The sequence below is a fragment of the Marasmius oreades genome, chromosome 3 (assembly GCF_018924745.1).
Source record: "Marasmius oreades isolate 03SP1 chromosome 3, whole genome shotgun sequence".
NCBI classification, from domain to species: Eukaryota; Fungi; Basidiomycota; class Agaricomycetes; order Agaricales; family Marasmiaceae; genus Marasmius; species Marasmius oreades.
Window position 1 is genome coordinate 302,079 of NC_057325.1, and position 107,339 is coordinate 409,417.

General features: G+C 47.1%; 40 protein-coding genes across 44 annotated transcripts; 18 read left to right on the forward strand and 22 right to left on the reverse strand.

The window, feature by feature from the left end:
- Positions 1-11,955: 11,955 nt before the first annotated feature.
- E1B28_005397 (uncharacterized protein) lies at positions 11,956-12,648 on the reverse strand (the record flags this gene model as incomplete). The annotated part of the gene is made up of 1 exon (XM_043149955.1): positions 11,956-12,648. The coding sequence occupies one exon, from the start codon at positions 12,646-12,648 to the stop codon at positions 11,956-11,958; it is 693 nt and encodes a 230-aa protein (XP_043011039.1).
- A 3,081-nt stretch (positions 12,649-15,729) lies between these two features.
- On the forward strand, positions 15,730-16,214 carry E1B28_005398 (uncharacterized protein; the record flags this gene model as incomplete). Its single annotated transcript, XM_043149956.1, has 2 exons — positions 15,730-16,086; positions 16,152-16,214. 2 exons carry the CDS (start codon positions 15,730-15,732, stop codon positions 16,212-16,214), a joined length of 420 nt encoding a protein of 139 aa, XP_043011040.1.
- A 1,789-nt stretch (positions 16,215-18,003) lies between these two features.
- On the reverse strand, positions 18,004-20,206 carry E1B28_005399 (uncharacterized protein). Its single transcript, XM_043149957.1, has 12 exons — positions 20,126-20,206; positions 19,983-20,074; positions 19,834-19,923; positions 19,613-19,784; positions 19,526-19,550; positions 19,364-19,474; positions 19,000-19,305; positions 18,913-18,942; positions 18,833-18,865; positions 18,613-18,705; positions 18,498-18,552; positions 18,004-18,438 (listed from the first exon to the last, which is right to left on the reverse strand). Exons 10-12 carry the CDS (start codon positions 18,693-18,695, stop codon positions 18,304-18,306), a joined length of 273 nt encoding a protein of 90 aa, XP_043011041.1. The 5' UTR covers positions 18,696-18,705; positions 18,833-18,865; positions 18,913-18,942; positions 19,000-19,305; positions 19,364-19,474; positions 19,526-19,550; positions 19,613-19,784; positions 19,834-19,923; positions 19,983-20,074; positions 20,126-20,206; the 3' UTR covers positions 18,004-18,303.
- A 49-nt stretch (positions 20,207-20,255) lies between these two features.
- E1B28_005400 (uncharacterized protein) lies at positions 20,256-21,901 on the forward strand. Of its 2 annotated transcripts, XM_043149959.1 has the most exons (6): positions 20,256-20,377; positions 20,436-20,840; positions 20,898-21,356; positions 21,415-21,487; positions 21,549-21,621; positions 21,675-21,901. In XM_043149959.1, exons 2-6 carry the CDS (start codon positions 20,826-20,828, stop codon positions 21,841-21,843), a joined length of 789 nt encoding a protein of 262 aa, XP_043011043.1. In that variant the 5' UTR covers positions 20,256-20,377; positions 20,436-20,825; the 3' UTR covers positions 21,844-21,901. The 2 variants fall into 2 exon arrangements, with proteins under 2 accessions (XP_043011043.1, XP_043011042.1); XM_043149958.1 differs by having other exon boundaries at positions 21,415-21,621.
- E1B28_005401 (uncharacterized protein) lies at positions 21,902-23,593 on the reverse strand. Its single transcript, XM_043149960.1, has 4 exons — positions 23,428-23,593; positions 22,562-23,364; positions 22,128-22,497; positions 21,902-22,079 (listed from the first exon to the last, which is right to left on the reverse strand). Exons 2-3 carry the CDS (start codon positions 23,201-23,203, stop codon positions 22,168-22,170), a joined length of 972 nt encoding a protein of 323 aa, XP_043011044.1. The 5' UTR covers positions 23,204-23,364; positions 23,428-23,593; the 3' UTR covers positions 21,902-22,079; positions 22,128-22,167.
- Positions 23,594-23,722: 129 nt separating this feature from the next.
- E1B28_005402 (uncharacterized protein) lies at positions 23,723-27,020 on the forward strand (the record flags this gene model as incomplete). Its single annotated transcript, XM_043149961.1, has 14 exons — positions 23,723-23,811; positions 23,868-23,980; positions 24,039-24,557; positions 24,611-24,974; positions 25,036-25,119; positions 25,177-25,227; positions 25,291-25,306; positions 25,372-25,385; positions 25,446-25,625; positions 25,688-25,878; positions 25,933-26,056; positions 26,123-26,316; positions 26,381-26,517; positions 26,579-27,020. Exons 3-14 carry the CDS (start codon positions 24,312-24,314, stop codon positions 27,018-27,020), a joined length of 2,043 nt encoding a protein of 680 aa, XP_043011045.1. The 5' UTR covers positions 23,723-23,811; positions 23,868-23,980; positions 24,039-24,311.
- Positions 27,021-27,143: 123 nt separating this feature from the next.
- On the reverse strand, positions 27,144-28,437 carry E1B28_005403 (uncharacterized protein; the record flags this gene model as incomplete). Its single annotated transcript, XM_043149962.1, has 5 exons — positions 27,144-27,842; positions 27,895-27,921; positions 27,980-28,014; positions 28,083-28,138; positions 28,196-28,437. The coding sequence occupies 5 exons, from the start codon at positions 28,435-28,437 to the stop codon at positions 27,144-27,146; spliced, it is 1,059 nt and encodes a 352-aa protein (XP_043011046.1).
- Positions 28,438-28,648: 211 nt separating this feature from the next.
- On the reverse strand, positions 28,649-29,379 carry E1B28_005404 (uncharacterized protein; the record flags this gene model as incomplete). The annotated part of the gene is made up of 5 exons (XM_043149963.1): positions 28,649-28,843; positions 28,895-29,059; positions 29,124-29,224; positions 29,280-29,298; positions 29,359-29,379. 5 exons carry the CDS (start codon positions 29,377-29,379, stop codon positions 28,649-28,651), a joined length of 501 nt encoding a protein of 166 aa, XP_043011047.1.
- A 2,568-nt stretch (positions 29,380-31,947) lies between these two features.
- On the reverse strand, positions 31,948-32,899 carry E1B28_005405 (uncharacterized protein). The gene is made up of 4 exons (XM_043149964.1): positions 32,861-32,899; positions 32,492-32,797; positions 32,188-32,435; positions 31,948-32,112 (listed from the first exon to the last, which is right to left on the reverse strand). The coding sequence occupies exons 1-4, from the start codon at positions 32,865-32,867 to the stop codon at positions 32,071-32,073; spliced, it is 603 nt and encodes a 200-aa protein (XP_043011048.1). The 5' UTR covers positions 32,868-32,899; the 3' UTR covers positions 31,948-32,070.
- A 286-nt stretch (positions 32,900-33,185) lies between these two features.
- On the forward strand, positions 33,186-34,280 carry E1B28_005406 (uncharacterized protein; the record flags this gene model as incomplete). The annotated part of the gene is made up of 2 exons (XM_043149965.1): positions 33,186-33,974; positions 34,033-34,280. The coding sequence occupies exons 1-2, from the start codon at positions 33,215-33,217 to the stop codon at positions 34,278-34,280; spliced, it is 1,008 nt and encodes a 335-aa protein (XP_043011049.1). The 5' UTR covers positions 33,186-33,214.
- A 90-nt stretch (positions 34,281-34,370) lies between these two features.
- Positions 34,371-37,164, reverse strand: E1B28_005407 (uncharacterized protein; the record flags this gene model as incomplete). The annotated part of the gene is made up of 14 exons (XM_043149966.1): positions 37,036-37,164; positions 36,741-36,961; positions 36,339-36,690; positions 36,153-36,282; positions 35,903-36,094; positions 35,703-35,851; positions 35,535-35,650; positions 35,346-35,480; positions 35,125-35,291; positions 35,044-35,066; positions 34,901-34,982; positions 34,716-34,841; positions 34,516-34,659; positions 34,371-34,461 (listed from the first exon to the last, which is right to left on the reverse strand). The coding sequence occupies exons 3-14, from the start codon at positions 36,520-36,522 to the stop codon at positions 34,371-34,373; spliced, it is 1,539 nt and encodes a 512-aa protein (XP_043011050.1). The 5' UTR covers positions 36,523-36,690; positions 36,741-36,961; positions 37,036-37,164.
- A 170-nt stretch (positions 37,165-37,334) lies between these two features.
- E1B28_005408 (uncharacterized protein) lies at positions 37,335-41,085 on the forward strand. 2 transcript variants are annotated; one of them, XM_043149968.1, is made up of 11 exons: positions 37,335-37,645; positions 37,700-37,855; positions 37,912-37,944; positions 38,001-38,010; positions 38,074-38,250; positions 38,306-38,380; positions 38,427-38,657; positions 38,719-39,382; positions 39,435-39,549; positions 39,600-39,733; positions 39,791-41,085. In XM_043149968.1, the coding sequence occupies exons 3-11, from the start codon at positions 37,931-37,933 to the stop codon at positions 40,987-40,989; spliced, it is 2,619 nt and encodes an 872-aa protein (XP_043011052.1). In that variant the 5' UTR covers positions 37,335-37,645; positions 37,700-37,855; positions 37,912-37,930; the 3' UTR covers positions 40,990-41,085. The 2 variants fall into 2 exon arrangements, with proteins under 2 accessions (XP_043011052.1, XP_043011051.1); XM_043149967.1 differs by having other exon boundaries at positions 37,912-38,010.
- Positions 41,086-41,484: 399 nt separating this feature from the next.
- On the forward strand, positions 41,485-42,740 carry E1B28_005409 (uncharacterized protein). The gene is made up of 5 exons (XM_043149969.1): positions 41,485-41,699; positions 41,751-41,873; positions 41,934-42,145; positions 42,202-42,315; positions 42,373-42,740. Exons 1-5 carry the CDS (start codon positions 41,558-41,560, stop codon positions 42,559-42,561), a joined length of 780 nt encoding a protein of 259 aa, XP_043011053.1. The 5' UTR covers positions 41,485-41,557; the 3' UTR covers positions 42,562-42,740.
- A 642-nt stretch (positions 42,741-43,382) lies between these two features.
- On the reverse strand, positions 43,383-45,566 carry E1B28_005410 (uncharacterized protein; the record flags this gene model as incomplete). Its single annotated transcript, XM_043149970.1, has 13 exons — positions 43,383-43,409; positions 43,463-43,483; positions 43,550-43,749; positions 43,816-43,903; positions 43,979-44,490; positions 44,541-44,627; positions 44,683-44,719; positions 44,781-44,831; positions 44,886-44,923; positions 44,982-45,044; positions 45,096-45,156; positions 45,221-45,306; positions 45,365-45,566. 13 exons carry the CDS (start codon positions 45,564-45,566, stop codon positions 43,383-43,385), a joined length of 1,473 nt encoding a protein of 490 aa, XP_043011054.1.
- A 2,501-nt stretch (positions 45,567-48,067) lies between these two features.
- On the reverse strand, positions 48,068-49,120 carry E1B28_005411 (uncharacterized protein). The gene is made up of 4 exons (XM_043149971.1): positions 48,934-49,120; positions 48,521-48,882; positions 48,350-48,457; positions 48,068-48,292 (listed from the first exon to the last, which is right to left on the reverse strand). Exons 1-4 carry the CDS (start codon positions 49,070-49,072, stop codon positions 48,110-48,112), a joined length of 792 nt encoding a protein of 263 aa, XP_043011055.1. The 5' UTR covers positions 49,073-49,120; the 3' UTR covers positions 48,068-48,109.
- A 328-nt stretch (positions 49,121-49,448) lies between these two features.
- On the reverse strand, positions 49,449-53,529 carry E1B28_005412 (uncharacterized protein). Of its 2 annotated transcripts, none has more exons than XM_043149972.1 (21): positions 53,303-53,529; positions 53,080-53,250; positions 52,917-53,026; positions 52,802-52,860; positions 52,666-52,740; positions 52,489-52,600; positions 52,036-52,419; positions 51,727-51,980; positions 51,640-51,670; positions 51,427-51,588; positions 51,319-51,375; positions 51,225-51,258; positions 51,032-51,162; positions 50,912-50,979; positions 50,777-50,845; positions 50,621-50,707; positions 50,429-50,557; positions 50,359-50,367; positions 50,072-50,306; positions 49,748-50,010; positions 49,449-49,683 (listed from the first exon to the last, which is right to left on the reverse strand). In XM_043149972.1, the coding sequence occupies exons 2-21, from the start codon at positions 53,142-53,144 to the stop codon at positions 49,516-49,518; spliced, it is 2,502 nt and encodes an 833-aa protein (XP_043011056.1). In that variant the 5' UTR covers positions 53,145-53,250; positions 53,303-53,529; the 3' UTR covers positions 49,449-49,515. The 2 variants fall into 2 exon arrangements, with proteins under 2 accessions (XP_043011056.1, XP_043011057.1); XM_043149973.1 differs by having other exon boundaries at positions 49,748-49,944; positions 50,005-50,010; positions 52,802-53,026.
- Positions 53,530-53,949: 420 nt separating this feature from the next.
- Positions 53,950-56,213, forward strand: E1B28_005413 (uncharacterized protein; the record flags this gene model as incomplete). The annotated part of the gene is made up of 11 exons (XM_043149974.1): positions 53,950-53,982; positions 54,035-54,053; positions 54,109-54,209; positions 54,276-54,440; positions 54,493-54,813; positions 54,868-54,902; positions 54,973-55,149; positions 55,212-55,267; positions 55,328-55,362; positions 55,429-55,455; positions 55,515-56,213. The coding sequence occupies 11 exons, from the start codon at positions 53,950-53,952 to the stop codon at positions 56,211-56,213; spliced, it is 1,668 nt and encodes a 555-aa protein (XP_043011058.1).
- A 201-nt stretch (positions 56,214-56,414) lies between these two features.
- On the forward strand, positions 56,415-58,928 carry E1B28_005414 (uncharacterized protein; the record flags this gene model as incomplete). Its single annotated transcript, XM_043149975.1, has 11 exons — positions 56,415-56,678; positions 56,732-56,750; positions 56,805-56,905; positions 56,960-57,124; positions 57,191-57,529; positions 57,587-57,621; positions 57,681-57,857; positions 57,914-57,969; positions 58,031-58,065; positions 58,133-58,159; positions 58,221-58,928. The coding sequence occupies 11 exons, from the start codon at positions 56,415-56,417 to the stop codon at positions 58,926-58,928; spliced, it is 1,926 nt and encodes a 641-aa protein (XP_043011059.1).
- Positions 58,929-60,499: 1,571 nt separating this feature from the next.
- E1B28_005415 (uncharacterized protein) lies at positions 60,500-63,212 on the forward strand (the record flags this gene model as incomplete). Its single annotated transcript, XM_043149976.1, has 16 exons — positions 60,500-60,561; positions 60,616-60,725; positions 60,779-60,837; positions 60,896-60,970; positions 61,020-61,137; positions 61,200-61,583; positions 61,652-61,905; positions 61,971-62,001; positions 62,058-62,219; positions 62,273-62,329; positions 62,387-62,420; positions 62,473-62,603; positions 62,662-62,729; positions 62,783-62,851; positions 62,915-63,001; positions 63,072-63,212. The coding sequence occupies 16 exons, from the start codon at positions 60,500-60,502 to the stop codon at positions 63,210-63,212; spliced, it is 1,842 nt and encodes a 613-aa protein (XP_043011060.1).
- A 109-nt stretch (positions 63,213-63,321) lies between these two features.
- On the forward strand, positions 63,322-63,965 carry E1B28_005416 (uncharacterized protein). The gene is made up of 3 exons (XM_043149977.1): positions 63,322-63,560; positions 63,619-63,874; positions 63,935-63,965. Exons 1-2 carry the CDS (start codon positions 63,449-63,451, stop codon positions 63,870-63,872), a joined length of 366 nt encoding a protein of 121 aa, XP_043011061.1. The 5' UTR covers positions 63,322-63,448; the 3' UTR covers positions 63,873-63,874; positions 63,935-63,965.
- Positions 63,966-64,571: 606 nt separating this feature from the next.
- On the reverse strand, positions 64,572-65,737 carry E1B28_005417 (uncharacterized protein; the record flags this gene model as incomplete). The annotated part of the gene is made up of 7 exons (XM_043149978.1): positions 64,572-64,602; positions 64,658-64,977; positions 65,038-65,082; positions 65,142-65,223; positions 65,294-65,383; positions 65,442-65,627; positions 65,690-65,737. 6 exons carry the CDS (start codon positions 65,735-65,737, stop codon positions 64,727-64,729), a joined length of 702 nt encoding a protein of 233 aa, XP_043011062.1. The 3' UTR covers positions 64,572-64,602; positions 64,658-64,726.
- A 543-nt stretch (positions 65,738-66,280) lies between these two features.
- E1B28_005418 (uncharacterized protein) lies at positions 66,281-66,904 on the reverse strand (the record flags this gene model as incomplete). The annotated part of the gene is made up of 3 exons (XM_043149979.1): positions 66,281-66,350; positions 66,404-66,743; positions 66,817-66,904. The coding sequence occupies 3 exons, from the start codon at positions 66,902-66,904 to the stop codon at positions 66,281-66,283; spliced, it is 498 nt and encodes a 165-aa protein (XP_043011063.1).
- A 3,205-nt stretch (positions 66,905-70,109) lies between these two features.
- Positions 70,110-70,768, reverse strand: E1B28_005419 (uncharacterized protein; the record flags this gene model as incomplete). Its single annotated transcript, XM_043149980.1, has 4 exons — positions 70,110-70,315; positions 70,371-70,452; positions 70,503-70,692; positions 70,749-70,768. The coding sequence occupies 4 exons, from the start codon at positions 70,766-70,768 to the stop codon at positions 70,110-70,112; spliced, it is 498 nt and encodes a 165-aa protein (XP_043011064.1).
- Positions 70,769-71,189: 421 nt separating this feature from the next.
- On the reverse strand, positions 71,190-72,091 carry E1B28_005420 (uncharacterized protein; the record flags this gene model as incomplete). Its single annotated transcript, XM_043149981.1, has 6 exons — positions 71,190-71,224; positions 71,281-71,346; positions 71,422-71,512; positions 71,573-71,692; positions 71,767-71,927; positions 71,986-72,091. The coding sequence occupies 6 exons, from the start codon at positions 72,089-72,091 to the stop codon at positions 71,190-71,192; spliced, it is 579 nt and encodes a 192-aa protein (XP_043011065.1).
- Positions 72,092-73,858: 1,767 nt separating this feature from the next.
- Positions 73,859-75,362, forward strand: E1B28_005421 (uncharacterized protein). The gene is made up of 4 exons (XM_043149982.1): positions 73,859-73,983; positions 74,039-74,336; positions 74,399-74,522; positions 74,590-75,362. The coding sequence occupies exons 2-4, from the start codon at positions 74,159-74,161 to the stop codon at positions 75,209-75,211; spliced, it is 924 nt and encodes a 307-aa protein (XP_043011066.1). The 5' UTR covers positions 73,859-73,983; positions 74,039-74,158; the 3' UTR covers positions 75,212-75,362.
- A 136-nt stretch (positions 75,363-75,498) lies between these two features.
- Positions 75,499-76,432, reverse strand: E1B28_005422 (uncharacterized protein; the record flags this gene model as incomplete). The annotated part of the gene is made up of 5 exons (XM_043149983.1): positions 75,499-75,596; positions 75,653-75,728; positions 75,785-75,886; positions 75,939-76,273; positions 76,333-76,432. 5 exons carry the CDS (start codon positions 76,430-76,432, stop codon positions 75,499-75,501), a joined length of 711 nt encoding a protein of 236 aa, XP_043011067.1.
- Positions 76,433-76,463: 31 nt separating this feature from the next.
- On the reverse strand, positions 76,464-76,996 carry E1B28_005423 (uncharacterized protein; the record flags this gene model as incomplete). Its single annotated transcript, XM_043149984.1, has 2 exons — positions 76,464-76,853; positions 76,907-76,996. The coding sequence occupies 2 exons, from the start codon at positions 76,994-76,996 to the stop codon at positions 76,464-76,466; spliced, it is 480 nt and encodes a 159-aa protein (XP_043011068.1).
- Positions 76,997-77,266: 270 nt separating this feature from the next.
- Positions 77,267-77,698, reverse strand: E1B28_005424 (uncharacterized protein; the record flags this gene model as incomplete). Its single annotated transcript, XM_043149985.1, has 1 exon — positions 77,267-77,698. One exon carries the CDS (start codon positions 77,696-77,698, stop codon positions 77,267-77,269), a length of 432 nt encoding a protein of 143 aa, XP_043011069.1.
- A 1,467-nt stretch (positions 77,699-79,165) lies between these two features.
- E1B28_005425 (uncharacterized protein) lies at positions 79,166-82,486 on the forward strand (the record flags this gene model as incomplete). The annotated part of the gene is made up of 13 exons (XM_043149986.1): positions 79,166-79,594; positions 79,659-80,146; positions 80,206-80,336; positions 80,392-80,497; positions 80,556-80,592; positions 80,648-80,755; positions 80,818-80,993; positions 81,051-81,073; positions 81,132-81,226; positions 81,281-81,349; positions 81,407-81,585; positions 81,637-81,782; positions 81,839-82,486. The coding sequence occupies 12 exons, from the start codon at positions 79,166-79,168 to the stop codon at positions 81,740-81,742; spliced, it is 1,947 nt and encodes a 648-aa protein (XP_043011070.1). The 3' UTR covers positions 81,743-81,782; positions 81,839-82,486.
- E1B28_005426 (uncharacterized protein) lies at positions 82,487-84,945 on the reverse strand. The gene is made up of 11 exons (XM_043149987.1): positions 84,713-84,945; positions 84,271-84,652; positions 84,064-84,212; positions 83,896-84,011; positions 83,700-83,834; positions 83,427-83,593; positions 83,344-83,366; positions 83,198-83,279; positions 82,812-83,135; positions 82,652-82,759; positions 82,487-82,598 (listed from the first exon to the last, which is right to left on the reverse strand). The coding sequence occupies exons 2-10, from the start codon at positions 84,456-84,458 to the stop codon at positions 82,684-82,686; spliced, it is 1,260 nt and encodes a 419-aa protein (XP_043011071.1). The 5' UTR covers positions 84,459-84,652; positions 84,713-84,945; the 3' UTR covers positions 82,487-82,598; positions 82,652-82,683.
- A 1,385-nt stretch (positions 84,946-86,330) lies between these two features.
- Positions 86,331-88,382, forward strand: E1B28_005427 (uncharacterized protein). 2 transcript variants are annotated; one of them, XM_043149988.1, is made up of 2 exons: positions 86,331-86,398; positions 86,455-88,382. In XM_043149988.1, the coding sequence occupies exons 1-2, from the start codon at positions 86,385-86,387 to the stop codon at positions 88,064-88,066; spliced, it is 1,626 nt and encodes a 541-aa protein (XP_043011072.1). In that variant the 5' UTR covers positions 86,331-86,384; the 3' UTR covers positions 88,067-88,382. The 2 variants fall into 2 exon arrangements, with proteins under 2 accessions (XP_043011072.1, XP_043011073.1); XM_043149989.1 differs by having other exon boundaries at positions 86,331-86,392; positions 86,448-88,382.
- Positions 88,383-88,471: 89 nt separating this feature from the next.
- Positions 88,472-89,949, reverse strand: E1B28_005428 (uncharacterized protein). Its single transcript, XM_043149990.1, has 4 exons — positions 89,473-89,949; positions 89,143-89,412; positions 88,933-89,089; positions 88,472-88,851 (listed from the first exon to the last, which is right to left on the reverse strand). The coding sequence occupies exons 1-4, from the start codon at positions 89,770-89,772 to the stop codon at positions 88,520-88,522; spliced, it is 1,059 nt and encodes a 352-aa protein (XP_043011074.1). The 5' UTR covers positions 89,773-89,949; the 3' UTR covers positions 88,472-88,519.
- Positions 89,950-91,675: 1,726 nt separating this feature from the next.
- On the forward strand, positions 91,676-92,726 carry FPR1_1 (FK506 binding protein proline rotamase rapamycin-binding protein). Its single transcript, XM_043149991.1, has 6 exons — positions 91,676-91,723; positions 91,775-91,832; positions 91,901-91,967; positions 92,035-92,093; positions 92,207-92,262; positions 92,332-92,726. Exons 1-6 carry the CDS (start codon positions 91,721-91,723, stop codon positions 92,413-92,415), a joined length of 327 nt encoding a protein of 108 aa, XP_043011075.1. The 5' UTR covers positions 91,676-91,720; the 3' UTR covers positions 92,416-92,726.
- Positions 92,727-94,456: 1,730 nt separating this feature from the next.
- E1B28_005430 (uncharacterized protein) lies at positions 94,457-95,451 on the forward strand (the record flags this gene model as incomplete). Its single annotated transcript, XM_043149992.1, has 3 exons — positions 94,457-94,801; positions 94,886-95,155; positions 95,221-95,451. The coding sequence occupies 3 exons, from the start codon at positions 94,457-94,459 to the stop codon at positions 95,380-95,382; spliced, it is 777 nt and encodes a 258-aa protein (XP_043011076.1). The 3' UTR covers positions 95,383-95,451.
- A 2,740-nt stretch (positions 95,452-98,191) lies between these two features.
- E1B28_005431 (uncharacterized protein) lies at positions 98,192-98,767 on the reverse strand (the record flags this gene model as incomplete). The annotated part of the gene is made up of 1 exon (XM_043149993.1): positions 98,192-98,767. One exon carries the CDS (start codon positions 98,765-98,767, stop codon positions 98,192-98,194), a length of 576 nt encoding a protein of 191 aa, XP_043011077.1.
- A 58-nt stretch (positions 98,768-98,825) lies between these two features.
- Positions 98,826-99,987, reverse strand: E1B28_005432 (uncharacterized protein; the record flags this gene model as incomplete). Its single annotated transcript, XM_043149994.1, has 2 exons — positions 98,826-99,899; positions 99,955-99,987. The coding sequence occupies 2 exons, from the start codon at positions 99,985-99,987 to the stop codon at positions 98,826-98,828; spliced, it is 1,107 nt and encodes a 368-aa protein (XP_043011078.1).
- Positions 99,988-100,472: 485 nt separating this feature from the next.
- E1B28_005433 (uncharacterized protein) lies at positions 100,473-101,027 on the reverse strand (the record flags this gene model as incomplete). The annotated part of the gene is made up of 1 exon (XM_043149995.1): positions 100,473-101,027. One exon carries the CDS (start codon positions 101,025-101,027, stop codon positions 100,473-100,475), a length of 555 nt encoding a protein of 184 aa, XP_043011079.1.
- Positions 101,028-102,143: 1,116 nt separating this feature from the next.
- E1B28_005434 (uncharacterized protein) lies at positions 102,144-103,818 on the forward strand (the record flags this gene model as incomplete). Its single annotated transcript, XM_043149996.1, has 9 exons — positions 102,144-102,276; positions 102,332-102,385; positions 102,432-102,652; positions 102,705-102,944; positions 102,991-103,026; positions 103,086-103,121; positions 103,174-103,299; positions 103,348-103,746; positions 103,807-103,818. The coding sequence occupies 9 exons, from the start codon at positions 102,144-102,146 to the stop codon at positions 103,816-103,818; spliced, it is 1,257 nt and encodes a 418-aa protein (XP_043011080.1).
- Positions 103,819-104,276: 458 nt separating this feature from the next.
- E1B28_005435 (uncharacterized protein) lies at positions 104,277-104,570 on the forward strand (the record flags this gene model as incomplete). Its single annotated transcript, XM_043149997.1, has 2 exons — positions 104,277-104,443; positions 104,495-104,570. 2 exons carry the CDS (start codon positions 104,277-104,279, stop codon positions 104,568-104,570), a joined length of 243 nt encoding a protein of 80 aa, XP_043011081.1.
- Positions 104,571-105,003: 433 nt separating this feature from the next.
- On the forward strand, positions 105,004-105,536 carry E1B28_005436 (uncharacterized protein; the record flags this gene model as incomplete). Its single annotated transcript, XM_043149998.1, has 3 exons — positions 105,004-105,118; positions 105,177-105,418; positions 105,489-105,536. The coding sequence occupies 3 exons, from the start codon at positions 105,004-105,006 to the stop codon at positions 105,534-105,536; spliced, it is 405 nt and encodes a 134-aa protein (XP_043011082.1).
- Positions 105,537-107,339: the final 1,803 nt, after the last annotated feature.

Consider the following 107,339-nt stretch of genomic DNA (forward strand, 5'->3'; position numbering starts at 1 on the left):
AGGTGGAATCGGCTCGGCGATGTTGTGGGTCAGAGGTCTAGCCTCCCCGTTATCTTATCAAGGAACCATGTAGATAATCCTTTTTAGACCTAGCTTTTTTTACTTACCTCTTTTACTCGCACGCTCGGACCCAGAGTCCTTTCATGAAATCTGTCAACATCGGACAGGAATACACTTCCTTTCTTCCCCTCCCACTTAGAGCCCCACTGAGTTGAGCCAACCTCGAGCCGAGTCCTCTAGAGTATTCCCCAGCAATTCCGAGCCTTCACTCATCATCTCATCAAAGATCATTTCCGAATTATCCTTACATCACACTTATTCTGCGGCGACGTTCTTCTATTACATCCTCTTACCTACATACGGGACTTCTTCTCTACGCTACCGATAGCCGTCAGACTTCTGACCATTAGTCTCGCATCCCTTTTTACCAGCAACCCGCTTTATCCTGCCGCAGCGCTACCGTCCCTCATTCCGACTTAATATCCATACTAACTATGTACATATCCAACTTGTTCTATCCAAGCTACCTCTGTCTTATCACTCACTGTTGGCGTTAAAGAAATGATATCACGAGCGCGACTCATTATGGGGACGACTTGGGAACAGCCGTGGTACGGGTGGCTTTTGAAGTTTAAACGAGTGCCGCAGTAAGATACTGAGTCGTTGCTTGGATGCCAAGGAAACTCACAGAGCTATCTGAAGGCTAGCAGTTGCCAGTGATATCACAGATGGTGAGCGCGAGCCTCTCGATACTGTTAGGGTTGTGCTCACAACACTTACTCGAGTCATCATGATCGTATCATTACACTTCTGGCTACATACAGTATTCTTGAGCTTCCCAAGAGGCCCGACGGAATGGGAACGTTAATCCCGGAACACCGGCTAATGAATAGCCTTGCTTCAAGCCTAACCCTTATACTTGAAGCGTAACCGTAGTTCCATAACCATAGTGGGAAGCCTCGTAGTAAGCATAAGTACCCAAGGGAATAAAGAGTCCGAACGTGAGTCTGTCTGTAAGAGCTATCACTGGTAGTAAGCACTTTAATTTATTTCAACAAGTCCGAATTCCCGAAATACTACAAGCCTCATATAATAAACGTCGGATTCATATGGGTTATTACCGTACGGGTATCTGCTAAAAAGAAACCAAGAAAATAAAAGAAAAGAAAGGAAAACCAGAGAATGGTGCATCAGCAAAAATCCGGCCACACTGCAATGCCGGTACCATCCGTAATGGCCATTATAGTACGGCGCTATGGATAGTAAGCATTATAGTAGTCTTGTAATTACATTGTAATAGTCTTACAACACCAATGAAATTCAATGTAACTCACCCATATGTCCGCCACGGGTGGTACAAGGTTTTGAGGGTATCGCAATGCTGTTGTAAGATAGTCAGTACTCCTTGAAACCCGACATAACGTTGTTACGAGGCCGGAAAAGCGTAGCATACCGAAGTAAGGTGTTGTCGGTGTGGTAATGAGTTGTGGACGTTATGCTGCAATGTAGACGTTGTGAACCGTAGTATCACATTATTATATATAAAACTCGTTACAACGTGTGCCCAAATTTGCATAAGTACTCTCGGATCGTCCAAACATAACTAGTGCCACCGCAGAATCATAACGTGGCATGTTGGTAATCATTCTCCCAGTCAGCTTCGTCGTCGTCTCCACTATCCTCGTCCGCGCTGGGTCGTTGACTCTCCGGGTCGCTCATGACCCAGTCACTACCTGATTCCGACTCTGAAGAACCAGATTCTTGCGGAACAGACCGTTCGCTCTCGTCTTTGTCGTTGTAATTGGTTTCCGCTGGTATCTCCTCACCGTCTGAGTCGTACGATGGCAATATTTGTTTGGACAGGCCAGCATCCTTCTCAAAGTATCTCAGATACTCCTGGAATTGGATATGGCCGACGCCACCTCCCCGATAATGCATGACCATGTCTCTATCCACAAACCTGTCATGTTACGAGTCAGTTTAGAACTGTTGGTACAGAAAGTTGAGAAATCTTACATGTTGACGTAGTAGAACTTCCAGTCTTCCTCTTCACGTTCCCGCAATCCCCGAGTATTCAAGGATTCTAGTTGACGCACCAGCGAGTAAGGTACCAGGGAGGTAGTCAGATCTGCAGCTCTGTTATGAAAGGAGGGAATCAGATGAGATCCTCGTATAACGTCGGCTGGGTTCAAGAAGCCAAAAGCTTCAGGACCATCTGGCTGAGAAAACAACACGCGATACAGTCTCTTGGCTCGGAAACCAGCCTTGTGAGACGTATCAAGTTCATACCATCGAACCCAAAGGAACTCAATACACCTCGTAATCGATACCTTCTTCATGTGCAGCGATGGTGAAAGGCGGACGTTGGCATGGAAAATTCCAACCACTTGTGCGTACTCGTAAGGATGGATTTCTTTGTTTTCGGCTGCATTTGAGTTCAGGGTAATGATATCTGGATGGGTATGGATATTGATAGAATCCTGAGATCTGAGCCTGTCGTATGTATTGTAGTTGACATGGAGGGTTCGGTGGGCGTAGATGTAATCATTGGTGAATGAGAGAAGCATTCGCTCCTCGTCCATGAATTCTGTCTTCGAATCTGGCCCCAGCAACTAATGCAATAGGTGGTCTTTCAGTTTAGGAACAAAGTCCTAAGTACGACGAATTAGTTGAGCAACGGAGTTTTATAACGCTGCGATACTTACCTGGAGTGCGATATCTTCATCACCATCTTCGTCTACCCAATCTAACTCTGACAGATCTACTCGAAACTCTTGTCCATTGGCAATATGGTAATGCACAGAGGGGTCCGTCTTGGGCAACCATTGGCGACCCCCAGCAAGGTATCTCACCCTTTTGGGCTTTGTAGTCCTTTTCTTCTGCTTCTGTACAGTAGGGATGTTGCGAGCGAGGGCTTCGAGTGCTCGACCCTGCTGCTCGAGGCAAACGACTTGTGCGGTGTGGTTCTGCTTGTTGGTTCGCCGATAGAATTGCTTCACCTGCTGGTGCTGGCATTAGCTCTGCAGGCGGGAAGGAATTCAGTCAGTGACAGACAATGGACGATGGGGAGGGCAGAGCACGGACATTACGAGTAGTATATGAATTGGTAGACCCATATTCCTTTATGGCTTGCGGATAATCGCCAAGGAAATGGGTCTTAGCAGTTGACAAGTTGAATTGTCTTTTCTGCGCTGTACCATCGACCTGTTTCTTCTTCTTCCCCTTCATTGACTCTGGCTCTGATCTACCAACAACAGCCTTGGCTCCACTCCTTTGAAGCAATGCTGCCTCACAATGCTGGCACGTTGCCACCTCCTTGGGAGTCTCATGCGTGTTGAACTTTTTGGCAGCTGTTTGGAAGAATCTCAGAGTCTTGCCCAACTCTTTGGTGACCTCCTCAAACAAAGCTACTGCCGAATCGGTGTGCAGACAGAGCTTGGCATATGCATGCCATGTAACGAGGTCGAAGAGGAGAGCTGGTATGAGATTTTCTGTCTTCTTTGACTTGATCTTCTCAGACTTGAACAGGCCTTCAAAGCACGGAATGGCACATTGTAGGATGTCCTCGTAATCGCAAGCAGCCAGCTTTTTCATTTGTGAGATGTTGTTGTGAAACCTCCATATAGTATACCGCCCGAAAGTTGAAACATGACGATAACGTTCATCCAAAACATCGACAGAACCATCTTTGAGAGTGTAAAGCATGTGGATCAGATGTGTGAGGACTGCTTTCCACACCCCAAGCTCAAACTTGTGGAGCAAGTCTACTGTTAAGAGTTGGTAGACATCGAAGCCAAACTCTGAAAGCTTCTCCGAGAAGGCATTAACAATGGGTGTGAGGGATTTGCCATCGAGTAAATCCTTCACTACTGTGCTCTCGACGCCTCGACCACAAACAAATATATGCCAACGGGCGGTTTTCACCAAGTTCTGGCGAGCTGTACTGTCAATACGCTGCAACCTTTGGCGACGGTCCATATCAAGCTTGGTGCCAAGCATTCATACTTGATGCTTTTCAATCAAGCAACGAACGCAAAGGCAGGTAAAGGATGGATACATTGGAAAATGGACCAAGCTCCTTGGGGTCTACCTCGCACATTGCATCCTCCTCCTGGGGTTGCGGGGCAGGGTTTTGGTTAGGGAGACCCATGCTCTGGCATATACGTTCAGCTGGGCTCGGCACTTCAGCTTGTTGAAGAGTGGGAGCGTCGATGAACCGGGATATATCTCCATTGTGATCTGGACATCGAGTAGGGTTGTTTGAGTCATAAACTCGGTATACACCGATGTCATTTGGTTCAGTTTTGTAGTAAAACTGTTCTATGACTGGTAGAGGCGGAGGAGAAGGCGTTCTGAGTGCTGGAGGCGAAGGAAGTTCTGGAGGTGAAGGTAGGGCTGGAGGCGTATGTGGTGCAAGGGGGGTAGCAAGTGCTGAGAGGACCGTATTCGACTTTCCTCGCCTTCCCCTGAGAACTGCAGACATCGAGGAAATTTCGAAGTCCTCGAATCTTCCGGGAACCTTAGTCTCTCGCCTCCTCCTCGGCGGCTCTTCTTCAATAAACCCCCCTTCCAGATGTTCCGCTTCTGTCTGTTTGTGACCCAAATTCCCCACCATTTCCATCCGATCATCGTCAGATGGACCTGCTACTGGCTGTTCTTCTGTGGGATCGTTCAATTTGACGCATTTTTTCTTCTTCTGCACATAGTAAAGCTGATCCTTCTCTTTACAAAGCGATTGGTGTATCCTCAGTGCATGGTCTGTATTGAAGCACTTTCCGCAATCTGAGCAATTAAGCATTCTTCTTCTATGTAGAAAAAATGATTAGTTTCGAAGGAAGAACAATTAACGAATACTCACAAAACGATTGGTGATATTAACGAAGGATAGCAGCTGCCGAGGTACAATAAACAAGCGTGAAATAACCTAGAAAACGGGTGAAGACCGTCAGCAACGATTGACATAGGTTTTTTTTTTTGCAGAAAACACAATGTATTGAACTAAATTTTGAAGCTTATTCATTCATTTTCATTGATAATACTATCTACTCTATGTACTATACGAGAAACCAATGAAAACGAATGGGGGCTTACCATAAATTCACCAATGCGAACATTGATGATGGAGGTTGGGGAAGAAGGGTTGCATGACTTGTTTCCCACACGAGTCATGGTACTTGTTGTGCCATGGCAGGCAGATTTCATCACGCGGACTCAAACCAGTCCAGTGGATAAGATGAAAGATATAAGATAAGGATTATCTTAATTAAAGATAAGGTGTTATCCGTTATCACTGGTCCGCAGGGATAAGGATAAGATAGATAACCAGTGATAATGGATAACACCTTATCTTTAATTAAGATAATCCTTATCTTATATCTTTCATCTTATCCACTGGACTGGTTTGAGTCCGCGTGATGAAATCTGCCTGCCATGGCACAACAAGTACCATGACTCGTGTGGGAAACAAGTCATGCAACCCTTCTTCCCCAACCTCCATCATCAATGTTCGCATTGGTGAATTTATGGTAAGCCCCCATTCGTTTTCATTGGTTTCTCGTATAGTACATAGAGTAGATAGTATTATCAATGAAAATGTCTCCTATGAATGTGGAAGAGAGAAGAACGGGAGCAAAAAAGCCCCATAATATATTTTTTGTTGCGTCAAAAAAAAAAAAAAACCGAACCAACAGTGCTGACAGTCGTTTTTATAGGGCAAGCTATCGCACTTCGCAGCCGTACTTCAACTTCCGAAGATTCAGGATTTTACATGGTGTGTAGTATACGCTCTAAATCACTCAAAGAGGGTGGAAAACTGACTGACATTTTCTCCAGGCTTCATTTCTCGACCTCAAAGCTGAACACGATAGCAGCGGTTCGGAGGATTTTGAGGATGATGAACTGTTCGATGGTATGTAGCAGGCCCTGTCCTTTGAACTCAAACCACCCGTTGACGGCTTTTTCTTAGCACTCTTCAATGACCAACAAGAGGAAGAAAATGTAGGAAACCACGATACTCCTCGCACGTTCAATACAGTGGAAGCGGAAGAATCACCATTTATTCAATATCTACAGGCCTGCTATATTGACAAGACAGTATCGCAGCCATCGGAAGGAACGATGCAAGATCAGAGGCAGAGGCAGCTCAATCCTGAAAGTCGGGAAGCGGGGAGAGTAAGCAGGAAAACGCTGATGAAAGACAGGACGGTGTGGATGAAAGAGAAGATGAAGGAGCTCCGATTCGAGTCCCATGAGTTCGTTGTCGGTGAATGGGTATGCTTGTGTTCTGGCAAGTACAAAGGCAACGTAGCCTTGGTTACTGAAAAGCGACGGAACAAGTACACTATCTTGCTCGTTCCTTGCCTGGATGATCCAAACGAAGACTGGAAATCTCGCAAGCGCAAAAGAAGTCGAACAAGACCTCTTCCTGCACTTTTTCAACCATGTCTGTTCCGAAAATCCACACCAGTCGATATCGCAGCCTCGCATTACAAATTCGGTGGAGATACGTTCGTCCATGGACTACTCTCCATCATGGTCACAAAAACCAAACTTGAGTCTACGATCACTATATCTCCTCGACTGGATGCTGCTTTCAGTCATTCACATCACCCTCTTGTCAAGCAGTTCACTATGCCACATCCCGAAGACTGGTACTTTGCGGTTGGTGAAAACATATCCCATGCAAAACTGTCTTTGAGCAAATCGTGCAGCTCCTTCGTACACCTGGACGCACGAATCGACCATAGGCTTCCCCAAACCTGTACGGTTTCCTTTGACGATGGCGAGTTCAGCCTCCCTGTGCGACAGGTTCGCAAGGCTATAGACTCTGGAGACTTCATTCGCGTGCTGGGGGGGTTCCACGCAGAGAAAGAAGGCCTCGTGTTCTCATCTTCAGACGGTATATTGGACGTAGCGCAAGAAACCGTTCACCGGACTAGGGTGAGTTATTGGGTGCTATATCAAAGCGCGTACTAACCCTTGTACAGTTCAAAGTTCACGCCAATTCTACCAAGGTCATCACCTCCACGAACACCGATACACCTTGGGTAGGAGTGACTGTCAGCATACAGCGCGGCCCTCATGCCTACAGACGGTGTATCGTGAAGGATGTTGTGCGGCAGGAGCGAAGGGAGGGAAGACGCTTGATGCTGAGCATCCACATCATTGAGCTGCAATGCCATGCGCTCCTCAACCACAACGATGTAGTTGAGTCGAGTTCGCAGATGAAGCTGGTCGATTGGCGACCTCTGAACAAGGTTCAAGAGTGGATCTACGGTGTGGGGCCAGCGATGTCAGTGGCGAGAGAGCCTTGGATAGGGACAAAGGTTCAGGTCATTGGCACTCAACATAAAGGCTCGACCGGTACAGTTCGCCAAGTGGCTTTGGACCGGTCTTCCGATCCAAAGTCCGGACTACATCTGACAATCGAGTTGGATGTTTTCCAGGCGCATTGAGCTCAGCCCTTCGAAGTCATCGACTACCTCCACATCATTGAACTCGCTTCTAAGAAGCACCTCAATGTCTGGCGCCCGCTTGGTCGTAGCCACCAGTTCTGGCTTCCTCGCGAGGGTCTAAAAAACCCGTTCGATGCCATCGCAGCTATTGCAGCCATTGATGTCAAGGATATCCCCCCAAATCCTGAACTGCCGTCGCTTGACAACCTGATTAGAATGTACCGGGAGGGAGACAAGCGATGGAGGAGTCTGCTGGTCAGTAGTTCTCCTGGTACTCCCCCTGGTACTCCCCTTCCGTCACCCAACGAATTGGTGGAGATGCTGGAGACAGGAGAAGACGCGTGGAATCCAACAGCACGCTCTCCCATACAGAATGAAGTGGGGGATGTTCCACCCTGGGATCCAAGTTGGGACACCTCCACTGTAGATCCTGTTGACGCCTCTGCTGTCGAGGCAGGCACAGCAGCAGCAGCACCTCCCTGGCACTGGATTGTCCATCAGAAGCTGGCCGGTCTCGACGTTGAAGCAGCAGTTGATGGTACAAATGTCTACGTCAACGTTGTTTGAAACCCAAACGGCAAAATCGTACCTCAGATCAAAGTCAACGTGGGTAGTCAAGACCTCAACGATCTCTCAAGGATCGAGAGGTCTTCAGATGCAATCAAGCCCAGCACCAAAAAGAATTTGATGGTGGTTGTCGGCGGCGCTCCTGAACACATCGGGAAGTTTGTGCGCCGCCTCTGGGACTTCTATCTCGGTTCGAAGAATGAGGATTGCCATTGGATTATTGTCAGGGTTGTCAGGAAGGATACGGGCACTGGCGACAAAGTTTTGACCAAGGAACAACTCGAACTGGACCCTAAATGCGACTTAGTGAGGGTAAAAGAGTCTGAAAAGGATAGGGCCAAAGTGAACAAGCTGTTGAAGCCTGTCCAAGACGACATCCTTCAAAAGAACAGCTGTAAAACCAAAATCCGACCTATCACTTAATTTCCTTGTATCTTGGACAGCCTATATCTATAATCTTATCTTGTAGCCGTATATCTAGACACATGTATTTTTGATCTGTCAATATTTAATAACATACTGTACAGCATGTATTATTTTTTTTTGATCTGTTATACTTAACATCAATGTATGCTAGTGCCTGACGGACGCGTATACCAAATATGCACAAACAGATGCTCCGTTAAATTCGCGTTGCCCTTTCTACCTCTACCTTGTCTTTTACCTCTATCATCTCCTCGTTTCTTTCTCTGTATTCTTCTCTCCTGCTACTCTCGCACTGATTCCCCTCACTTCTAGATGCCTCCAATACGTACCAACAACCCAAATGGCAGCAACAACGTCAACCGCGACCGACGATCCAATCGACCATCAACAGAGGAGGAAAGTCGGATCAGGTTGGCGAAACAGAAACGCAAGGTGTTCAACACTTGGGCCAATAAAGTGAAGAAAGAGTATGTCTTCAACACTCGTAGCACTGCCTGAACTGATATACACTTCCTAGTAATGCGACCGCGTTGAAACCATACAAGGAATGTGGGACCTGGTGGCCGCATGGACTCGATGGATTTACTAAATCCATTGACGGAACTTTGCGGTATTGCATCAAAGAGGAGCTCGTCGCCGAAGGCATCTTACAGCGCCATCAAGATCAGGTTGATGTCGAAGATGAAGATGACGATGACGACAACGAAGTAGATGATGGTGTAGGCCCTGAGGGCATCGAGGAGGCCAAGGACATTGAGGATTTGTTCTCTGTCGGAGACAATATGTGCGCATATATACATCATTTTTGACTTATTGCTAATGTACATCCACAGGACCGCGGTTGAAAAAGAAAACTTACCTCAACGTACAAGAGATGGAAGGAGCGCTACCCTAGGCTACATGCCCAGCCCAAGTCTTGCCTCAAGTATGGCGCTATTGAGATCTTCAAGAAACTCACCAAGAGGGTACAGTAGATTTGTTTCTCGCTTGTTCTAGGTATTGCTGACTTCTATTCTTTAGATTAACGATTCCTTCTCTGCTGCAAGGCGTACCGACACCAGCCAACTGAAGCACCACATCATGCACATGATCACCGACAACCTGCAGCAAACCGCAATCGACGATAGTGTCATCATACCTGCCCTCAAGCCAGAACTGAAATCAACCCGCGGTCATAACCACCCCATGACTGTGGCTTTGCTTTGCCCCTCTCAACACATGGCAGATCTGATCAACCATCCAGAGGCAGACGGTATTTGTAAAGACTATGTGACCCTTTCTCTTGCATTCACCTGGCTAATAACTTGTCTTTCAGATTGATGACGAAGCTCCAGAGACAGATAATCAGGTTGCATTGCACCCAGCTGCCTGCATTTCTGTTTGATTACTCCAAGTACGAGCTCCCTTCCCCAGCCACTGAAGATGCTGTCGCTGCACCACCCAGTCAAGATGATTCCATTTTCCGAGGGCTTTCTCATTGTTAGGGTAAGTGTCTTCGTTTGCCTGTTAGTTATGAGCTGATATCTGTTGTAGGCATTTAGACTCTTATGGGTGGCTCCAAGCGCCGCCACAGATCGTCCCAGTAAATCCACTCATGCTGGCAACGCCAAGATTCACAACCTCACTACGGTTACCAAGCGTACACTTGCCTACGTAGTTGCTCAGGTACTCCATCATCTTCCTCACCTATTCATCTCGCTGACAAGAACTCTTTAGATATGGTTTGCCCTTTCCTACGGCGAGGAGTGGCAGCCTGCCGTGACTGCCTTCAATCTCGGACGGTTCTACTACCTCATCTGCGGTATGCTGGACTCGATGCCTCATGACAAGATGGCACCATTTGACTATTTGAACTCGTAAGTTTCTTTCTCTTTGAGATACACTGCTTCTCATTATCATTAATAGGCAGATCTTTCCTGGCAATGACAAGGAGGCCGAAATCCTGGAAGACAACCCTGAAAGCAAGATCGGGAACATGGTTGCAGGTTGGCGCACCAGTACCGATGGTCTTGGGGACAGCAGCGACGGTGGAGCCGATGATACTTCCATGTAGAGCTCCCTCTTTTTTTCTCCTTCTTGTGCTTTGCTTGCTTGGTCTGTAGTATGTACTGCTATTGCTGCTAATGATATGTATAATTCTATTGTTTATTTTTTGTGGTTTTGAGTGCGAATACGACTATGTGTCGCTCATAATCAGTTATATGTTCTACAATACACTGAGATGCACTATACCCGCTACCTACTCACTGTAAGTCTTGCATCTCGTTCTCATTCCCGCAACTTGTTGCCACACTGATGATTCATTGTAAGGCTTTTAATTCGTTAAATTGTTTACATCTGACTACAAACCAACAAAACATGCTGCGAGCTCTCCCCTTCGTTGTGATGTTGGCTACGCACTACAACCACCAACACTCTTCAATACGCCCCACAACCCGCTCCAATCCCCACAACTGGCCGCGAGCCCTTGAACATGCTGCAACGCCCATAACACCTCACTACGCCTCACAACCCGCTACAAACTCCTGGAACCCATTGCGACCCTCTGAACGCGCTGCGATGCTGACAATGCCCCAATACGCCCCCCAACCCGCTTCAACTGGCTACAACTCGTTGAAAATCCCCTCGGGTGTGGTAACGAACTGTTCTATGGGCGACAGTATCATGACAGTGTTGTGAAAATGTCGAAAGACCCTTATAAACCCTGGAGTTCTGTTAAATCGAGCTGCCACCCGGTACTTCGGATTGCGGTCCACACAACGGATCCCGAGGTATACAGCGGCGTGGCAGCGTGGCCAGATTTTTGCTGATGTGGTTGTAAGGTGGGAGGGTGGATAACAGTCGGCGTGAAAGGGCAAATTCTAATGACAAATATAAGGAACTAACCCCGGGCCCCGTGAGCTGAGCGCGTAGCGCATCTTACGAACTTGTGTTATATACACTGGGCAGCTCAGGGATATATAACCAGCGGTCCGAACATTACGAAAATGTTTCCACCGAATGGTCGAAAACTGCGCGCGATTTAGATTTAGGCGCTTGTGTGCTAGAGGCGCATGGAGGTCCAGGAACGCCGGACCGGCTAATGAGTATCAACTAGACGGTATTGATCTAGTTTCATTCAGGCAGATATAAGTCTGCATTGCATGCTAATCGCGAAGTTTAGTCATAATGGCATAAGCATAGTAGGAAACAAACTACTGTAGTAAGCACAATAGTAAGCATAGTCGTAAGCATAACTTCCAAGGGCAAAAAAAGGAGTCCAAACACGAGTCCGCCTGTAAGAGCTATCACTACAAAATGATTCAACCAAAGTCCGAAAATATCCAAATAGTACGTGTAGAATAAAGGAGGGTATGGGTATAGATACTACCGCGGACGGTATACGGGTATCTGCGTAACAACAAGAAAAACAAGGTCCAAGCCAAAGAAGAAAAAAAAAGTCCAAGAACGAGGTCGTCGCAAGACGTTATCATAAAAAATCATTAAAAAAAAACTCGCCCGGCGAAGTTTAATGGTAATCAAGCCGTAACTCCCAGATATTAGCCCTACCAGACGGACTAATCCCCATGAACCGTGTGCGTCCACGAAGAAAATCAACCCTCTTCACTCCTCCCTGTTTCTCCTCCCGAGAGGCATAGTAATCACGAACGCGACTATATCGGCGTTCGTACGCTTCGTTCACTCGTGCCCGGTCCGGATGAGAAGGGATGGAATTGTACTCTTTATGAGTAACGTTCTTCCGGAGTGCACGGTAGATCCCTTCCAGTACGTCCCGAACGGTAACATAGTATCCGTTGGAGGCATAGATGGTAATTGACCAAGGCAGGAGATGGGTGGTAAGGACTAACGAAGGGACTACGGGGGTGATTGCTGGTTCGGAGAGGAGTGGGGTCGGTAGCGGTCGGTAACGGGCGGTCATAGATGAGATGGGCAGTGTGACGTCGAAGTTGAGCTGTGGTTGATGTGAGCCGCAGTGTGCAAGTAAACTGTGGGCATGAGGGGGCTGTTTAACAGGCTTGGATTTGGGGGGATAGGAATAGTGGGAATGACCAGGCAGAGGTACCTGGTAAGAGGGTGGTGTTACCGGGCCATTGGAAGAAGGAAGGGAAGATGAAGCGTATGAAGGGGGTGCATTGGCTAGAATGGTGTACTCAGTCCTTGTCTTTGAAAACCTGACTCGTTTGTGAACTGGCGCTGGCATGCACCTGGAGCGGAGGAACGGAAAGAAGTGTTTCTAAAGCGACTCCTGCGAGTGAATGTGGTTAGAATGGAGGTAGGGAGTGAAGATTAATGAGGTGGGTCGTGAAGATTATGGTTTCCAAGAAGTTTTTCACCTCTCTTAAATATGCGTCGGTGCCATGGATGCTGCGCAAATATCGACACCGCCTAACACAAGGTTACCGTGCCATAAGGGGATCATCGATTTCAGATGTGGAGCACCTGAATTCGCGAAGTCAATTCAAAAATTGATGTTACACAGCTTTCGAGATTTCCCTCCCACGAATTCTGTTTGAGAAAAGGACAAAGGCAATGAAAGTCGACAGCGCATTCCCTTGACTGTCCAACTTGACCTGAAGAGGTAAAAGGCATCTCGGTGTCAGCATCCCTGACTATCCAACCGCCCGTAGTAGCACCAAACGATTACGGCTGGTGCCGTGAACAAGTTCCACTCACAGTCAGACGTCTATCCAGCTATTCGGAAAACTTGAGAATCCGTGTAGTAATCTGCACAGCTTCGGGAAAGGGTTGACACTCCATAGAGAAACGAATTCGGAGTAGAATTCTGTGGAACACAATACAACGCAATACCTGGGGTAAGGCTTCCCGTTCTCGACAACATTCTCCCCGACCGTATAACAGTGAGCGCTTCGCCATCATCGAGTTCGACAAGCGCTTGTAGCTGTTGAAATGTATTGCACCTCGGCAGATCTACACGACTACGCCCAGTGCGTCGTTCCTCCGTCAAAGTACCAGCGAGCTTTTCAACGCCCGGGGGAAACGAGATTGCGGGCAGCGGGAAGGAGTCAGAGAAACTAGGTCGTCAAAGCATTGAAAGTCGTATCGCCATTTCGAGGAGCGGCCCAGTGTATAACAGAGTGTAACAATCCCAACAGGACAGGGTGGGGGGAAAGAAGTAAGTTGACTCGAGCCTGGGCGGTCTAATGCGATGAAAGAGTCGAAACACGTGGTACGACGTGGAACGACGTTCAGATGACGATGAAAGCATCACTCGGGGAAGAAGGGACACCTATTTCTTCCATTCAACACCATCTTCCCCGTCCGAATCGGATTTGAAAAGTCATTATTGCTCGACTTGACTAGGACTCCCAGTGCCGCTTTACAAATTGCCGTTGCTGTAGTAATTCATCTTCAAGTGAGGGATCTCCATTCCATGCCCACTTTCGATATCTCGGGAGTGGGGGAAACCCCATGATATATGAATGTTCTAGAACAAGTAGCTTGAGTATTCCACTTTGAAAGGACTGCAGAAAGGTATTGTAAACTGAATGGATGAGCGCACCAAAAGGTAAGTTTCCCAGATGTTGTTCAATCAAGCAATCTGTATACTTTGGGCTTCCTTCGAGTGCTTCGCAGCAAGACATCTTACTGAGCGTCGAGTATTCTTGGAGGCCTCGAAGGCAGTGGCAATGGAACCAGGAAGATATTTCATCTGGGATGGAAGTATAGCGATATCATTAGGCGCTTGTGGATATCGATGAAAGTAACACCCCGCACCGGGCGGAGATGGCCGATCCAACCGTGCACGTGCACGAGTTAGTCTCTCTTTCCCGAACTGCGATGTAGGTCTACTCTAGTCTCGTCTATCAACACGATTGGGAAGGTTTATGTCTATGATTATGGCTCGGGTGGGTCTCAATCCGCTTTTACCGCTTTTACCGACCATAATCATCGTACTCGTAGTTAGACGAACGCGGCAGTCTCTTCAGTTCAAACGTTTACTACAGCATACGTGTAGGTACCGTGGCCCATGTTGTGGTGCACTAGAATCGAGCTAGAAGTTTTTGGACTGCTGCCGCTCTACTACGCTAAGGTGGGCAGCAACGATTTTACGGTAGCTATTTATCTCTTTGTGCCATATTGAGGTCTTTCTCTTCGTTAGCACTGCCGACCGATCTTTTGACTCCCATTCGAAACCTGTCGTGCATCTATTACGCAGACCCTTATACCCGGAAGCTTCGAAAGAGCCTGTTTATCAACCCATAACTTATGTGCGAGGTCTAAAAGCTCGAATTTGCCAATAGTAATGTAAGCAGTCTGGTTTCGAAAGGCTTGTTTGCTTATCGAGATTCTCAAGCTTCGGCACTTCGGGACGAATTCCCTCTTCGCAAGATGAATTAACGAAAGTGGTGCAATACGGGCTGAGTCGCACAGATGCAATCGCTGAGTGTGCTAGGCATTCTTTCGTTATATTCCACAGAGCGGCTAACTGGCATGATATCAGCCCAAGCTCGGAATGGTCCTGAATGGACCCACAGTCACCCACAGCCTAAATGTTACCGAAGAAAAAGAAAAGTCGTTTCGATTCCAAATCGGAGGATCGACAGGCCCGACCGTGATAACATTTGGTCCGCGGATAGAATTTCTTGGATAGCGTCTGATGCTCATTCAAACGCTATCAATAGCACGAAGCACCGAATTCTGATGCCACGTCCAGATCCAGACCGCTTCGAATCTCATGACTTTCCTCTCCTCGCCCCTGGAAAATAGCGTAAAGCCTAGCAAGGATTGGTCTGGTGATTGGGACTGTAGAAATTATCTGAATACTCTGACCCAAGACTCTCACTACTATGTCGAGAATAGTAGGTTATGGGGTTCATCCTGTTGTGTCATCCAGAATCGCGACCGTACTCATAGAGAAATGGATCAGGCACTCATTCGGTTCGTTACCTCTTAATATCAACGACAATTTCAGACTTCCTGATCTGCCTTTTTCGAAGCACAAGTGGACATTCATTTCAAGGGAGCGGGTTATTTTGTCTAATGCTAGGTAAGAAATCTTCTCGAATGAATGGGAAGTTGCTGACCTCTATCACGAATACAGAAACATGAGTTCGGATGAAAATGTCTACTCACATCAGTGCCAACCCCAATTATTCGCCTCTTCCCCACCCCCCACAGCGCACTGAACCTCTCTCTCTCTCACGAGAACCTGATTGGACCCACTGTCACCTATAACTAACGGCAACTGGAATCGGATGAGAAGATTTCCGAACACAGGTCATTTCGATTCCAAATCGGAGGATTGGCAGACCCGGATGTGATGACATTTGATCCGCGGATGAAATTTGTTGCGACATTCCGTCACCGAATCATGATGCCACCAGACCGCCGCCTTTCCTTAACCCTCGAAACTGGGCCTTGCGGGCAGAAATCGTTCCACCTTCTACTTGAGGACTTGATCAACGATCTTGCCCCTCGGACCCGAGGGTACCTGGACGGCCTGAACGACTTCAACGAGTATAAAAAGACTCGTCGCCAACCGCAAGAAATCTTCAAAGCTCAAGCCTCTCACCACAAACTTTGCCCCCCTCCACCAACCCCCTTCTACATCATGAAGATTTTCCACACAAGTTTCCTCGATGGGCTTGCTGCTCTTCTCGTTCCCGGACATCTTTCGGTGAGTTACGGCCCATTTAGGTGGGATTCGGTTCTGATTATTGGAAACTCGTCACCACCCATCAGGCAACTAACACCCCTTGTCGGGATAAATGCTGCAACGTAAAGGGGAAGGAGGCCATGCATTAATTTGTGCTCTAATAAACTTACGCGATTGGATATTTAAACCGTGGAAGGTATGTCTATCTCATTTTGTGTGGGGTCTATTGACGAATACTGATAGAAATGTTAGAACGAACTCGACGATTTTCCGGCATCGACACGTCAATGGACATTACAATTAATGTTGTATAAATACGCGTTACAGGCTTTGTACTGTACTGTCTCTCATATTAATGACTAGACCCGCACTACGAGTAGATCAATTTAACCAATTATTTTTGTTGTTGAGTTGGTGGCTTGAAGCCCGAAACATCCCGCAAATCGTTGATGGTTTGCGTAATTACGACTCTACCGTGACGAGACTTTCGTCCTGGAAATTTGGCTGATAAGTCATCGTTGTCGACAATGAATGGCGGATTTTAAGGCTGGATAACTTAAGTTGGTCAAACTATCCCAGTGATGAGAGCGGTGACGCGAGAAAGGTACCAACACGGGACGGGACCCATAAACGCCTACAAGTCATAGATCGGATCAGATCCGAAACTCCGAAGGCTTCCGACCTCGCCGAATTGAGTGTACCGACCGGCAGACTGGAATACGGAGCAGCTAGCTTCCAAGCCAGTTGTCCTGACTCGTATGATCACAGTTGAAGGCGTAGATCCAAAAATGGTCGTAGTACTGAGTACTGTGCGTATGTCCTCGGTCCGAGTCGGAATTACATATCGAAAAAGGCAGCAAGTTATGCGGTGGTCCTACGGCCGTACAACCATTCCAACCCTCTCACGACCGTGGATAACCTAATACCGCCAAGGGATGATAGATATAAGAAGAAAGAAGGCATTTCCGGGATTCCAGAACCCTTCACATAAATCACCTGTCCTTGTCCTTCGCAGACAATCCAGTACCAAAAAAAGGGAAAAGAAGATGAAATCACCATTCGCAACAAGCTTCCTCGACGCCCTTCTCTCTCTTCTCGTTCCTGCTGATCTTGCGGTGAGTCCGGGGGAATCCAACATCCAACTTTGGTAAAGCTCGATCTTACTTACTAGTACTTATTATTATTCCGCGGTCAATAAGGCCTCCGGTTCACATTGTCAGAATGTTTGTTGCAAGAAGGAAGAAGGAAAAGAGGACTAGGACTTTCGTATGTTTCAATGCGGCTGGTCCCCACTATCTTTTCGCATTCGTACTGACTACGAACCATCATTCACTCTAGGTTCACCCCTCCCTCGGTTGTACACTGCCATATTTGTATCTGGCTTGTAACATTATAATCTTCCCTAGTCGTTAATCAAATTTGTATATATAATAAATAATGCTTCGGAATGTATGAACTGTCCATGTCAGCGCTTGAACCTCACCTTCATATCCAGCTTCAGGGCCGGCCGACCTAATGACGCCAAGGTTATGCTTTGAGGGAACCTATCTAAGAGAAAGGTAAGGGTATCAGATAGCTTCAGCTACTCCATTCTCAACCTGCGGTCCTTGATAAAACTATAATCGGCGGGGAATAATTGTCGAGGTGGCACAAATCCTCAAAACGCTTAGCCAGGAAACGTGGACGGGATTACACCACTGAGATTGATTGGCATTTGACAATCTACGAGGAGATAGAAGGAAGCCTTTATTCAAGACTCCGAGTCCGAGTGATTAACAAAAACACAAGAGAGCAAGACGAGAAAGAAGCCAAGGTCATGGGAAGGAAAGAACTGCATTCAATTTACCCCAGTCTCCAGGACCCAAGATTTGGCGTCTAAACTATTTCCGAACCTTTTGAAAGCGAGGTTCCGAAGTACTCTCGGAACGATCGAACAGCCCCGGTTGACGAAGGATATCGATAGACACTGGAATCTGTTCATAGTGATGCAACATCTTACATCTGTGGTCGCGTGGGGGAGAGTATAAGAGAGGTACGTTGCAATCGTTAGAAGAACCATCAAAACTCCTCACAAGTCCAAACCTTGATCCGACGACTGTGATTGCAACAACGACTCATCATCATCATCATGAAATCTCCCTTCGCAATGAGTTTCGTCGATGTGCTTGTCACTCTTCTCGTCCCCGCTAATTTTGCGGTTTGTTTTGGGATTTCCTTAACCCGTCGACCTTTGATGGTTTACCATTTCGGAAATGTTAGGTCTCTGGCCGGCGAGGCAAATACTCCAGGATTAAGGATGGGGATGACGATGAGTTCACAGATCTTCTGGGAGGTAAGTGTGGTGTTCTCGATGTAAAAGAACTTTTCGGGTTGCTGATGAGGTTTTGGTTGACTTTCAGGTTTATGAAGAAAAAAAAATTATTATTACGCACCTCTAAAGCTTCACGGACTGTACAGTGTATAAATAGCTCACGTGTACTGTTACCCCTATGTAATTGTATTGAATCGTTAGAGGAAAAATTTTCGTTGTCCAAAAACCGTACAAACCGATCAAAGCGAGCGAGTTCGTCCGAGAGTCTACAGTAACGGTGACGGTAGGCTTCTTTTATTTCCCTGAGTCGTCCGAGCATGGACGGTGTGCTGTGGCGAGGTCATATGTTGTTAGTTCAAGGGGAAACAGGAACAGCCTGAGGGCGAGAGAAGGTGGGAGTCGGGACCCAATAGTAGGTAGACGGTGACATACCTTTAACTGAGAAAACCGACTAACATCCCGATTTCATGTTCACTGTCTACGACCTGTCTAATCGGCCATTCATTGTCATCGTTAGTGATGTTTTGAACACTGACAGGTAGGATTTTACTAGGCGGGATAAAGCCCTGAAATTAGCGTGCTCGACCCTAGTCACGCTGACTGCCCCAAAGAGGAGTACGTACTTCGTCTGTCCTTGTCCTTATCCTTGTCTTTGAACTTCTGCTTCAAGGACAGGACGCGAGAAACGTTATCGACCAGAGCAGTCGATCAAACAACTTCTCCAACTACGACTTGTTCCGCGTCGAAGGACAGAATTGTGGGAAGCGCCAAGTTGAAAGCGCCATGGGAATTTTCAAAGTGCCGGGTGAGCTCACGGCAGCTCCACCAGCCCAATAATTCGGTTTAAACTGGATTCTGAAATTCTCGAAACGTTGTGGCCCGGGTCCTTGTCGGAGGGTGTAAGAGATGTTAAACGGTAGGTAATCCCCCTGCATAGGGTCGTGTGCGTGTGAGGGAACCTAGCGAGAGTATAAGAAGCCGGCTCACCCGTAGTCATTAGAGAAGGAAACCCTGCAAAACTTCGCAGGTTAACCGGAAAAATGAAGTCTACCTTTACCGCCAAGTTGTTAAATGTGCTTGCAGCTCTATTTCTTCCTGCTGATATTACGGTGAGCCCTCAGTTATTTTTCGTTATTAGGCTTGACGGACCGTTGTTTTAGACCACCGACCCGCACTTGACTCAAGCGTGCGATTGTCAGTACAAGGAGGTAGACGAGCAAAAACATTAGAGCCCACTTCCGAGCCCCACTTCCGTAGTGGTAAGCACACATTTCATCTGTAAAATCTGTTTTCTAAGTGGTGGTTTAATTGAATGATGCGACAGGTCACCGTCGAGAGAAGCCTTTCTTTTTCTTCATCATTGCTGTATTTCTAGTACCGAGGAGTGCTGGCCTTGACATTTTCGTCGCTATTCAATCGTTATATAATAGGTTAACAAGGACTTCTTGGAAACGTACGAAGTTCGCACCACTGCGAACCGCCGAATGCTTAACGCCGTCCGTTTGAAGTTCATCGTGGCGATCTCCTTTCTCATTAAGTTCAATTCCCTAAAATTCCATCATATGATCCATGAGACCAAGCGACTTGGGGGCGTAGGAAAACTTGCTAAAGCGCCTGAAAAAATGTATTCCTATCCAATCAACGCCACAAATGAAATTGTTCAGGGAATTGTTGTAAAAACAGAAAAAGAAGTTTTTGCTGCAGAAGAACGGTCATTGAAGCAGATGAAGAGAAGAAATGAGAACTTACATTCAGCCGGTAAATCACAATGGGGCCCGAAGACCGTTTCTTCTGTCAGATAGGCGGGTCATGATGATAGTTCGGGGCAAAGCAAGTTTTGGGCGTCTACTAGCTACGCCCTTACATAATTGATTTGTCGCCTCTCTGTGCCTCGCCACCATCATCGCGATTCGCAGCCTCACGGCCTCAGTACGTCTGAACTGAATTCAAGGATGTCCACGGCGAGTGCTCATGTATGAATGAACAGAGCAAGAGCTCATGGTAAGTACGCTTCTTGGTTCCGTAGTCAAGGGGAGTTCATCATACCTAATCTCTATAGTTTGGGTTTGACCTTGGCGATTCCGATCTATACCAGCACTATGTACCAGCACATGTTGGAGGCTTCAATAATATGTTCACCTTGAAGCTTGAGGGGAAGATATCACCACTCCACTTGATTTTTTTGGGTGCCCCTACGATTATGTCCGTTACAGCCGGTTTGCCCTTCACGATACGACCAGTTTGCCCTTCTGATTCATGACCACGATGCCGGTTTGCCCTTCACGTTCTCCCCTGGGTAGAATCTCACGGTGTGAGGCACTATTCAACTCGCAACTGCGAACTTTTTGACATGATTTGGTCATTTGATACACCTCATCGGGCTGTTGGTCCGGACTAATATAACACCAAGAAACAAGGGCGCGATGGTTGACAACTCTTTTCTCTTACCATGTCGGACAAGAAGGTATTATTTTCCAGTCTTTTCCCCCCCGAGGACATCCGAACTTATGATCATTTTCAGATCGCAATCATCACCGGTGCATCCAGTGGAATCGGCCTAGCAGCTTCAACCACCTTCCTCGCCTCTGACTGGAACGTCTTCGGCGTCGACTTGTCGCCCGCACCTGAATCGTTAATGTCCAACACGACCAACTTTAGCTTCCTCAAAGTTGACATTACTCAATCTGATGCGCCATCTCAAATCGTAGCCGCCGCGAAATCTGCTTTCAGTTCTTCTCGGATTGGTGCGTTGTTGAATGTTGCTGGAATTATGGATAAGCATGCTGGAGTGGATAAGCTACTGGACGCAGATTGGGAAAAGGTCATGGCGGTCAATTTGAACGCGCCTGTGAAGTTGATGAGGGAAGTTATCAATGATATGAAGGCCAATGGGGGTGGGAGTATTGTGAATGTGTGTAGCAAGGCGTCGGTTAGTGGGGCTGTTGCTGGTGCGGCATATACTGCGAGTAAACATGCATTGGTGCGTTTTGTTGTTCTCCATCTATCTCTTACCCATTGCTGACTATTAATTATGACAGTTCGGTATAACGAAGAACACGGCTTGGATGTACAAAGACGAGGGAATTCGGTGTAATGCTATCGCACCAGGAGGTGGTTTTGGCGATATCCTTTTTTCGTTCTTCGAATTCCCCCTCTAATATGAATTTCGCAGGGGTCATTGATACGAACATTGCGAAGAGCAGTCCACCAGAGACCTGGGATATGGCCGCCTATGCCAAAATCAAGTACGCCTCATTTACTTCTTTCAGATCACCTCCTGGTACTGATAGACATTGAGACCTATACATGATGTCTATGCCGACTTCTACAATTTGGCCCCGGAGAAATTTCCCAAGTCTTCTAATAGTGCGACTCATGCTGCAGTACTGCTTTTCTTGGCCTCTGATGCCAGTGCTGGTGTTAATGGAGTTCTTGTACCCGTTGACAGTGGTTGGAGCACGCTTTAGATAGAAAGTAGACGTTTGCATATCTTACTATTACACGTGTAAAAATACAGATACTTTGTCGAGGGACAGATAGAATCGTAGATGATTTTTTCTTCTGGGGTATAATTCTTCTAAGGGTATCAATGCTTTTTCCCCAAGTCTTCGATCAACGAGAGTTTCGAAGAGGGTATCCAGACTGAAAGAGAGCAGGAATTCGCGTTAAATATACGATGCAATAGCTTTGAGAGACAATATTTCTGTTGTGCTTCGTTAGCATCTGAATCGAAGAGAGGAAGGAACCATACCTATATAAAAGGGGCCATGCCGCTGCTACCCATTATCCTTTTAACCGTCAACCTTTGTGACTTTCATGGAGTGCTGATAAAACTTCTCCGAATCCAGACCTTCATTCTCAACTGTTGAAAGTTCACCCCCAGTCTTATCACGACGGTAGAACCCCGCTTTCCCGTTGAATAACGCGTAGATCATGTATTCTGCCGACTCCTCTGGTTGAATAGTGACCAGAGAAACAACGCCCTTGGCGAGGAGGTAAATCAACGGCCCAATAAAAGGCTTCTTTCGGAGGTCATCGAGAATGCCCTTGATCATCCCGGTATAAACGAACCCAGGATTGATATGGGTAATTCCAACTTTGGGGAAATGAGCAGAAAGTTGCTGTATACGTGAATGATTTTAGCAAAAAGCGCGAAGACATAGAACTAGGGAATCAGTGACCCACCTTGAACCCAACATCAGTATAAGCCGAAGCGACCACCGGACCCAATTTCCCAAAACTTCCCACTTCACTGCTCCTAAACTCAAAATCATCCCTATCCGTTCCCGGTACATCAACCTTTATACCCTTCTTTTGAGCACCCAAAATCGTCAAAACCCTCGAATCCGGTCCTAACAAACCCTTGGACAGTAACGCATAGGTCATCTGGAAGCGATGATAATACCGAATGCGCAACTGATAATCGTGGCCTTCCTCCGTGTCGTTCCGTTTGTTCTCTAGACTAACGTAGTTGGATGAGAACACGAGGTAGTCGATCTTGTGGTCGTTGGCGGTGAGGAGGTCAGAGACGGATTTGATGGCCGAGTCCGTAGAGGAGACGAGGGAGTAGTCGCATAGAACAAATTCCCGGAGGACGTCACCACTGCCAGACGGAGGGGGGATGCAACGTTCGAGGACTTTGAAAGATTCTTCTTTGTTACGCGCGAGGATAACGATGTGGATGTTGCCCTTTGCGTAGTACGACAGACGTTCAGCGATAGCGGCGCCAATTCCTCCTGAACCACCAACCAGCACAGCGATGGGGATGCCAGATGTGGGGAAAGAGAAGGAGGAGTTGAAAGATTTGGTTTCGGTGAGAGCAGGCATGCGAAGAGGTTATGATACATAATCAATCATTGTGGGCTTTTATGTTCTTCGGGAAGATATTCGAGTCAGAAACTCCAGTCAGGCCTCGGGAGCGAGAACATGGGACGGTTACGACCGTCGTGCCTTGATAAACCCAGATGATGATATTGAATCCGAAACACCTGAAAAAAGTCAATAGAAAGTAGGATCAACCGCAGCAGTCATATTTGATAGTCGAAGCGTACGGTTGAAGAAGGCCTGGTGACGGTCACCTCTTGTCGTGATGAGAACTAAACCCAGTTTTGAGAGTCGAGACTAGATTGCAGCAAGCTTTTCGCAAGCCTTTCTGAGGAGAGGGAACATTAAGCAAAAGAAAGCATTGGTCGCTCGAGTCGTAAAGGAAACCAGAAGAGAAGCGGGCGTCGTCTAAAAAAAGAACTGTCACTGTCACTTTATTTACTCGTAAATAACCGTTTTTGGCAATTTTACTACCGAAAAAAGGATCCCGTGACCGTGAAATTTGTCCCAGTTTATGGATCCCCCACATTTTGTCGCAATCTCGAATTTGAACCGCTGACTCTACTTCCATTCTCCCCGTTTTATCCTCTCCTAAATAGAGTCTTAAAGTGGTGAGCGTAACATGGGATCTGTTTACAACGTGTCCAGCTAACCAGGAAAATGGTAGAACTCGGCCATCATCATTTTGGCTGCAATATAGATTAACGACAGTTTTCATGAACGAAGAAAAGTAAGAGGAGTACTGAGAAAGGATAATGAAATATGCACGGCGTTGGTTGGGTCTGTTCTGGGTTTTTCTCTGGCCTGTTCGTGGACTGAAGGACGCGAACCAATGCAGGTTTACCATCGTCTTCGCAAGACAGCGGCCAGCGGGCAGGCACATCTCAAACTTCTGCGATTATAGAGAAGAAAAAAGCAGCACAACGCTACAGTGAACAGTGGCCCAAACGTGTGCCTTGCTATTTTTTCCTCCCGCATGCTCTTGTGCCTGCTCGAACATTTCCCATTTTGCGTAACTCAGCAGACCACTCCACACATTCAATATCCATAGCCCGGCCCGCAGGTCTTTCGATTTTCTCGTTAAAAAGAACACCTCGACAACTGGCTTCACATGATGATTTCCGTCACTGTCCTTTCGCTTCTGATATCAGCGCCCCTGGGCAGCCTGGTATGGGCTCGAGCACCAGCGGGGTTATGGGATGCCTTCAATTACGCACCTGCATCTAGAGTTGTAAGGCCTGTCACCGTACGCGGCGTCATGGGGTCTGTCTCAGGCGCGGATAACTTGCTCACAGGGAGTGGTATGGCTACGCTAGGTAGTCAAGGCTCATCAGTCACCTTGGATTTTGGGATCGAGGTGAGTTTGAACATCTCCCTTTTATTGCGTACGACTTCTAACTGCATGTACAGGTCGGCGGGCTCATCTCGATGACACTTCCCAACAGCACCTCATCCTTTTCCCTTTCGTTCACGGAATCACCTCAATTCATCTCAACCACCAGCTCGGACGATTCCAGTTTTCCGTCGTTTGATCAGACCTTCGACGGTATTCTGAAAGTCTCCTCTCGAGCGGGGTTATGGACACAACCGTCCGCAACACTTAGAGGTGGATTCCGATTCTTGACTATCATTTCAAATGTCAACAACTTGAGGTTATCGAATGTCACTTGCGCGATATCCTTTATGCCGCACATGGAGGATATGCGGAGTTATGCTGGCTACTTTTGGGCAAAGGATACGAGCGGCTTTCATGATGAGGATTTTCTGACAAAGCGTATGTGTCTTCCTCTTCGCTTCTGTTTTCCAGACTGAGATGAAGATTGGTTCCTTTGTAGTATGGTACGCTGGTGCATACACGGTTCAGACGAATACCGTACCGTTGAATACAGGAAGGAAGGTACCGTTTGCCGGGCGTGGAAGTACGACCTTATTTCTTCCTCTCTTTTCGTCGAACTTATCATACATTCACTCATTAGCATGGTTTAACAACGCAACACTCGGTGTGGATGGGCCTATTATTGTCGATGGTTCGTATTAAGCCTATTTCTAGGTTCCAATGTGAACTAACCGTATTCTTCAATCCTTTCCAGGTGCCAAACGAGACCGGTACTTCTTCTGATCATCCGAGCACTGACCCAGTTATTCATTGTGTTCTTCGCTGCCATGTTTAGTGCAGTATGGCCAGGTAAATCTGCATCCTGCATCCCTGTTTCTACCAACATACTAAAGCGTGAATTTCTAACAGGCGACATGGGAATTGCAGTGCCAACCCAATTCGTCTCAACAAATGACTTGCTTCCGACTCGAAACGCTTTACTCACGATGTTCAACGGTATGGACTCTCAAGGAGCTCTACCAGAATCTGGCCCTCCACTCAGTCAGAAAGGATCGGATACTTATCATGGGTGGACACTCATTGGGTGTTGTACGTGGTTTCTTCCCTCTTTTCCGGTTTGTTCTCTTACTGATGTCTTCAACCCACACCAGACAACTATCATCTATACACGGGCGATATCTCCACTATCAAAAATCTCTGGACGAATTACACCAGGGCGGTTGCGTACCTTGAAGGTAAGGTTGACCGTACGAAGGGGTTGATGAATGTGACTGGCCTTCGCGATTGGGCGAGATTAGGCGGTGGTGGGATCAATGCTGAAGGAAATGCGATTCTCTACCGCGTGGGTTCATTTAGCCCATCATGCTGTATGGTGACTTAACGAGCCGTATCATAGGTTTTAGTTACAGCTTCGGGACTCGCAAATGCCATAGGGGATGCCTCGTTAGCGGCAGCCTATGCAAAGAACGCTACGAATCTGAAACAGGCGTTCAATAAAGAATTTTGGATGGATGATGTCGGTACGTTAACATTTCGTCATCATTGTTTTACTCGTACTGAACAATGTCTTTGGCACTCGAAAACAGGCGTATACCGAGACAACTCGACTACAACTCTCGCACCCCAAGATGCCAACTCTCTCGCTGTCCTGTTCAACCTCACCCAAGAAGAGAACTGGAAAGCGAGGGTAAGCCAAGGTCTGACCAAGAATTGGCGTGATTTGGGACCTGAGCCACCTGAGTTACCGGATACGATTAGTCCTTTTATCAGTGGTTTCGAGGTACGGTCCACTAGAAGTTTCCAATTCACAGAGCTGAACCCCCCCTCCTCCCCTCTTCGTACAGCTTCAAGCGCACTTTGAAGCGAACCAACCGGAGAGAGCATTAGATTTGTTGCATCGAACATGGGGGTATATGCTATACACCAATTTAAGTGTGGAGAGTACGCTGTTGGAGGGGTTCACAGTTAACGGTTCGTTGTAGTACGTGTTTTTTTCTTCTTGTGTTATCTGCTCTTCTCTGACCGAGTATGACGGGGTGTAGCTACCGCTCTTACCGAGGTTACAACTACGACGCGGCCTATACCTCCCATGCACACGGATGGTCGTCTGCTCCCACTTCGACTCTAACAACTTACGTTTTGGGTCTCTCCGTTACTCAGCCGATGGGGAAAACGTGGGTTGTTGGGCCTGTTTTCGTTAAAGGAGTCGGTGAAAGTGGCGGGGTCAAGGGAGGGTTTGAGACTCCCTTGGGATCTTTTGGTGTTACTCTGCAATGGACGTTGGATGAAGATAGAGAGAACGTTGTGGGTGTTGAAGCGAATATAATGACGCCAGGAGGGACGAGCGGGGAGTTCGTTGTTCCTAGTGTCTTTTCTGGTGCTGGTGTCACGGTTAGCGTGGATGGGAAGGTGGTCAGCAGCACGAATGGAAGGCTGGCGTTAACTGGCGAGCAGCACGATGTTAAGGTTGTGAAGACAGGATAATGGCTGGGCGGGCTGAATTGACGGAAGAAAGTAACGCTCAAATCAGTACTATTTGTCCTACGAATTCCAACAACGATGTCTATAGCACCTAGCCACCACACAACACGAAAACATTCGGTTCGATTAAACAGTCACCAGAATTCGCGAAAAATATTCTCTTAAACCTTCCACGCCTTCCACCAGAGCACCAACATGAGCATCTGGCCTCACAACCACAACCCGTTTCACATCCCCCTCCTCAATCTTGTAATTCTTATACGCGAACCCTTCACAATCCTCCATAATACGACTTGCGCCGTTAGCACCCGGAAGCGGAGAAGCGGAGCGGGGATGAATGATAACACATTGTACGAGGCCGCGAGGGTACTTCAGCAAATGCTCGAGTACTGGCACAGGATCGTTTCTATGGCCATCGTAAATCAAGACCGTATGCGCGGTGGGTTCGAACACCTCGTACAAACTCGTCGTCCTATTACCATCCTCGACAAGTCCAGGCGCTTCCGGCGCTCGATCTCCAGCTTGTACTGTATCGTCCTGTCCAGCGCGATATGGATCCGCCTGCTCTTTCGGTTCGGTATACTTTTCGTCGTAAACAATGGAGCTACCGCGATAGTTGACACCAAACATGCGAATTTCAAAGCCTCTGCGCCACCCTTCTTCAGCGGTGGCGGATCCAAATGATGCTTGACCTTTGCGGAATAACTCTGTTGTTTTACCGAGCATGGAGGCAATAACGGGGAGTCGTTCTTCGGTGTAGCTATCTAAAAGGCTGACTGGAGAAAGGCCTCTTTGAACGAGTGCTAGTTTCCAACCGAGGTTGACCTATACACATTGATGGTGTTCAATGGAGAAAGGGTGAAGAAGAGCAACTTACAGCGTCTTGGACACTCGAATTCAGTCCCTACAGAGAGGTAAAATGTTCGCCTTGTGTTGAAGGGCACAAAGAATGAGAGACTGACCTGGCCTCCCATGGGACTATGAACATGAGCAGCATCTAAAACACACAGCATCGTCGGCGCCGGGAATTAAACGACCAATGATGAATCGATGAAAGATGCTCACCCCCAGCAATGAAGACCCTTCGTTCTCTAAATTTATCAGTCATCCGAATATTCAACCTGCGTGGCCACCCACCTCAGGAAATGAAAATCGCATGCACAAAATGGGTTACTTACCTCCACGTCCCCATATATATCAAGTCGCCGAATTCAATATCAGTTCTTCCCGTGATATCCTGGAACGCCTTGATAAATTCTCCTTTGCTTGACGATACCCTTTCTAAATCTACACGGTCCCCACCGATCGTGAAGGTGAAGCGGTCATCGCCGAATGATGCAGGTATGACAGTTGCCCTATGCGAGTCGTTTGATGGGTTCAAAGTCGAAACAAATTCGTAGTAAAACTCACATCCGGTCATGCGGGCTTCCCCATATTAACCAGTCCTAAGAAGAACCTATTCAGAACCCGCTTTCGAACAAGATGTGCAAGTGTAGTACCCTTTTCTCATTGAATGCGTTCTTAATTCGGATATCCCCTATGACGCCAATATCCTGATCCTCTGTGCTTCCTGCAAACTGAAGTCCAAGTTCGTTGCGGACTTGACTCTTCCCACCATCAGCACCAACAAGCTAAGAGAAGCGAGCCTCCTCAGGCACTTCTCCGCCGTCGGGAGTGTGCTTGACTAGATGGGCTACGATATAGTCGGGATGTTGCTCGAGCGACCGGAACTCCGTCCCGAGTTCTACCTCAACGTTGAATCGGTCCTTGAGGTGTGCACGGTAAATCTCTTCTTGAGCTCCTTGGCCTAAATAACGCGTGTTTATCTAGTTCGAAACCTTAGCAATTATTCAAACCTGGCAAGCAAATGAACAAACCCGGTAATATTCCGGCTTAGAATCCATTTCTACAGACATCTCCACAGTCTGAAGGGGCTGTGGGCCTTCTGGGGCGGAGTGAAATTTAAGAAGACTGGGAGGGAAAGCACGCCTTTCCATGTCAGACCAAATGTTGAATAGCTTGAGTAGTTCTTGGGTTCGAGGCTTTGATGGAAGAATGAAATCAGAGGAAAGACTGTGACGAACAATTGAGAGCGAGAGAAGGTACTTGGATTCCGGAACCGCGACTTCCAACAGCAAAAGTCGATTCCTTTCTGATGATCCGAACAGAAACACCGTTCGTAAGCAGAGATAGAGCAAGGGTAAGGCCTATCTCAATATCATTTAGCGTGTAGCAGCGAGCGAAATGCGGTCTCTGCCATACCTGTAGGCCCAGCACCGACCTATGAGGTGCACGTATTTCGTCAGCGTAGGATTGAACACAAGTGAGTTATGAAGCGTACAATAAGGACAGGTGGCTGCATCTGTTGGCTGCATCTGTTCGCGGGTCACTTTGGAGGCTTCAATGCTCCTGATACGAGGGATGTCTTGAAATGCTTTGGTATATATACCTCGAGATGGTAGCTTCGGCTATATATGAGTTGGGATGTGCACACTGACGACGATGCACGGCTCGGATAGTGTAACTGAAAGAGTGTGAACTCTTCTGTTCTAGGTGTAGCGGGTAGGGCCGACGCACTCCACTCGCCCCCACAAAGTGAATTGCCAGTTTCAAATCTCTCACTTTCATTCCCGTCAAGTGATGACTCGCGATGCCGATAGTTGACGCAATCGCACGGCGCAATAGGTTGAGGACGCGTAAGCCTCATACGCGGTTTCGGCATTGTGCTTCACACCACTAGAGAGTGTGTGCCACTGAGGGGCGCCATTCAACGGAGGGTGAATGGCAGGAGTTACAAACGTTCATAAAGTCAAGTGCGCTTCCCGCGTTTCTATCTGCCAGATGATGACGTTGACGAAACGAGATAGGTGTGTGCCGTAGGCTTAATCACTTCGTACATATCGTCGTCCTATTCCTCGCCGACAAACCCAGATGCTTCCGATACTCTGTCTCCAGCCCGCACTGTAGCATGGTATCCTGATACGAGACTGCCAGCTCTTCAAATCGTTATACCGTGGCAGGGATAAGAAACGTGGAACTTCGGAAGTATTTATCATATTTTCTTTCGTGGGTCCAACGATAGCCCTATCAACTTGACAACCCTAGACGGTTGTGCGTGTTGCCCCTTGCACTCTTGAGGACTCGAAGATGGGAAAAGCAAAAGGAAGTTGATGTCACACGTGACTCAGTAGAAGACGGACTCACGGAGTCCGGACCGAGGCAATTCAAAGACCTCGGCGTCGAATTGCCGGAACAATCTAACTTTTGTGAGTCAAAATGTACAGGCTACTAGTTTGATTCGACATAGAAGACGATCCACCTAAATGGCTACCAAAATACGAGAGAAACATTCTCAGCCTAAACCTTCCACGCCTTCCAACACAACACCGACATACGGCGCATCGGGTCTCACAACCACAATCCGTTTGGCATCCTCCGCGGCCCCTTTACTATCCTCCAAAACACGACTCGCCAATGTTGCACCTGGAAGCGGAGAAGAAGAATGTGGGTGAATGACAACGCTCTATACAAGGCCCTGGGGGTACATGGTGTATGTGGGCCAGCGAAGGCCCGCTGGCAGGTACGAGTCCGGACTCCGAGGTCACGACAGATGTATTACTGTCATCGACCCTGAAGTCGGAAAAACGGGGAAGTCGGAAAAGTGTGATATAGTGAGTGCTAGGCTAGGTTTTTGAGCAGATACACTATCAAAAAAGAAGGAGCGGGGTCTTATATGCACGCCTGACAATTTTCATGACGGGGGATGGGTTCCTCACTGAGTTGTGGCAGTAGCACAATGAGGGGTCAGTTTTCCGACCAAAAATCGAAGCGTGAAAATATTTCCTAATCAGGAAATCGGCCACTGCAGCACAAGTACTCATCAACCTCTTGCCGTTCTTGGTATGTTACGACCACAACATACTTCTCCATCTCACAGACACCCAGGACTACACCTATAACCATCTTACAAGTCCGTGGAGTCAGGTTTATATAATACACTCAGTTTTTTTCCTGTCATTCTGACCCTAGATTGTAGTGACTACTTCAGGTTCAGCTGGACATGCCATGGGCAGGGCTCTCAGCACAGTTATATATACCTATCAGGCTACCAGAATCTATTATCCTTGGATTTTTATGATTTTTTTTGAGTCTACACAGCCCATACCTGCAAATATCCTAGATTTTTGTGTTTTACACCCAAAAATTGTTTCTAGAGGGGAGGAAACATTCCTGTCAGATCTCAGATAATCTTCATTTGCTCCCCTTAGGACCCAACAATGAATTGTAATAGATTTCGGTGCCACCAGTCCACTCTGAATGTACCTAAATGAGGAAAAACTACCAAATTAAGGTCGTCCTCCCACAAGGACAGCCTCTATCAATGCAGCTTGCAACAAGAGCATTTAAAATGAATTTATAGGTCCCAGGTGCTCAAACAAAACTCTTATATACGAGATATTGACGATTCTTGGATGATTCATCAATGTGTATGATCGTGTCACATGTAATCACGTTGCCGGTCCGCGATTTCCGACTTCGCCGTGGGGCCACGTTTTCGACACCCCCTCATTAAAAAATTCATATCTCAACAGCATCACACCCTACCCACACGAAAATTGGCAGGCATATACCTCAAAAGGTATTCTATGCAACTGCATTGTATTTACAGGTTCTGGTATGTATTTTCTTAATTATATAAATATTTCTCCTTAGATTGCCGACTTCGGGGGCGATGACAGTAAGTGCACTTATTCTAGTAAAGAATTGGAGCTGTACATTACCTGCCACTCGGACGCTATAATTTTTTAGAAACCAGACTGACATAAGTATTGAGGATGAGGAAGCTACCTGTCGATACCTAATAACCGGATCAGCCGTACGTACGAGGATGGCGATATTTTTCGTTTCATATACGGGTTCCGCCAAGGTACAACAACTCGGACGATGGAATTCAAGCAGCCTCGGTGGACAACAAATTACAGCAGTCCACTAGGCCCTAGTATGTCATAACTGACAATTACTAAGATTATTAAAACAGGAGATCCATTAGTACTTAAACCATGGCTTCGTTCTGTCTGTGTTCTTCTCTAGATGGCTAGAAGTGGAGGCGTGTCAGCTCACAATCAAGAGGATCATAATATAGAAGAAATCTCACGAGGAATTTACTCACCAGCTTCAGTTTGTTGGTTGTGGACTCCACCGGTATCCTAGTTCCCGGGATCAAATGGCAAAAGAATCCCATTCTCTCTAACGGGAACTCTCCTTCTACCAAATAAATCATAGACAGAAAGGTGATTCCCGTCAATACTAACGGGCCTCTAAATTTTTCTAACACTGTATATGCACCGTATACAATGGTAAGAAAGTGAAATGGTGGCAAGGGCTGGGGTGAGGGAGAGTCTGAGGACCAGAAAAGGACTGAGAGGAATAAGGATGAGTGAAGAAGAACTTGGCAAGTATACGTGCAGACTTACAGACATGAATTGTAGTAGCTGCCCCGAAGTCGAGTGCCATCAACCAGGGGGCCAGAGGGATCTTTACGATTCCTATCGCTAGGATCAAAGAGAGCAGGTACATGATTTGGAGCAGATGGGATGATGTCGTGGGCTGTGCGGGGACATAATATTCGAGACTCATCCTAATGGAGGTATAAAGAAAGCTCCAGGCAAGTATTCGTTTCATTACCGAGGCTGCCACAGCCTCGGACTGTCTGGCGGCAGTGGTGATATTGTCCGAGTCTGATGCCCCAGTGGTGCGAGTCGCTATAGTAGGTTGAGGTTCTTTTTTAATGCCAGAGTCAGAAGGTAATTCATGAGAACAGCGGAGAGATCGGGTGGGCTCACCGCTCATGGAAGTTACGTTGGAGGATGTGGTTAGGAAGAGAGATGAAAATAGGGGGTGGTACCGATTCTCAGTCACGTTTACCACAAGCATCGCTGGGCGCCTCTTCAGACTGTAATAGTTTGTACGTTGCTACTACATGTACAAGTGATGCTCCTCAAATTCTTTAGATACGCCCTTGATTCTTCAGCGTTCGTCAACACGCATGATGTAGTAGAGCGCCGTTTTCGACAGCCGGGGCCGGGATTTCTGAAGTTGAAACACGACGGTGTGAGAGCAGTGCATTTCCAATTCAATTATAACTAATCATATACTTATAGCGCTCACCTCGACTGCGGACCCCTGTATCTTGAACCATGTCGGTCCACCTCCATCGCCTGAGCACAGACAACGCCTGGTTAATAAGTTTCAGCAACAATTTGCAAGCTCGACTTTCTCCTGGAGACATCACGTTAACCTTCCTCCTCGACCCCTGGCTCGACGGACCGGAAATAGATATTCACCCATGGTTCCTCACGCAATTTCACTCAGCCTCTAAACCTCCCCAGTTCCACAATTTCCCGAGCCTCGCAGAATTCCTTGCGTCGGATCCAAGAGGAGCGGTCGATGCCGTCATCATCACTTTCGAGGGAAACGATCATCTACACAAACCGACGATTGACGGTGTAGACGAAGACATTCCGTTTTTTGCTTTTTCGGGCGCTGCGAAGAAGCTAAGGGCGTGGGGCAGGAGATACATCTACGAAATTCCAAAAGACCCAGGATGTCTCGATGTAGGCAAGCAGATGTCCGAATTCGAGAGCAAAGTTGGTTCACGAAGAGCAGATTGGGCCGCACGAAAAGAGTTCTACGAGAAACTTGATATCAATCTCAGTTTCGTAGCAACATCTGCATCACGTTGGGAAGACCTGGTGCAAGATCTAATCCGCGGCGCGCTCGTTATATCCTTTTCGAAAGGCTCTGAGGCTGAGAGAGGTGCTCTCCTATATCAGCCTCACTCAACGCCGTTGAAGGATATTGCGGCCTGGAAAACCCGGCAAGAGTCGTCCCACAAGAACGTCGACGTCTTCGCTTTCCTAGCTGGATGGGACGTTGTTCGATTTCCATGGTTGCTAGGTAAGAAGTTAGGGTCCTTCCCTCTTGTCGCAGCTCACGCCGGAATTAACAATAATAGGCGGTCCTTCCACGAATGGTGGTGGCCCCGATAATGGCAAAATTGTCCAATTGTTATCTTCCCAGTACTGGTTGCGAACGCACGACGAGGAAACCTTGATGAGCGGTCTTGTTCGTTTGTTCAATAGAAGGGAGGTTTGGTCAAAGGAAAGAGCCGAAGCCGAGATCCCGGAGAGTAATACAAAACTCCTTGATTTGGATCCGGGAGAAATATTGTCGATACCAATGCAGGCCGCTGAACCTGCATGATTCAACTTCCGGTGCGCTGGTTTGAGGAGGAATTCCCTTCAATTTTATCATACGTTCCCTGTTAGTCTACCCGAATAATTTCATGCGAAACTACATCCCGAGACCCAGGGTCGCTTGCCTGATTAATTGAGTAGCCTTATCACTGCGCGGCTTAATCTCCATAGGGAATGGCGCGAATTGCCTGGAGGTTCGAAATATGGTTAAACATTTTATTGGAAGATTGAACATCACGTACTGAGCGAAGACAACTTTATGTTTTGGGACAAAGTCAATCTCAATACCGTTCTCATCCTTAACCTTGCTGAGCTCAAGCGCAGCCAATATTGTGGCCATCGCTAGCCACAAACTCACGTCGGCCAAGAATCGACCTGGACATACCCTGTTTGGTTGTCCGTCAGGGGTCGAAAGGCGACTCGGAGAGAAAGTGAGGATAACCTTCGTCCGTAACCCCAGCCAGCGTTGAAGTACGGCTCCTCATGTCCACCCTGTGCTTTGGGGAGGAAACGTTCGGGGCGAAATTCGGTTGGATTCTTGTAGACATTTTCATCCAAACTCATGCCTCTATTTTCATCGCGACAGACATCAGCAAGCCCCATTCATAATATTGAGAGAAGTATTACCTAGCGTTAGGGAAAATGACCGCTCCTTTAGGAATGAACATCCCTCTGTAGATGTCGTCCTGGGTGGCTCGATGAGGTATCGCTTCGAAAAAGGCAGATTAGGGCCGGTCTGAAGTTGTCGTTGATGTTAATAGGTAACAAACCGAAATGAAGTGCTGGATACCATCTAGTCAACTTCTCTGTGAGTGCGGTCACAAACGTCGACCAAGCTCAACAGCACGAACCTCAAAACCTCCTGCAGAACATTCTCGATATAAGGTAGTGAACCCCGGTCAGTGTATTCAGGTAATCTCTCGGTCCCAATCACCCGATCGATTTCTTCCTGAGCTTTATGCTGTTTTTCAGGGTTGAGGACCATGCAAAGGAGAAAAGTCATGAGACTCGAAAGGGACTGTTGCTCGAATAAGATCTCCTATTCGCAAGGAATGAAGTTATTAAAAAATACCGTGTCAACGCCCGCCAGAAAGGCTGTGGCTCCGCTAGTTTTGATATCTTCGATGTCTTGCTCGTATTCCGGGGATTTGGGGTCGAGGTCCTGGAGCTGAGACGCGAGGAAGGAATGCGGAGCAATCCCTTGTGACTGAAACCGAAACAAATCAGTCGAATAGGTCTTGGTTAGCTGTTACGAACGGACCATTTCGTCTAAAACGAATTCATAGGGATAATCATAGACTACTTGGATTCTCGGGCGGCTCTTCAGAGCATATATGTGGTGGTACGTCCCAGGAAACCACGATGGCATATGTTTGACTGTAGTTTGGTCAAGAGGCTAAGAGTGATAAAGAGAAAGGGAAGAACGCACGCCAGGGGAAAAGGTCGACGGGGGTGCTCCCGACAGCTCCAGCATGAATGATAACATTCTCTAACGCAGATCCAATCTTGAGGAATCGGTCATCTTCAGCTGTGATTCTGTGACCGTAGACTGCACTCGTGATAACAGTGGTGGTGAACCTGAGTCAGGGTCGGTGACCTTCAACGTCGAGGCGAAGGATGAAAACGTACCTGTACAGATTGGGTGCCAGCCGCTCAATAGGTTCTTCTATCAAATTCTTTACAAGTAAACGGGATTCTTCCAGTTGGATCGGCATGAAAACGAAGCTTTCTTGACGACTGAAATATTGCTGGAAAGCTTTCCTGATCTTGAGGAATTGTTTCCCATATGGTAAAAACCCGAGCTGCCGACCCAGTCCCATCCTAGATAAAAACAAGAGTGAATTTTGACAGCGAATTGAGGTGTGGGGAGAGAACGCACGTATCGGCAACGGGGAAAGGAGGCCGACAACTGTAATACTGACTTCTCTTTTCCAATAGTTCATGAGCTGCCTTCGTACTGTTCAAGACGATAATCGTGCGATTGAACACTTTGAGAAGCATAACGTCCCCTGTGGTAGATGATCTTGAGTATTCTCGCAAGTTTACGAATAGATGATTGACGTACCGTATGTTTTAGACCATTCATAGAAGGTTTCTCCGATCAATTCCTGAGGCATCATACGAACATGGCCGATAAGTGGCTCTGCAGTGGGACCAGGAGGAAGGTTCTTGTGAGATCGACGTAGTAATGTCCATACACACGATGTAATCACCACCGTGAAAATGAGAATGGTTGGAGGTGACAACATGGATGATGGGGGGGATGAAAGCCTTCAGGAATTCACAAGTTCCCACCTCAGATTGGTAAAACATATATATCTTCCCGGAAACCCGTGTGTGTATTGATTGTTAATTTGAACTAGGCGAAACAGTGACAGTGATGGGAGATTCTTGGACTGCAAGACCCGTGACCGTATCTGATAACTGCGTGTTTCGACGTTGAAAGTGAAAAAGAGGTGCTCCATACCTTCTACTGGTCGTTACGCGATGCCTGGATGACTCGTTACTACCAAAGATGCTCGGTCTCACGACGTTGGATCCGGAGTTGCAGACTCGGAGCTGGTATTACATCCATCGGAGTCCTGCTACCCTGGCCGAATTCCATACCGCTGACTTAGTTCATCAACGCGACCTGCCAAAGTTGATGAATATCGCACATCACTACCTAGCTGCACCGTCACTGCATCACTGTGAAGGTTCCACCGTGCCAAAGAGCAGAATGAGCCAGAAACGTTATGGGGTCAGGTGTATAAACAGCTTACCATGGAAACTGGAGTGCCCAACACCAAGATTCATTCATTGATTGAATTTAGAGCCGCTGGTTTGCCTGTTTGCACACAAGTCTTCCCAAATTTAAAAGCCGATTCTGGCAAAGGAAAAGCAAGTGGCAGCGGAAAACAAAGCGGCTCGTGAGAATATGAAGCCATATGTAGATTCCGGGCCCGAGCTCTCCGACGGACCTATTATTACCGTCACGGTTGATCATGATCACGCTACGCTCTGTATGTTCAACTGTACATTTGCAAATTTGAGCTTAGGGCTGAAAAGTTCGCTCATATAGTTTCTGAGAAACGGTGCAATGATATTGTATCAGCTAGACTTCAACGCGATTTGGTAATCCTGTGTTTTGAACGTTTCTCACACTTCCTGTACAGCTACCCGTCTTCTGAATTCTACTCAGCTCGTTTGAGGCCGGATGAACGCCTCGGACAAGTCATGACTTCTTTGGAACGCCCTCAGGATTCTGGACAATCCTGCCCGATTCAAACTATCCAAGATCTCCAAGAACTTATCTCTTCACCTAATCCTCTTGAAAGTCTTCTAAGGCTCGACGATTCTTCTGCCCCATTTGTGGTGGAACTACTGTACAAGGTACATCGTGAATCCAGACATCCGTTCTGGCTCCGTTACTAATATATTTCATAGGAATTGCAAGAACCTGGTCTAGAAGATGACTACCGGAAACGATGTATGAAGTATCTCAAAGCGATGGGCAAGCGATTCCATGCCCTACCTTCCTCGCTATTCTTAAACACAATAAAAAGGAACGGGAATCACGCACTTACTGGTGGAGGGTTCGCTGTAAGATTATCATGTTCTTGGAACACGGCCAGCAATCGCTCACGACCATTTTTCAGGACATATACAAGGGGAAAGATGGTGACACGGAGGTGTGTTTGAAGGTTTTACGAGTACACATGACAGAGACTGAAGGAAAGAGAAAAAGGATCATTGCGGTACGTCTCATCAAATTGTATCTCTGCAACCTTAGGACTTATTTATCGCTCTTCCGACGCTAGGATTTCTGTCGAGAGGCATTGATATGGACCCAACTACGTCATTCAAATGTTCTTCCTCTCCTAGGCGTGAACACAGAACTATTTCCCTCCTGCTTTTGCCTTGTCTCTCCGTGGATGGAAAACGGAGACATCGTATCATTTTTGAAAATGAATCCCAATCATGACAAGTTGCAGCCAGTATGTTCTGTTCGTGACCGCCTCGACAACTCGCTTGCTGACGGGTGTGGAATAGATCTGCGAAATCATGGCTGGTCTGGAATACCTTCATACACTGTCACCCCCGATAGCGCACGGTGACATCAAAGGCGTAAGTTTCTGCATATTTTTAACCACCCTTCTTAATCCGATTGTAGGCAAATATTCTAGTAGACGAAGAACATCACTGTCGCCTTGCTGACTTTGGGTTGGCAGCGATAAGTGCTGAGACAATGACAATGATTCATACGACGACCGGCGTCATCAAGGGCTCGATTCGCTGGATGGCACCCGAATTATACGCATTTGCGACTGGGACCGTTGAGAAGAATGCGAAGGAAGACAGAACCCCTCGAGATATTTACGCTTTCGCATGCACAGTGCTCGAGGTGCGTCTCTGTAGCATCATAAAGAGGGAATATACCTGCTTACATTCTTGTTATGAACCAGATGTTGACGGGGAAACCTCCTTTTTCCAATCTTATTGATGCAGCTGTCATCTACCAAGTCAGTGTTCGCCGGATTAGACCAGAGAGACCTTCCGAAGGCTGGTGTCCCAACCACATATGGAACCTCGTCGAGTCATGTTGGGATGAGGACCCGTTAAAACGACCTAGAGCGAAGGCCCTGCACATGTACCTGCAGCAGTTAATGCTCTCAGGTAATCCTGACCCTGGAGATCCTGGTTTTATTGGGTATTTCCAACCGGAAGGATTTGGAACACTTGCCTCAGCCGAACCTGATTATGACACGATTGAATCCGACCACCCGCCCGAATCCTATGTTTTACCACCGCAAAGTCCTAAAGTACTTTCTCCCTTGCCACTGAAACTCCCACAAACCTTCAATTCTGAAGGGATTGCAGAGGCTGAAGACATACCATCACCCACTTCCCCTTCCGCCAGTCAATACGTTGCCGAGTTTTTCAGACTCAATGAACGTCTTCTCAAAGAAGCTGTCGACAACACCAGTTCCTATGGTCAAAATATGCCTGGTAGGGGTATACCGGACCCATGTGAATATGTTCGGACTGCCTGCGAGGGACTGCACAAATATTCGGATGTTTTCGTGGGTGCCTTGGAAGTCATTGCGAGGTTGCATCCCTTCATAGGAGGTACGCGTGGTCTTTCCTAAATCTAGTCTATTGGTCTTATGGTGTTTCGCAGTCACGATAGTAGCGTTCAAACTCAGCATAGTCTGGCTTTACGACAAGCAAATCCATGACAAGGACGTTATAGATCTAATGATACAGATCCACCGAACGATGGCGTTGTTTCTAAGGTTATCTCTCTGTTTTTCATTCCTTCCGACAGATATTAACACGGATCTAGACTTCGGAAACTATCGAATCCAGAAGACCGAGGGACTGACGGTCAAACACTTTGGGACCGTTTACAGGACCTACTCGTCATCCTCACCACGGTCATCGAACAGGCTGGGGCGGCAATAGAAGCGTTTGCTCGTGGTATGTTCTCGGCTTATCAGACTTTCGCGAATAGCGACCGCTGACCACAGGCTCCAGGCTCAATTACTTTGGAACGTGTTACTCTCTATTCTGGGAAGTTCTCTCAGTTCCAGGAAGCCTTACGACGCGCGTTTTCTTACCATCCTGCCTTATCTGACCCTTCATTCACTCTACAGTCTTTTGCTACGAATGGCGAAAGCTCTCAACGCGAAGAACATTGGAACACACGGATAGACAACCTAGTATCCCAGTTCCGGGCGCTCCCGTCTATTGCTAAGGAAGATACCTATCTTCCGGTGGGGGTTCCAGCATCGCGTGATCCCTCATATACTTCGAGTCAAGGGACACGTCAGCGACGCCGACGCCGACACTCTAACCCGCAGCAATGGAACCATGAGGAACCGCCTACGTTGCTGTCTTCCTCTCCATCCGAATCCCATCTACCCGGTTCCTTTGGAGCATATGTTGACAATTCCCTCGGAGAACGTCTTCTTAGTGCTAGGACCTTACCTCCCTCTTCGTCCGAATTCCACCTAGTTCATGACGACTATGGTGATGGGGAAGAAGTCAGGAGAACTCTAGCCGGGACCAGAGGTTACGATGGAACCAACTACCTTGTTGGAGAACCCCTTTACCCGCAAGCAAGCGTGGGAGGTACCGTTGCCTCTTTCCACGGCCCCTCCAAGACTTCTACACCATTCATCTCCCCACCACCCGCACACCGAGTGACTACTTTCTTGATATTGAACCCATTACTATCGGCGAATACGACACTTCTCACGTTCGATTTCGCTGACGACAGTTTCAAACCAGGAGTCCAAAGCTTTCCACCCCCGACTCTATCTTCTCTAAACCATCCCAGCTTACAGGGTCAGGCTACGCATGTAGAAGTTTCTGCGATGAGGCTGGTTTTTGATGACAATGACTTCGTGGTACCTCCTTCTACCATCGGGTTATCCCATTTAGATGTCAGAGGCTTTGCTTGGTATGGCGGTGTAGTGCGAGTTATGGACGTGTTGAGGGAACTTTATTGGGCTCTGAACTGTCGGATATCTCATGCGGATTGGGCTAACCTTCCGGATAGACAGCAGAAACGAGTCAGTCGGGCCTTTAGCGACAGATTGACACGTGCACCTCAACCCCGAAAAGTGGAGGGTGACGGTGTGAAGAAGGTGGATTATCTAGCTAGAAAGACGAAGTTTCGGGGTTTGGTCGAGGTTGAGCGGAAAAAGTTCCAAGTGGTGTTGGAGGGGTAGCCTGAATACTTAAGTTATATCAGTCAGATAAAGATATTGGCCATGTACAAATTCAAAACATGGAGTCAAATGTAAACTATTTTAAAATCGTGTTTCTATGAACTACAGCTCTTGAATCACAATTCAAGCATATGGTACAGATTACAGTAACATAGTGTATGTGGGCCAGCGAAGTCCGAGGTCACGACGGATGTAAGTGCATCCGAGTCTAGGATCAGACAGCCGCCTAGTAAGACCGTATACACCGCAATAATCCAATACTATATGTATTTTGCAAAAAGATGGCACTCCTACGAGATATATAGACGGGCACAATATCGATGAGTTCGTGCGATGTAATCCTAATCCAGATTCTAGGCCTAAGCCTTGTTAAGTATGTCTCTCCAGTTCGCTCAAACTTTGGTTGACTTGCAATCTACTCTACAAGTTGAACGAGCCCCGATGTTTGCCACGTGACGTTGGCGGTTGCTTGCTAATAACCAAACAATACCACACAATGCATCCCTTGATGAGCGAGTTTCAGTCTATACAAAGTCTATAACTCTCGTCCACCACCTTCTACTTCACGATGGCCAACGCACCCAAACTTTCCAACACCGGTCGCCTCGGCAATATTCCTCTCCCGCCTCCCACAACTCTCCAAAATGACAAGATCCCTCCTCAAGATAAGGAGACCGCGGTCCATTCTCTTAGCGCGTTCGACCGTTATCGTGCATTTCAATGATTTTCTCTGCTCCAGGGCGCCCTGACTTGCATTCTAGTAACTCACACCAACCCTAACTTGCCGAATCACGTTGATGCCACGGGCGTGGTTTCAGCAGACACGTACAAGTCCCAAGTAATACTCTATAATTACTTGCAATCGTTCCAAGGAGACCAGCCACGTAAGTATATGCTACCCAAAGTCAACGTGAATCGAGTCGCCTCACCTTATCTCTGTCCAGCCCCTTGGTACGCTGGTCTCGCAAAAGCAGACGCAATCGCCGAGTTGCGCGATATGATTAAGGCATTAGTGGAGGGTTCTAAGAAATCAGACGCTGCATTCAGCTTATTAGAGGGTCGTCTCAAAGGTGTGGAAGATACGTTGGAACGGGTGGAAGACACCGTTAAACAGACGAATCTCTCTCTAACCAGGATGCATATCTCTATGCTGAAAGTGAGTTGTTTGTTGGGTCGGGTTGTTCTTGTCTGTCAACTTACCATTTCACATAGAGACAGAACTTTACTGTGGACCCAGCTGAACTGGTTCAAGTACCCTTCCCAGATGGGACGGATCCGTGGGGCAAGGATGTCAAAGTGTCTGTTGAGAAGATGCATGGGACAGGGGTGTGTAGTGTTTGTTCCCTATGTAATCCATGTTATACTCACTAATATCTCTTTCAGAGATGGCAACGCACTGTCCAAGAAATGGAGATGGAGAACCTTCCTCCTCTCAACTCCATCGCTGCTATTGGGCAACTATCCTCCAAGCAGCTTGCTGGTTATGTGGAAGGGTACTATAGTGGCTTGCACGGGGATGCATTGAACAAAGACAAGAAGCAACTTGTTCAGTGGGCTGTGGGACGTAAGTAAATAGGTTTCTACCTTTTGTTTCGCTTTTCTTTCATCGTTGTACATGTGCAAATACAAATCTGTATCTTTCTTATCCATTATCACTTCTAGCAGTTCCAATAGCAGTTGACAGTGTTTGGGGATTTCCATCTCGTAACTCTTACAGCAAGGAAACCTCTCGAAATCCACGTCAAACCCAGCTTATACTCATTCCCTTCTTTCTCGTCCTTAGACTCTGCAAAGAGTTTCCTCCGAGTGATTGATCGATTCCCGCGTTTCGGCCCGATCGAATCCTCACAGTGTGATGGGGAGTTGTGCAGCGTTCTATCTCGCTGGCCTTACTCCCTCCCGGCTACAAGGCAATTCTTTGCTGTACTTCCTATCAATATCGTTCTTCAACCCGGTAGTATTGGGTGGGCGCAGCAGGCTGGTACGGATTTGGAGGTGGGGTTTCCAACATGACAAGACAGTGGAGCAATAGCCTACAATACTTATACCAGTCAGTTCTTGTTGTAAACATGGCATGTATTTTGGCTATCTACAATTCAGAAACATCGAGTCAAATGTGTAAACTAGTGGTTTCCTACAAACTACACTTCTTGAGTCACAGTTTGGTGTCGGGGCATACGGTACAGATTACAGTAGTGAACTAATCCGGGTTGACTAGGGTAAATAAATAAGAGGTAAACGAATGCAGTTTTTGGTTCTCCGAATGGACGTAAATATGGATGGGAATAAATATCAAAGGTGAGGAGGCAGTGAACAACACGACAGGCTGTATACAAATAATGAAGCAAGCAATCGAATGGGAAGCGTACAACAACAACATCCTGACAGAGATATCAAAACTCCAATCGCGATTCCATATTCTATAGAACAAGTCAAAAACGTTGACACAATCCGCATAGCAAAAACCGCTTACCAAAGGCTTATGGCTGGAAATCTAATCAAGGGTCAACAAGCCATTCAGTCAGTGCATAACTATACGGAAAGCGAAAGCGCGGCTCACCTGAGGATCCTGGAAATTGTTGATCTCCAATTCCCCTTTGGTGTCCCCCTCAGGAGGCGCTTTTCTCCCTTTTATTTTTCTCCACCATTTTTTCTTTTTCTTATATTGCATGTTCGCCTCGTGCATCCTCATGAGCCTGTCATGCAGCGTATGGCTCAGCTTGGTCATGAAATCGTTTAAAGTCGGGTGAGGATCAGCGCCTAAAACAAAAAGCAAGTAACAGAGTCAACGATTAGGGGAAACCCCAGTACGGAAAAGAAACTTACTCAGGATCTCCGCCAACGCCTGTGTCATCGAAGCTCCGCTCAAATCTTCCCAAGCGAATTGACTATCCTTACATGATCCCAAGGATATCTAGGGGATTTCGGGGGGTTCGGGGGCTTGTCAGTAATCGCGAGCGGGGGGGGGGGGGGGAAGACGGCTACTCACCACATCGGCCAACGGTCGTCTCACCAATGCGCTCTTCCCGCTCCCAAACGTCGGTCTCCTGCTCGTAATAGGCGAAGGGTACGAGCGACACTCTCCAGTACAGAACTCTGCAACAGGAGACTCGCATACAAAAAGCCCTTCTTGTCCAGGCCGATCGTCAAACCACGGCGTATAACTCGACTTGATGGTGCTCGTAGATTGTCGTCGTCTGTCTTTGGTCACGGATCCCGTCCGTTGTTTTTGGTTTTTATCGAGAGAGATAGCTCGAAGGGCTCTTGTTGCGGGAGATTGAGGAGCAGGTAAGGATGAAGATGAGGTGGTGGATGAGCTGGAGGTGGACCGTGAATGCTCTGCGGTGAATTCGACGAGGTGGGATGCGGGAGTTGGAGGTAAAGGTGGGCGGGGTTGTTCTGAAAGATGGTCGATGGAAGTCTTGCGGGTTTTGACGATGTTGTTGCTCATTCGACTAGTCTGGTGTATTGTACGATTGACCAGCGCTGCGTTCCTGCGAACTGCAAGGAAGTTTAGTGTTTGCACTGGGAATGATAGACGAGTGATGTACCATTGGCATACCACTTCGAATCGCTTCTCCGACGGCCTTTCGATATCCATGGAACGTAAACTCGGTTACAGCGGAAATGCTTGAGATCTTTGATGCACGATCAGAAGATGGAAACATCAAGACCATAGATGTGAACGCTTACCGAGCAGTGACGCCGAGTGACAGGAGTCGAAGATCGCCTGTGTGTTAAATTGAGGAAACGTCGAACCTGGAGAGGGAACAACGACAGGGAAAACGTACGACGAGGTGGGATTTCGGTGGCAGGCTGTCGACCAGAATCGTTCTCAGCACCTGAAGGTCAACTCGTTAGTAAGCGTAGATTCCAAGTAGGCGAAAGAGACGTACATCATCTTTAATCAGTTTACCGTCGCACGGGATGATGCCTGCATGATTTCCGGTCAGCACCTTGCAGGTAATAAGAGAATAGGAAAGGTCAGCTACATTCGTCCATCCCATCTTCTTCCTTGTTATCCTTATTCTGTTCTTGCGTCGCATGTCCAGCATCTATCAACGGATAAGTGAGTGGCCACCAATGTCAAGAAGAAAATGCCTCACAATGGAAGAAGAAACGATCTCCGGCAACAGCGTCTTTAACCAGGTTCATCATTTCCTCGATCTGACAAACATTCCAGATTCAGTATCTGGATGATATTGTGCCCTATAAAACCGGTGATCCTGACCATATTGTCGTGCGTTGGTTGCTTCTGCTTCGCGTCCTTGGTATCCACCAGAGTTACGATGTCCTTGGGAAGATAGCCGTAGTTATCTGAATAACAGGGTCAACCAAGCAACACGGCGAGAAAAAAGTGCAAATGTGTACGCACCAATGAGAAGATCCTTCATAACGGCGACATCTCTATGTGGCCCCTTCAATGCACCTTCGGACCCCTGCACTCCAATGAGCAAAGCTCTCTTCTTCGGCTTCTCAGCAACCGATTCTAGTGGAGTCGTGACCGTTGGAATATTGACTTGAATTTTGGCTCGGTCTCGACGAATGGGAAGAGCTGGAAGACGGATAATCTTCATGGTCGATGGTGGGGCTCTTTCCCTCAGAGTCGTGGTTGGTCACTAGAGAAGAAGTTACTAAGCCTACCTGGTGCAAGTTTATGTTATACATACCTGCGCCCTCGCTTAGTCTTCCAAGCAATCCGTCAGGAACTACCCCCGGTATCTAATTGTTTGAGCACAATGTGACAGCCGGCGCCCAAGGCGGTTCAGAATACGATAAGGCGCGAAGCGCTTATGGAGGCGTCCTCGGAGGTGTAAATTTTTGAGGAAAGTAAACGTGCTGCCAGTGCAAGGATAAGTGTAGAGACGGAAGAGAGCCTGTGAGTTTTATAATGAGGATCTAGCGCTCAGCACTGCCAATGTGATGAAAGATGTCAAAAGAAAACGCACCACGCTCTGACCGGCTTAACTATTTTTGGGCGTGATTTTCCCATAGGACTTCGGTGCCACCGACTCTCCGTGATACTACTGAACAATCTCTCCACCCTAATACCCGTACCCGTACCAACCTCACCCCCTGACTGATAATTACAAGGCACAACAGCGAAAAATATGAAGATTCTTTGAGGAAGAAGTAGAGGTAACGGGGCCATGCAAAGTGGCAATACAAATATCATGATATCAATAGTGGTGCGTACCTGTGCAAAGTCCTTTTTTAGCGCCTAGAAAATGAACATGAAGCACGACATGTACAGCTAAGGTGTCACCTGGAAGGGCAGCTGACTGAGATATGCTATCGATCGCCGCTCTACCTTCAACACTCCTGAGGGTCAAAGCAGCCGCCACAGCTCTTCTCGGCGAGTTCTGGCAAGAGGAGCGGTATATCCGACAAACTAGGTTGCCAAAGCGGTTGGACGACGGTAGATATCAATGATGGAAAATCCTATTGACCGTTAAATCATCTATGTACATATACAACGCAACTGAATCAGTGTTTTGGCGAAAAGAGAAGCTATCACAAACTATCACAAACCTTCCCGTGAATGAATTGTAAGGGCACCGCCGCGGCGGCCTGCGTGGAGCGGACCCCAGCGCTTGGTGGATTCTTTCTTGGTTCTGCGCTACTTAAAGAAGAGTTCCGTATGTTGCCACTGTCGTCATCGGTTGCAGAATACGAAGGATTTCATCTGCGGAACACAACGAAAGCCGCATGCATAGTCCGGATCTTCCAGCAACACAGGCTTGCAGCTGTGTAGTACCTGTGACCCCAGAAGGAGAATGAGAGACATACGGCCGGTAATTAAATTGCTCACTTGGGACATCAGACATTCGGTGTTCAACATGGTCACCATGCACACTCTAAAATTGAACTCATGTTTTTGACCGAGAAAAGAGCGTGTACTGTATATGTAGCTGTCAGGGTGTGAAGACCGGGTATATAGTGTGGGCGCGTAAGCTTTCAGCCTACCGAATGTAACTGTGAGTGGAAAGGCCAGGGAGCGAGAAGCGAAACGTAGGTTAACCATACTAGTCATTTATTTTCAGTCATACGCTACACTCGGGCCAGAAACCTAAGCTCGTTCATCCGTGAGACCTAGAGTGGAAGGACCGAATAAGTATGAAACCTCAAGGCCTCAAGGCCTCACCCACGGCTATAATCGCTTCCGTTTATGCACCTCCTATCGATCGAGCGGAGCGAGGTTCTATATGCTTCGAACATGAAGACGAACATGGGTTGCAAACTTGCACCTTCCGGAAACAGGCTGGCGGCAGGGATCTTCGAAACCATCACAAAGGCAAAATGTACATGTCCATCTTGTCCATCTTCTGTCGGGATCGCCGCGTCCACTTATCCCCATCATCGACCATGACTATGGGATGGCAACAAGTTACAACGGTAACGAGGTTGCAAACACAGGCTGATGAGCTGCTCGCATCTTTGTTGCACCTAAAGCGAACATGACCCGGGCCCAATCGTGAAAAGCCTACGCAAGAACGTAAAGATTGTATCAGATCTGGTAACAGGATGAAAAGACCACCCACGCACCGATGTAGTTTCAACGATCATTCAATCACCCTCGACTCTAAGTATCAGTCACCATCATGTTGACTGTCGATAGATAGTATGAGTCAGAGTGCTACCTAATTGTGGATCAACGGAAAGAGACACACCCGCTCAACTCATTTCCCTATCTTGATAGGACCCCATCTGGCTGGTACTGCGACTGAGAAGCAATCAAGCTCTGGATAAAAGTAACACAAGGTTGGGGATCAGATCTGAGCGCTTGAGCTCTCGAATACCTCCCCAATACTGTAATATTGAATTGAAGTTTCCCCATCTGAACTGGTCGCGTATTGACAAAGTCATTGATGGCCGGGTTTTGAAGGATGGTTTTCACTGACGGTGCTTTTGGGAGACTTGGAAATGTTTGTTTTGTTCTGCATATGGATCGATAGTTGGGGGGATCTGAAGGGAACAAAGCAACGCGTAAAACACAAGCGCAACACGAGCGCATTCTCACGCTCGGACCTTGTGCTTGAGAAACGCTCGGAATTACTACAACGATATTGTTGTAAAAGAAACATAAAACAACAGGGATTGCTTTGAAAAGGGAAAAAAGTCAATCTTTACACCCCACAACCGCCAAAAGCCACTTTATCTTCTTCTCAGTTGGCTGGGCTACATTCCAGTCGTCCCCATAATACCCTTCTACATACGCATTAAGAATATCAATGTTCCCTGGCTGGGCAAGGTCCCTAATGGCGTCGACGCTGTCAAGAGCAGGGAGTTGTACGCTGACATTCTTTTCGCGTGTCGAGTGAGGGGCCAGTGGGCTTAAGACACAAAAAACTGCACAAACCTGATCCTGGACAATAATTTGTCTCTCTTGACCCCAAGGCTCCGTTCCATCGGGAAATGGGACTTGTAAAAGTTTACTGTTGATCGGGAACCTGAGGATGTTTTTTCTCTGTAAAAAACGGCCGGTTGAACAGACAAACATAAGGCATTCAACAATGACTCAAGTACTCACTTGCCGTGCCTTCATCCGACTTGCAAAGAGTTCCAACAAAAGCTCGCCAACTTTGACATTGAGGTTGTCAACCTGCTTGGTAGCCCGAGCAATCTCCTCTTGCATTCCCTTTATTGTCTCCTCAGTTCCTCTTAACCGTTCGTCCATCCTTGCTGTTGTCTCGACTCCTTGTAATTGTTCATGAATTGGCACCATTCCTCCCATCATAGCGCCATGAGCTTGAGGCTCATGTATGCCGTCCATACGCCGGTCCAACTGCGCCTCCAGGTGGTCGCGTCGAAAGGCCTGATTCTTGTAAGTTTCTGCATTGACCATGCCCGTCGCGTCAACATCTTCTGCTCCGCCATCGCGGCTGAAAGTCGCTAGAATGATGGTTAGAGTTGGAGTAGAAAGATAGAACCGCGAAAACACACTATAGTCACGCTTGAGGGCACTGGCGTTCCCCTTGTCATCGTCGAGTATTTCGCGGTTCTCATCGAGGATTATTGGAGGTGGAGGTGCTGGGTGTCCCAACTGACCAGTGTCAGAAATTACAGGGATGTTGTGAGCCATGTTTTGTGGTAGTGGTAGAAACGAGACAACTCAGGGGTTGGTGTAAGAACAATCGCCATGATATCACGCGACAGCCAGCTTCTTTTAATGGAGTCTGGGATAAGTACCCCCCGGAGTAGGCCTGTAACCGACCCCTCACAAGAAACTCGTTGTTACTTACGCTATTTCGCACCTGTGACAGTTGCTTGGCGTTCATTCATGAGCAACCTCGGACTATACAGACGGGGTCTGGCTTGGGAGACTAACATGTATATGCGATGGTCCTTTAGCCTCAACAGGTCCTGCGTATCCATTCTCGATCGTTGGCGCTATTGGTACTGACGTTAGTAAGGCGTTCGGACATGAACGTGAGGTGATCGTAATGAATATTCTCTTGCTGGCCGTAAAATGCGAGCGAGATTCGGTATCGGCTTCAATTGGCACTTCCACGTTCGTACTACATTTTAATTGTACCCGCCAGTCGACAACGACGGCGGCAACGTATCTGTCCCGTTACCACATGTAACGCCAATATCGTCCGTGAGCGTGAGCTCAACAGTCGATCCACCGATAAACACATCCCAGTCCAAAAAACAATTCGTCTTGTACGGCTTTCCGTTAACCCTAACGTTCTGAAAAGACGAGCATGGTCAATATCGTTCGGTATACAGAGAAAGAAATTGACGGTCAACCAACCTTAACAAACACCTTTCCTCCAGTTCCATCTTCAGGATTCCCCTCAAATCCAATTGACTTGATGGTCGTGGTGGAGTTGAATACCGGATTGAAAAACGATATGGATGGGAAGTACGGCGAAGATAGTAGGAATTGCCTTGTAGCCGGCAGAGGATAAAGTCCAGCGAGGTAGAACGCCGCGTAACTCCCCATCGCACCTAGTAGGTGAAGTATAAGGACAACGAAACTAGGAGCTGTGCTTGAAAGATTGTACGAACCGGAATCTAGACGAGGCGTACTCAGTAAGGTAACGAAGCATTGACAAGAACGAAACCAAAAACTAACCATCATTCCCCGGGAGCCCATTCACACTCGTATTGAAATTCTGCGCAATCACTTGCCGGGACCTTTGTGTACTCAACCCAGGTCGGTTCGCATAATGGTACATGAATGGCATCTGCTGTGATGGTTCGTCTGTGGGTTCAAAATACTCCTGTTCGAAAATGAAGTCCAAGCGGTTGATAAAGCTCTGTGCACCACCCTGGAGGTCGAGTAAACGTGCGGTGTCTTGGGGGACATACTAAAAAAAGTGTTTGAGGACCGGTTCTAGAAGGCGAAGTTCGGCGAGTTACCTGAGAGTACTAATTACAACCAACGCAATCAGATACACATCAGAAAGAAAAACTAAGAACCAAGACTTACAATAATCGGTGACCCCTCGTAGAACCCGTCTAAATTGGCAGCATTCAGGAAACAAGTCGCCTTTTCCGGGTCGTGAATGCTACAGTGTCGTGGGTCGGTAAAGTCGAAGGTTCCGTTCGACGAGCGTGGCTATCGATAGGCAAACAAAAGCGATCAGCTATTCAAACTCGATGGCAATCAGGAGCCCGTTACCTGCATCATCCCACGAACAGAAGGAGCATCCGGTACGCTAACGTTGGGATTCCAAACGTTGAAGTAGTTGCCAGCGCGTTGAGCGTACTGCGGATTAGTGAAGAGAGAGGTGAACGATGTGTTGATTAAATGATGGACAAAAGTAAAAGAACGCACCTTAGCACCATCCTCAGCGTTCCCTCGGATTTTCGCTACTTGCGAAATCGCAAAGTCACCAAAAGCGTGCTGAAGAAACAATTTCCGTTTCAGAAAGGCTGCCCAAACATCTTCATAGGTACGTGGTTCCCTCACCTCGAGAGTCCGAGAAACTTGCTTCGAGTTGGCACCGCCAGAATCAACGATGTCGTGCGGAATGTAGTCTAAAGGGCAAGTCAACATCAACGATAGAGATGAAAAGGGCTAAGAACCCACTAAACGTCTTCCAAGCGTTCGCTTGTCGTCCCTGAAGGTTCCAGTTTGGAGGTTCGCTTTCAGCATCAGCGAGTAGGGCATTGTACAGATCATCGCCAGAAACGTTCAGTGCCGTTGCTTGTTCGTGAAACCTAAAGCAAAACAGTGAGTAAGATGCTCAAGACAGTAACAAAAACCTTCGGGAGAGACCTACTTCACCCAGAACTCGCCCAAAATTGGATCGGCGTCTAGAAGTCGGATAAATCACATAAACCAAGAAATACGAGTGCGACTGGTAAGCAACTTACTACTTCCTCCTTGAATCCAATGTTGCGCTGTAGCACCTCGACATTCAGGAAGCCACCCTATAAAGAACGTTAACCCATCAAATGTCGAGGAGGCCAAAAAGAACGAACCCTCATGTTTCTGTATATCGATCATCGCCCTCACGATCCTCGCAAAGTTCGCTGGATCTTGAAGAGACAGAAGGGGGTATAGCGTGCGATAAGTATCCCAATTGCAGTAGTACGAATCATAGTATGGTTCTGTTGAATTCCATTTGGGGTTCTCGCCCGAGTCTAGAGATGGCGTTAACCTTCGTCGTCACCACTACAAAGTAAACAACCCACAATCCGCTGGAGAAATATGACTTCGGTAGACCTGTGGACAGAAATCAGAATGAGAAACTGCTTGAGGGTGCGAGGGTTAATTCGTACAGAAGAATAGAACAACTTGACGGTGTCTTCAGATACACCCGTAGTATCCACTTGTATACGTCCAAGTAGCTCATTCCACTCCGCTCGATTCGCTTGATGTACACGGTCAAAATTGAAATCCGGAATGTCTTCTTCTGCATTTGTGCAAGCCTGTTCAGATGAGATGAACGATACGCCAACTCTGGCAAGAATTCTGGTAGGCCCTTCAGATGCTCGCTTGAACGCAAATAGTGCCCCGACTTCGTCTCTGAAACCTATGGTATATTCAAACGTCAGAACGCACTCCGAAAGATACTAAAGAACGCTCACCAGCATACACCTGTTTCAAATCCGTGGCCCCCTTGACGGGGGAATTAGCCAACCAAACTCCAAACTCCACAGGCGCCCCAAGCTCAAATCCTTCTCCCTTGAAATCAACACATGTGAAAGCCCGATATGACCCAGGTCCAAACGAGGCAGTGAAGGTCGCACCACCTTGTACTCTCGCTGTTTTGGGGTCAAGGCTCATTTCCTGATCCCTACTGCTCCGTTGTCCATCATTGGTAAGGTCGACTACCATGCGAGGTAAAGTTACGCTGGACGGAAACGTGTATCGATGGAGAGCGGCGCGACGAGCTGCAGTAAGTTCAACGCGTATGTCATTCGAGAGGTTGGTTGAAAAGTAGCCGGGGGAGGCAAAGTCGTCTGGCGTGCCTACATTTGCAGGAGGTAGGGGGTATATGTTCAGTAATGGGAGATGCCAATGTTATCGAGCAATTTTACCATCTGGAAGAATTTTTCGCCCCAGCTTTCGCGAATCAAGGGAGGTCGGACACTTTTCGAAGGAGGTACAGGTCGTCAATGCCCACAGCTTGAAGTTCGAGAGTGGCACGGCCTGTTCAACGTGCAAGGTACGAATGAATGATGACGATGAAGAAAAAGAAGGGGAAAAGGGCTTACACCACCGGTACCGCTATCATGAAGTTGCGAGAATCCAGTCACGTTGAATTGGGGATCAGCATCGTACCCCGCGTGCTGCGGGAGAGAAAGATGTTAGAAAGATGAAAATTCCAAGATCTGAATGTGTTTCACACACGTTTCCCGGTGAGTCCGTGTCCATCCCAACCTTGGCCATTCCATGCGGCAGCGTCGCACCTAAGCCGAATTTGTTGAGAAGACGTTACACGAGGAGGCATGCTTGGGGTTATTACCAGGGAAAACGTGTCCTCCGTTTGTGGTACCGATGAATGGCAAAACAAGGCTTGCCGGATCTTCTATCGCTCTCGATGCACCAGGCGTATTTCCGGCCATCGTCTGAGCTCTAATATACAGCTTGAGCCAGAAATACCCAGTAAAGGCATTTAAAAAGCTTACCTCAAGGCTTCAGATTCCAGCAGGAGGATAAATAACAACTTCATGCATGATTTCGGCGTCAGCATTGGAGCCAGTTAACTGCGTGAAAAGGTTCTTGGTATCCTTTTATATAGACCTTCGAGATAAAATTCCAATTTCTCAATCATTGTCAGCTGATATGGAGCTAATGAACTAGAGATAGTTATTTCCCATAATCCGAGGAGAATCCAAGTCAGATGCTCACCTATAGGGACTTCCTTTGACCTTCGAGAAACAACCGCTTGGTTTTGACGTGGGAGAATAAACCGGCATGGTTTAGTCGTATGGAATAACGACGGGCAAGGAGTCAAAAACATGGTGTAGGTGTTCGGTATTGCACGTAAACTGAGTTGTAACAGTGTTGTATAGCTTGTACTGGAAGCAACGTTGCGGAGGACGTTGGCAGTGGAAGTACGGACTGTCACAGGTCACATGCGACTGCGATTTGCTGTGAGTCGTGACTCTTGGAAGATTCTGACGTTCTTCCCATCACTGACACTGTCAACACTCCCGACTGTCTTCCATACCTCAATATCAACCCCAGAGTTCCCATGCCCGGCACTCTTTGGCTTTCTCCCGCATTTTTACGTGTTTTTAAAAAAATACTGTGCGACTGGTACCATCATTCGTCGCGAACCGTTTGATGGCAGCAAAAGTGTAGCCGACTTATCCGCAATAGCGTCCCGGTTCTCGTCGATATCACTGCCTATAATACGAGAAGAGTTACAGTTATACAAATGCAGTCAGTGTCATGAATGAATTTCGACGTCGTTATGGCCGAACCAGCCGTTCAAGTATAAATACTACAAGCACAAGTAGCTCGAGATAACTTTCTCATTGCAAACTTTCAAGATGAACCATAACAAACAGCCACCTGTCCTAATCGTACGTTTTCGTAACCCATTTCGCGTTTCTTTCCTTACAAGGTTACTCATAGGCCGGTGCAGGACCTACAGGTAAGACAGCGATTGCCTTGTCTAGTTTCACCACCCGACTAGTGCGCTTCCGTAGGTCTTTCACTTGCTCTTACACTGCTCACGAACGGTGTTCCTGTTCGGATTATTCGGAAAGAATCCACTTTCGCTGTCGGGAGTCGCGGTTCTGGAGTTCAAGTGCGTGCCCTCTTTCTTTTGCAACGGGTTGTCCGCCATTCCCCTGACTTAAAACTTCCATCGAAGCCTCGAACCCAAGAACTCCTCAAGTTATTCAACATTTGGGATGACATGGAAAATCATGCCATTCGTGCTTATCTTCTCGAGTTTCATTCCTCCCCACAAGGCCCGCAGCCCCTTCGGACCACGGAATTATCCGCAGAAATCGACCCTAAGCCGGAATACTACCGGGTTTGTTTAGCTGTTCATCAAGTCGAGATTGTACTAACGCCTTCCAAACCAGATCAACGCACGTGGTCTAGACCAAGACGTTCAAGAAGAAATCTACCGTGCCCACCTCAAAGATCGATTCAGCGTGGAAGTAGAGCTGGGGACGGAATTCCGCGCGCTCGAGCAGCATTCCGATTACGTCGTAGCGCATCTGGTTAAACACACTTCCGATGACAGAGAAGTGTCAGAAGAGGCTCGTTTCTCTTGGTTAATTGGTGCTGACGGTGGGAGGAGTCAAGTTCGTAAGGAACTAGGACTTCAGTTTGCAGGGCAGACGGAGGATCAGGGGCTGGCGGTCATAGGGGATATCCAAGTCCTGAAGGGATTCAGTAGGGTGAGACTATTCCATACCGTTTGGCCGCGTCATCTGAATGGTGTCTTGTTTTAGAACTGGAATAGATGGGGGAATCCTGAAGACAGGTTGTGAGTCGGGATGGTAGCATCTGGTGACCCCGTACTCATGCTTATTGAATATCTTTGTTTTTTTTCATAGGGCCAGTCTTCGTCCTGCGTCAGTCGGCGGTAGCCGTGCGACCTTCATGATTGGTGGTAAAAATGTGGATACATCCAAAGTATCGGCAAGTGAAGAAGAATTCATCAAGGCCTTTCATGATGTTACGGGTAGAACTGATATTGAGTTTGGCAATCTGATATGGATGGGGACTTGGAGGTAAGCAAATAGTGTTTGGACCGGCACGCGAATACTATTTCTTAATGCAAGTCAATCTGCAGGTTGAACGTTCGGATGACTGACAAGTTTAGAGAAGGAAGGGTGTTTATTGCTGGAGGCGAGGCCGCTATCTTCATGTCACTCCCGGGAGTCCCATTTCTAAAATCATTTGCTCTAGATGCCGCTCATACGCACAGTCCAACTGGAGGTCAGGTCAGTCGTATCTGACGCTCGATTATTTACTTCGCGCCAAGGCAACACCCATTTCTCTTCACTTAGGGAATGAACTCCAGTGTGCAAGACTCTGTATGTCTCCCTCTTTCTCTGAGCGTTTCCAATCCTGACATCATCACACCACTCCCCAGATCAACCTCGGCTGGAAATTAGCACTCGTGCAGAGAGGCCTTGCTCCAGTCAGCCTATTAGATACCTATACCCAAGAACGACTTCCAGTTATTGCATCAATGCTTGATAAAACCACAGAGCTATTCCGGAAGACCTTCGAATTGTCCCACGTGGGAGATCAAAGCGGATGGCACAGAGGTTTCGACCTTCGCATGTTTGGCGTCAACTATCGGGGTAGCCCTATCATAGTTGATGAGAGGTACACCGAGTCGAAAGAGCTGGCAGATCCTTATCGCGCTGGACATGACGCTACAGTACAAGGTGGAGATCGAGCGCCAGAAGCACCTGGACTTGTGGAGGACGGAAATATGAATATGACGACCAGTTTATACGAAGTGTTCAAACCCATGGCACATACGGTCTTGATTTTCGACGGCCACAAGCACGATCCTACGCCAGTAATCGAACATTTGCTCAAATACCCGGAAGGCCTCATACAGAGTGTTGTCATTCACCCTAATTCTTCTTCTCCGCTTCCAGGTGCAAAAGCGGCAAGTCGTGTTTTGGAGGATAGCAACGGGTTCGCGTATAAGCATTACAAGATTGAGGAGGACGTGAAACGGGTTGTGGTTGTGAGACCAGATGGCTATGTCGGTGCTTTGATAGAGGGCGTGGAAGGTTTAACGAAGTATTTCTCGCGAATTTTAGTAACGGTTTAGGCGGATTGACTCGTCCCATTACCCTTTCGCTGTCTTCAGTTGCTACTCGCCGCAACTATCCCATGCATCAAATGGCCGGAAAGTCGTATTTGGACATTCAAATGTACGAAAATAGTCAGTCCTCCCTGTATTCCCATATCTGTAATGACGTTAAACTCGATCAATTTCCAAAAGAACGACGTAAATGGTATTTTTTCCATTATGTATGACGAATATGCGCGTGCTTACGCGTCTCAACGCGGCATCCTGCAACTGCGTAAACTGGCATCATCAAGTCAAAACGGAACCGAATCATCACTATCCATAGTAGAGGGGAGTGCGCGTCCTTTGCACATACATAATATAGCCGATTCAACCGCCTCAAGATATATAAACACCATAAGCAGCTCAGAATATTCCCCCACACAGAAGAACCCTGACGAGAAGCAGACTCCCATCAACCAGATGCAACCCCCTGTCCTTATTGTACGTTTCACGATCGCTTCAAGGTCTTATGAGGCTAACACAATCTCTCATAGGTCGGTGCTGGACCGACAGGTACGGTAGCCAGCGCCTGATCTAAGTAGAGTCTGCTGAAATCAAGTCTTTTAGGCCTTTCACTTGCTCTTGCCTTGCTCACGAATGGTGTTCCCGTTCGGATAATCAGAAGGGAAGTGACTTTTGCAGTGGGGACACGCGGTGCCGGAATTCAGGTATGAGCGCTCGTCTGTTGTAGGAGTCGTTCGTCTAATTTTACTTTCAACTAGCCTCGAACTCAAGAACTCCTCAAATTATTTAACATTTGGGACGACATGGAAAAGGGGACTTTCCCCCTTGGTCCTCTCATATTTCATTCCTCCCCAGAGCGCCCGCAGCCCCTTCGGATCGAAGATATGTCTGCAGAAATGGACCCCAAACCTGAGTATTACCGGGTTCGTTGAACTATTTACTCATGACACTTGAAGAGTTACTGACTCGGACATTGAATTTTGAACCAGATAAACCCGCGTTTGCTACGCCAGGAAATTCAAGAAGAAATCTACCGTGCCCACCTTAAGGACCGGTTCAACGTCGAAGTAGAACTCGGGACAGAATTTCTCTCGCTCACCCAACATTCCGACCATGTTTTAGCACGTCTAGTCAAACATACTGCTGATGGCGGAGAAGTGTTTGAGGAAGCTCGCTTTGCTTGGTTGGTCGGGGCCGACGGTGGAAGGAGTCAAGTGCGCAAGGAGCTCGGCCTTCAATTTAAAGGGCAGACGGATGATCGGGGTCAAGTTGTTTTGGGCGACATTCATATCAAGAACTTCTCATTTGGCAGTGAAAATGAGCAGAAGGTGATATCCTTCGTTTATTTCGTTACATTCGTAGCTGCTGAAAGGGTCCTCGGTTAGAGTTTTATTATGTGGGGAAGTCCGCAAGACAGAATGCGAGTTCTTTTACGACTTCCAACTTTGAACCCATGCTCACACATTGCCTTCCTCGTAGGGCATTCCTCATTCCTACATCATCCAGTGGTGACCGGTCCGCCATCATGATCGGTGGTAAAAGTATAGACATGGCTCGAGTATCGTCAAACAAAGAGGAGCTCATCAAGGCGTTCCAAGATATTACGGGGAGGAAGGATATTGAATTCGGTGATTTGACATGGATCAGCACTTGGAGGTAAACAATCAATTATTGTATCGGAAGACAAATACCATGCTCTTACGCAATCGTAGGTTGAACATTCGGATGACCGACACGTTTAAAGAAGGAAGGGTGTTCATTGCTGGAGGTGAGGCTGCTATCTTCATGTCACTCCCGGGAGTCCCATTTTCTCAAGTCATTTGCTCTAGACGCCGCTCATACGCACAGTCCAACTGGAGGTCAGGTCAGTCTTATTTTGCGCTCGATTATTTACTTCGCGCCAAGGTAAACATCCATTTCTCTTCACTTAGGGAATGAACTCCAGTGTGCAAGACTCTGTATGTCTCTCTCTCCCTCTCTGACCTTTTCCAATCTTGACATCATCACATCACTCCCCAGATCAACCTCGGCTGGAAATTAGCACTCGTGCAGAGAGGCCTTGCTCCAGTCGGCCTATTAGATACCTACACCCAAGAACGACTTCCAGTCATTGCATCGATGCTTGATAAAACCACAGAGCTATTCCGGAAGACCTTCGAAACGTCCCACGTGGGAGATCAAAGCGGATGGTACAGAGGTTTTGACATGCGCATGTTTGGCGTCAACTATCGGGGTAGCCCTATCGTAGTTGATGAGAGGTACACCGAGTCGAAAGAGCTGGCAGATCCTTATCGCGCTGGACATGACGCTACAGTACAAGGTGGAGATCGAGCGCCAGAAGCACCTGGACTTGTGGAGGACGGAAATATGAATATGGCGACCAGTTTGTACGAAGTGTTCAAACCCACGGCACATACGGTCTTGATTTTCGACGGCCACAAGCACGATCCTTCACTTGTAGTTGTACTCGAGCATTTGCTCAAGTACCCTCAAGGCCTCATACAGAGTGTTGTCATCCACCCACGTTCGTCTTCTCCACTGCCGACTATGAAAGGAGCAAGTCGTGTTTTGGAGGATCGTGAAGGGTTTGCGTATAAGAATTACAAGATTGGGATTGACGATGCGAAATGGCTTGTGGTTGTGAGACCGGATGCCTACGTTGGTGCTCTGGTGGAAGGCGTAGAGGGTCTGGAGAAGTATTTCTCGCGGATTATAATAAATGCTTAGATGGGCGGGCTTTCGCCGCTTCGTTATTTACCGCGGAACTATGTAGTCATTCGATTTGTACGGTGTATTCTGTGGCAGTGCTACCATTTTCTCTCCCATTATCATAATCATTGTGTGCCATGTGCTTTACGCTTTCTTCTCCCATGCGTGGTCGTTTCTTGCAAATTTCTTGAAGGTAAGTGGGCGTCTGACTTGGTTATCTCATAACTCTCACAGTAAGGTTTATTTGAAAGGTTTTAAGTGCCGATATATCTGGGAGGCCGAAAGCATGTATGAGATTCTTGGGCATCTTGTTGGAACTTAACGGCTAGAGGTAAGTTTTCTGAACTTTCCCCTCTTCGGTATCTGACTCAAGCCGTCGACGTGAATACGTACGTCCAGTTCATCAATAGTGATAGAAAATTAAAATTAGCGAGCCTTGTTCTGCCATCCATCGGTACCACAAATGGAGGGCACGTCTTTCCCAGTAATGCTCTCGAGCACAGCTCATGCAACGTGTTTCCAACGAATTCTGGTCAGGTGCGATGCTACTGCATGGAGTGGTCTAGTTTGGAATGGACACGGACTCATCGGAAACCGTTCGCACTATTCGTCTGAATTCTGAAAGGTTTACATGCTAAGCCTGTTCCTCTTGCAGCATGCGGATACGATTCTGATGCAAGGTTCAAAGCGATCGGATTTTGTTAACCTCATGCAGTGGTACTGGTGACGTATGACGCGTTCTTCATTCACTTCGTATCTTATGCCTCTTGACCAGGCCCACAAATTCGGCCCTACATCCCACTCGCGAATATTAGAGCTCTTCAGCTCCAAGACACAGACCATATTTCATTCGGATACTGCCCTACCTCTTTGTTCAGTCGGAGACCGGACTAATGACTGGTCAGCACTCGCTATAACAATAAAATATGCTATTAACTGAAGTTCTCTACGCATGAATAGGCACACCAGTTGACTTTGCCTCTTTCGGTTAACTCTCAGCAAGCCTCTCAAAATGGCATCCACCGCTGCTCCTCCTGCCCAAGTCCTGTCATTCTCCGCTGCTCGCAAAGTATTCTCATACCCCCAAGATAATGCGCGTTTACTTCAGCTCCAGGAAATTTTATTTCATACCTCGAACTTACAGACGAACCATCTCAGTAGATGCCGTTCATGTACCATTGTGTAAATCGACCTGGATTGAGTGCGCAATGGTCTAGACGGATTTCAACACTTATACGCCCAACGTTGTCTTCTGCTCTCTCCAGACTAGCGTAACTCAGTGAGTTGCCTACGGCATGTTCCTGATCTCTGGCCGGCTGTTGCTTTACCGATACAACTAAACCATGCGGTTTTGTTGTCCCATGTCAAATTCAAATTCAAGTGGTTGTCAAGCTTCTCAAAGGTCAAAGGAAGTCCCTGTAGGTGAGCATCTGACTCAGTTCCTCCTCAGATCATCGGAAAATGACCATTTTCAATTGAGCCATTACAATAACAGCTGATGGCTTTCGAGGATTTTTGTCTCGTAACTCTCACAGTGAGGACTTTATAAAAGGCGTTCAAGAGCCGATTTACGCAGACATCTGGACCTAATGCTGACGTTGAAAGCATGTGCGAGAATTTTGGGCATCTTGTTGGAACTTGGCGGCTTGAGGTAAGTTTCCTGAGCTTTCACACTACTCGGTATTTGACTCAAACCATCTGCTAGGGCTCAAACGACGGCTGTGAACACGTCTAATTCATCAAGAGTGATAGAAGATCCAGCGAGCCTTGTTCTGCCATTTATCGGCACCACAAATGGAGGACACGTTTTTCCTGGTAATGCTCTCAAGCACGCCTATCGCAACTTGTGCTCAACGAATTCTGGCTAGGTGCGACACTACCGCATGGAATGATCAAGGTTGGGATGGATACAGACTCACCGGAAAATGTTCGTGGAATTCACCTGGATTCTGAAAGTTTACATGTTAAACCTCTTCCTCCTGCAGCAAGGGGGGTACGATGCCGATACAAGGTTCGATGTCATCGGATTCTCTCAACTTCATGATAGTGGTACTGGTGGCGTACGTCCCTTATTCTTCTTTCACTTCGTATCTTATGCCTCTTGACCAGGGCATCCCACTCTCGAATTTCAAGCTCTTCGGCCTCAAGGACACAGACTGCTTTTCATTCGAGCAATGTCCGACCTCTTTATTCTTACGGGCGACGCAACGAAAAATTCTTCCAGATAGTTAGTATTCTTTGATAATTGTCGAGAAATGCTATTAACTGAACCTCTTCTCGCTTGCATAGGCACACCAGACGACTTTGCCTCCCCCGGTTACTTCTCAACAAACCTCTCAAATGACATCCGCGTCGAACTCACCGCTGCTCGTCGTGCTGCTCTCCATCGTTACACGTTTCCTTCCAGCGTAACTTCACCTCGTATGATAGTTGACATCACCAACGATGGGCAACAGAGCAGCCGTGATCAAGAAATGAGTCTTGACCCCAAGACAGCGAGAGTCCAAGGTGGTGCGACTTTCACTGCTTCATTTGGGCCTGGGTCGTACCGGGCTTTCACTTGTGTGGATTTCAAGGGTGAAGGGTTTGACCTTGGGACACCTGTACAGTTTGGAGTTTGGTTGTCTGATACCACGATTACGGGAGCCACGAACCTGAAGCAGGTGTATGCTGGTGAGCGATTCTTTCCTGTCTTTGTATCTTTTGAGAGTCAGCATTAACTATCGAGTGTGTTCTGTAAGGTCCCCGAGATGAAGCCGGGGCGATTTTTGGGTTCAGGAAAGCACCTCGTGGGCCTACTAGAATCCTTGCGCGAGTTGGCGTATCTTTCATCTCATCCGAACAAGCGTGCTCCAATGCAGAAGAAGATATTCCGGATTTCGATTTTGATCGTGTACACCAGGCAAATCGAGCAGAGTGGAATGAGCTACTTGGACGTATACAGGTGGATACTACGGGTGTATCTGAGGATATCGTCAAGTTATTTTATTCTTCTGTCAGTAACATATTCCAACTTCTTTATTGGTCTCCTTGTTTCTAATTTCACTTGCATATGGATAGCTTTACCGAAGTCATATTTCTCCAGCAGATTGTGAGAGGTTAATCTCTTGATTCAAGGGTTTTTGCTGACTAACGTTCAATCCCTAGACTCGGGAGAAAATCCCAAATGGAATTCGACAGAGCCGTACTACGATTCATATTACTGCAATTGGGATACTTACCGAACGTTATACTCTCTTTTGGCCCTTCAAGACCCGGTAAATTTCGCGAGAATTGTAAGAGCTATGATCGATATACAGAAACATGAAGGTTCGTCTTGGCTTTTGAAAAATTAACGGACTGGTATTCACGCGCGAATATAGGATGGCTTCCGGAATGTCGGGGTGCTACCGCGCAACACTGGATTCAAGGAGGAAGTAGTAAGTTTCGATTAACACCCATACTCTCCTCTTTCATCTGCTTATTTGGACATTTAGATGCCGATCCGATTTTGGGAGAGTTCTGGGTCAAGTAAAGTCTCCGGATTTTCTTGTTGCGGTCGAGAATACTAACTTAGCTTTAGATACCATGAACGAGCAGCAGCACTGAATGTTTCCGGAAATGATTTATACAACGCTTTACTCGCTGATGCAGAGAACGAACCTCCGAATTGGAATTTGCAAGGAAGACAGGCCAATGCGTGGAAGACGTTCAGTAGGGATCTTTTTCCAGCTTCATATCTCCATCGTTGGTTTTTGATGACCTTGTTTAGATTATGTTCCCCACGATATCCTTGATCCGGGAGGTGCCAATTCGAAACAAGTTTCTCGGACTCTCGAGGTAAGGGGACCCGCCATTTTAGAATGGGTTGCAAGACTGACAAATTTACTTAGCATGCTTTCGGTGACTTTGCGATTTCTCAAGTGGCGAAAATACGAGGTAATACTGAGGATGCTGCGAAGGTCTGTAGCCGGTCGTTTCCTTTCTTAGCCATTATATTGTCACTAACTTCTATGAACCCGCAGTATGTTCAACGTGCCGGAAACTACTTCAACGTCTGGAATCCCAACATTACCGTACCAGATGCACCTTCTGTTCGAGGAATGATGCAGGTAAACCTCTTTTCTTACCGTCCTGTCCAAGTCGCGATAGCTGATTACTTCCGCACCTATCTCTTGACAGCCACGATCATCTAACGGAACCTTTGACTTTACCGACCCAAGACATTGTAGTATTCATGATCCTGAAGGAGCCACTTGTTTCTTGGATGCTGCTAATATGGATGGTTTTTATGAGGGGTCACCGATAATTGTGAGCTTTTAATCGTCGGTTCGCGACCCAATTGGCTAATGTATGATGGATACGTTGGTTACAGTATTCGCAGGTAACTCAACAAGCTTCGCCTTCCACAACCAATTTTCAAGCCTTCCCTCTAGTATGTCCCTCAAGATACTGCGCGTTTACTTCAGCTCCAGGGTGGTGCACGAAGTTTTATCGACCGTTTGGATTTCATCTTCGATCAAGGATACTTCGAGCCTACAGATGAACCATCTCAGCAGATGCCATTTATGTACCATTATGCGAACCGACCTGGGTTGAGTACGCAACGGTCTAGACAGGTGATTGCGCAGAATTTTGACACGACTCCGGGTGGGCTCCCGGGGAATGATGGTAAGTTTTTGTGTTCCATCTTTGTCGAAGGTCACCTTACTGAATATATCTTGTCTAGATTCCGGTTCGTACATCTTAACTACGGTTCTTACTTTCGTCGTCCTTGAACTCCACCAGGTGCAATGGGAAGTTACGCGGCGTTCTACCTTGCTGGGCTCTATCCCCTACCAGCTACAAGGCAGTTTCTGCTATCATCGCCCTACTTCCCATCCATATCATTCTTCAACCCGGTATTCAACTCGACCACGACCATCAAGTCAATTGGATTTGAGGGAAATCCGGAAGACGGAACTGGGGGGAAGGTCTTCGTAAAGGTTGGTTGACTGTCAATTTCTTTCTCTGTATACCGGACCTGACCATGCCCGTCTTTTCAGAACGTTAGGGTTAACGGAAAGCCGTACAAGACAAACTGTTATTTGGATTGGGATGTGTTCACCAGTGGATCAACTGTTGAGCTCACGCTCACAGACGATATTGGTGTTACATGTGGTAATGGGCCAGATGCATTGCCGCCGTCGTTATCGACCGGCGGGTACGATTAAAAGGTAGTACGAGCGTGGAAGTGCCATTTGAAGTTCGTACCGAACCATGCCTGCATCTGCGGGGCTATCGCTCCTGTTACACTTATGAGTCTTACTTTGCGGAGCAACTGCCCTTCCGTCCCGTCTTCACGACTCGAAGTGATGCGATTTCAGCCTTTCGGCGATACCAAACTCAGTCAAGCAGCCCGTGGTGCCAAAGCGCCTCCGGGATTCACGAAAACCTCAGGAACATAATCTCAAATGAGGGATCGAGAGGCTGAATGTTTTTGTCTGTCAACTTAACTTTTCACTGTATAGAGCGAAAACGTTACTCCAGACCTGGAATAATTCCTCTTTCCCAATGAATCTTGGGGGTCCGGATGTCGGGGTGTCCAGTCACCAGGGTGGAGTTTTCGTGTCAGATTTATTTTCGAGTGTACATGGTATAAGCAGTACCCCGCCCTTTTTTTTGTAACAGGAATGAAACTCGTCGGTGTTCACGTTCATTTACAGCTGAAGTGCTACAGATACACATAAAATGAGCAGGCAGGAAACGGACAACAGAGAGAGAGGTACACCGTATACAATCCCGAGTCCCCCGAGTCCATGTAGATATCCTAAAACCCCCTAAATACGAAAATCAAATTACAGGCTAGCGAGAGCTAGCATCACAAACGCAAGGACAACAGGCCCGACCAAAGTCGAAGAATGGCCTAATAAAGCCTCTGCCCCATTCTTCTTCGACCCACTGACGTTGTTATCAGCAGCCGTTTGTGATTCCTTAACGGTGGCTAGTGTCGTGGTCGCGCCGTTATCGTTGGCCTGATTGATGGCAGACGAGCGGGAAGTAGACATTGATGAGGTAGAGGTGGGAGTTACTGTTGTTGAGACGATTCCTGACGTGGAGGTGCTAGATGAAGAGGATGCTTGGAACGAAGAAGCTTTAGGCGACGTGCCTTTTGAAGTTCCATCTTGCACTTTTGTGGGCTCGGTGGCGATGTCTATTGAGATGAAGTGATAACAGTCAGTAAGACAGTACCGGGAGATAGTCAACACGAACATTTAGCGAAGTCCGGGAATTTGAAATCCTTCTCAGCATACGGCTGGGTCTTGTTATAAGCAACAGTAATAGGCACGATATGCTATAAAATGCCAGTGAGAAGAACGTAAGTATCGGCTTTTCTTGGTCACTAGGAGGAAGTGACTGCATACCTTGAATGCGGACTTCAACTGGGGATAAAAGTTGATCGCCTCCTGCATCGTTTGGTTGTTTGTCTCGTGTGCAAGAAGAATCGCTCCAGACTAGAATTGTAATTTAAGGATGAGCAAAGATTAGGGAAAGTAAAGGGAGGAGACGTACCTTGCTGAAAGTCCCATTCTTAGCAAGTTTGATGAACTCTTGATAATTCTTCTTAATATCAGCATCTTCTACCTTTCCTGTCGGCCCAGCAACGGTATCGAACGTGTCGAATTTCCATAGGATGTTCGTGAGGCCAAGGCCTTTGGAGATAGCACGAATACGGTCGTCGACGTCACCAAACGGAGGCTAGTCACGACGATAAGCATGAATGATGAGGGGTATAGACACCAGGAAGAGCTCATACTTACCCTAAAGCAAGTAGGAGTAGCACCAGTAATGAGTTTAATGGCTTGCATCTATATAGATTTCTGGTTAGCGTCCTGCCAAGAATGATGTTGATTGAAAGATCGACGATGCGATCAGAAACTTACAGCTACAATATAATGACACAATCAGCCATCACATCAAATGTATCCCGCAAAATTGATGAGTACGTACTGTAATAGATCTCGGCGAATGCCTCTTCATTGCTGAGGCTCGTCACTGAATTGAAGTAACTGGGTTAACGGACAAGAATGCCCAGACCTCGAATGGAAAGCGTACTCTGGGGATGAGACCATGTATCTGGAAGACGTCAGAAAGTCGTTCAGACAGCAGGTAAGAAACATTTAACTCACGAACACAAATCTCGTGGCCTGAGTGTAACAGGGTAAGCCCGAGCACGCTTTGAAGGTAGGAAGCAAATCAAGGACACACCATCATCCATAGCTCGTTTCGCCTGCAAAGGGTGAGACAACACGTTGCTCCCGATGTAAAACATGGCTTGTACAGAGATGATGAGGGGATCGCTGAGAAACAGGAATGCCTGTCAGACGCACTGGCTTTCTGTTTCTGTTTTGTCAAATAGTCGTAAAACGCATTGTGTGAACAGTTGGGGCCATCGTCAAAACCGTATCCCAGAGTTTCAGGCTGAAATCAATAAATCAGAAACTGTTGATATACCAGCAAGAGGCCACACGCACCTCGGGTACCAAGTCGATGTCCGAAGGAACGCCCTGCGCTTTAGCTTCAGTGCACTGCGTCTTCGTCCACCAACAATCAGGGTCCTTGTCGATGTTGTAGGACTCAGTGCCCGCATTTGTCCGTAAGTGGAAGCGAGTATTAGCCCAAACCAAACCAAGATAGACGAGCTCATCACCACCTTTGGAGCGATCTTGGGAATGTTCTTCAAAATTTCGTCAAACTTGGCACGTGCGGCAGCGTCATTGGGGAGGATTTTAGCTTGCTTGAAGACTTCTGGGAACTTGGGAATTTCGTTTTCAATCGGAGGGAAGTTGTATATTTCGCATTGTTTCACGGGGTCTATGATAGTTGAGTGATAATGAACATTGGTGAGGTGACCGAGTGAAGAAACACGGGATACGGCAACACTCACCCTGAATAGCCGATTGTTCTGCAACCGTATTCCTGTCTACCGCCGAGACGCTGAGCAGGGATGCCAAAGCCACTGCAATGATGAACATGGTGATTGGTTTTCGTCTCTTCTCCGTGAATTAAAAAAATTTAGAAAAGTATAATAACGATTCTGAACCGTATGTTAGAAATCGAATCGTGACCGGGCACGAAACTTCGAAAAAGAAAAAAAAAGAAAGCGAAGGTGAAGAGGAAAGAGAACGAACCACCCACCTGAGGCAAACCATCACTGTATAAGTACCGCCGTCCAGTTACCGCGAGTGTCCCGTACGTGCGCATTGAGGTTAACTGCCAAGTCTTCCCATTGAATGGACACAGCATGCAACGATATAAAACCTCAATGATCATCGATATCAGTGACGAGGCTGTTGTCAACGGCCTGTGCGGCCAATTGATTCAGTATGTATGTTTTCAGGTTCATATCTTGGAGGTCGGGACCAAAGAGGATATGGTCACCATGACTAAGCGGCTTCAAACGGGAGCCAAAGAGACACCTTAGGCAGGAGTTTGACAGGTGCCGTAAACACCTCTTAGGGGGGGTTTTAGTCGTGTGGGAAATGGACCTAAGAGGCCCCGCTTCCGAAGTGTAACGGACGACTTCTTACGCCTTCGTTCGCTTCCTCCATCCGCGTCCCCTGCTCCCTCCTCGCTCCCTTCCTGGAATCCCGTCCCCCAATGCTTTTTTCTCCCATATGCCTCTCATCTGCATTCTAACGTATCTCGCCATGACTTCAAGGTTACTCATTCGACGCCGTTTGCATCTCACATCGCTCCGTCCAACACAGGTGCACGGCAGGTGGAATGGTTCTCGGTGCGACAACGGTGCGCTTTTTTTTGCTTGCTCACCTACCGCCACTAAAACTCTCCATAATTTCTGTAGGTTTTCTCCAGTATTTAGTCACATTGCAATACATGCTCAGCAAACCTGCCTACTGCTACCGGAAACAATGTGTACAGGATTTTAAATGGGTGCGTCACGGTACTCTTCCTGTTCTTGTAAATCTTCCCAGCCCACAACCTCTCTTTGTAGCCTCTCACCTCTGTTATACTCGGCTTCGACCTCACGCCAGCTCCGTCAATGCATGTGACTAGCAGGGCAAATGAGCGGTTCCTGGCGTAAACAACCACCTCGGTACGTTTGTTCCATTTTCTGATTTCAACTGCTACTGCCTGATTTTTCTCAGTATTCAGTCATCTTTACAACATGGTCCAGCAAGCTCGCACAGTTCCTAATGCTGCCGCCGGAACCAATGTGCATTAGGACCTGGGCTTTATAGGCAGTACGTACCCATCACATTTCTGCAGTACATGCTTATCACCTTTGTCCTAAGTAGCTCTTTCCGGTCCACTTCAAAATGTTCCAGCCCTCTCGAGTTGTCCCCTGGCAGGCAGTGTACTAGCAAGGGTCGCTTCTCTACACGGCCGACATCACCGCCATTCGCAGTACTTGATTTGTTCCACTGCTCGGTCTTCACCCAGCTTGGCGTCGGCGTCGTTTGCGTCTGGATTTCTGAAGTTATGACGGTCATGTGAATCGGTAATGTAATATTACTAGTAGCCTTTGTACAAGACCTTTGTAGCGAAACAAGTAGATAATATATATATACTATTACACATAATCTGGCAAGTAGTACATCACTCCACTGGTGTCCTCGTTCATCATAGATACTCAAATATGATTCAATATCAACAAGAATGTGTCTGAAGAATTTTGACTCTCTGTAGGTTCACCCTATGTAGGTCAGGGTAGTCGGGTTGTTAACCATACATGAGACGCACCTTGACCGACTACGAAATTTTCACACCAATTCATTTTTTAGCTGAAGATAATCAACTCTTGACAGGCTTATTTAGACCTTAAGCCAAAGTCAAGTCTCAAATATCTAAGCGGGAGAGTGTATAGAACATCCACAATATACAGTTCATGTTCCCGAAATCTCCTAAAACTACCGGCTATCAAGTAGCCGGTGTCCGGGCCTCCAAACAATTGCAGTTTTTGACGTACACTGAAGGCATCTTGTTAAAAAATGAGAGAGTTTGGATAGCTTGATTAGTTTCACTATTCTATTGATACAAGCATTTCCGTATGTTGACTACTTCTTCAAGTAATTCTGTTTTGCCTGAACAAGGACAAACACGACCAAGATGTACATATCTTGCACTCATCCTTCGCCGACCACAGGCGACCATCTGCACTCATACTGACCAGGTGCGTTTTCTTTCCTGGGCACTTGGAGCAATTACTAACCAGTAGATGGGGAGACGGCAGATTGTACTCACATCGGATGGCCTCATTTCCATGCGTTGAATTCGTAGTCGACCCTTCTCCATTGGAACTTTGCGCCGGCGCCAATAACCCATCCCTAATTGACGATTGTCAGGCTGGCGGATTTGGCGTATATGCACATACGGGCCTTGCGTGCCACATTTGGGATTTGGAATGTTGTGCCGTGTGTTGAGTGCCATGTATCAGGTGACTGTCAATGACGGACAGAAATTGTTAATGAGGTGAGCCATAACAATCGCGGGAAAGGCATAAAAATACACGGCGTACCGCAATATCCAACGGGACCTGTACTAACCCGTCACATTGTATGAGCATACCATAGTACCTCGTAACCTGAATAGTATCAGATCCTAGACCTCGCGTTTTGATTTTTAGTATTTGCCGGCTGATAGCATTCATTGGATTATTTTGAGGAGCAAAGCGGAACGAGAATATGTGGGAGGAATGGTGAAGAACAGAGATTGCGGTAGTAGCGCGGAGTCGTATTGGGCTCTGAGTGTCGTGCATGCTGTATAGGGGTAAGTGAGTGATGAGCACACTCTCGGTGGACAAAACAAACCTGTTTAAACCACGGAGAGCGCTACGGTGGACGCTACAATGAAGGAGGATTGGCGGAGCAAGGAGGGAGCGAGGAGGGAGCCGTGGACGAAGTGAAAGAAGACGTTAGTGCACTTCAGAAGCGGGGCCTCTTAGGTCCATTTCCCACACGACTAAAACGGGGCTAAGAGGTGTTTACGGCACCTGTCAAACTCCTGCCTAAGGTGCAAAGAGATCTCATGTCAATTCAAATTTGGAATTCGCTCGAATTCCGCACTCTCGCATTATTTAGGAACCTATCAAAACAATCTATTATCTAACCATCTTATGGGACTCGTAGGAGAATAAGTACTGATGGTATCTGACGAAAGAGGTACTTATTTAATAAACATGCTAGTGGTGTAACTCTATCATCAAGTTCATTGTCCGCTTCACAGAAGAACTGATAGGGAACCGATGGCAATAGTAAAAATGTAGCAAACCATGGGGAACATTACTGTTGTGGTAGTGCCGGCATTTTTCAGATTCCGGTTATTCGACTGACTACTTGAAGCTGAGGCTGCGGCACCGGCATTTGTAGAAGTAGGGGATGTCGTTGACGTTGGTGAAGAACTCAATGTCGTTATGCCGGCAATGTCTGGAACAAAAATGATCAGCAAAGCGGGCTTAAGCCGAATCAAAAGCTCACGAACATTGCTCAAACGACGGCAGGGTGTAATTAGTCTCGACATATGGGTGGGTTTTGTTGAGCGCTACTCCGACAGGAACAATGTACTGATAGAACGAATTCTGAATAGGGCATCGACAAAATGACTGTGCCGCACCTTGAACGCCGACTTCAACTGAGGATAATTTTGCATCGCTTTCGACACCGTGAAGTTATCCACCTCATGTTCGAGGAGAATTGTCCCTTTACTGGCAAACGTCCCGTTCTGAGCAGTCGCCAGGAAATCCTTGTAGGCCGTATCCACGCTTTCTGTAGTGACACCCGTTGTCCCCACATCGGCATCCAGGCTGTCATATGACCATAAAATGCTTTGTAGTTCCAGTGCCGTAGCAATACTGCGCACTCTGTCGTCGATATCGCCATAAGGAGGCTGGAGACGCAGGTTGTGTTATTTTCCTTTTCCGGTTCAAGTGAAATAACATATTACTCGCCCTAAAACACGTCGGCGTAACGCCTACCACAAGTTTTACGGCCTGAATCTGGAATTGCGGCAATTAATTTCCTCCAGCACATAAATCGCGGATGGGGAGCAACATACAGCTATTATAATCCCACGGAATCGTCAGTTAGTTATCAATATTTTAACTCGACATGGCAGGAGGACATACAATAATACAACTCCGCGAAAACATCCTCGCTCTGTAATGATGTCACTATTTATAAACAACCCTATCGGTAAACTTGTGTCGTCAGAGAGAGAAGGACAGCTTACAGTAAGGATGCGACCAGGTGTCTGAGGGGTTTGATTTGGGGTTTAGTAAGTACTTTAACCGAAGACTTTGGTTCAGGGGTTGAACGTACGGACACACAACTCATGCCCTAAGCGAACAGGGGTCAATTTGCCTGTTGGAAGCTTCAATGTAAGAACCACTCACCATCCGTCAATGCCCGCTGAGCCTCCTTCGGCCACTGGATCACATTGCTTCCAATGAAGTACATCGCTGAAGAACAGTAGGTAACGCGAAGCCGTAAAGGATTAGGAGTCATTAGTAAAACAAAAATTGATGAGTACATACTAGCTTTCTGATTTGAACTTTTCAAAAAGTCGTAAAAGCCATTATGGTTGCAATAAGGGCCATCATCAAAACCATACCCCATAGTCGATGGCTGTATTAACAAAGATAGTTTCAGTAAAAGCTCAAGTATCCACTCAAGGTATATACACACCTCAGGTACGTCAACGACGTCAGGGGTGAGACCCGCCGCTTTGGGGGTTGTACACTGGCCATACGTCCACCAACAATCGGGATCTGAGGTACTATAACCAGTCGTCGACCCCATCGCCGGCTATTACAATGGGAAGAACGGAACGAACAATCAATATCAGAAGACAGTAATATCGGAACGACGGGCGAAAGTACCTTAGGTTCAGTCCCGAGGACTTTACCGGAAATCTCAGTCCATTTACTTTTCGCTACAGTATCATTAGCAACAATTGACGCCTGCTTCCCGATTGCTGGAAACGAGCCGAGGTTGCTCTGGACGAGAGGGAGCGTGTAGGCGGTGCATTCCGTGCTCGGGTCTGTATCGACTTTAAGGTTAGTCGGGGGCATAAAGATTGAACAATAGTGGTGGCGTACCGGGCGAACCGTCATTCCCATCTTGCCCCAGTACGGGCGAGGACAAAACGGCCTGAGCAAGGAGAGCCAAAAGAACGGCCTTTCTGAAGGATGGCCGACGGTCCATTGAGGTGTATAGCTTGAAGAACGACGAAAATGGCGGTACAAAGATTAACCTTACGTCGGAGAGTCGTTGCAAAGGCCTAACACCAGAGAGCGGCAAATGGGACGAGGAGCAGATGACTTTGCAGCGTTCTAATAGGGTTCGAGGCGCTTATAAAGTCAAATCGGCCATAGTACTCCGGTAAGAAGTTTTCACCTTCTGTCTTCCGGGTCTAAGTTTGGATGACACCCGAGCTGCATGTTTCTCCTTTTCTCTAGGCATATCCGGTTTCACGAAGCCGTCGCCGTGTCGGGACCTTCTCGCCTTCCTGCTGAAGGATGAGACGGTCATAACTAACAAGGAACTCAAGTTTGAAATAATGAGCACACAAAACGCAGGTGGTGGTCCCGAAACGAGCACTTGTAACGAAAATTACGACGATGAGGCTTTCTTCGCTTCCGAGCCATGTAGAGTCGAATGGAATGCTTGTAGAAGTCGGTTGCTGCCGTTGGCAATGGAAATAGGGATGGAATGCCACTATCGTAACCGTACTCGTGGAGCTGAATTTATTAGGCCAGAAAGCGCAAGCAGGGACCGTGGAAGGTACTACGACATAACTCCTGACTATGACCATCAGTTGGTCTGTGCTTTGACATATATCGAAATAGGAGCTTAGGGGATCAAAAACAGAAGGCTAGACAATGTCTTCATGAAAAGGCAATCCGGTTCGTGAAGTAGTCTTGACTTGAGGCTGGGTAGCTGGGGGCCGAATGACATACATAGGTGAACGCTAATCTCATTCACTCCTATGTTTTTTTGTAAGCACAGGGACCACAGAGAAACTTTCAGCGTTCGGATTAACGCACCGACACGCACCCCCAAACTCTGCTAGAACCCTGTCCCTAAACCAAATCGAAACCGCCTCGCGTCAAGTTCTTGCTGTCGATGGCCACCTCCTACAAGGATATGAAATACGACAAGACGGTAAAAATTCACCAGCGGCCGGATTGGGACAATAGCGTTATAAAATGAGCCATTTGGCATCATCGACATATCGGTTCTTTTGACATCCCAGGTAGAATATTCGACAGCAATGCATAAAACTATAGTTTCCGAAAATAACACTTCCAATAATCGAAGAAGAAAACCTGCTCGTTGGTTCAAGTTTGCGATGCAGGAGTAAGAATATGTTCACACACCTTCAATGGACTACATTCAGCGATTCTGCTGGTTTGGAGACACCATTGGAACAACCCCCCCCCCCCTAGGTCAACACTCATGCAGACGATCTTCTTTTTCTACTCCCACCTGATGACAGCGCGGCTCTCTAGCCCCAACCCTAGCCTCTGAACGAATCAACATCCAGTGAGAGGTGTGTGAGGTGGAATCCTATGGGATCATACGACATCGCGAAAACGTCTAGAGTACGTCGTGGGCATTGACAATGAGAGAAGACTCAAGTACTCAAGAGCCGCGCGAGTCGGCGCGAACAGGTTTGCGGGCCGGGGTTGGTGACATATTGCGGCTCGGCAGCAGATTGAAGCCGCGGCAGTGTCGGGATGTTGCCATCCACAGCTTTCCAAGAACTATCGACAGTGTTGGTAGGGGATTCCGCCGCCTTTTAACCAAGCCGGACGTCCTGTCTTTCGTCCTTTCCCAAGTGCTCCGTCACTGTAGTTAGTGAACTCATATTGCCTCGTGCTATGTGACACCGTGACAATAACACGCGGTGGGAAATATCGGTGAATCGTGGCCGAGCGGGCAACTCCGATGACAAATACCCCGGCAAACCTTCCACCGTAACAATAGCTTTTGCCTTTTATCTTGACTCGTTCCCATACGTGGTTTCCTGCTTGGCAACCTCTCAGACAATCCAAACCAGTGTATGAACCCTGTGCAAAGTCCTTTCACGAAATGTCTTGATTTCAGACAGCTTTATTTGAGCGTATCCATTTCTCAACAGCTTTCTAGTGGCAGGCTCGCACAGGAATTCGACGACCCCTTTTGATATTGAAATCTCCTTGTTCCGGCTTTTTTATATAAAGGGCATTTTTTTGCAGCTACGATCTGGTCTCACACCGTCTCCTTTTCATGTTCGTGCCCTTCATATCCCGAAGAGACACTCGTTCATCCGGAAGGTTTGACAAACGGAAAGGAGGAGGAGGAGGCGGTCGAGGTAAATCATCCAGTGGGAAAAAGTCTAGTAGTGGAAAGAAAAGTGGGGGTACCAAGAGCCCGTTCACAAAGACGAGCAGCACCAATGCAGGAGGTAAGCTTGTATTTTCGACCTTTTATTTTCGCTTCTCGTTGCTCAAGTCTGTGTCTATCCAGGCCGGAGTCGACCAATGTCTTCGTACGGTTCCGGTGGTGGAGCTCCTAGTGTCATCCCAGCAGGCCAATTCTTTGCTGGCCGTGCAGTAGGTGGAGGATCTCGGAGTCAAATATTCGGTACAAGGTACTTCTTCCTTTACAAAGGCTCGCTTGGAATTTTTGTGGCCTAACGATCGGTCTGAAAAACTTAGAACGTACGGAAGCGGCTATCCAGGTATAGCTGGACGCGGGGTCGCTGGACGGGGATTTCCTTTCTTTTTTTGGCCCGTAATATGGGGAGGTGCGGTTGGTTCCGCTATCGGAGGAACCCATTCCTACCTCTACACCGACGAGTACGGTTCTCCGAGCAACACCTCACGACCCGGAGGCGCCCTCTATACTACTTCTTTCCAGTCAACTTCCTCGACACAGACTGTCCTTCGTATTGTCGCAGACAACACTACCATTATCGACCTCGTTACGGATATCAACCGAAACTGCTCGACGTTTATCACGCCACCAAACTCAAACGCCGCACCGTTCAATACGTCCGCCCCTGCACCTAAGCCAGAGCAGGTCATACAATACTACCGCTCTAGCAGTGTGGCTCTGACTTTGGATGGCTACAACAACACGGCTGCATTTGCAGCAGAGGGCACTAGGGACGTGGACTTACCCTCTACAGTCGATAGCGGTATGATCAACTGCGTCAATCAAACGATTGGTGTGAGTGTCCCGCTGATCGACGGGAGTGTAGGAAGATTCGGTGCGATACCTAGTTTTCAGGTTTTCGGAATAGTATCGTTGGTGTGGTTGCTGGCGGGCATGTTCTAGGACTCGTCCGACTTCGCTTTCACTCTGGACTTTACGAAACACATAAGTAGCTGTATTATTGATCTAATTGTAACTTTCAATCCTTATAAGTAGTTATACCCACGGCGTGGCATATTCTTGTCAATTATTATCATCATTGAGTCGTTCGGACCGAGTCGCACTGGTGAAGGCCCAAAAGTAAGAGATTCAACTGACCTGCCCTGATTCTAAGACAACCTTCGTCGCGGTGCCATTGTCGCCTGGCAGATGAAGCTTTGAAGCGTTAAAAGAGTCAAACAACAGAATGTTTAGAATGATAAAGGCGGACTGCTCGCGCTTTTTCTGACATTAGATCTACCTAGACGAGTACCGGGTAGTAGTAGTACTACGCGATCAGCAATCATGGCTATGAACTGGACATGAGAGACGGATTCGACTGCAACGAAACAATGAACAGCTGACCTCCATTTCCAATGACAACTTTTTCCGAACCAATACCATCGGTGGTGAAGATCTCTGAGCGAGAACCAGAAACATCCTGTCGTTATTCGCTGGCCATTAGTTCCCTCCCTCGCAGCGGATATCAACACGTACATCGTCCCCAATCTCCAGCACTGGCTCAGGATCCATACAGTTGATCCCGAATCCTGGCCAGTATGATCGACGTCCGACTTTAGCTCCCATAGCCTCATAAATCTGAAAACGACTATAAGTAACCTCCCGAAGTATAAAGATCGCCACTACTTACCGATACGACTTCGTAATGCGCGTCAAGAATGGAAAACGCACCTCTAAGCTTCTTCTGCGAGAGAAGCTTCGAGTTGACAAACTGTCGAAACAAAGACATTTGAGATGGTGTACCACGGCACTCCGTGTTCAAACCAAGGATACGTTTAAGTATGAGGCCTAACCCCAACCTAAGTAGAGGAACAACGACCGCTTTAACTGCCTTGGCTGCAATATGAAAAGCAACCCGGGTGGGGTTCGCAAACCAGGCGATGGCGGTGATGAGGGGTTCCTCCCTCTCAATAACGATGAAAGTGAGGTCGAACATCAACCACAACATCACGAACCATGGAATTACTATGTAAAGACCGTCAGCTATCGGGAAATGTAGAAATGTCTGCAGAAGATTAACGTACAAGACACATAATCAACGATGACGATGTAGGCCACGCGACGAAGCACCTCAATGCCCAATGCAATTGTGCGATGGACCTTGCGATTGTAAGCAGGGAACATGGAGAACATGGAGGGTGAAGGTCCTTCGAAGCTAGAGGATTGAGGGCCGTAAACCGAATTTTCGGGAATTGAGGAGCCAGGGGTTATTCAAGTCATCGTGTTGGTGGAGGTATTGGAGCCCATCACGATCAAAACAAAATCCTCGGACGAGTGCCTGGTCAATCCTATACCCGTCGTGGAGGGTTATGAGGTCGAATTCTCCCAGCTGCGCTCGTCGATCGATACCGACGCCTCGACCGATTTTTGCACCGAATAGGTGAAAGTAGATGATTTCGAACTGGGCGCTAAGAACCAACACTCCAAGACCAGCTGTCCTGAGAAATACCTCGTCGGTCCTCATAGTCATGCAGACAAAGGCTGAAATGATACGTACATCAAGGCTCGATTTACTATCCACCATCGGAGATAATAATTCGGCCACCTTACTGGAAGGGTCAGCTGCGAGAAATGGTAGTCCACGAAACGGAAACGTACATGGGATAAACTCCTGACTTGTATCGCCCTATTATGATCCACTTGAAAAAAGATTGCGACAATCGGGGCCATGACACGAGAGGCTAACATAGCAAAGATTAGAGTGCCCGTTCGGTCCCAGAAACTTGGGGCAAATATCAAAAGCAAGTATGAAAAAAAAGTCCCGTGGATAAAAAAGCACGAAAGGTAACGATTGAATGAGTAGAACGAAAGGATGATGCTGGCCCCTTGTCCTGCTTGATGCTGAGAAGTCTTCCGAGATTGATGGTTGACGAGAATTGGGGACCAATTTATCCATAGAATCAAAAATGGAGGGAGCGTTGGAGGGGGCGGTAGAGGGGGGCGTTGAAGAAGGCAGTCTCATACCGAGCGTCGAGCGAAGAGGAGCACAAAATACCAACGATCGTGCTGTTGGTGAATAACGATGTGATCCCCACATCGACCCCAGTACATTTTCGCAGCTGATAAGACAGTTTTCCAACAGAAGGGAACTCCCTCTAAGGATAAAAAGTCGGATTCGGGTGTGATTGGCGGGTTCGATGTTGAGTAGCCCAGCATCAATGTCGCAACGCGTACACGGAGGGAGTGGGTAGATATTCTCCAGTTAACCTGAGATAGATCGTACTTCTCCAGAAGCTCGAAGTCCACCAACCCTTCTGGTGTCCTTGGGAAGGCACGGTGGAAGAGACAGATCTCTGGAAGAGCATACCCGGGGAGAGAGGATAGGCGTGCGAGAATGAAGGTAGAGCCGACCGAAGAGCTGGCTTCAACGACGACAAAGGCTTCAGGCATTCCGTCGGAGTCCAGGTGAACCGCGGCTTCTTGGACACCCTCGATTTGGCAGGCCAAAGCTTGAATGGCAGCGCAATCCACAGAGACTGGGCAACAAGGGATGCTATCCGAAAGTTGTGTTGGCCTCCTCGATGTCTGAGCCTCAAATGTCGTCCAGTAACTGGTAGGCCGTCGAGTTTGTACTCGGGATAAGTATGCGACAGGAATGGCATTTATTCGATCCAAATCAGGTCGTTGTGGAGCGTTTTTCGTGCATCCCGAAAAGCCCGACGCTCCAGTTCGTCATGTGGGAACTTTAGGGTAGGCCGCCTTACCATCTCGTCCGCGGCCATCTCGTCGCAAAGCGAGTCGTTAACATCTAGAACTTCGAGGTATTCTATATCGCGGATGGGGAAAGAAAGCTTGCATCAGTTAACTAAGGCGTCAGATCCGGTAATTACAATTTTCGTCAAAACTGTCTACCGTAGTAGGCTGATTTCCATCCTCAAGCTCAAACAGAGATTCGTAGGGCTGGAAATAGTGCATGATGTTTTAGGGCCATCTGGTGCTTGGATCTCTTTGCTCTGAGATTTCCGGTGTTTTTCTTCAGGTTCTATGAAAGTCATCCGAACCTCAAGTTTCAATTAGCGGTCCAAAGCATGAAAAGCTCTCGCTGGCATGGTTTTATGGGATGAAAAACAGCCGTGGAATGACCATCGACTTGGAATTATTCCACAAATTTTCGCCTGGCCTACCATCCTTCTTACCAAAATCAAAATTGGCTAGGATGGACCAGCCAAAACACTCGTTGGGCGGAAGTTGGAGAGGTCACCGAGTCTTTTTTGTTTGCGCCTGGTGATATCGGTGCCACCTCGAGAACCCCTTCAACAAGACACGAATGCAGACCACCTCATAGATAGTGAAGCTTGCAGCCTGTGAGTTTTCTTGGTCGAAATACATCACCGAATTCTTAATTTTATTTTTCCCTTTCTTCACAGATTGGGTATCTCAACGAAATGAAGATCACAGAAGAAACGGAACATACCGCACTACACCGATGGCCAGTACGCTGAGAAACGGGTAATAAACGGGGAATCCGAATCATCTTGCTCCCATGAACAGGCTGCTATCCAGCTCACCGGTTACTCGGGATGCTACACCGGGCCGCATGAGGGAAGTTCGTATAAATACATCCACGGGCTCAATCCTTCAGAACGGCGTGGCTTAAACCTCGGAAATCAAGCTGCAAATTTGGTTCTGAAGCCTTCAATAGTCACGGGATATCTGGATCAGGGTAGCCTGGAGGGGGCGGTGGAGGGAGTGTGACCGCAAAGGGATACTGCCTTTGGATCGTCACGATGATAACGTACGCTTCGTTTACGGACTTTTTATTCGTCGAACTGAAAGTCCCCCTATCAGATGATTGTTGTTACTTGTTCTTAAATAACCCGAAATGAAGACAAGACATTCCTCAGGAACGGTCCCGCCATGCTCAAGTTTCTGTTGGTTGCCAAACTATTTGGGCTCGTCGCTCTTGCCACCGGCTTACAAGTCTCTCTGAATCCGAGCAGTGTTCCCTTTCGACCTGATGACTGGACGACGTGGACATTGACCAATGGTCAAGCAGAAGTCTCCACGACGCTTTCAGGAGTAACCTTAACGCTGTCAGCGGCTCCAGGTACCACTCTCAAAGGCGCTCAGTACAAGGTAGTTCATACAAAATTCACGAACTTCCTTGGCGAACACATGGTCGGTCAAGGCGTGTCCACGGAGGCGACGACTGGTTTAGCATTGACGCTCGCCATCCAGGGCCTCAGCGCCGGAAGTCATACTCTTCTCTCATGGCACAATGCTTGGGACAACTTGAAGGCTGCCGCTGGTATCGATGTTGCTGTTGAAGGTACCAAAGTCGTTTCGGTACGTTCATCTCAAGCTCGTGCACTTGGATCCTATGTACTCATGATTGTCGTCTTATGTACAGAACAAGGCACAAACAATCCGTGAGGATAGTATTTGGACTTCGGCCTCCACTTTCGTCGCATTCAATGTCACTTCGACCTCCCAAGTGATCACTATCACCTACAGTCCCGTCAGTTCCTCGTCTCTGACGGACATTCGCGCCTTTTTGAACGGTTTCGAAATTGATCCCCCTGGTCCACTCACTTCACAAGCATCTTTCCCGTACCCTGAGCACACCAACGAGCACGTTGATGCGGATTCTGGTTCGCTCAAAGCTTCATGGGAAGGTGTCTCGGGTGCAGAATACGACGTTTACTTTTCCAATTCCGCCTCGAATTTGACACGTGTCAGTCAAGGCCAATCTGACACTTCCTACACATTCACTGGGTTGAGCTCGCTGCAAACGTATTTCTGGCGTGTCGATGTTATATCTGGATCTACCACGACGAAAGGTAGAACTTGGACGTTCCGGCCAAGGCAACTTGCTTTCCCTGGTGCCGAGGGATATGGGTAAGCTTCTTACCAGCTTTGCGGCTTTCGAAGAAAACTGATTCAGTTCACTGATACAGGAAATATGCCCGGGGAGGTCGAGGCGGAAAGGTTGTCAAAGTGACAACCCTTGCGGATTCTGGTACAGGTTCTCTTCGATGGGCTTTGACAGAACAGGCGGGACCTCGAACCGTCGTGTTCGATATTGGAGGTGATTAAACTTGTGTTTTGTTTTATTCGTGCGCTGTAGCTCATAATTTCCATAGGTGTGATCCAGCTTAACTCACGTCTCACCATCAGTGATAGTCAAGTTACTCTCGCTGGGCAGACGGCCCCAGGCAAAGGTATTGCCATTACGAATCAGCCTTTCGGGTCAGCTTCCTATCCTTCATAATATTGACCTAACAGCTTATCTTCGTATCTTTTTTAGCCTGAGTGGTGCTTCGGACACTATCGTCCGACACGTCGTACGTTCCGATTTGACTACAGCTGCTCATACACCTCATTGCGCGTTTATACTAGCGTGTCAGGCCAGGGAAAGCTTCTGGTGATACAGTCGATGGAATGGGTATGGCAGGAAGCAACCACTGCATCATTGATAGATGCAGCATGGGATGGTCGATTGATGAGGTATTACGCAAGTTTTTTGGACAGCTATGGATCGGTTTTACTGACCCCATGTTCCTCCACAGTCATTCTCCTCGCGTGGCGCTTTCAACATCACCCTCCAGAGATCGATGATTTCGGAACCGCTCAACGTTGCAGGTCATAAGAACTATCCCCCTGGTACCGCTCATGGCTATTCCGCATCCATCGGTGGTGATATTGGTAGCTTCCATCACAATCTCCTCGCCCACGCAGAGGGCAGGTAAGTCGGGGCTCAGCATTACCTTGGCGTGGAAATAGGTTGCTGATGGTTGACCAGGTCGTGGAGTATGGCAGGAGGACGTGAGTAAACCCTTTCTCCCAAGCAAGAAGCCCATAGTAGCTCATCCGACCACAATAGTCGACGGAAGCAATGTATTCGCGGGACGTTTGGATATCAGAAACAACGTCGTGTATAACTTTGGAGGCCGGACAACCGACGGCGGTGCGCACCAGGCAAGTACACTTGACGGTCTCTTCATCATGCAAGCTAACCGTTGTCCTTGAAAGGTCAATTTCGTTTCCAATTACTACAAGCCAGGCCCGGCCTCGACGCGAAATTACGATCTTCAAGCGACAGTGCGTTTCCCCCTAGTTGTGATACATACCGAGATTGAATTTTTTAACTTGTCGTAGTATGAAGACAACTTCGGCGGAAACCAGACATACTACTGCCTTGGCAATGCTATGGAGGGTAAATTCGATACGAACGCGGAACAAGTCGTTGACGGCAACGCCTCCAACCCAGTAGCCCCTTGCTGCTCGGTTGTTACTTTCAGTCCTGCTCCGGCTTACCAGAAGTTCTTTAACAACCAGTAAATCGCGCCCTTGCGTTCTATATCTGCAGCTCATCGGAACTATCTTAGATTCTTCGAACCAATGGTTGACACCCAAACCGCAACCGAGAGTTACAAGGTGTGCTTTACTTTTACTTTGGTGTTATCTCCCGCATCTATTGGACTTTTTATATAGCGCGTGCTATCGGACTCAGGCGCACAAACTCCTTCCCTAGGTAAGGTGTTACAAACTAAACTTATCGGCAACTGCTAATCGTACAACCCCTTTCAGACGACCATGACAAACGTATCGTTTTTGAAACCCGAGACAACAAGCCCACATACAAGGGTTCTGTCACCGGTACACCGGGCCTCATTGACAGTGAACAAGATGTGGGCGGTCTCGAATCCTTCCCAACCACCACTCGCCCAAGTACCTGGGACACTGATAATGACGGTATCGCGGACTGGTGGGATGGATCCAACGGTGGGAACGCCGGGTGGACAGCTCTTGACGGTTATTTGAATTTCATGGGCGACCCGCATTTCTTCGTTAAACCAAGCACAACGGTCACCTACGACCTGACGTATTTCGCGTTTGGGTTCTCTGGTGCCACGTACTCTGTTTCCACTTCCAGGGGAAGCGTGAACGTGAGTGGTAATAGTTTGAGTTACACTGCTACTGAAAACGCTGGGATCGATACTGTTACGGTGAAAATAACGGATAACGAGGGAAGCACTTGGACGAGGACGATTGGAGTTGCCGTCTTCGCTGACGCTTGAGCTTGAACGTTGAACGTCGGCTAACGAGATCTTATCACACGCTCGACTTGTCCCACGGTAGCTGTTCTTCTAGGTATACTTACTGTATTGCACCTCTTGTCATTTTCTTGGCCATAATTTTCAATGTAAAACCAGGATAACATAGTATTTCTTTTCAATGGGGTTTCAAAACGCGTCACCCACGAATACTAAGTAACTAGCATTTCGGACGGTATCAAAACCGCTACGTCCTCAAACAAAATATGCTTCTGGAACCGGCGGACATTCACCTAAAGAGAATTATTCAAACGAGTATCACGAGAAATTCAAATCATATCACTACAGAGTCGGTAAACCACCCTACTTGCTCCAACTCTAGAATTGAGCATGCACCAAATGTTCCGCAGCTGGAGATCGAGCTCGCATACTACACTTGAATGGAGCTGGGAGCCTGACGGAAGGTAAGTCCACTAATTAGAGGGGGGAAAGAGGAATTAACTAACTGAATCATTCCTGTCGTGAAAACAACCTCTGGCGTGATCTCATTTCCATACTTATCTTTGGATTTCGTTATATTGAGTGTAGCGAGGATTGTTGCCATAGCCAACCATAGACTAGCGTTTGCAAAGTGCTGTCCTATACACACACTGAATAGAATGTTAAAAATGCCGCGGTCAAAGATAAGGTGTTTCAGTTGAACTTGCCGTCGCCCGAAACCCCAAACGGACTCGAAATGAGGTTCACCGTTGCCTTCTGGCTTTGGTAAGAACCTCGAAGGCATGAACCGGTTGGGGTCAGCATAGGTGTTCTCGTTTAAACTCATTCCCCTGTTCAATTAAGAGACTGAGAATGATCCACACACGAAAAAGGTACATCTCAAGGAACTCACCTAATGTTAGCGAAAATCATCGATCCTTTCGGGATAAAAAACCCTTTGTAAACATCATCCGCGATCGAGCGATGAGGAACCCCTGGTATGGAGTTGGTGGTGATCGCCATTTATCCAACGGAGGAACAAGATAAATTTATTCTTACCGACGGTGACGACAGGGTACCAACTGGATTGCCAATAAAGTTACGAATTAAGAGTATATCGAAAACAAAGAACCATTCCTCACCGAAGCGTTTCTTGTAGAATACACTCCAAGTAGGGGAGTGAAGGACGGTCGGTATACGTCGGTAATCTGTCTGGTCCAATAATAGCGTCTATCTCTTCTTGAGCTTTACGTTGACACTCGGGATGAAGTGTCATAAGTAGCGCAAAGATCGAAAGAGTGGAGTAAGTCTAGTCGGGGATAGCAACCATGAGGCAACGGTATTACAAGGGCCCAGTAGATTGTTCTCTCTCCATCTGGAGAGAGCCACAAAAGAACCGGGTTGGAAAGACATACCGTGTCAGCTCCAGCCGCATACATGACTCCAGCGGCACCAGATATGTCTTCGAGCTCTTGGGGATCACTCTCCGATTTAGAATCCAAAGCAGTCAGGTGGTGCTGCGCGAATGAGTACTCGGCCGTGCCTTGAGCCTGGGACGATGCGAACGCATCAATCAAATTTCCTTCCCTCCCGGAGCCTTAAAAAACTCACAAGCTGCTTTCGAACGAGCTCGATGGGATAAGAGTGTAATTTGAGGATCCTGTGCCTATAGCGATGTGCATGGGTGCTATAGTATGTCCCGGGGAACCAAGATGGAAGGTGTCGCACTTGAAAATAATAAGTGAGACTAATCAAATTGAAAAACAGCGAATTACTAACACCATGGAAAGAAATCCACCGGCGTATTACCGGGAGCCCCACCCTTATTAACAGCCTCTGTCACGTCGTGAATCATTCCCAAGAACGGATCCGAGTCAGATTCGATGCTTTGTCCATATGCTACACGCAAGATGGAACTTGCTGCGAACCTTTTTTAATCGTGATAATCAGCCTTTGGGGGAACGCTACGGCTTCTAGAAAACATACCTGGCTAGATAGTTTCTAAACTCATCGGGTTCAGCGATGATATTCCTCACGAGCTTCCTAGCTTCTTCGGTTTGGGTGGGGAGGTAGTCCAAACACGTATGTTGGTTCAGAAACTCGTGTAGCATCCTTCGGTGTTTGATGAATTGTTTCCCATACTGTAGAAGCGTCAACGCCGACGTCCATCCCATTCTAGAGAAGGAGGGAAAGTCAACAAAGTGTTACGGAGTCTGGGTTATGATAGAGATAACGCACAGGGCATAGACTGTGAACTTTGGTCTACAGCTGTGAATAGCTCCTCGCTTGTCGAGAAGTTCTGTGGCCGCTTCGACGCTATCGAGAACGATGATATTTCGCCCGAGACATGATAGGTACATAATGTCCCCTGATAAATAGCCAAGGTTAGACAAACATCACAAAAAGACAGGACGATGAATCAATTAACCGTATGTTTTTGACCACTCGTGGAAATACTCCCCGACATCTTGAGACGGGAAGAATCGTAAGTGTCCGATGATGGGGTCTGCAGGTGGCCCCGGAGGTAAGGGAAGTCGACCTTTAGCCTTTGGAAACATAGAGATTATCCATAGAGCAGCAACAATGACCCCAACAGTGACGATAGGGTATTGAAAGAGCACAAGAAACTCCATGTTTGATTTCATGGATGAAAATATCTTGAACGCATTCAAACTCTCCTTTAAATCATTGAGCTATCCGCTCAATCTAAAAGGGCGACAACAATAATTCGCGGCTAATCCTACAGGGGAGAACATAGCCCATTTGAATATATGTTTACTCAGTTCCCGACCTAGACCTAACGAGTACAGTCAGACGCCGTAGATAAAAAAAGAAGTAGAGTAAGTTTGATACATCACCTTTTGGAATTTCACCCCCCAAAACACTTAACGAATGACTGAAACGATAAAAGACTGTAGGTGACTGGAAGGAACAAGTGTTCATGTTAGCCGAAGTTCAGCGTTGTGATAAATGCGTCGCCTTTCTCACAATGTCATTATAGAGCTGCTAGAAGTTTGATAGGCGGCAAGGCTATTACAAGGCGCAGCACTATTCGGTCCCCTCGTTAAATCCATTAGACAATTCGTTATAGGAACACGAATAGATACACGTTCGAGCTAAGGAATTACGATAAAGGCACATAAGAAATAAAATTAGCACCCTAGTGCGATAGTAACGTACCTTGCTCGAGTCTCATAGCCACCTGTATGTGAGCTCGGGTTTGCACACATGACAAAGTAGGCTCTCTAATCACTTTAAGAGAGTGTGGTGGTGTGGCAACCTGTTGGTCAGATGGAAACCCAATGTCAGGGCTCAAGAAATGTCAAGATTCAAGAAGGAGCCTGCACCCTACCGCAAGTCCGCTTATTCCGACGAGATTGAGCGGTAATGATACAAATGTCGGCACGTAGAGCCATCCAGAGCACAACGGTGAAAGAACGAGCAATATGTTGAGGTACGATGGCGTAATCAGAAAAACGACTTTCTGTGACAGTGGAAGGCGAAGTTCAAACATAAAACGCGTTGTGATTCAGTACCCGAGTAGATAAGAACCCGCTCACTAAGCTCCCAAGTGACCCTCCATCCAGTACAGTAATGTACACCCGATAGACAGTGCTACAACTAGGTCCTCGCTTAAAGGTATCACCCACAGTTCTTCCATTAGCCTCTGATTATGTTTTGTCGGTGAGAATCGACCGCGACTAACACCGAGAAGGAAGCATATCCGAGGAGTTCAATCGGGTTGTGATGCTGATCGAAAGGGTCGCTCGAGTCAGTTTGCAGTAAAGACAATTCCAGCGTCTAAGAAGTCCCAGAAAGACAAACACAACTGTTTGAGAAATCAGAAATCGCTCAAGAATCATGGCGGTACTTACCAATACGCCAGCAGCCGTTGAATTTTACACCGGTTTTCGACTGTTTCTAATAGTAAAGAGGAACTCCACTGGTTGAAATGAGTCTGGCGTAGGCGTGCGTGTAACGTGAGAACTGCCATCCCTTTCTGGAACTGGAGGCGTGATATGAATGTCACATTCCCACGGCTGAGTGTTACTTTAGACCCTATTCACTCTATTCACTCCAGGCAAATCAGCAAACACGGAATGAGTCGGTCTGGGTTCGAGTTTCCTTACTTCTTTATCCACCCAGTTCACGTGAAAAAAAAGCTTCTAGGTCACCTTCAATCAATCCGACAACGAGAGACCTTTCCCGGCCTATTCACAGAACACCCCCGGAAGTGTTCGCTCTCATATTCATTCTTGTGGTGGAGAACAACTGCTTCGGATGGCACAACCATGGTTCTCGCCAATATTCGGCCTTTATTTTGGCGATGATATGCTCGAATTGGCGGACGACCGCTCTCAATACGCCAGAAATCTGGGCGCGGATTCGGATTCGGGAAGATTTCTCGCTCGAAAGATACAATCCAGCACGGGAACTAAGAGGTTTGAAACTCTGTGTCGAACGCGCCAGCTGGTGTCCTCTATCTGTGGAGCTCACTTTGGATCAAACGGCACTCAGTACGAGGGACTGGGATTTAACGTGGGAGCATACCACGTTGTTCGAGTTTTTGACGGAACATTCGGTTTGGAGCAGCCTGGTCATTCATATAAGAGGATTTCGACCGGAAGTTCATAGGACTATCTTCGAAATGCTAAAGGGTAATCTACGATCTCTTGTACGGCTCGGGGTTCATTTAATCGAAACGGAAGACATGGAGATATTGCGGACTTGGAAGGGAACTAATGCATTCCCAAATCTTCGAGCCCTCGAGCTTTCTCATGCTCATGCTCAGAATCCGGAAGAAAGGTTAATCTATTATGATCCCTCAGCAAGGGCCTTCACGACAATCGATACATCCATTTTTCCGTATCAACGACTCACTCACATCTCCCTCGACCTCTTTAGAAGAGTTGAGGATGCGCTGCAGGTTCTACAACTTTGTAAGAGCCTTCAATCTGTACATATCCACTGCTCCTTTTACTTCCAAGAATCTTCGGCCCCACTCGCTCTTTCTCAAAACTCACCCATCTCTCTTCCTTACCTGGATACGCTAGCGATCTACGCGTATCCAAAGTGGAGAGATCGGCGACGTGGCATGCTTAGCCTTCCTTATCTAGTAGGCTCCCTCACAGTTCCGTCACTCAAATCCCTCTCGTTATCGTGGGACATCGACATTTCCGATGAGGAAGAACCTCTGATCTGTGCAGCGATAAACGACCTCTTTATTCGATCTGGGGTATCGACGAGTCTACGAAAGCTGGGCCTTTCCATCAGTGGTATCTCTACGTCTGCTCCAACAGTATGGGGGGATCTTCTGGAGGAAATGACCGGTTTGGAGGAGCTTCACATCAAGTTAACCGAACATGATGTGGCCACTAAAGCCAACACGTCCGAGTCTGTGTTCTTACAACAGCTATTACAGGAAACCGAACCTGGCAGCGACGCTCCTCCGATGCCGTACTTCCTTCCGGATCTCAAATACCTCCAGATCCGTTATGTTCGGTGGACTCTGAGAGATCGTCATCGAACGTCGTGGCCAGGGTGTATCAACGTTCTGCAAGGCATTCTTGACGAAGGGCGTAGTTCTCACCTAGTGGCCTGGTTGACAGAGTTCGAGTCGATGGTAGACTGGCGTAATACCCGTGGGCTGAAATCGGTATTGCTGGAAATTGAAGGGAACGGACTTGATACGGATTTAGAGAGGAGTGGGTGTTTGGAACGGTTAAAGCGGATGCAAGAAGATCCGACGGCGAGGTTGGCTATGCGGGTTTCGATGGTATGATGATACACGTCGGAATACCAGGGTTATAGACGTAGCGGCCCGCTCATTCTCATTTTCTACGCTATTTGATAGTGGGTGTCATAATGGCTCCGAGTCACTAATATCGTCGGTCTTTTTCTTACTCTTCGGAGTCGACGTAAATAGTAAGTAGTTTGTCCGGGATGAACCAGCTCATTCGTGCCCAGCTGCCCGCCGAATTTTACTATACGTGTCGACTACATGTCTTCAAGGCTGACATGCCACTCAAGTACACTGGTCCGGCCTCACTAGTTTTCGTCGCCGTGGAGAAGAACTTGGACCGGAAATTCGACACGCTTTGCGATCTTTATAACGCCTTGATGATCCCTCGAGCTGTAATCTTCTGCAATACAATGTGAAAGGTCAGTAACATTACAGCACGCTCAAATTGACTCTTCCTCAGAGTATCAATTTATCCATTCGATATAATTCTACTTAAGACTTATCCCAGCCATGCTCCTCTTTCTCAATAAGATCTTCCGCGCAAGTCAACACGGCATCTTCCAAAGAACGCCAACTGCCACCAAGAAGCTCCTCCTCCAGAGCAGTGTCGAATTTGATGACTTCGGCACCTGGATAAATCATCCGAGGAGCATCCTCCTTCGACGGAGGGTAAGGTCGGTCAGGGAACTTCGTGCGCATGATATCGGCCACCTCGATCCAGGACAACAAACCAGCGACACCCAGGAGACGCTTTCCCTGGGGTTTCTCTGATGTCAAGGAGACAACAAATAGATCGACAATGTCCCTAGAATGAACCCAAAAATCTGTCGAGGGAGTTCGGTCATTTCCGAGTCTGCTGGCTGGGACCCCACCCTTGTTATAAATGGATACTGAGTGAAACTCACTGCTTTTGACCGGATTCAAACCATCTCGACGCGGTGGTTTCGCAAGGCAATCATAGACTTGACCGAGAGTCTGGTCTTGACGAGGAGGGGCGGAGAGGCTTGAACAGATGGGCCCGATTACTAAAGCACCAAGGATGGTAGTCAAAGTGAATGGAGGCTGATTCGACTGAGTATGACTCCTCGGAGTTGGAATGAAAACTCGAAGCGAACCTTTTGCTCTTCGACAAACTTCCAGGCCGCACGCTCCGCTTCTAACTTGGAACCAACGTAGATGTGGATTCCGAGGAAAGGATCGTCCAGATTTTTCAGTGTTTCGGGTGTCGTTATATTCCAGTTGGCGCGAGTAACTACCTGCTTCGTGGGATCTTGTGGACCCAGGACAGCAGAGCCCAGGGAGCCCAGGTAGAGCAAGCGTTGCACGGTACCTGTTGCCTGGGCGCTGCGCATGATACTGAGTGTCCCCTCGATGGATGGAACATACTGCGAGTTCGACTATGAGCAATCCCTGACTCTACCGTAGGCTTTCGAGAACATGTTTACCTGTTCCTCACGCTTCTTTGCGTCCATGGTGACAGGGGAGGCCGTGTGTATGACGGCAGACACACCTTTCATAGCGTCGCTGAACACACCTTCCTTCGATATGTCGTTGCCCACTTGGACCAACTCGAACTTGGAGCCGTACTTTGAGAACGCTTTCTTGATGTATTGTCCTGAAGAGAGGTGACGGACTGCACCCCTTACTGAATAGCCTTTCTCGAGGAGACGAAGAGCGATGGAACTCGCGAGGTGACCATTGATTCCAGAAACAAGGATGAGGGAAGGAGGAAGGACGGCTGACATACTATGTGTCAAGGCTGAGCGCCGAGCGCTGAGCTTGAGATATCTATGATTTTCAATAGTTTGAAACCTCCTTGAATGTCAATGACAGACAAGAGAAGGAGTTGTGATTACTTGAGTGGTGGCAGGAGCAGAGCCTGTCGAGTAGTAGCTAGAGTTGAAATTTGAAATGGTTGACGGGTTCCCACAGTCACATCGCGACGTGACGATAGGTCACGCGTAGACGCGTCACGACAGCGTCTGTACACCACCACCTTGCCCCGATGTTGGCTTGACGTCGCGGTTAACCCCGAGCAACCTCCCCCGGAGGACGATGGATGTCGGTTTTGCCAGCGAGATGCAGTGCGCAAAGCTCTAACTCTCCTTGACTTTTGCTCCCCCGACTTCACAGGCGGTCGGAAGAAGGGTGGTTACAAATCCGACGTACTTGCCACTCACAAACGATGGGCACGATGGACCAGGACAGACGCGTCAATTCCAAGGATGTATGGAAAGCAGTATCATGGATTATTGAGCGAGTTGTAAACGAAGTTACGGTATAGATTCGGAGTACACCCAGGTGCACGCAGCCTCGTTTTTCGTTTCTCACCCCTTACTCAGGCTTCATTTTCAACCCTAGGATTTCGAGAAGCTGATAGAGTTGGGATCAAGGCGATATCTTCAGGATCTCTGTTGGGTGACTGTAGGATGCGTACTCGCAAAATCAAGTTCACGCCAGTTCCCGGCCTTTGCAAAGTATCGTCTCCGCGGGCACTGGACACACTATTCTATTTTGCCGTTCGGAATCCCCGATGGCCGCGCTATGAGCCTTTCAGTTCCACCAGACGTAGGACCAAATCTATCCACAATCCAGGTTCGTGTTTCTCATCTGTCGAACATTAGGTAGTAGACTGACTGGAATCTTGTTTTCACGACTTCATCCCAGAAGACTTTTTATTTATGTAACTTTCTTGTTCTCCTGCATCGCCTCACGCGTCAGTAGGGCGTGCGTTCAAGCGTTCAAGCCACAGACGCGATTCCGATTACCGGCTCTCTTGCTGTCGATACCCGACAGGCACATTGTCTTCTGGCCTCTAGTTCGTTCGTCTTCAGATTTGGTTTTGTAACTCTGTGTTCCATTCGGATTCTTGGATCTTTGTTCATCGATTTCTCAAGACTTGCCGCAAAAGCAGTTGGTCCGTCGAGGAGTTACGCGACTTGTGATGCTAGCGGTCTTCGAAACCGTATCTTCTGGAAGGCTCGGAGTTGATTATCGAACTGTCCTTGCGTCATCCACACGGTCATACATACTTCGTCGGGGGTCACGCAGGATGGAGAACTGACTGACGAAGACCACAGCGTCCCCGACGGACCGGTGGTGGCCTGCTCCCTTGACTTTTGGGCTCGTCCTGCCTTTTACATGAAAACGGATCGTGCAGGAAATTAATGATCTTCCAGAGATCCAGTAACCGAGCGATGTCGATGAGATTCTGGGCATCGCCTAGTCTGCTGTTGATTTTAGCGTCGGAGGCAGACTACATCGATGGTGTAACGGTACCTCGCTTTCTCCTGGCTATGCTTCAGGTATTAGGACCCCTCGGGTCGGTAGGACACCAATAGGGGTTAATTATCGACGGTCAGAATTGTACCCCAATCGTAATAATCGGATTATCTCTGATATCGATACCATCAGATTTATTTACCATTTTTTCAATTTCAGTTTTCATTTCACTTCCCAGCGTTGGATTCACAAGAAGTTTCTGTCAGAAAAAGGAATAAACAAGAAAAAAGAAAGAGATCTGGGGGGGAAGCCTTGAATTGTCCCCCGCCCCAGAAAGAAATTTACAGCTAATCAGATCAGATCGATCAAGATCGGTCATGCTTTGTATAAGTAGCCGGAGCTCAGCGACAATCGTGTTCATCCACCCCCCACCACCATCGTTTTCAGCTTTCTGATACTTTCTATACTATAATGGTGAGTAGCTTGCCAAACTTCTCGATTAGATGGTATTAATGAACTGTATAGGGTGTCACAGTTGAGACTTTGATTCCTGGCGATGGCAAGACCTTCCCCAAGAAAGGAGGTAACGAGAAGATCATCACCTTCCATCGACACCATGCACCGATGCTCAACAACACCCGCGTTTCATAGACAAAGTCAAAATTCACTACGTTGGAACACTCATGGACGGCAAGAAATTCGATTCGAGTCGGGATCGGTACGACAAATGTAGTTTGTTTTGGTTGACCTCGAGAAGCTCAGAACGAACCCTTTTATTTTCGCAGTGGAGCTCCATTCGAGACTGAAATCGGTGTTGGGAAGGTTATCAAGGGTTGGGATGAAGGTGCCGTTTCCTCCATCGTCGTCGTCTCCGCACATATCTGTTTACTGATTATCGATGGCGATTGTGGCGATCTGTCTCCCATCTATCATCTATATCATCTATTCATCTATCAGGCGTACCGAAACTATCTTTGGGCGAAAAGGCTATTCTAACCGCTACCCCGGATTACGTACGTTTCTTGATTTGAAATCCGACAGTTGTCATTTTCGTTGAGAAGATTTTTTTCTTGTATGAACAGGCATATGGAGCTCGCGGTTTCCCTCCTATTATACCAGGAGATTCGACCCTCAAATTCGAGGTAGAGCTGCTCAAAATCAACTGATTTGTTGATTTCCCCCATGCTTTTTTTGCGGTTTTGTGAGGATTGTGGACGGTGGACGGTTGACCCCTGGCGAAAGGACACTTCTCCACATTTTACTTTATTTTCTCCTTCTCATTTTTCATTTTCCCGGCTGGGTTATACGTCTTCGTGTGTTTTTTTTTCTTTCTCCCTCTTTCATCGTTTTTTTTCTTGTGGCACAAGTTCTCCTCCCCCCCCAACTCCTCCTTCCCCTCTCCCCCAGTTTACAATCGCAATTCACGCAAGCAACCGTTGTATTTCTTGACCAGCCAATATAATGCTACTTACTCCTATCATTGAGTTCAAATCAGTCAATGTTAGGCAGGCAAAGCAACGCCGGTCGCCCATCAAAGCGTGTGAAAATTCCGCCAGCGGTAGCAGCCTCCTCCCAATTCCAGTTCTAATATGCGTTGTTACCGTTGCCCAGCAGGGCCAGGTTAGCTTTTTCGTTTTGCACTTTCACTTGAGCATTGGGCAAAAAGCCCTTCAAATAAGGTTACGTCTACCCCGTGAGAATATCTCCGAGGACACTGTTTCGAACATTATGTCAATAATATGTAGCAGAGCAGCCTCTTGGTGACCTCACAAGGCCTCGTATTGTACAGCTCTTGGGATCGTTTTGCAGTGGTATTAGGCGAGGAAAACCTACGGGAAGCACGTGCAGGTATTTTTGAACCTTTAACGTGACGTTTGGCCCTTTCGAAAATCCTGGTTGTCGGAGCTCGGGAGAATCGGTGGCGTACTTCTCGGCCTGATCCGGTCAAAGCTTCCGCGTGAGACCGCGGCTCAAATAGACAAAATCTGAGCCTCAGAACAATAAATACAACTATTAAATGTACTATTTTTCGACAGAAAAGAGCGCACAAGAGGGGAGGGCATGCCTTTGACACTCCGCCGGTACATCAGACTTCTAGACGCGAGGTTAACCTTATTGAACTTGAAGGGCGTTCGACCAATGCTCAAGTGAAAGTGAAAATGTAAAAGCTAACCTGGCCCTGCTGGGCAACGGTAGTTGTTGCCCATGTCTAGAGCGCTCGGAGAAATCAATGCGAGGCGTCAACCGGATGTATTAGATACCTAAATATTGACTTTCAGTTACGCGGCGTGCTGGTATGATGCTTGTCTTTATTAGCGGTGTCACCTAAGGTCCCCGTCCGCGCAACGCAATCAAAATCGTTTGAACCTGGTACTCTTTCGAATAAGGTTTTATTGTCCCCTTCGGGGAGACATACGTCAAATTGGAACAAAACAGAGAAGTGTCCATGTCCCCTGCACAAGGATGACACGCTTTACTGGAGTGGTAGACCCTATCGGTCTCAATATTTGTTTTGTTTTTTTGTTTTTGTCACGTATTCTTTTCTTGCTTTTTAGGGGGATATCTGACAATGCACAAGTCTTAGATTCACGTACACATAGGCAGGCAGGAACAAAGATTAAGATAAGGTCAAGCTCTCAAATCGATAACGATAAACTTCGTACTATTTCTTTTTCAAGATGGTAAGAAAGCACCCGCTCCATCAACAGCTTGGATATTTGACGTGTCACTGTAATCTAAATCTATCCATTTAGATTACTATATTACATTGTCGTCGAGATGTTAGTCAATGTATGTATGTAAGTTGTACACGGAGCATCATTAATCATTGTCGCATTGATGGTCCCTACGACGGTCCGCGCTGCTTTACGCAAGTTGTCGTGGCGAGCTCGAGCTAGCCAACTAAGTATGTACGACTCGGACTTTAGCCTTTTCCGAAGAGCCAGAAAGACCTTGAGGGAACGATCTTCCGCCGGCGCATAATTTTGAGGCGACCAGCGGGGGTTGCTGCGAAACATCTTTCTAACGTATTTTTCACCAGCACCTCCGAGCGTGGCGCTGAATCAGCTTTTTCTTCTTGGAAGGGTTTGGAAGAATTCGAAGGTTTGGTTTGGAGAGACTTGATCGGAGCCCGACTGAGATATTTAACGAAAATAAAATTTCGATCGGTTTCTCCCCCCCCCCAACCCCACTTTATTCGCCCCACTCATGCTACCCATAAGAAGTTCTTCGGTTTCTTTGGATGGAATCCCTACCAGCCCAGTGGAAGTCGAGGTTCAGGTCGAAGTTGAAGTTCATAGGGATGGTGATGACATACGCGCTGAGGGAGAAGGAGAACCTGAAATAGAAACTCCTTCTCACGCTGCGCATCGTCCATCATCTGGACTCGGGTGTCGTCGGGTCGTGGCTCGCAGTTTCCGCCAGTTCCTCAGTAACCCCATGTCTGTACCACGAGGAGAATACGACCCTAGGAGGGTCTGTCTACACCCTTTCCCCAATCTCGACTTGGGAAAACATCGTAGAACGCTTGGTGTTTATGTCGCAGGTGGATTGGTACGTTTTCGAAGTGGCCTTCTTTAGTCTATTACATCTACCGTTCTTTTCTCAATCCTTTTCCTTTTTTTCTCTTCCTTCTAGTTCGCACTAGCCTTTTGGGTGTTCTTGGACGCTGCTATTCTCTCTGCGCATGCCAAAGTACCTTGGGGTGATGATCCTCCAGTACACGTCACCTTCATCGACTGGATTCCAGGGATTTGCTCCGTGCTTGGATATATCGTGGTCAATATGATTGATAAGGATAGGGTGAAGGGAGAAGAAGGATTTGGTGATCCGAGATCTGTTTGGAGAGCGAGATTGTTTTTGTTCATTGGGTTTGCGTTGATGGCTGGTGGGCTGGCTGGTAGTGTGGTGAGTTTTTACTTCCTACTTCCCGAACTGCTGTTTGTGTTCTGAATCGATTTTGTTTTTTACAGACGATCCTCGTCTTGAAATACATGTTGAGCGACTATGCCGAGATGTTCAAGTACTACGGTTATGCCAACGTATCCCAGAACATTCTGCTCATGCTTTCTGCTATCGTGCTTTGGATGGCTCAGAGCGTGAGTAGCGAGTACGAGTACAACCTTACCCTGTAACAATCCTGGGGAAATCGGTTTCTGTAGTATGTTATGTTTTTGTATCATCGCTTCTTTTTTTTTTTTTTTGCCTGTTGTTTTGTTTGTTTTGACAATACAGCTTCTTGATTTTTTGCGAATATCTATCCTGGAGACTGTCTGAAGACATAACTGTGGAACGTATCCCTAGGGATGCTGTCGGCGGGTTGAGAAGATCAAGATCAGCAGAGTGGTTGAAATGGGCGCCCTCTAACTGACGAGGTAAGTCACTACTATTACGGGCCTACTACTACTTCTAACTTCTGGCAGGGTGCCTCATATGAAGCACCGATATGTTTCTAGAGGCTTCACAAAGTACTCTCCGGGAAACAGGCCTGTTTACGTGCAACGATCCGCGGGCTTTTCCCCACTTCCCTGCTCCCGTTCTGATGACCGCGGGCTCCTAATCTTCGCCTTGAGGACGACAGTGGTAGCAGCCGCCTTCATGATTTGATTTTAATGAAAGTACCCTTCGGGTTTTGTGCTGGCGTCGAAACATCATCTCGCCGACGGCGATAGATCACCCACCCTCCTTCCTTTGCTATTTCAAGCAACTTCAAATTTCGAGTTTTTTTTTGTTCATGATCATGTCGCCGCTGGCTCACATTGGGCAAACAATCATTCTTTGGTTTTCCCCCTTCCGTTACGATTTTCTGCTTTAACCTGTTCAGGCCTTCTTTCAATCGCGATTTGTTCTTGCCAATGCCCACGGGTTCTTTCTTAGCTTCTCTTCAACCGTGCTTTCGTACTCTCTTCCCACTGTTTGTTGTCCTTGGTGGTTTTAACGCTCGGTCTCGTTTATATCCACGATGGATAGAACGGAAGTTCGTGGGCGCTTTGATATTAATGTATGACCTTTCGCCGGGGTCATACATGACTCTTCTTAGTCTTCTCTGGGTAGACCGTACATACGGTTCGGGGCTCAACACGCGGGTGTTCCTGTAGAGGCCTGCCTTGTAGATCCGTTTCTCCCCCTTTTTTTCATTCCTTTTTGGAGCGTTCGTAGGTGGGGTTAAACATTGATATTGAGGCCTTGAGGAGCTACTCACGTGCGCATGAAAAGGCGGAGCCGACCTATGGGAGGGTTAAACGTCAAACATCGACTCAACGACTCGAAGGGAATAGGAGTGGTGGCAATGCAGCGACACTTTCCTGACGCTGCGTCCGAGTCGGGCCAATATTCTCTTGCGGGCTAGACCTGTGATAGGACCGTCAATGAGCAAGCGTCGATAGGCGAGTTTCTTGTGAGGGGTCGGCTACAGGCCTATTTGCGGGCCAGCCCCCGGGCGACCATAATCCCCATTTACATGATACAGTTTCGATTCCTTATAAGTTAATTCATACCTCATATCGTGGGTCCTTGCCACCCTATATTTATAGCTCCTGTACACTATCCGACTCTTGGATGACTGCTGCAGGAATAAGTAATCCAAACCCTCGCCGGCCTTCATACGAAATTGGAATCAACAACGACGTCTGGCAAAGCCACCTAGTGACAACAGCACCTTCAAGTGGCACCTCAAGGTCTCAAGATCAGCGGCCGTCTGAGACGATGTGGCCTCGTACACTGGATTTTCCCCTCAGCCTCCGCCGGCGCGCCCTGTTGCACCGCGTGAGCATCCCTTGTTACTTGCTAGGGTTTCTCAATGCTAGTGATACCGTGGTTTGGTTCGGTGCTCACCCACCACTTTTCGTGAACACTGAACCCCCAACCCGAGCCTTCTGATGTTTATGGACGCAGTGGGAGCGTCACCAATCGATGTTGAATCGGAGTCTGATGACACTTGGCACTCCGGCATCCGAGATGCGGTCAAAAAGGCGCAGCGGTGCCAACCCCCCCTATTATTTCCATCTCTCTTCTTGACCTCTACATTGCTATTTACTATCATCACCACAACCTTCATGGACAGTAAGCCCTCACCTTGGTTATCAACTAAATCTTGCTTGTTGAAACGTGACTCAGAGCCTCAGGACGTTCAAGTTGCTGTCCCGACCACCACTGGGGTCCCAGACTCGGACAATGTCCCAATCCCAATCCCAACATCCCACCACTGGCACCGTCGTCTAGTGTTGGTGTTTAAATGAATCTTGGCACTAATCACTCTCGGATTCTCGCTCACGGCTTGTTTCACCTTCTTCGTCCCCGAACAACCCACGACATCAGGAAAAACCCGAATTCTGAATTCGCCATAATTAATGTTAATCCGGCTAACCACTCTAATTTGTGTAATTAATGTAATTTGACCAAATTAACTAACAGTGGAAAAGTAATTATGGCTAATTCTTACTGATTTCTCAATCTTTTGATTAATTCAGGCAGTTTTTTGTGCTCTTTATATTGGTAAAAAAAAGTATTCATAATTGATTATTTACCCTAGATCTAATATACAGTGGCATATGTTGAACGATCAAGGAAATCATTGACAAAAAAATTTTGACAGAGCTCCAGTACATTACTTGACTTCCACTCTGATGGTGCGTGTGATCCAAATTGTGGATAGAGATGAACACTACAGCAGATAGTTTCCACAGGAACAACACTAGCCAGCCGTGCATGTCCACCTGGACGGAATGCATGAGACACCTTATACATAAGATGGTTTGGCTCAGGTCCTTGTTTGAATGGTGTGAACCACTCAACATATGCCAGGTACTTTGAAGGTTGTACACCCAATGAACTTGGAAACCATTCATTGAGTGCCGCCTTTGGGAGTGTAAAAACACATCGAATCTGACCAACTTGGTAGCCTATACTAAACTCAGAAAGGAGCTGATTTAGAAGATAGTATAACTAACCTTTTACTCCACTAGTCACCCCACCATCAACATTAATAAGTGCTGTGTCGAATCGCCCAGGTATTGGTCGGCCATACTTGTCTTTCCGACCTGGCTCTGCTTGAATAGCATCCACTATGGACTCAGGCCCTTTAGTAATGCTATAAGGATTGTGCTCAGTGAATTTGATGCAATGATATACTGCAACTGCATGAAAAGGGACAAAAGTAAGCACACTCCGGGTGGCTATTCGAAGGGTTGTTGTAGTAAAAACTTGTTCTGGTGCCTGTGCCTTTGCAATATACTCTCCCAAACAGTATTCAAAGTCCTTTGCACCATAATCATCAATGAGTGTTCCGAAGAGAACCCTGTTGACTGAAGGGTGCTTGGACATGAGAAGCTTGCGGTGTGGAACAAGTACTGGAGGATGCCTCATGGTGTTTAGCTCGAAAGTTGAGGGGATATTTTTGCTGGTAAGCCTCCTCTGGATATATCGGTCATGGTGGACAACTTTCTCTTTTCTTTCAAGCCATAATGTCATCTGAGGGTATTCATCTTTGCGATTTGTTGCTGCATAGGCATCCTTTGCCATATCGATATGTAGACGTTCTGTGTATTCCGTACTACAATTGTCCGTGGTTCCAATATGTTCAATAAACATGCGGAAATGCTGGCAGTAGTGGAGTTTGGGGGATATTGAAGTGCTCCCGAATGTTGAGATCTATAAAAATATCCTTGTTGTTGTGAAATCGGCACAATGCATCCTCAAGACTGTCGAGGGTTTTATCGGAATGGACAGGATACTGAGCAAGATATAGGAAATCGAGAATAGCGCGTACAGAACGGATGAGACGGTCAGAAGAGAGCCCATTTGGAAGTCGCATATCAATAATGATGCCAAGGATGAGTTGACAGAGTTGAGCATGCTCTGTTCCAGTGATGCGTGATAGGTGTGTGATTCCATTAAGAAAAAGTCGAATCTTGCGATTGGGGGGAAAGCGACAACAACGGGCATCTATCTCATCATGGCCAAAAACCAGCTTCAACCATGAAAAGACATGCTTGATAACACCTTGGAATAGTTGGTGAAGGACATCTGGGGTGATACACATGTGGATGTTTGTATAAGGGTGATGGCGCCAAAAGATGTTCTGAATTGGCTTGATACCAACTGAAGAACATGCCTTGTAGAAAGCGTCATAACCTTTATCGATGGAAGCTAAGGCATGACGTATGGGTACAATGTCCCGTGGAATGCATTGCATGTTGAAATCTCCAAGCTCGTCCCTTTTTACATCTCCAACAGGACATTCACCATTCTTTCGCCCAGTAACAAGAAGTTGTTCGGGATAATCTCCAACAAAAATAGCATGAAGAGGAAATCCATGACGAACAGCACCATCACCACTAACCAGCCTCATGCCTTTGTCGCCTGCAGGGATAAGTGGATCAAGCACAAATGACATGCATGTGTGAAAAAGGTTTGCTAAAACACGGCGACGACTAGCCTTGACTTTAATGTGGGTGAGTTTGGTGGTTGGAAGATAGGCAATGAGAATCTGGGCATATCGGGATGGCTTCCATCGAATGAACTTTGGTAGATTTCCAATAGTCATATATACCGGGTAAGCAGTCTTGTTACGGAAAAGTGTGACTTGGGTCTTGTCAGATGAGATGATAATCGGGACGATGGTAGCATTGGGGTGATGCTTCTCAAACACTTCCTGGTCATTTATATCAGTATAGAGATGCAGCTCCTAGAAGAGTTGATAGGCGTACCTGCATCTCCCACCACCAATTACCTGTATGCATATCATGGTACAGCCGAATTGTCTTTTCCTCGTCTTTGTAATGACGTTCAGGTGCAAAAACAAGATAGGGAGTGAACTCAGGATTGCCCCAGAGTGCCTTGATACACTCCCGTATATCTCGGTAAAAAAAATCAAATGACTGCCCAGCAATAGTAACCTCTTCTCGATGAAAATGCGGACGATCAGGGAGAGAATCAATGAGTTTATTGAGTTCCTTGCTGGTCGAAAATGAAAATCCAAGACGGTCACATAACTGTTCAATGGTGAAACAGTTGCCAGCATGTCAGTAAACGTGTGACTACATGGCCTTGGATGTGAACTTACTCCTTCAATCTGCAGCAGCTCTGTCAATGCAGTTGCTCCTGGTCCTCGTAGTTTTGCCCACCTCACAAACTCCCATTCTAGTTTTGAGCTACAAGGTGCATAGGGACTCTCTGTTGAGCCTGCAACACTTGCCCCATAATGAGAGTCACCATGATCGTGATGTCAATGTAGAGGTGTCCCTGCAAGGATGGATGGGAATTTTTCAATAAAAATCTCCTTCCGTAGCCTTTCATCTATAGCTTGTCTTCGTGTCAGGGGTACAGGTGTGTCCAAGGCTTCATTGTCAGATTCCGGATAATATGGCATCGAAGTAGGTGCAGAGCGAGACACTTCTGGAATGCTTTCAATGATTGCCTGCTCAGCCGCATCGAGGTCAGAGTCCCCTTCAGAATCACTGGTATCCACCTCTGAGTCTACTTTTCCCCCCTCCGACCCTTCGGGAGTCATATTCTCGGTATCTCTGCCCTCTTCATCCAAACTCTGTCCAAAATCCTCTGGCGTGTACATCGGACTGAAATAGTCACCTGCAAACGGTACTGGATCTTCTTCGTCTCCCTCATCTGTTTCAGCATCCGAAGAGTCTGAATCAGATGGAACGTATGAGTGCAGGTAATCGTAGAGGCGCCGGCATTCAGGGTTTTGACTGAGACGTAGGTGGGTCTGGTATCCCTGGTACGAGAAGGCTTTTGAGTTGCATCCTGAACAGTGGAAGTTCATTTGAGAGGCTAGTTACTACTGCTGAGATGGTGGGCGTGGAGTGTAAGACTGAAGGTGCATGTGGACGACATGTGGCTTACACGGCTTACACGGTTACACCGCCCCCTAAGTATACCATACAGTAGAATATTATACCTAGGCATCTATGATATAGGCTATTCCCGATAACAACAATACTACAGCCTAAGGTGACACGATTAAGGCGTACCACAGCCCGTTGTGAAGTCCAAACTCAGAACCGACGTGAGCGTCGCTGCCAGTAAACAAAGATTCAAACTTATGCAAAGTAGAAAACAAGAACAAACTGTACCTTACAAAGCGGCACAAGTGTCCTATCCTTGCAGTGAGAGCGATCTGGGGGTATAACCTAGAGGCCTACGACGACGAGTCGACGAGTCTTGGAAGAAGTTTGAGAACAAAGGCGTGGCGGGCGGGCTAAATAATATCAAAAGTGATGATTCGGATGAGGTAGAGCGCAACAGAGGAGAGATGTGTTCACGCACTCTAAAAATCTCGGAACTGCTGTTATTCCCAAACTGCTCATCTGCGGCGGCCCTCTCCATAGACACCAGCCAGCGCTGTGGCCATGTCACCGTTGTTCAACTCTAAATACAAAGTTCGTTCAGTATGTAATATGTGAACATGGTAGAATAACAACAAAGAGAACATACGCAATTGTTCCCATACCAATGCTGTAAATATTGTTCACAGCTCTCATACGAGGCGCTAGCACTAGAGTTATTTGTGTCGTTGATAGTGGAGGCTCGAGTTGAGATCACCTAAGTCATTGTTTGAGAAGGCTAAAGAAAAATTGAATCAAAGAGGATCAGGAAGGTCAGTGTAGAGATAAAATCAAGTGCACTCACGAACTTTCAGAACTTAGGAGTGACAGCTTCGAGCTGGTTGTCGAGGGAAGAAGTAGAAGGACAAGTGACGGTGACGACGGATGTCCGCTGCCCGATTGGGATAATCCATGGCATGGTGACACAATACGTGTCACTTTATAATTTTTTTCCCTCACCCACCATCTCACATTCATTGCCACCTGTCATTCCTTTATATTCCACATTCATTATCTTTATCGTCTCACATTCCTTTAATTACTAGTATAGCAAGATGTCGTCACGGAGATTAAAAGCTGCCGCAACTAGGGGAAAAAACCGTGCCCGCGAAGAACAAGAGCAGTTAGCCCTGCAACGGCAAGTTGCTGCGTCAGGTGGCCGAACAGCGAAGAGGAAAGCTGGCGAACGTAAGTTTCTCTTATTATCATCGTATATGTCGCTCAAGCTCAACAGGATGGGCAGAGGCATCTGTCATCAAGAAGAAGAAACAAGATGCACCGCCATCCCAGGCGACTGGTATTTTTTTCTTCTTTTTTCCTACCGCAATACTCATATATCGTAGCTGTTATAGCTCGTTCCTCATCAAGGAGAGTACAATGTCAGGATTCCAGCTTTGAAGAAGAGGACGGATGTGGGAGTTCATCCGACTCGGGCGACAATTTGGCGGGCACCAACAACGAGGAAGAACTTGAAGAAGAAATGGAAGCTGAGCGCCACGACTCAGACAACAACGGGCTTGCGACTATCGCATCGGTCGATAGAAATGCGTTGTTGGCTTCCGAGGTAAGTCTCTCCTCAATGTAGAACTCTGTTTTTAAAATAAATTGTTTCGTAGGCACCTATTATACATACGCGCCTGCAGAGGCTTGAAGCGGTGGCTCTCTTTGACGATGACGACAATGTTGTCGAGGCCACAAGTTCACGTACCAGCACTCACCATCGCTCAAGCTCAGCCCAATCCAGTTCCAACGCAAGGTTTATCAATCCACCTGCCTCTGCCATCGATGACTACGATATGCAGAACAGAGATCAGAGCCACAGTGAGGAGGTGTCAGATCCTGAAGATCAAGCCACGGTATGTGCATTTGACATAGCTGTTATCAGTGCTAATATGAACTTAGGCTTTCCGTAATACACGAACGGAGGATAGCCCTCAGGTGTGTCAGCGTTCCTTGGTTCCTTTCTATTGACTACTGGTTAACATCACATTTTCCAGGGTTCTCGGCCGTACCGACCTCTCAAGCAACGAAATGTAAGTAACGTGGCCAGTTGTGGGCATGTATTGGTCTATTTACTGTTTACAGGTCCGAACAATCAGAAGCCACGATGATCTCAACGTCGACCCGCCATCGACTCTGTCAAAAGCGCCTGCCAACCAAAGAATTTCAAAGCCAAAGAAGTCAGTTCGTCAAGAGAATTTCGAGAAGGAGGTACGTTATACTCTCGTCTACCTCAACCTACAATGAAGATTTTTCTAGGTCCCAGTCATTCAACATACTTCAGCTCAAGCACGAGTACTGAAGAACAACAGCGAGAAGGGGACAAGTCGGAAGCCCATCTCAGACATCGCACTTGAACGGGAATGGCCATCATGTGCAACACTCGTGGATCATCCTACAGGGAAAAGCGTGATACGAATAACTGACCAGCCACACGAAATCCAACGCGTCATCCAGCACACTCTCAAGATAGCCACAATCGAACTCGTATACATCAACGCCTATCCCGATCCCGCCAACCTCACTCAAAACACTCGAAAACTTCTGCTCACATCGGCACGAGGTCTCAATTGCGACTATCCACGGCAGGGATATAAAACCATCAAGGAACGTATCAAATCACCAGATCATGAGTTCACGGACACTATGGGGAAGGTTGTGAGTAATATTGTTCAAAGTTCTTCCTCCTGCCGGAACTGAATATATTCTTTATAACAGCTAATCACCTGAAGCTCTCATGTACGTGGCGACGCAAAAGATGTTGCTGTCAGCTCTGTTCACAGTTATGAACTCAACACTGGAAACAAGAGAACTTGCAGTGCCCGAGTACAAGCCCTGTTGAAGGACGACAACTTCGCATATCCCGGGAGCTGGGACAATCTATCGGTGAGTTCAATTCCCGTTGTCAATCCAAACCGAAAAGGACTAATAAGTCGAAATACCTCAGACAACTGTAACCTGGAAAGCCAACATTTGCAAGCCGTATGCAGCCCAACCGCTCATTTCATGTATCCGAGGTTTGATGTCAAACAAGAAGTTTCCGACACCTCAAAATCAGCAAATCTTCGCTTCGTCAATTGAAGAACTGCCTGATGAGCTTGAGCTGCCTCCTGGGCTCATTGCACTTGCGACAACTACTGTAAGTCTTCATGTCTGTTTGTAGTATGGATACTGAAGTTCTGTAGATTATGGCTGCTCTTCGTGACTGGAAATCAGGGGAAAATTCCCCCCTGAAATTCGAAGGGAACATGTTCAACTGCACATATGCAAGTAACATTGAATGGATGGCAGCTGCACAACAACGAAATCCCGCCAACTACCATAAACTCATGCACAAGTTGTATGAGCTTGTAATGTGAGTTGACTTCTCTACTGATTCCGTATCATGCTATTAACAATACTTCAGGGTACCAGATGATTTAGAGCAAGGCAAGCTAGTAAATACCATGGCTAGAAGCATGATTGATGAGATTGACTTCTGATTTTTCAACATACTCTAATTCTCGTAGCTTATAGTATATATCATGGTAATATATGTTAAATTCATGGTAATTGGGCTGAATTCAACGAAAAATGTGTGATTAATTAGCAATCAGTCTATAATAATGCATTAGAATGTGCACGAATGTGCTCAAATACCTTCACATTTACTTAATTCACTTAAAAATGCGTAATTAAGAGGCATTCAGCCCAACAAACCTATGATAATACATGAGAAAACAGGCGGATTCGCAAAAATTCAGACGAATTTGAAGTAACGTCCATTAACATTACGAGGGGATGTTTAATTCGCGTTAACCGAGCGAATGATCGAATTCATTCGATTAACAAAAATTAACACTAATTAATACTAATCATACCCTCTTCGAACGAATTCACAATATGGGGTTTTCCTGATGGATATCGTCCCGCCTTATGCAAGTCAACTACCTCTCCAATGTTCTTCTCGCTTCAGTCTCTTTAATGGCCCCTTCCGATGAGGTGTGCGGGTTGCTGGCCCTGTATTCGTTAGATGTTCTTAATCTCATCTGTAAGTGGTACATATACCTGTGTAACATGCCGGATCTCCATTCATGAACCCCTCTCAGTGTTCCTATGGTCGACAGGTTCTTCCGAACCACCTCCAGAGCCCTCCGAGCTATCTGGCGGTATCATGGCTGTCCTTGGCGACAATGCTAATGTGTTAGGACATTTGATTGGCCAGTTTTTCTTGACGGGAGTTAATTTCCTGTCCGCCATCTATCTTGCGGAAGGAGAGATTCCGTTAGAGAAGATGGGGCATTTCGGAGCTTTGGTTATCATACTGTTGGATTTTATGGTTAGAAAGCCGGTGAGTCTCTTTCTTACTGTCAGAATGATTTCGTTTATAGTATGAGCTAACGTACTTCTGCCAACTAAAGGGCAAGAAGACGAGCAAGGGAAAGGAGGAGACGATCAGGATGGTTTAAGTACGGATACGCCCAGTTTGATTTAGTAAATGATACTCCATGAGTCTTTTATTGATATTAGCTACCAATCCCATTAGAGTCAACTTATGGTGAGTCCGTAACCGTAACCATACTTGGACCGTATACGGGTTTATGAGCGTATATATATCCTCTGTCGTTTCATGCATTTTGTTTAAACGAGAGACGTTGCGACGTCTGTCTCAAAGTCAAAAATTGAGTTTGAGATCTCAAAATCTCAATCTCAATTCCAGTATCTGAGTCTCCATAGTAGCTGAGGTGAGGCATACAGTCGTCCATAAAATAATGTTATAACTTATTCTCAAAATTTCAACAGATCTCAATATATTTAATGTCTCAATTGTTCAAATCTCAAAATTATTTTACAATCTCAAAAACTCAACTCAGGCTCAAATTTGAGATAAGGTTGAATTTATGGTTCTGAGAAGTATATCAGTTTAAATATCTAGAGAGAAGAGATGGGACAGGTATATCTATGTATGTATGTATGTACAGTGTATAACTTATCAATCTGAAGCATTAGAATTGTTGTTATTTTCCTTAGGAAGGGACGAAGAGTAGTGTTAGCAATTGTGATTGCGTTACACGCGCGTACACGCTATATTACGGACTTAGGAATTTTAGAAAAAGAACGTAATGGGTAAGTAACAGATGAGAAAAAGGACGTAACGGTAAGTAACACATGAGGAAAAGTAAGTAACAGGTGAGGAGAGGTAAGTAAAAAGTAAGTAATGTGTGTATAACAAGTCTGTAACCAGTCCACCCTGGAAAAGAAGTTAATCTCAGTACAACCAGAGGTGCTTATACAGTATACCAGGTCCGAGAAGTGATAGGTATATATAAACATACAAATGATGAGTGGCGCTGTAATGCATGCGGCTCCATTGCTGTTTGCACAGCCACCATTGACATGGAAGTTACAGTTATTATCATGGTGAAGATTACTTGTAGCACTCTAGTTGTTGTACAGCATGATAGATTGTGGCTCCACAGCCTACCCAAGTATTCTCCTGTTCCTCACATAGGACTGAAGCACATCTGACCCTCTGAAATCTCCATGTGAACCATTGTCTTGTACCTTAATCTGTGTGTCTCTGTACCACACTGTCACACCATAACAGTTAGAAATAGGTTCTTCAAGGCAACGCAGGACTTTAATACCAACAAATGCACCATGTCAATTTCGGCAATACCGTGGTTGTGAGAAGTATGGAACATGTAGCACAGCCACCAGGGAGAATTAAGTAACAGGTAAGTAACAGGTAATTAACGGTGTGTAAAGTTCCGCAATGAAAATAATGTTACTTACCTGTTGCATAAAATTCTGTTCGCCCCATGATTTGGTAGTATAGATCATTCCACCAACACTTAAATATTTGACTACTAGTTATCTCGGCGCATAAGTCACCGAGATGCCCAAACGGCTTTTTTCCACCACTCAAGTTCACCCTTTCATTTAATTTTGCCTGTTCCACCTTCCGTACTTCTTGATCCAAGCCACAGAATAAATATTTGGGTCCCAACAACGTCTCCTTTCAAGATCCCGTGTTCCCTTCACCTCTGCCTCCCATAGCAGAACCAGGAAACACTCTTATGGCCTCTATGTTGTTCGGGCTCTACCCATTTTCAATGAACCATCTGTTGACACAGGTGAGTGGTTCGTCTTGACTATTTAAACCCAATAAATGCTCTGTCCTTCCTAATATTTCCCAAGAAACCACTACAATGCTTTCCCCAAGCCCATTTTTGAGTCCACACCAAAATTTCCCTGAAAACACTGTACTT

Coding starts and splice junctions, on each gene's coding strand:
- E1B28_005399 (XM_043149957.1), bottom strand. CDS start 18,695: ATGCTCGGACGACTCAGGGAAATAAAAGAAGCCTACCGTCACCGTTAC. Junction 18,553..18,612: donor GAACTCGCTCGCTTTGATCG/GTTTGTACGGTT, acceptor ACAATTACATAG/GGGTAACAGTACACGTGAGC. Junction 18,439..18,497: donor CAGTCCGTGAAGCTTTAGAG/GTGCGTAATAAT, acceptor AAACCTCATCAG/CAACCCGAAAAGTTCTTTTA.
- E1B28_005400 (XM_043149959.1), top strand. Junction 21,488..21,548: donor TAATGCTATCGCACCAGGAG/GTGGTTTTGGCG, acceptor TGAATTTCGCAG/GGGTCATTGATACGAACATT. Junction 21,622..21,674: donor GCCGCCTATGCCAAAATCAA/GTACGCCTCATT, acceptor ATAGACATTGAG/ACCTATACATGATGTCTATG.
- E1B28_005401 (XM_043149960.1), bottom strand. CDS start 23,203: ATGCCTGCTCTCACCGAAACCAAATCTTTCAACTCCTCCTTCTCTTTC. Junction 22,498..22,561: donor ATACTGATGTTGGGTTCAAG/GTGGGTCACTGA, acceptor TCACGTATACAG/CAACTTTCTGCTCATTTCCC.
- E1B28_005405 (XM_043149964.1), bottom strand. Junction 32,436..32,491: donor AGCTACTACAATTCATGTCT/GTAAGTCTGCAC, acceptor TATTCCTCTCAG/TCCTTTTCTGGTCCTCAGAC. Junction 32,113..32,187: donor CAACCAACAAACTGAAGCTG/GTGAGTAAATTC, acceptor CTCCACTTCTAG/CCATCTAGAGAAGAACACAG.
- E1B28_005408 (XM_043149967.1), top strand. CDS start 37,490: ATGACTTCTTTGGAACGCCCTCAGGATTCTGGACAATCCTGCCCGATT. Junction 37,856..37,911: donor TTACTGGTGGAGGGTTCGCT/GTAAGATTATCA, acceptor ACCATTTTTCAG/GACATATACAAGGGGAAAGA. Junction 38,011..38,073: donor AGAGAAAAAGGATCATTGCG/GTACGTCTCATC, acceptor TTCCGACGCTAG/GATTTCTGTCGAGAGGCATT.
- E1B28_005409 (XM_043149969.1), top strand. CDS start 41,558: ATGGCCAACGCACCCAAACTTTCCAACACCGGTCGCCTCGGCAATATT. Junction 41,700..41,750: donor TAGCGCGTTCGACCGTTATC/GTGCATTTCAAT, acceptor CTTGCATTCTAG/TAACTCACACCAACCCTAAC. Junction 41,874..41,933: donor GTTCCAAGGAGACCAGCCAC/GTAAGTATATGC, acceptor ATCTCTGTCCAG/CCCCTTGGTACGCTGGTCTC.
- E1B28_005411 (XM_043149971.1), bottom strand. CDS start 49,072: ATGGCTCACAACATCCCTGTAATTTCTGACACTGGTCAGTTGGGACAC. Junction 48,883..48,933: donor TGCCCTCAAGCGTGACTATA/GTGTGTTTTCGC, acceptor CCATCATTCTAG/CGACTTTCAGCCGCGATGGC. Junction 48,293..48,349: donor AAATTATTGTCCAGGATCAG/GTTTGTGCAGTT, acceptor ACACGCGAAAAG/AATGTCAGCGTACAACTCCC.
- E1B28_005412 (XM_043149972.1), bottom strand. CDS start 53,144: ATGCTGACGCCGAAATCATGCATGAAGTTGTTATTTATCCTCCTGCTG. Junction 51,163..51,224: donor TTGGGCGAGTTCTGGGTGAA/GTAGGTCTCTCC, acceptor GTTTTGCTTTAG/GTTTCACGAACAAGCAACGG. Junction 50,980..51,031: donor GAACGCTTGGAAGACGTTTA/GTGGGTTCTTAG, acceptor CTTGCCCTTTAG/ACTACATTCCGCACGACATC.
- E1B28_005416 (XM_043149977.1), top strand. CDS start 63,449: ATGCCATTTATGTACCATTATGCGAACCGACCTGGGTTGAGTACGCAA. Junction 63,561..63,618: donor TGGGCTCCCGGGGAATGATG/GTAAGTTTTTGT, acceptor TATCTTGTCTAG/ATTCCGGTTCGTACATCTTA.
- E1B28_005421 (XM_043149982.1), top strand. CDS start 74,159: ATGTTCGTGCCCTTCATATCCCGAAGAGACACTCGTTCATCCGGAAGG. Junction 74,337..74,398: donor GAGCAGCACCAATGCAGGAG/GTAAGCTTGTAT, acceptor GTGTCTATCCAG/GCCGGAGTCGACCAATGTCT. Junction 74,523..74,589: donor AGTCAAATATTCGGTACAAG/GTACTTCTTCCT, acceptor TGAAAAACTTAG/AACGTACGGAAGCGGCTATC.
- E1B28_005426 (XM_043149987.1), bottom strand. CDS start 84,458: ATGGGATGGACGTCGGCGTTGACGCTTCTACAGTATGGGAAACAATTC. Junction 84,012..84,063: donor GGTGGATTTCTTTCCATGGT/GTTAGTAATTCG, acceptor ATTATTTTCAAG/TGCGACACCTTCCATCTTGG. Junction 83,367..83,426: donor ATTCTACAAGAAACGCTTCG/GTGAGGAATGGT, acceptor TTGGCAATCCAG/TTGGTACCCTGTCGTCACCG.
- E1B28_005428 (XM_043149990.1), bottom strand. CDS start 89,772: ATGTCAGCCGTCCTTCCTCCTTCCCTCATCCTTGTTTCTGGAATCAAT. Junction 89,090..89,142: donor AGTTTGTCGAAGAGCAAAAG/GTTCGCTTCGAG, acceptor CAGTCGAATCAG/CCTCCATTCACTTTGACTAC. Junction 88,852..88,932: donor TTTGAATCCGGTCAAAAGCA/GTGAGTTTCACT, acceptor CTCCCTCGACAG/ATTTTTGGGTTCATTCTAGG.
- FPR1_1 (XM_043149991.1), top strand. Junction 91,968..92,034: donor TTCGATTCGAGTCGGGATCG/GTACGACAAATG, acceptor TTATTTTCGCAG/TGGAGCTCCATTCGAGACTG. Junction 92,263..92,331: donor TAACCGCTACCCCGGATTAC/GTACGTTTCTTG, acceptor TTGTATGAACAG/GCATATGGAGCTCGCGGTTT.